The following is a 118,856-nucleotide window of genomic DNA, read 5'->3' on the forward strand; positions in this document are numbered from 1 at the left end:
CAACCATATTAACCAGACTGTTTATTTGCTGGCTGTGAAGATCCAGTGTTTGTTTATGAGCATTTTGAAGGTCCAAAACTTGTACAACATCATCCTCTAATCTCTGTACCTTGTCAGTATGCTGTGACAGGCTATAAGTGAATATTTCAGTTTTGTATGTGGTCTCCAGCCTTTGTATATATTTCTCCATGTCTTGTTTAGTAGGGATAGACGCAATATGATATACAAATCAATTATGGTGTTCCCAATATCAGAATCCCCTGTAGCTTGGGAGGAGGGGAGGTAAATTCCCCTGTGACGCAAACATTGCTCAGTACGTGGGCTTCAGTGAGAACATAAGGAGATTTGTGGAGCTGTTTTCTTGTGAGACCGACAATAAGAAAGGAGAAATTGCAGGACTTACAGGCTTGAGCTGTCTTGCATTATGAGGGTCAAGAGTGCTACTTTTTCCAAGCTGAGGCAGAAATGGCCCCGTAGTGGAAAGATGTGCCCTTCGATAAGAAATTCGGGAAGGTAAATCGCGACATCAATGGATCAGCACCGGCAAGGAAGGAGAGTATGAGTGTTTTTATTTAAAGAGAACAAACATGAGAAATGAGAAGGTACAATTTTCGGATAAAACAACATTCTGAAGATGAAAAAGGCAACTCCCCTTTGTGACGTCTCTGAAGTTTATTAAGAGTTAATTTCCATGTAAAACATTTCCAGTAAATAAGCCCCAGATGTAACCTGAAAGATAAGAGAAATAAATTAGATTATACTCACCTGGGGGGGGGGGGCGGTCCGATCCGATGGGTGTCGCAGGTCAGGGTCAAGGCGCCTCCCATCTTCATGCGATGATGTCCTCTTCCTTGCTTCTTTCGCGGCTCCTGCGCAGGTGTACTGATTTGCCCTATTGAGGACAGAGTAAAGTGCTGCAGTGCGCAGGGCCTCTCTGACCTTTCCCGGCACCTGCGTACTGCAGTACTTTGCTCTGGCCTCAGTAGGGCAGAGAATTACGCCTGCGCAGGAGCTGTGATAGAAGTAAGGAATCAGACGTCATTGCATGAAGATGGGAGGCGCCGGACCCTGACCTGCGACACCCATCGGAATCGGACCGCACCCGACCGCCCCTGGGTGAGTATAATCTAACTTGTTTTTCTTATTATTCAGTTTACATCGGGGGCTTATCTATAGTATTATAGAATGCTGTAGATAAGCCCTAATGGCGGTGGCCACAGCTTATATGCGAAAAACGAGGTGACAGATTCCCTTTAAGCATATGAAGAAAGCTTCTCCCCCGTGTGACTGCTCTGATGGCGAAGAAGAAATGATTTATTCTCAAAACATTTTCCACATTCTGAACAAGAAAAAGGCTTTTCCCCTGTGTGGGTTCTATGGTGGCGATCAAGACCTTCTTTACGTTTAAAACTCTTCCCACATTCTGAACAGGAAAATGGCTTCTCCCCTGTGTGAATTCTCTGATGTGTGATAAGATTTGTTTTTTGGTTAAAACATTTTCCACATTCTGAACATGAAAATGGCTTCTCCCCTGTATGAGTTCTCAGGTGTTTGATAAGACTTGATTTCTGGTTAAAACATTTTCCACAATCTGAACAGGAAAAAGGCTTCTCCCCTATGTGAGTTCTCCAGTGGTTAACAAAATGTGGTTTCTGGTTAAAACATTTTCCACATTCTGAACATGAAAAAGGCTTCTCCCCTGTGTGAGTTCTATGGTGGCAATCAAGACCTGCTTTATTTTTAAAACATTTCCCACATTCTGAACAGGAAAATGGCTTCTCCCCTGTGTGAGTTTTCTGATGTGTGATAAGACTTGATTTGAGGATAAAACATTTTCCACACTCTGAACATGAAAATGACTTCTCCCCTGTGTGAGTTTTCTGATGTGTGATAAGACTTGATTTGAGGATAAAACATTTTCCACATTCTGAACATGAAAATGGCTTCTCCCCTGTGTGAGTTTTCTGATGTGTGATAAGATTTGATTTGTGGTTATAACCTTTTCCACATTCTGAACATGAAAATGGCTTCTCCCCTGTGTGAGCTTGCTGATGTTTGATCAGATTTGATTTGTAGTTAAAACATTTTCCACATTCTGAACATGAAAATGTCTTCTCTCCTCTCATGTGAGTTTGCTGATGTTTGATCAGATTTGATTTATCTGTAAAACATTTTCCACATTCTGAACATGAAAAAGGCTTCTCCCCTGTGTGAGTTCTATGGTGCTTAACCAAAGCCCATTTCTGGTCAAAAATTTTTCCACATTCTGAACATGAAAATGATTTCTCACCTGTGTGACTTTTCTGGTGTGTAACAAGATGTGATATATGGTTATAACATTTCCCACACTTGGAACAAGAAAGACTATTCTCCGCTGTGTGAATTTTTTGACATTTAAGAAAAGACTTTTCGAGGGGAAAGCGATTTACATATTCTGAACGTGAAAATGGCTTCTTTGCTTTATAAGTTTTAATGCTTTTTTTGTGACTTTGATTTTCCTCAGGGGTCGGTAATGAATCAGAAGTCAGGACCTGTTTCAAAGGATCAGATGGTCGATCTTTGCTGTGAATGGATGATGGTATATCTGGAGTAATGGCATTCACTTCAATTGTCTCCTGTGTACTTTCAAGATCATCTGGTTTAAAAATTGAAGTTGTCAGCTGTCCCTCTGATCTCCTGGTCCAGTCATCTGCCAAGAGTAAAACCAATTATTATTTTTGAATAAAATTGTTGAAATTAAGTACAAATGTTAAAAAGTATTAAACTATTAAAAAAGTTTAATTATAAACCAAGACAATGACAGTTCACAGTCTGATAGAAAACCTCATAGGATGAACTAGTAGAGCGTGGTGTTCGACTTTTTGTTTATTCTGCCTCCCAAATGTAGGTGAAAATAAAAACTTCTACTCATCTCACAAAGAACAAGCCTCACTCAGGTACATCATCTGACAGAGGAAAAACAGAGGTTTCCACATTATTAGTGGCTCAAAGACTCTTGAAAAGCAACATGGCTTCCAGAAACCAATCCAGCAATATCCGATCTCCCAAAGTCAAATCTTTCCCTCACTCCTGAGCCTTTCAGTGCGCCCAAACCACATTCAACATCCATGTGTTTGGCATTACTATATTGAGAAGAACCCACTTAATTTATGGTGTGTGTCTCCTGAAGCACAATCTGAACACTATGTGATAGGTAATAAAATGGCAAATGTGCAATTTTCACTCTTCATCATCCACTCAGTGCTAGTTTCCAGAAATTGGCTATGAACTCAAAATAGTCACTAGTCCTATAGATTAATTTCCTGAGGGTTATAATTTCCAAAATTGAGCCACTTTATTGGGGCTTCTACTGCTCTGGTTTTCTATTTTGTCATATTAGGACTTCTGAAAATGGTGTGTCACATTTTTTCTGGGATTTGCTCCTGCAACGTCTGTTTCTGCCATCAGGCGCCACCTTATTCATTCTGCAGGTGGCGCTGGTGATGCAGGAGACATGGCAACAAGAAACTCTGGATGGCACAGGTTCTGTCCTTCCAATAAGATTAGGTTGCCTGAGACCTGTAGTACCATCCAGTCTAGCAGTATGGGATTGTGTGGTGTCCAACTGAAGTAATTGGCTTCCTGCTTCAGCCAATTGGAAAGCATCACGCCTTACTAAAACTAGAAGCATATGGCCGGAATCTGCCAGATACAGCCTTGTTCTCCTCTGGTTCAGTCCTCTGTGCTCAGCTCCCGACTTTTGTATTTGTTTCCTGTTGTGACCCCGGCCCATTTACTGACTACTCTTGCACCTTCTGGTTTTGTATTTTCTCTGCTCTCCGGCTTGTGACCCGGCTATCTGACCATTCTTCTTGCCATGTCACACCACCGAACAGCAAATAAAGTTAGAGCTCGGGCAATATTTTCTTTTAAATGAGTTTCTTTAAAAAGTATTAGACATTCAAGGAGGACTTTTTATAATATTGCAGAGATACAGTGTCTTAAAATTAAGATCTTGGGCATTTGGAAGAGGCAAAGGCAACCTTTTTTTAAAGACTACCATGAAGTTACAGGCTCACATAAGTGACGCAGGCCAGTTCCAGCACAACTCATAAAAAAAGACATGTTACATCCTCAACAACAACGTATGTATGAGGGGCAAACTCCAATACTAAACAGGACTTGCATTAATTTATGTTGGACCATTGGAGCTACTATGAGTCCTGACCAGAAGTGTAGAGAAAGCATTAGTGCTCCCCATTTCAGGAGAGATTGCGCAGTAATCTGAATTCCTTAGTATTGAAAACATAATGGAATTTATGACGTGGAGTCAATCCATGAAACCAGGGCTCGAGCCATGCCAACACATCTCCTGCATGTGTGAATAAATGTATATTACAGCCATCAGCCACACACAGCTTAGAGATATATCATGGCACAGGTGCAGTGTTTTTATGTACAGTAGTTTCTCACGACCCTATTTGAAGTTAGTCAATTTTAAATTGAAAAGTCAAGATAAAGGGAAACTGTTGTTATTGTACAGAAATTCACACTTGGACCTCATTGAACATTTAATGTTACCGATCATAAAAGCGAAGTTTGGCCATAAAGACTGGACCTGCTCTTGTAGGGACCATATGAGCACATTCAGCAGCACATAAGGGAGAGAGGTAGATTCATCCAATAAGATATCAGGATTCTAGGAAGCCAACAGCATCATTACCATACGCATCTTAATATTTTTCTTCAAGTGATTTTCTAAATTGTCAGCACATTCTACATACGCGGTGGAACCACTGTGCCACGAACCACAGAGAGCCTGGAGGGGCGTGACTAAGCAATCACCTGACTTTTCACTAGAGCCTCTGATGGTGAGGAAGCTGCAGAGGTGGTTCACCCGGGTTGATCGAACACTTTGCGAAAAGCTTCCGAGAATGAAGGCAAATTGGAGATGATCGGATACTCACTCTTCCACAATTGGTTCAACCATGCCAGAGCCTCACCTCCAAGGTGCAACATTAAAAACACCACCTTTGCTCAATCCAACATGAAGTGGTGCGGAAGAAGTTCAAAATGTAGCCGGTCCAGGTTGATGAACCCACGGCAGAGCTTCGTATTGCTGTCAAAACGTAGTGGGGCTGCGAGTCAGAGGCCAAGATCTTGAACGGAGCAAATTGTCTGGGAAGTCTCTGGAGGAGACACGGCTGTTTTGAGATGCTGGAACTCTGGAGGGATGTTTAAGGCCTGCAACTGTGTGGACAGCTCTTCCTGTGCATTCTTCTGTCAGCAAAGCTCCTGGTACATGGTCCGTATGGGCAGGGTCCGGGGTCCAGCGGGATCCATGGCCTGAGCAAACTGTCACGGTTGTGGTTTGCGGAACCACTGTGTCATGAACTGCAGAGAGCCTGGAGGGACATGACTAAGTGATCACCTGACTATTCACTAGAGCATCTGATGGTGAGATTAGACTTGGCTCCCGATGAACGCCAGGTGCCAGACCAACAGTTGGCAGACCAACAGTCGCGCAGCAGCTGGACCCGAAGGACAGACTGGATGGAGCAGCAGGCAGAGCTTGTATCAGAGTGCAACAGACAGAGTTTGTGTCAGAGTGCAGCAGGCAAGTTTTGCTTCAGAGTGCAGCAGGCAGGATTTGCTTCAGAGTGCAGCAGGCAGGATTTGCACTGGTATGCGACCTTATACATCATAGACGGAAACAGGAAGGTTGCTCAGGCACCTCCCCAGTGAAGAGGAAGCAATATATTCATAATGCCTCAAAATCATTGGCTGGGGAGGAAAATAGAATTAGACTTACAGGTAATTTGGTTTCTAGGAACCTTCCATGACAGCCACATCGGAGGTTGTCTTCCCCGCCCTAATAGGGAACAGGAACACAAAGAGGTTAAATACCCTTCCCCTTCCTGCAACCACCAGTGTTTTCCTGGACACACTAGTATGAATAGTTACCACCGAAGTGCAGGAATCATCCGATAAAAACATCAGATAGGGAGGGAAATTAGTGCTGTCGTGGAAGGTTCCTAGAAGCCGAATTGCCGGTAAGTCTAATTCTATTTTCTCTAGTCACCTTCCACGACAGCCACATCGGAGTAATACCAACAGCTAATTTCTCTAGGGAGGGATCACGGCCTGCAGAACTCATCTGCCAAAAGTTAAATCCCTATTGAAATTTAGTCTGTAATGCCTGGTGAATGTGTGGATGGACGACCAGGTGGCAGCTCTACATATCTGCTCTGACGAAACATTCCCCCTCTTTGCCCATGATGTTGCTATTGCATGGGTAGAATGCGCCTTCAGTGAAGCCGGTGGATCCAGTTTCTGTGATGAGTAGGCCAGGCATATAGACTGTCTGATCCAATTCACGATCGTGTTCTTTGCCGCCTTCTTGCCCTTATTTCCTCCTGGGAACCGGATGAATAAATTCTTGTCAATCCGCCAGGCTTCAGTCTGCTGTAGGTAAAACAGGACCACTCTGCGAACGTCGAGAGTGTGGAAAGTCTCTTCCTTAGGGTTGGAAGGGCTTGGGCAGAATGAGGGTAGTACAATATCCTGATCTCTATGGAAGTTTGAGACCACTTTGGGTAGAAAGGTATGATCTAATCTCAAGATGATACTATCTGCAGTGATTGTGAGGTAAGGCTCTTGAATTGACAGGGCCTGCAATTCCCCTATATGTCTAGCCGTAGTAATTGCGACTAAGAAGACGGTTTTAATGGTTAAGTTCTTTATGGTCATGGAATCTAAAGGCTCAAATAAATCTTGGGTTAGGCTGTTGAGCACGATGTTGAGATCCCAAGGAGGCACCTGACTGCGGAGTCTAGGACGAATCCCGGCTGCCGAAGCCATAAACGTTTGATCCAGCGGTGGCTGGCCAGGTCAAGATCAAAAAAGGCGCTAAGAGCTGAAATTTGCACCTTCAGTGTGCTGGGGGTAAGGCCCAGTTCTAGACCTTTTTGTAAAAAGTCTAGGATCTGTGCTACGTTGGGGTGGAAGAGATCAGGGGTGCCTGGAAAGCACCAGGAAGAAAACTTTTTCCAGACCTTGGCATAGATGGCATTGGTTATTGGTTTTGGATTACCTTATCCGAGAGTCCTTTGGCTCTTAGGATTTTGGCCTCAGTAACCATGCTGCCAGGTTCAATTTGCATAGGTCCGGGTATAGCAGAGGACCTTGGTGAAGGAGGTCGATCTTTTGGGGTAGAAGCCAGGGGCCTTCCTGGGCCATGTCCATTAGGGCAATGTACCAACTTCGTCTGGGCCCCAGAGGGGCGATTAGTATTGTGGGGACTCGGTCTGTCCGGATTTTCTGTAATGTTTTTGCTTGCATCGGTAAGGGTGGGAAGGCATATGCGAGATTGAAATTCCACTGTTGGGCGAAGTTATCTATTCCTTGCGCTCCACCCATGTGGTTGAGGGAAAATAATACTCCTGTCTTCGCATTTTGCCTGTTGGTGAATAGGTCCACCTCCGGAGTCCCCCATCTTGAGGCTAGGGACGAGAAGACTGCTTGGTCCAGGCACCACTCCCCTGGATGGACGTCTTTCCGGCTGAGGAAATCTACCTGGGTGTTTTCTGATCCTTTCAGATGCACTGCTGTGATAGAAAGTGAGTTTTCCTCTGCCCAGGAGGAGATCCTTGCTGCTATTGCCTTCAGGCAGGCGTACTTCGTACCCCCTTGGTGCCGTAGATAGGCCACTGTGGGGATATTGTCTGAGTAGATGCGGACGTGGTGATTTTGGATTAGTGATGACGCTTTTAGAGCTTCTCCTACCACCTTTAGTTGCCTCAGGTTTGAGGAACTGGTGCTGATGCTTGTTAAATATTAATAATCCGTTAATTTCTTATAAGACTCAGTTCTGTACATTGCTTTAGCTTACACGACATAGGCTATTTTTAAGCTTGGCTCATGGTAGAAAGACAGCTCCATATATGTAGAGACCACGTGCTTTAGGAGACGTATATAATTCATGGCTAACTGTAGAGGTCGCTCTTCTTCCCTCACCATCATGAGACACAGACGCAAGATGACATAACTCAACAGCTGGTATGTTACTTGACTACGAAGAAGCCGAACTGAGAGACAGACGCCATTTGCCATGTGAGATCCCGGAGAGAAAGAAGAATACATGTTGCTTTTGCCATGTGAGATCCCGGAGAAAAAGAAGAATACATGTTGCTTTTGCCATGTGGGATTTCAGAGTATGAACTATGGACAATTTCTCTTTCACCTATTTTTATTCACCTGTTTTTCTGTAATAACCTTTCTTTGATGGAAGAAACCAAATAAACCACTATATTTTTATCTGGTAACTAGTCCTGAGTATTTTACAGGATATGCATTATTTTACATTGGAGAGCCAGCCAGATCTGAATTTTTGTACTTTTTTTTGCGGATTTCCCTCAACTTGCACACACGGGGGATTGGACTTTGCTAACGTCAAATCATATGTGCAAGTTATCGGGAATTCCACTACTTACAAGAATCACACAGAACCTAGAAGTAAGAATTACCAGATAGATTGAGAAGTACTACAAGTGCCAAAAGTACCAGACGTAAGCCAGACGTGTGAAGACAACAGGAACCCAGCGTTGTCCATCAAAGGAACAAGCTGAGACATTTCAAGGTAAGATAAAATGGATGTCATTAATTGTCTTGCTAAGCAGAGTAAATTGAAATTTAAGTCTGTAGACAATTCTAATTCAGAAGTTTTATGGTTAAGTTTATATGCCGAGTGTGAACTCGAGAATCAAAGGTTAGATTCTAAGTTTTTCAATAGAGAAAGAGAGAGATTAAAAAATATTCTACAGATGGTAGATATATTTCATAGATCTGTGTCAGAGAAATCCAAAAATGATTGTTGTGATGTTCTCGAGATTGGCTGTAAAGTTAGGGAGATTGACTGTAATCAAGTGTCTGTAGCAGCCATTGAAGGTGACCTTGCAGACGTGGAACAAGATGGAGAAGTAGGAGGAGACTTCAGAACTGACGTAGAGGACGTACAAGGGAAAGACGTACCACTAAAAATAGAAGACTCACAGGCCCAAATCCGAAGTAGCGTGAGGAAGAATTTGATAAAAATATGCCAAATAATTCCTGCTTATGACAACAAAATAGATGTTTGTAGAAACTCTGAGATTTTTGAAAGTTGTGCTGATAAATTTGATTTATCTAACGAGGAGAAGAATCAGTTGTTCAAAATGTGGATCCCTGTAAATTTTGCTAGGAGATTGTCTTTAAAGTTATCTGGTGAAACACATGAGAATTTAACTGATAAAGACAGATTAAAAATTCTCATTTTTTGTTCATCAAATGAAAATCATCCAGATATTGATATTCTTCAAAAATTAAGAATTGGTCGGAAGGAATGTATTTTTACGTTCATGTCCATATATGAACGTTTGTATAGAATGCTGAGTGAGAATGTCAAAACACCGTCCCTCATAAGGAGTTTTGTAAGCAAATTTTGGTTTCTAAATCCTGCATCTCGTGTTATTGCGTCACAAAAAGATTCTTTGTTTGAATGTGCGCAATCCCTTGATTTTGCCAGAAAACACGAGAATCGTGAGAGGAAAGTAAATTGTGCTAATTTTGTGAAGACAGGCAGAGTAAAATCTTATCAGAAGCCGGTATTAGCAAAGCCTTCTAAAATGAGTTTTCCCCAAATATATGAAGTACAAAGGAGATCACATGTTTGTTATAAGCCATATGGAATGATGCAAAGGAACACCGAAAAGACACAAATGGAATTAAGAAAAATGATGAGTTCTGATTTTCTTTCTGTAACAAAGATGGCCGAATTTAACAGACAGAAACAGGTGGTGAGTGACATCATGGCCTGTAAACTGAATACTCTGCTCCAAGAATCTATCAGCTTTAAAATGGCAAGAACCTTTCAGGATATTTTTTGCAGAGAAATAAGTATGGGTGTAGGAATTGGCTAGGAAAAGTAATTATATATATATATATATTTTGTGTAACAGTGTTATACAATTAGTGAGTTATATGTAATTATTTTATAGAGTATAATCCTGTAGTTCAATGGTTTGTGGATATATATATAGTCATACAGTATATATAGAGTGTTTGTAGAAGTAGAAATAGTAGAACTGTATTTTTTAATGAAAATTAAAATCTACATCAGTAATAATATTTAGAATATGAATATGATATTAACCTTATTTTTTAATGTTTCCTTAGAATTTTCATTTCAAAGCAGGACTTAATTGGGAAAAATTCTATTCCAAGGATTTATGCCTTTATTTACACAGGAAGTTGCAATAATTGCATGATTTTATATATCTAACCCTTAAAAGGAAATAACTAATTGCATTTAAAATATGTTCTGGGTGTGTGCTTTACTGCATGGTTTGAATGACAACCACAGCAGGGGAATTTGAACCTTGTTCTAATAATACAAGTATACCAGACCAGTATACTAGGTCCCTGTTCCTTAGGGAAAGAATTTTTAAGGGGGTCTCAACTTTTGCAAACCAATGGAATTTTTTTTCCAGGCCTAAATGTCAAGTATAGCTATACATATACATATATTTATGTCATGTGGGGAATATTCAAAGAAATATTAAGACTAAATTGAAATAGTTTACAATGCATTGATGATTAGGATAATCTGGGTTAAAATACGTGTATTCATCACACCTTCGTATGTGAGGTATTTGGTTTAAACTTAAATATGTGACACAGTCTGAGTGACAGTGACTGAGTGTATGAGCAGCTGCTGAGCGAGTAATGTGATACGTTTGTATGAGGCCTCAGGATTCTGAATGAGGAAAAAAAAACCCCAAAGCTTTTATCTTTAGGAGAAATATGCAGATCAGATAAATTATTAGAATATTAGGATATATAATGAAATATTATCTATACAACATATATTTCTGTATTTCTATAGTAATTATTTCTTGATTTAGTTAATTGTGGATAAGTGCAAAGTGCAATCGCACATCAAAATGGTTTATGCAAATTAATTTTTCCAAAGGATAATTTTATGATATTCAAATTAATTCTAATGGTTACACATCTTCAGACAAATAATGGTATAAGCAAGTATAAATTCACATAATTTATACATGAATTAATTTTAATTTTGGTTTTGATAAATGAATTATTTCATGAAACAATATTTTTTGGTATTAAGGGGGAAAATATGTTTTTGATCCTGACTACATCATCACATTTGATTAATACCCTCTTCTTCACACATTTTAATGGGAAAAAATATTAATAAGGTACAATGGTATAAGTATTGGGTATAATAACAAGTATTATAAAGAGTCATTTCTTTACACTAAGAGGAATTACATGCAAAGTTGCATAATTTGAATATTTTGGTAACACAAGTTTATGACAATTATGAAATAATCCAGATCATGGAAATATTAAGGGTATATGTTACTGAAGACATAACTACTCTGCATCAACATAAAGGCCTTATTCTTATTCTTATTTTCATTCTTATTTTTCATTATTTTTAATTCTTTCACCAATATTTAGTAAAGTAATATCTGCTGAGAATATTGCTTCATTAAATATAGCAATTATATGGTTCTTTTACTAAGGAAAATGTTTCACTTCTGAGTTATATGCAACAATTCTTTTATTCATTCATTCGCTCACTCATATATTCTTATTTTGGTTCATGGCTATACATTCCTACATATTATTAGTATAATAAATATATTCCTTATTAATAAAGATGAAAACACTGGTTACATAAAACACAGTGACACCTATGGGTTGAAAAAGGTAATTACACCTATGACATAAAAATGTTCTATCACATGAAAAAAAAATGGATAATAATGTATTATCACTTATTATTGGTTTATTATTTCAAATATTGAAATCCATATACGGTACAAATTCTGATAATAATTATATGGATATTACTGATTGCTATGGTACGCTGTGATATTATAGGATAGGAAATTACCAGATTTGGTATAGACTAGGGAATGAAGACTTCAAGCAAGATACTGAAATTATGTTAATAAAGACTTTTCACATTTCTAAACTTCATTGATTCTTATCAGTTGCAAGAAGAAGAATGCCGCGATCCAGAAGTCCCAGAAGGTAACAAAGCTATGATTACTGAGTAATAGACTGTGTTACTTACAAATGCAGAATTCACCACTGACAGTCACAAGTGCAGTATTCACCACTGACAGTCACAAGTGCAGTATTCACCACTGACAGTCACAATTAAAGTGTCTAACCTGACAACCAGAGGACGATGATCCTATGATGCTGAGATGAACTGTGTTATCACGTTCTTATCAAGTTCCAGAGGTTTTCAATCACCTGTAAAGCTTCGATGTAAGGCTGGTGAACAATAAGGTAATTGTCGGGAGGCTACAACCCTGACATGTGTCCTGTGCATTAGGACAAGGACTGGTTATGGTGCTATGTTTAGCAAGGAAGAGTCATTTTAACCCTTGCTTTGCTGACCAAAGACGTCACACCTGTTCAAAGACCAGTGCCGATGGAGGATTCCAGAATATCCAAGGCGAGCCAATGTAAGCCCAGGTTTTTAAAGATGACACTGCACAGATATTAAAGCTGCATTTCATCTATAGACTTTGTTTCTTATTAACATTTGAATTTATGGACTTTGATTTGATACACGACACGATTTCTACAACATCTATATGCTATAAGAAAACTGTATTTTTAAAAGAACCAAGAAGAAGACAGAAGACATCAAAATGAAGACCAGATGACATCAGATGATGACTGGACCTGAGATGCTTCAATTTAGACTTAGGGAAGTATAATTATACATATTTTATATGAATATTGTTCACGGCTTACCATAACATGAATTCACATCAATTATGTCATTGAGTACTTATAACGGTAATCTGATATTATTATTATTATTGATATTAAATTATTTTGTCAAAGAAGAAGAAAAGAAGAAAAAAGATCTCATTATATTTTGAGGGTTCCAATTAATGTCTGTCTCCCTCAAAAGGGGGAATTGTTAAATATTAATAATCCGTTAATTTCTTATAAGACTCAGCTCTGTACATTGCTTTAGCTTACACGACATAGGCTATTTTTAAGCTTGGCTCATGGTAGAAAGACAGCTCCATATATGTAGAGACCACGTGCTTTAGGAGACGTATATAATTCATGGCTAACTGTAGAGGTCGCTCTTCTTCCCTCACCATCATGAGACACAGAAGCAAGATGACATAACTCAACAGCTGGTATGTTACTTGACTACGAAGAAGCCGAACTGAGAGACAGACGCCATTTGCCATGTGAGATCCCGGAGAGAAAGAAGAATACATGTTGCTTTTGCCATGTGAGATCCCGGAGAAAAAGAAGAATACATGTTGCTTTTGCCATGTGGGATTTCAGAGTATGAACTATGGACAATTTCTCTTTCACCTATTTTTATTCACCTGTTTTTCTGTAATAACCTTTCTTTGATGGAAGAAACCAAATAAACCACTATATTTTTATCTGGTAACTAGTCCTGAGTATTTTACAGGATATGCATTATTTTACAATGCTCGGTGGCCATCTCCCCTGAAAATAGGACCTCTCTACTACTGTGCCCCAGCCATGTTGGCTGGCATCTGAGCGGAGTGTTTTCAGGGGAAGCTGATCCCAGCTGACCCCCTTCTGAAGATTTTGGTAGTTCAACCACCACCTCAGGGCTGATTTTACATGACCGGGGAGGGAAATCCTTCGGGACAATGGAGTTTGTCGCCGCCTGAAATGTAGAAGCACGTGGCTTTGTAGGATTTGAGTGTGGGCCTGAGCCCAAGAAACCGGCCGGTTCATGCGGTCAGAGATCCTAGAGCAGACATTGACTTTCTGAGGGTTGGTGCCCGCTGGTTCCTAAACCTGGTTATCTTGTGGACAAGGTCGACCTGACGATCTTTGAGTAGGAAGGATGTCCTTTCCCTTGAGTCCAAGAGGACTCTCAGAAATTTTCTCCTTGTGGAGGAGGGAAGAATCTCTGATTTCTCCAAGTTCGGTATCCAACCCAGGGATCTTAATATCTCCAGGGTCTTTTCTACGTCCATCTTTAGACGTGAGCTAGATGGTGCAGTGACGAGGAAGTTGTCCAGATATGGGATAATGCATATCCCCTGGCGCCGGATGAAAATCACTGCCTCTGCCATGATCTTGGTAAAGACCCGTGGTGCCGATGAAATGCCGAAGGGTAGAACTGAAAATGGTTGATTTGCTGACCCTGAGAGACTGTGAATCTGAGTACTTTCCTGTGCTCCGGATGGATTGACACATTGTAGTATGCATCCCTCAGATCCACTGTTGCTATTACCCAGTACTGTCTGATGAGAGGGATTTCCAACCTGATCGACTCCATTTTGAATCGCCTGTACCTGATCGATTCGTTTAATGGCTTCAGGTTTATGATAATTTGTTTTTTCCCTGATGCTTTCGTCACCAGGAAGAGACGCGAGTAATAGCCGTGTCCTTTCTCCAGCTTTGGTACCCACGAGATCGCGTTCGACCTGAGTAGATCTTGTAGGCCTCTTAATAAGGAGTCCTGGAGATGCGGAGACTGTAGGGAGGTCACCCTTAAGCATTGTGGGGGAGGACTCTTGAACTCTATTTTTAGTCCAACTCGTATGGTACGGAGGACCCACTGATTTGTGGAGATGGATTGCCACTGGGTGAAAAAGAGCGAGAGTCGATTCCCGACCGGGGCGCCGTCATTGCTTATCTGGGGTCTGTTGCTGGTTAGGGACAAGGATGTTCTTGCCCTTGCCTCCTTTGGAATAACTCCTTCTCCCTGTTTTGCCTTTCCCCCTGTACTCTGAGAGGGTTGGTCATGGGAGGGACGAAAAAACCATCTCCGAGGATTTTTATGTTCCGGAAGAGATTTCTTTTTGTCCGAGGCCTTGTCCAGGATGTCATCCAGGACAGGCCCGAACACCTAATGGCCTTGGAAGGGGATGGTGCACAATTTGGCTTTGGAGGTAAAGTGGCCCCCCCCCAGGATTTTAACCAGAGTGCTCTTCTCGAAGAGTTAGAAAGAACGGCTGCTTTTGCGGCTTCCCGGACTGACTCGGCTGAAGCATCAGCGAAGAATCCCGTCGCTTTCTGCAGTAGGGGTAGGGAGTCGAGTATCTCTTCGGTGAGGTGCCCTGAGTCAGATGATCCTCAATTGTGCGTAACCATAGAAACAGGGACCTGGCCACACATGTGGAAGCTATATTAGCTTTTAGCAGATTTGTAGAGGTGTCCCAGGACTTCCTTAATAAGGTCTCAATTTTTCGATCCATATAATCTTTGAGCTGGGAAGAGTCCTAAAAAGAAAGGGCTGTTTTCTTAGATACCCTGGACACCTGCACGTCTACCTTCGAGGTCTCCCATAAGGAATTCTCACCATCCAGGGAAAAACGGTTTTTCAGCTCAGAGGGCACGCTGAGGCCTTTTCAGGGAGGCCCCATTCATGGAGGATCAGATTCTGTACGTTCTCATGTACAGTAAACCCCTTTTAATCTTTGGGCTTCAGACCCCCAAACATCTCATCCTGTACCGTGTATTTAACTTCTTCCCCCTTCACCCCCATGGTGCCCCTAACCATACTGATTAGTTCACCCATATCCTCGTGACTAAAGTAAAATTGTTTGTTCCCTGATTTAGGAGTGGAAGTGGAAGTAGAACCCTTATTCTCCCAAGCATCCTCCGAACCCGAGGACTGAATATCGCCCAAGTCTGGGTTAGATTTTATCGGAGCTTTCTTCCTCTTCTTAGAGAGAGGTGGTTGTGGCACCGGGATCTGAGAGAAAGTGGCCATGGAGGCCTGAACCTCCTGTTTTATGAGGGATTTAATGCTATCCAGAAGAGAGGGCTGTTCAGAATGTAGGACGTCCTCCATACAGGATTGGCAGAGCTTTTTGCCAGACGAAGAGAGGAGTCTAGCAGCACACATTTTACAGTTGCGGCTGGTCCTCTTAGGGTCAGAGACCTTTTCTCCCTATAAGAGAGAGAAGGTAAGCTAAGCCACTGGAGGGAATAAAGGTAGGATAGCTGGGGCAGACACCTGCTACTTACAGTAAGAGGGTGGTACGCTGGGCTCAGCAGATGCAGAGAGCGAGGGTTTGTCACCGTCCATGTCCGTCTGCAGTCAGCGTCAGACACGTTGTCTTACCTGGTGCTCCCCACCCGGATCTTTAAAAATCGTGGGTCCACAGTCATCTGTGCTCCTCCTCCCCCCTTTGGCCCAACGGCACGCACGTCACCGCCCCGCTTTACCTCCCGAGGAGGCACAGGAGAGGTGGGAGGGTCCCGAGTCCACCGAGCAGGAGGAGACGGGAGCAGCCACCGGAGGAGCAGAGCAGTGCCCCAGACCTCAGCTGCCCAGCATGTACAGGTGAAAGACGAAGGGTGCTTCCGATTGCCGGCCACGGCAGCACCCTTGTAGACCTCCTCATGCCCCACAGGGGACAGGAAAACACTGGTGGTTGCAGGAAGGGGAGGGGTATTTAACCTCTTTGTGTTCATGTCCCCTATTAGCGCGGGGAAGACAACCTCCGATGTGGCTGTCGTGGAAGGTGACAAGAGAAATGGCAAGTGCACGTGCTGGTCCTTTAAGAGGGCGGGAACAAGTGCATGCCCTTAGAACATGGCAAGAAACCCAGCTGGAAGTGCTGCTGGGAGCAAGCGGAGCATGAGAAAGAGAGGAACCAGCTGCAGTGCAGATGAGTGAGCTGACACGCCGGGAACCCAGCGTGGTGCTAACAGTACCCCCCCTTTACGCCCCAACCACTTCAAACCATCGAGGAAGTTCCAGAGAAGAATCGGAGCATGAATATTTTCCTTGGGCTCCCAGGACCTCTCTTCAGGACCAAATCCCTTCCAGTCAACGAGGAAGAAGGTCTTGCCTCTCACCCTCTTCATGGCCAAGATGTTCTCCACTTCAAAAACATTATCCAAGGCTTTTGGCATGGGCGTGATACTGGGATCCTTGAAGAAGGGTCTCAGGATGACTGTCTTCAGTAGGGATAAATGAAAGCAATTTGGAATCCACAGAGAAGGAAGTAGCTTCAATTTACAGGAGACCTTGTCGATTCGCTTCAACACCTCGAAAGGCCAGATAAGAGGGGACTCTTCAGCCAGAAGTACCTGGACAAAAGCCATACCTTGTCTCCAGGACAGAAGCATGGAGGATCCAGGCGGCTACTGTCCGCATGTCTCTTAACACGAACCGAGGATGCTTCCAATGTGACTCTGGTGTCCTCCCACAACTTCACAAAATCATTGGAAAGGATATCTGCCACAGTGACATATCAGAAGGAACCGTCACTGGAAGGGGAACCTCAGGTTGCCGACCGAACACAATGTAGAATGGCAATTCTCCCAAGGCTTCACCAACGTGATTATTATATGAGAACTCATTCCAGGGAAGACATTTCACCCAATCATTATGATGGGCATTGATGAAGTGTCGCAGGTAGTTGCCCAGGACCTGGTTGACACGCTCCACTTGTCCATTGGACTGAAGGTGATGGGCCGAGGAGAAATCCAAGACGATATCCAGATGTTTATAGAGCGCTCACCAGAATCTGGAAGTAAACTGCAAACCTCAATCGGATACGATGTGGCAAGGAAATCCATGCAGGCGGAAAATATGCTTGATGAAGCTTGTCAGCCAATTCAGGAGCAGATGGGAGAGCAGACAACAGGGTAAAATGCGCCATTTTAGAGAAGCAATCCACAACTACCCAGATGACGGTGCAACCCTTGGAAACTGGAAAATCCTTAATGAAGTCCATTGCTATGTGCTGCCAAAGAACAGATGGTATGGTTAACGGTAGGAGAGAACCGGTACGAATTTGTCTAGGAATTTTATTGCAGGCACAAGTCAGACAGACAGCCACATAAGCACAGATTTCCCTCCTCATGGATGGCCACCAGTAATGACGAGAGATCAATTTTAATTCTGTAAGTCTTTCCTGGAGGAATTCACGACAAGCAAATGGGGGTGACCAAAACCATCTTAGAGGGTTCAATGATGAATTGAGGATCCTCCTCTTGGTCCCCAGACAGAAGTGAGTGAGAGAGGGCATCAGCTCTGACAATCTTGTCACCGGATCTGAAATGCAAAAGAAAGTTAAAGCGGCCAAAAAACAAAGACCACCTGGCTTGGCGACGATTAAGTCTCTGAGCAGTCTGGAGATATGCCAGGTTCTTATGGTCTGTGTAGATCACTACTGTCAGGAACACCGCACTGCACTTGCTCACTGAGCCAGTGCGCATGTCCTGAGTACAAAAACAGTGCTCAAAGATACCTGTGGAGTGGGGCAGCAGCGGTGATGATGCATGCTCCAGGACCAGAAGCACGTGCTGGGGGCGCGGCCTAAGCTCCACAGAGCTAGGAGCTGCAGGGAAACTCCTAGAAAGGTAACTACAGGACAATGTTACCAAGGGACATAGACAGAGACAGAAACCAGATCAAGCCGGGTCAAAGCACGAGATAGCAGGACAGTACCAAAGGGTTAGACAGAGCGAATAGTCAGGATGTAGTAATAGATCAGAAAACCAGAACGGTCAATGGACGGTACAATAGGGACAAACTGCAACGGAGTAACAATAGCCAAGCCAGGAGGTCAGAACCGGAGAAGACAATAGTACCAAAACGAGAGATGGAGTACAGAGTGAGGGAACAGACCGGGTCATACACGGGAATCAAACAAGCAATGCAGAATACACGCACACCAGGGAGGTCAGTCAGACACACAGCCAGAATAACAGCTGATGCATTACTAAGACCGAAGGGCATCACTCGGTATTCATAATGTCCGTCCTGGGTGTTTAAAGCCGTCTTCCATTAGTCTCCCCGGAGAATGCGGATGAGATTGTAGGCACCTCTTAAATCTAATTTGGTAAAGATCCTGGCACCTCTAATTGGTCAAACAACTCGGGAATCAGTTGGATAGTATATTTATTTTTCACCATGATCTGGTTGAGACCTCGATAGTCTATACAGGATCGTAGAGCTCTGTCCTTCTTCTTGACGAAGAAAAACCCGGCCCCAGCAGGAGAGGAGGATTTCTGAATGAACCTCCTGGCCAAATTCTTCTGGATGTAGTCCGACATAGCTTGAATCTCAGCTGGGGACAGGGTAATCTCCGCCTCTAGGGGGTGTAGACAAGAGAATCAAGTCGATAGGGATGTCATACGGCCTGTGGGGCAGCAAAGTCTCTGCCTCCTTCTTGTCAAATACGTCGGCGAAGGACCAATAGGAGGACAGCAAACCGGGCAGCAATGTAGGACTACACAGGGCCTTAGCAAGGCGTACGGGATCCAGACACCTCTCATGATAGAAATGTCCCGAGCAGAGCACATCTCCAGTTCTCCATTCCAACACAGGTTCGTGCTGACGCAGCCATTGTAGGCCCAAGAGAAAGGCATGAGACTTGTTGAAGAGGACAAAGAAGACCATTTTCTCTGTATGGAGCATCCCAATACGGATCTCACGCGGCTCAGTAGCCAAACGAACCATCTCCAGAAGAGTTCTCCCATCGACAGATGTTATTGCCATGGGGTTCTGAAGTGGCTGAACTGGGATTTGGAATCGATCCACTACAGCCTGAAATTTCTGGCTGCCCCAGAATCCAAATATGCTGACTCAACAAACCGAGATTCACCGGTTGTCACAGTCACAGCAAGAATCAGGGGTTGAGAGACGTCCTTTCCATTTAGAGAGACCTTTCCTACTGCCCGAAGATGCCGGAGCTTCTCTGGTCCTTGAAAAAAAAAAAACGGAGCCAGGCGCTGCGGTTTTCTTTCACATGCCACCTCACTAGCACGCTCATGGAAGCGCAGGTCTATACAAATAGGGAGAGAGATCAGGTCGTTGAGGGTGGTTGGTAGGTCTCGACCGGCTAGCTCATCCTTAATATCTTCGGAAACCTCCCAGAATGTCGCCAGCAAAGCTTCAATGTTCCATCCGAGTTCGAACGGCAGAGTGCGATAGGCGTACCGCATATTGCCCCACAGAAGAATTGGTCTGACGTAAAAGGAGCAAAGCGGAAGCTGCAGAGGTGGTTCACCCGGGTTCATCGAACACTTTGCGAAAAGCTTCCAAGAATGCAGGCAAATTGGAGATGAACGGTTCCTCGCTCTTCCACAATGGGTTCAACCATGCCAGAGTCTCACCTCCAAGGTGCAACATTGGAAACGCCACCTTTGCTCGATCTAGCAGGAAAGTGGTGCGGAAGAAGTTCAAAATGTAGCCGGTCCTGGTTGATGAACCCATGGCAGAGCTTCGGATTGCTGTCAAAACGTGGTGGGGCTGTCAGTTAGAGGTCAAGATCTATAACTAAGCAAATTGTCTATGAAGTCTCTGGAGGAGACACGGCTGTTTCGAGATGCTGGAACTCTGGAGGGATGTTTAAGGCCTGCAACTGTGTGGACAGCTCTTCCTGTGCGTTCTTCTGTTGGCAAAGCTCCTGGTACATTGTCCGTATGGGCAGGGTCTGGGGTCCAGCATGATCTATGGCCTGGAGGGACATGACTAAGCGATCACCTGACTATTCACTAGAGCATCTGATGGTGAGGTTATTTTTGGCTCCCGATGAATGCCAGGTGCTACTCCAGGGCAGACTAACAGTCGCGCAGCAGCTGGACCCGAAGGGCTGACTGGATGGAGCAGCAGGCAGAGCTTGTATCAGAGTGCAGCTGAAAGCGTTTGTGCCAGAGTGCAGTAGGCAAGTTTTGATTCAGAGTGCAGCCAACAGGATTTGCTTCAGAGTGCAGCAAGCAGGATTAGCTTCACAGTGTAGCAAGTGGGATAAGCTTCAGAGTGCAGCAGGCAGGATTTGCTTCAGAGTGCAGCAGGAACGATTTGTACTGGTATGCGACCTTACACAACATAGACTGAAACAGGAAGGTTGCTCATGCACCTGCCTCAAAACCATTGGCTGCTGAGGAAATAGCAAGTGCACACGCTGGCCCTTTAAGAGGGCGGGAGCGCGCGTGCCCTTAGAATATGGCCAGAGTCCCGGCTGGAAGTGCTGCTGGGAGCATGAGGAAGAGAGGAACAACTGAGGCACGGGTGAGTGAGCTGACATGCCGGGAACCCGGCATGGTGCTAACATCAGACTACACCATCGAAAAAGCAGCCACAGCTGCTGGCTGAGAAAAATCTCTGACCCCTCTATATTTTGTGGTTACTACTCACCTGACCGGTTAAAAGCAGTAATCTCCTCTTTACACAGCATATCACTCTTCACATATGTCTCTGTAGTATTAATATGGGTCAGATCTTCACCCTGAAACAAATATTGTAAAAGTCAGACACAGATGGAGAAGTCACATCTATGATCAGCTCTAATCCTGCCATCTCCACCGTTCTCATTACACAAGTATAAAATAATAATACAGGTGGATAAAACAAGACTGAGCACAAGACCTTCACAGATGTCTACACATCATAGGGGAGATCTCATGACTCCTTCTCTCCATCTACCTGATGATCCTGAGGAACATTGGGATCTTCTTGTTTACAGTCCTGTGGAAGAAGAGGACGGGGACATCTCTCTGGTGTTGTCTTCTTACTGGATAGATCTGGAGGAAACACATACAGGGACTGAATTCATTCTTTACATGCAGATAATTATAGGCCGTGTGTATTTAGTCCTGTCTATTACCTGGTGATGTGAGGGGCTGAGGAACCTCCATCATGACGTCCTTGTACTGATCTTTGTGTCCTTCTAAATACTCCCACTCCTCCATGGAGAAATAGACGGCAACATCCTGACACCTTATAGGAACCTGACACATACAATGATACCGTCATCCCCCCGATCCCTTCATAGTGTTACTGTGTAATGTCCCAGCATTCCCAGCAGTGTCACCTCTCCAGTCAGCAGCTCAGTCATCTTGTAGGTGAGTTCTAGGATCTTCTGGTCATCGACGTCCTCATGTATCAGGGGGTGAGGTGGAGGCCCCGTGATTGGGCTCAGGGGTCTTCCCCATCCCTCAGACACAGGGTCCTGACAGCGCTCACTAGAGGTCTTCTTCACTACTGTGTAATCCTGGTTATGGAGAGACACATTAATAAACCTCACTACAGACATTTCCTGAGTCCTCACCTCTCCAGTTCTGTCCATCTGTTATTCCCATAGATAAGAATGATGTAATGTGACGTCATCAGAATCTCTCACCTCTCCAGTAAGCCGGAAGAGGATCTCTAGGGTGAGGTGTAATATCCTCTCCGCCATCTTGTCTCTGTCCATATCCATCCTTGATGGGTAAATCAGGAAAATTCTCTTATGTAGAAGATCTTCACTGAGAGGATCCGATATTGTAGAGACCTGAATGAGAAGATGAGCCGATGTAACATCATAAAATCCTGTATAATAATACAATTACTGGAGATAATAAGGGAAACATATGAGGAGATTTATTATTTTACAGTATTTAGTTTCCTTCTTTACATCTACTAATAAAACCTATATATTTAGGCCACAGACAACAAGCAGTTTCCTCCTCGGAGTCGGCAGCTGAATACGTTTCTCATAGACTCATCTTCCATAACGCTAATTCTCGTCTCATTTACCGACACTGGAATCGGCATTAGCAATACTGCAGGAGATATTCATTACACGGGACAGGAGAAATAACTACTTCATGATGAGGACGACATCTTCATCTCCTACTACGGCTCTAGAAACATATTTGGCCAGAGTCCGTCACTGACTCCATCCCCACCGGCCGTCTATATGAAGGTTTCCCGTCTGATGGGTACTATATACTGTGATTGATGAGCGCTATATACAGTGGCTGATGAGCACTATATACTGTGATTGATGAGCGCTATATACAGTGGCTGATGAGCACTATATACTGTGATTGATGAGCGCTATATACAGTGGCTGATGAGCACTATATACAGTGACTGATGCTCACTATATACAGTGACTGATGAGCACTATATACAGTGACTGATGAGCACTATATACTGTGACTGATGAGCACTATATACTGTGACTGATGAGCACTATATACTACAAATGATGAGCACTATATACAGTGACTGATGAACACTATATACAGTGACTGATGAGCACTATATACAGTGACTGATGAGCACTATATACTGTGACTGATGAGCACTATATACTACAAATGATGAGCACTATATACAGTGACTGATGAGCACTATATACAGTGACTGCAGAACACAATATATATTGACTACAGAGCACTATATACAGTGACTGATGGGCACTATATACAGTGACTGATGGGTACTATATACAGACTGATGGGCACTATAAACAGTCACTAATGAGCTCTATATACAGTGACTGATGGGCTCTATATACAGTGACTGATAACGTTCTGTATACAGTGACTGATGAGCACTATATAGAGTGACTGATGGACACTATATACAGTGACTGATGGACACTATATACATTGATTGAGGAGCGCTATATACAGTAAATGATGAGCACTATATACAGTGACTGATGAGCACTATATACTGTTACTTATGAGCACTATGTACAGTGACTGATGAACACTATATCCAGTCACTGATGAGCACTATATACTGTGACTGATGAGCACTATATACAGTGACTGATGAGTTCTATATACAGTGACTGAAGAGCACTATATACAGTGACTGATGTGCACTATATACAGGGACTGATGAGCACTATATACAGTGACTGATGAGCACTATATACTAATGATGAGCACTATATACAGTGACTAATGAGCACTATATACTACAAAAGATGAGCACTATATACAGTGACTGATGGGTACTATATACAGAGACTGATGGGCACTATATACAGTGACTGATGGACACTATATACTGTGACTGATGAGCGCTATATACAGTGACTGATGGGCTCTACATACAGTGACTGATGGGCTATATATACAGTGACTGATAACGCTCTATATACAGGGACTGATGAGCGCTATATACAGTGACTGATGAGCTCTATACACAGTGACTGATGAGCACTATATACAGTGACTGATGAGCACTATATACAGTGACTGATGAGCACTATATACAGTGACTGATGAGCACTATATACAGTGACTGATGAGCACTATATACAGTGACTGATGGGCACTATATACAGTCACTAATGAGCTCTATATACTGTGACTGATGAGCTCTATATACAGTGACTGATAACCCTCTATATACAGGGACTGATGAGCGCTATATACAGTGACTGATGAGCACTATATACAGTGACTGATGAGCGCTATATGCAGTGACTGATGAGCTCTATATACTGTGACTGATGAGCACTTTATACAGTGACTGATGAGCACTTTATACAGTGACTGATGAGCTCTATATACAGTGACTGATGGGCACTATATACAGTCACTAATGAGCTCTATATACTGTGACTGATGAGCTCTATATACAGTGACTGATAACCCTCTATATACAGGGACTGATGAGCGCTATATACAGTGACTGATGAGCACTATATACAGTGACTGATGAGCACTATATGCAGTGACTGATGAGCTCTATATACTGTGACTGATGAGCACTTTATACAGTGACTGATGAGCACTTTATACAGTGACTGATGGGCAGTATATACAGTCACTAATGAGCTTTATATACTGTGACTGATGAGCTCTATATACAGTGACTGATAACCCTCTATATACAGGGACTGATGAGCGCTATATACAGTGACTGATGAGCACTATATACAGTGACTGATGAGCGCTATATGCAGTGACTGATGAGCTCTATATACTGTGACTGATGAGCACTTTATACAGTGACTGATGAGCACTTTATACAGTGACTGATGAGCTCTATATACAGTGACTGATGGGCACTATATACAGTCACTAATGAGCTCTATATACTGTGACTGATGAGCTCTATATACAGTGACTGATAACCCTCTATATACTGTGACTGATGAGCACTTTATACAGTGACTGATGAGCACTTTATACAGTGACTGAGGAGCGCTATATATGTGGTGCCCCTGAGGCTCAGTCGCCACAGAGGTACTGCACCTTCTCCTAAGGTGTAGTGCCCCACCATCCTGGTAAGTTGGGAGCTCCTTTCCACACTCCAACACCTACACCCGCCCACAGGATAGTTCAGCAAAGGACCAGATTGCAGCTCCATGCTTAGAGGGTAGCAGAGCACCTTTCCTGGGTCCTTGCTTTGTAACACGAGATGTGCTGGGAGGTGGGTGGAGTTTAGATTCCTATAAAAGATTGGGAAGGTTTAGAATTACAAGTCAGTCCCTTAGGGGGCCGTCTGACAGAAGGTCGGAAGAGTAGGAAGTCACTCAGAGTGAGGAGTGAGGATCCTGAGCCAGCTGGCACGGGAAAGTAAGAAAGGTGGAAAGACGTAGACCTGTAACCTAAGCATCCATACGAAGGAGGATCCTGAGCCAGCTGGCACGGGAAAGTAAGAAAGGTGGAAAGACGTAGACCTGTAACCTAAGCATCCATACGAAGGAGAGACAAGTACGGAACGAAGGAGTAGAGAACACAGAGGAGGAGTGGGTTGGATAGGAACCCTGCCTGTATGTTCTCAGCGCAAGGCCGGGGCCCGGTCCCCAAGATTGTATGGACACTTATGGTTCTGCAGCAGACACCGGTGGAGTAGTTGGCTGTAAATGCACTACTCCCATCCAAGACTTGGGACACAACAGCAACACGGATAGAGAGTCGGGATCCAGGAGAATCCCCAAGCAGGCTACAGCTGTCTGTCATACAAGTAGAGTTCTAGGAACATCTAGAAAGGAGGTATTCCAGGGTAACTAAGTACTGGAGTGCTTCACACCACAAGGCGCATTGGAGGAGTCGTTCAGGAAAGGTACATGTTGGCGGAGTGTTGGAGAGGAGAGCCCTGACTTGCCCGGGAGGTTGATTGAGTCTCTACCCCGGAGGACACGGCACGGAGGCAGGCACCAGTGTGTACCACGAACTGTGAGTAAAGCTTTGAAATTGCAAGCTCTGGTGTCCTCCATTGATTTGTGTGCTAACACCTTCAGCACCCCTACATCTGGGTACCAGCATCCACATCATCCTGCTCTTCTCCAGATCCATTGCACCTACACTGCCCTGGGACTACAGCTCCACCTGTGGGGAGCTACACCATCTTTGCTGCATCACACCATCAGTCCCAGCGGATCTGCAAGCAGCGTTGGCTTAACATCTTACTTGCCAAACACCACAGGTGGCGTCACGAACTATTCATATAAACTACACTACCAAAACCACCCTTGATTTGGGCGCCCAGGGCCACGGACCGGGTCACCGCTGCTGTGACACCCCCCCTGACACAGGCCCGGTACCAAGTACCCCACGTCCCTGGGAGGGTGACCCATATACAGTGACTGATGAGCACTATATACAGTGACTGATGAGCACTATATACAGTGACTGATGAGCACTATATACAGTGACTGAAGAGCACTATATACTGTTACTTATGAGCACTATGTACAGTGACTGATGTGCACTATATACAGTGACTGATGTGCACTATATACAGTGACTGATGAGCACTTTATACTGTTACTTATAAGCACTATGTACAGTGACTAATGTGCACTATATACAGTGACTAATGTGCACTATATACAGTGACTGATGTGCACTATATACAGTGACTGATGTGCACTATATACAGTGACTGATGAGCACTATATACAGTGACTGCAGAACACAATATACAGTGACTACAGAGCACTATATACAATGACTGATGGGTACTATATACAGAGACTGATGGGCTCTATATACAGTGACTGAAAATGCTCTATATACAGTGACTGATGAGCACTATATACAGTGACTGATGGGCTATATATACAATGGCTGATGGGCTCTATATACAGTGACTGATGAGCGCTATATACAGTGACTGATGAGCACTATATACAGTGACTGATGAGCACTATATACAGTGACTGATGAGCACTATATACAGTGACTGATGGGCACTATATACAGTGACTGATGGGTACTATATACAGAGACTGATGGGCTCTATATACAGTGACTGATAATGCTCTATATACAGGGACTGATGAGCGCTATATACAGTGACTGATCAGCACTATATACTGTGACTGATGAGCACTATATACAGTGACTTATGGACACTATATACTGTGACTGATGAGCACTACATACTGTGACTGATGCGCACTATATACTGTGACTGATGAGCACTATATACAGTGACTGAGGAGTGCTATATACAGTGACTGATGAGCACTACATACAGTGACTGATGAGCACTATATACAGTGACTGATGAGCACTATATACTGTGACTGATGAGCACTATATACTGTTACTTATGAGCACTATGTACAGTGACTGATGTGCACTACATACAGTGACTGATGTGCACTATATACAGTGACTGATGAGCATTATATACAGTGACTGCAGAACACAATATACAGTGACTACAGAGCACTATATACAGTGACTGATGGGCACTATATATAGTGACTGATGGGTACTATATACAGAGACTGATGGGCTCTATATACAGTGACTGATAATGCTCTACATACAGGGACTGATGAGCACTATATACAGTGACTTATGGACACTATATACTGTGACTGATGAGCACTATATACTGTGACTGATGCGCACTATATACTGTGACTGATGAGCACTATATACAGTGACTGATGAGCACTATATACAGTGACTGATGAGCACTATGTACAGTGACTGATGTGCACTATATACAGTGACTGATGAGCACTATATACTGTGACTGATGAGCACTATATACTGTGACTGATGAGCACTATATACTACAAATGATGGGCACTATATACAGTGACTGATGAGTACTATATACAGTGACTGATGGGTTCTATATACAGTGACTGATGGGTTCTATATACAGTGACTGATAATGCTCTATGTACAGGGACTGATGAGCACTATATACAGTGACTGATGGGCACTATATACAGCGACTGATGAGCACTATATACTGTGACTGATGAGCACTATATACTGTTACTTATGAGCACTATGTACAGAGACTGATGTGCACTATATACAGTGACTGATGAGCACTATATACACTGACTGATGAGCACTATATACTTCAAATGATGGGCACTATATACAGTGACTGATGAGTACTATATACAGTGACTGATGGGTTCTATATACAGTGACTGATAATGCTCTATGTACAGGGACTGATGAGCACTATATACAGTGACTGATGAGCACTATATACAGTGACTGATGAGCACTATGTACAGTGACTGATGTGCACTATATACAGTGACTGATGTGCACTATATACAGTGACTGATGTGCACTATATACAGTGACTGATGAGCACTATATACTACAAATGATGGGCACTATATACAGTGACTGATGAGTACTATATACAGTGACTGATGGGTTCTATATACAGTGACTGATGGGTTCTATATACAGTGACTGATAATGCTCTATGTACAGGGACTGATGAGCACTATATACAGTGACTGATGGGCACTATATACAGCGACTGATGAGCACTATATACTGTGACTGATGAGCACTATATACTGTGACTGATGAGCACTATATACTGTTACTTATGAGCACTATGTACAGAGACTGATGTGCACTATATACAGTGACTGATGAGCACTATATACACTGACTGATGAGCACTATATACTTCAAATGATGGGCACTATATACAGTGACTGATGAGTACTATATACAGTGACTGATGGGTTCTATATACAGTGACTGATAATGCTCTATGTACAGGGACTGATGAGCACTATATACAGTGACTGATGGGCACTATATACAGCGACTGATGAGCACTATATACTGTGACTGAAGCGCACTATATACAGTGACTGATGGACACTATATACAGTGACTGATGGACATTATATACAGTGACTGATGAGCACTATATACTGTTACTTATGAGCACTATGTACAGTGACTGATGTGCACTATATACAGTGACTGATGAGCACTATATACACTGACTGATGAGCACTATATACTACAAATGATGGGCACTATATACAGTGACTGATGAGTACTATATACAGTGACTGATGGGTTCTATATACAGTGACTAATAAAGCTCTATATACAGGGACTGATGAGCGCTATATACAGCGACTGATGAGCACTATATACTGTAACTGAAGCGCACTATATACAGTGACTGATGGACATTATATACAGTGACTGATGAGCACTATATACTGTTACTTATGAGCACTATGTACAGTGACTGATGTGCACTATATACAGTGACTGATGTGCACTATATACACTGACGGATGAGCACTATATACTAGAAATGATGGGCACTATATACAGTGCCTGATGAGCACTATATACAGGGACTGATGTGCACTATATACAGTGACTGATGAGCACTATATACAGTAACTGATGAGCACTATATACAGTGACTGATGGGCTCTATATACAGTGACTGATGAGCGATATATACAGTGACTGATGGACACTATATACAGTGACTGATGAGCGCTATATACAGTGGCTGATGGGCACTATATACTGTGACTGATGAGCACTATATACAGTGACTGATGAGCGCTATATACAGTAACTGATGGGTTCTATATACAGTGACTGATGGGCTCTATATACAGTGACTGATGAGCGCTATATGCAGTGACTGATGAGCGCTATATAAAGTGACTGATGGGCACTATATACAGTGACTGATAATGCTCTATATACAGGGACTGATGAGCGCTATATACAGTGACTGATCAGCACTATATACTGTGACTGATGAGCACTATATACAGTGACTTATGGACACTATATACTGTGACTGATGAGCACTACATACTGTGACTGATGCGCACTATATACTGTGACTGATGAGCACTATATACAGTGACTGAGGAGTGCTATATACAGTGACTGATGAGCACTACATACAGTGACTGATGAGCACTATATACAGTGACTGATGAGCACTATATACTGTGACTGATGAGCACTATATACTGTTACTTATGAGCACTATGTACAGTGACTGATGTGCACTACATACAGTGACTGATGTGCACTATATACAGTGACTGATGAGCATTATATACAGTGACTGCAGAACACAATATACAGTGACTACAGAGCACTATATACAGTGACTGATGGGCACTATATATAGTGACTGATGGGTACTATATACAGAGACTGATGGGCTCTATATACAGTGACTGATAATGCTCTACATACAGGGACTGATGAGCACTATATACAGTGACTTATGGACACTATATACTGTGACTGATGAGCACTATATACTGTGACTGATGCGCACTATATACTGTGACTGATGAGCACTATATACAGTGACTGATGAGCACTATATACAGTGACTGATGAGCACTATGTACAGTGACTGATGTGCACTATATACAGTGACTGATGAGCACTATATACTGTGACTGATGAGCACTATATACTGTGACTGATGAGCACTATATACTACAAATGATGGGCACTATATACAGTGACTGATGAGTACTATATACAGTGACTGATGGGTTCTATATACAGTGACTGATGGGTTCTATATACAGTGACTGATAATGCTCTATGTACAGGGACTGATGAGCACTATATACAGTGACTGATGGGCACTATATACAGCGACTGATGAGCACTATATACTGTGACTGATGAGCACTATATACTGTTACTTATGAGCACTATGTACAGAGACTGATGTGCACTATATACAGTGACTGATGAGCACTATATACACTGACTGATGAGCACTATATACTTCAAATGATGGGCACTATATACAGTGACTGATGAGTACTATATACAGTGACTGATGGGTTCTATATACAGTGACTGATAATGCTCTATGTACAGGGACTGATGAGCACTATATACAGTGACTGATGAGCACTATATACAGTGACTGATGAGCACTATGTACAGTGACTGATGTGCACTATATACAGTGACTGATGTGCACTATATACAGTGACTGATGTGCACTATATACAGTGACTGATGAGCACTATATACTACAAATGATGGGCACTATATACAGTGACTGATGAGTACTATATACAGTGACTGATGGGTTCTATATACAGTGACTGATGGGTTCTATATACAGTGACTGATAATGCTCTATGTACAGGGACTGATGAGCACTATATACAGTGACTGATGGGCACTATATACAGCGACTGATGAGCACTATATACTGTGACTGATGAGCACTATATACTGTGACTGATGAGCACTATATACTGTTACTTATGAGCACTATGTACAGAGACTGATGTGCACTATATACAGTGACTGATGAGCACTATATACACTGACTGATGAGCACTATATACTTCAAATGATGGGCACTATATACAGTGACTGATGAGTACTATATACAGTGACTGATGGGTTCTATATACAGTGACTGATAATGCTCTATGTACAGGGACTGATGAGCACTATATACAGTGACTGATGGGCACTATATACAGCGACTGATGAGCACTATATACTGTGACTGAAGCGCACTATATACAGTGACTGATGGACACTATATACAGTGACTGATGGACATTATATACAGTGACTGATGAGCACTATATACTGTTACTTATGAGCACTATGTACAGTGACTGATGTGCACTATATACAGTGACTGATGAGCACTATATACACTGACTGATGAGCACTATATACTACAAATGATGGGCACTATATACAGTGACTGATGAGTACTATATACAGTGACTGATGGGTTCTATATACAGTGACTAATAAAGCTCTATATACAGGGACTGATGAGCGCTATATACAGCGACTGATGAGCACTATATACTGTAACTGAAGCGCACTATATACAGTGACTGATGGACATTATATACAGTGACTGATGAGCACTATATACTGTTACTTATGAGCACTATGTACAGTGACTGATGTGCACTATATACAGTGACTGATGTGCACTATATACACTGACGGATGAGCACTATATACTAGAAATGATGGGCACTATATACAGTGCCTGATGAGCACTATATACAGGGACTGATGTGCACTATATACAGTGACTGATGAGCACTATATACAGTAACTGATGAGCACTATATACAGTGACTGATGGGCTCTATATACAGTGACTGATGAGCGATATATACAGTGACTGATGGACACTATATACAGTGACTGATGAGCGCTATATACAGTGGCTGATGGGCACTATATACTGTGACTGATGAGCACTATATACAGTGACTGATGAGCGCTATATACAGTAACTGATGGGTTCTATATACAGTGACTGATGGGCTCTATATACAGTGACTGATGAGCGCTATATGCAGTGACTGATGAGCGCTATATAAAGTGACTGATGGGCACTATATACAGTGACTGATGAGCTCTATATACAGTGACTGATGAGCACTATATACAGTGACTGATGAGCACTATATACAGTGACTGAAGAGCACTATATACTGTTACTTATGAGCACTATATAGAGTGACTGATGTGCACTATATACAGTGACTGATGTGCACTATATACAGTGACTGATGAGCACTATATACTGTTACTTATGAGCACTATGTACAGTGACTAATGTGCACTATATACAGTGACTGATGTGCACTATATACAGTGACTGATGAGCACTATATACAGTGACTGCAGAACACAATATACAGTGACTACAGAGCACTATATACAGTGACTGATGGGTACTATATACAGAGACTGATGGGCTCTATATACAGTGACATACAGTGACTGAAAATGCTCTACATACAGTGACTGATGAGCACTATATACAGTAACTGATGAGCACTATATACAGTGACTGATGAGCACTATATACTGTTACTTATGAGCACTATGTACAGTGACTGATGTGCACTACATACAGTGACTGATGTGCACTATATACAGTGACTGATGAGCATTATATACAGTGACTGCAGAACACAATATACAGTGACTACAGAGCACTATATACAGTGACTGATGGGCACTATATACAGTGACTGATGGGCACTATATACAGAGACTGATGGGCTCTATATACAGTGACTGATAATGCTCTATATACATGGACTGATGAGCACTATATACAGTGACTTATGGACACTATATACTGTGACTGATGAGCACTATATACTGTGACTGATGCGCACTATATACTGTGACTGATGAGCACTATATACAGTGACTGATGAGCACTATATACAGTGACTGATGAGCACTATATACTGTGACTGATGAGCACTATATACTACAAATGATGGGCACTATATACAGTGACTGATGAGTACTATATACAGTGACTGATGGGTTCTATATACAGTGACTGATGGGTTCTATATACAGTGACTGATAATGCTCTATGTACAGGGACTGATGAGCACTATATACAGTGACTGATGGGCACTATATACAGCGACTGATGAGCACTATATACTGTGACTGATGAGCACTATATACTGTGACTGATGAGCACTATATACTGTTACTTATGAGCACTATGTACAGAGACTGATGTGCACTATATACAGTGACTGATGAGCACTATATACACTGACTGATGAGCACTATATACTTCAAATGATGGGCACTATATACAGTGACTGATGAGTACTATATACAGTGACTGATGGGTTCTATATACAGTGACTGATAATGCTCTATGTACAGGGACTGATGAACACTATATACAGTGACTGATGGGCACTATATACAGCGACTGATGAGCACTATATACTGTTACTTATGAGCACTATGTACAGTGACTGATGAGCACTATATACAGTGACTGATGAGCACTATATACTGTAACTGATGAGCACTATATACAGTGACTGATGAGCACTATATACAGTGACTGATGAGCACTATATACTGTTACTGATGAGCACTATGTACAGTGACTAATGTGCACTATATACAGTGACTGATGTGCACTATATACAGTGACTGATGAGCACTATATACAGTGACTGCAGAACACAATATACAGTGACTACAGAGCACTATATACAGTGACTGATGGGTACTATATACAGAGACTGATGGGCTCTATATACAGTGACATACAGTGACTGAAAATGCTCTACATACAGTGACTGATGAGCACTATATACAGTAACTGATGAGCACTATATACAGTGACTGATGAGCACTATATACTGTTACTTATGAGCACTATGTACAGTGACTGATGTGCACTACATACAGTGACTGATGTGCACTATATACAGTGACTGATGAGCATTATATACAGTGACTGCAGAACACAATATACAGTGACTACAGAGCACTATATACAGTGACTGATGGGCACTATATACAGTGACTGATGGGCACTATATACAGAGACTGATGGGCTCTATATACAGTGACTGATAATGCTCTATATACATAGACTGATGAGCACTATATACAGTGACTTATGGACACTATATACTGTGACTGATGAGCACTATATACTGTGACTGATGCGCACTATATACTGTGACTGATGAGCACTATATACAGTGACTGATGAGCACTATATACTGTGACTGATGAGCACTATATACTGTGACTGATGAGCACTATATACTGTTACTTATGAGCACTATGTACAGAGACTGATGTGCACTATATACAGTGACTGATGTGCACTATATACAGTGACTGATGAGCACTATATACTACAAATGATGGGCACTATATACAGTGACTGATGAGTACTATATACAGTGACTGATGGGTTCTATATACAGTGACTGATGGGTTCTATATACAGTGACTGATAATGCTCTATGTACAGGGACTGATGAGCACTATATACAGTGACTGATAGGCACTATATACAGCGACTGATGAGCACTATATACTGTGACTGATGAGCACTATATACTGTGACTGATGAGCACTATATACTGTTACTTATGAGCACTATGTACAGAGACTGATGTGCACTATATACAGTGACTGATGAGCACTATATACACTGACTGATGAGCACTATATACTTCAAATGATGGGCACTATATACAGTGACTGATGAGTACTATATACAGTGACTGATGGGTTCTATATACAGTGACTGATAATGCTCTATGTACAGGGACTGATGAACACTATATACAGTGACTGATGGGCACTATATACAGCGACTGATGAGCACTATATACTGTTACTTATGAGCACTATGTACAGTGACTGATGAGCACTATATACAGTGACTGATGAGCACTATATACTGTAACTGATGAGCACTATATACAGTGACTGATTAGCACTATATACAGTGACTGATGAGCACTATATACTGTAACTGATGAGCACTATATACAGTGACTGATGAGCACTATATACAGTGACTGATGAGCACTATATACAGTACAGTGTCTGATGAGCACTATATACAGGGACTGATGAGCACTATATACAGGGACTGATGAGCACTATATACAGTACAGTGTCTGATGAGCACTATATACAGGGACTGATGAGCGCTATATACAGTGACTGATGAGCTCTATATACAGTACAGTGTCTGAGGAGCACTGTATACAGTGTCTGATGAGCACTATATGCAGGGACTGATGGGCACTATATACAGTGACCGATGAGCGCTATATACAGTGACTGATGAGCACTATATACAGTGACTGATGAGCACTATATATAGTACAGTGACTGATGAGCACTATATACAGGGACTGATGAGCGCTATATACAGTACAGTGACTGATGAGCTCTATATACAGTACAGTGTCTGATGAGCACTATATACAGGGACTGATGAGCACTATATACAGTGACTGATGAGCACTATATACAGTGACTGATGAGCACTAATACAGTGACTGGTGAGCTCTATATACTGTGACTGATGAGCTCTATATACAGTACATTGTCTGATGAGCACTGTATACAGTGTCTGATGAGCACTATATACACGGACTGATGGGCACTATATACAGTGACTGATGAGCTCTATATACAGTACAGTGACTGATGGGCACTATATACAGTGACTGATGAGCTCTATATACAGTACAGTGTCTGATGAGCACTATATACAGTGACTGATGAGCTCTATACAGTACAGTGTCTGATGAGCACTGTATACAGTGTCTGATGAGCACTATATACAGGGACTGATGGTCACTATATACAGTGACTGATGAGCACTAATACAGTGACTGGTGAGCTCTATATACTGTGACTGATGAGCTCTATATACAGTACAGTGACTGATGAGCACTATATACAGTGACTGATGAGCGCTATATACAGTGACTGAGGAGCACTATATACAGTGACTGATGAGCACTATATACAGTGACTGGTGAGCTCTATATACAGTGACTGGTGAGCACTATATACAGTGTCTGATGAGCTCTATATACAGTGACTGATGAGCACTATATACAGTGACTGAAGAGCACTATATACAGTGACTGAAGAGCACTATATATAGTGACTGATGAGCACTATATACAGTGAGTGATGAGCTCTATATACAGTGATTGATGAGCGCTATATACAGTGACTGATGGGCTCTATATACTGTGAATGATGAGCTCTATATACAGTGACTGATGAGCACTATATACAGTGACTGATGTGCTCTATATACAGTGACTGATGAGCACTATATAAAGTGACTGATGAGCACTATATACAGTGACTGATGAGCGCTATATACAGTGAATGATGAGCGCTATATACAGTGAGTGATGAGCACTATATACTGTGAGTGATGAGCACTATATACTGTGAGTGATGAGCACTATATACAGTGAATGATGGGAACTATATACAGTGACTGATGAGCGCTATATACAGTGTCTGATGAGCTCTATATACAGAGACTGATGAGCACTATATACAGTGACTGAAGAGCACTATATACAGTGTCTGATGAGCTCTATATACAGAACAGTGTCTGATGAGCACTATACACAGGGACTGATGAGCACTATATACAGTGACTGATGAGCGCTATTTACAGTGACTGATGAGCACTACATACAGTGACTGATGAGCACTATATACAGTGAATGATGAGCACTATATACAGTGACTGATGAGCACTATATACACTGACTGATGAGCACTATATACTACAAATGATGGGCACTATATACAGTGACTGATGAGTACTATATACAGTGACTGATGGGTTCTATATACAGTGACTGATAACGCTCTATATACAGGGACTGATGAGCGCTATATACAGTGACTGATGGGCACTATATACAGCAACTGATGAGCACTATATACTGTGACTGAAGCACACTATATACAGTGACTGATGGACACTATATACAGTGACTGATGGACACTATATACAGTGACTGATGGACACTATATACTGTTACTTATGAGCACTATGTACAGTGACTGATGTGCACTATATACAGTGACTGATGTGCACTGCATATAGTGACTGATGAGCACTATATACACTGACGGATGAGCACTATATACTACAAATGATGGGCACTATATACAGTGACTGATGAGCACTATATACAGGGACTGATGAGAACTATATACAGTGACTGATGAGCACTATATACAGTGACTGATTAGCACTATATACAGTGACTGATGAGCGCTATATACAGTGACTGATGGTCTCTATATACAGTGACTGATGAGCGATATATACAGTGACTGATGGACACTATATACAGTGACTGATGAGCGCTATATACAGTGACTGATGGGCTCTATATACAGTGACTGATGGGCTCTATATACAGTGACTGATGAGCGCTATATACAGTGACTGATGAGCACTATATACTGTGACTGATGAGCACTATATACAGTGACTGATGAGCTCTATATACAGTTTCTGATGAGCACTATATACTGTGACTGATGAGCACTATATTCAGTGACTGATGAGCGCTATATAAACTGACTGATGGGCACTATATACAGTGACTGATGAGCTCTATATACAGTAAAGTGTCTGATGAGCACTATATACAGGGACTGATGAGCGCTATATACAGGGACTGATGAGCGCTATATACAGTGACTGATGAGCACTATAGTGACTGATGAGCACTATATACAGTGACTGATGAGCACTATATACAGTGACTGATGAGCTCTATATACATTGACTGATGAGCTCTATATAGAGGGACTGATGAGCACTATATACAGTGACTGATGAGCGCTATATACAGTGACTGAAGAGTACTATATACAGTGACTGATGAGCGCTATATACAGTGACTGATGAGCACTATATACAGTGACTGATGAGCACTATATACTGTAACTGATGAGCACTATATACAGTGACTGATGAGCACTATATACAGTGACTGATGAGCACTATATACAGTACAGTGTCTGATGAGCACTATATACAGGGACTGATGAGCACTATATACAGTACAGTGTCTGATGAGCACTATATACAGGGACTGATGAGCGCTATATACAGTGACTGATGAGCTCTATATACAGTACAGTGTCTGATGAGCACTGTATACAGTGTCTGATGAGCACTATATACAGGGACTGATGGGCACTATATACAGTGACTGATGAGCACTATATACAGAGACTGATGAGAACTATATACAGTGACTGATGAGCACTATATACAGTAACTGATTAGCACTATATACAGTGACTGATGAGCGCTATATACAGTGACTGATGGTCTCTATATACAGTGACTGATGAGCGATATATACAGTGACTGATGGACACTATATACAGTGACTGATGAGCGCTATATACAGTGACTGATGGGCTCTATATACAGTGACTGATGGGCTCTATATACAGTGACTAATGAGCGCTATATACAGTGACTGATGAGCACTATATACTGTGACTGATGAGCTCTATATACAGTGACTGATGAGCTCTATATACAGTTTCTGATGAGCACTATATACTGTGACTGATGAGCACTATATTCAGTGACTGATGAGCGCTATATAAACTGACTGATGGGCACTATATACAGTGACTGATGAGCTCTATATACAGTAAAGTGTCTGATGAGCACTATATACAGGGACTGATGAGCGCTATATACAGGGACTGATGAGCGCTATATACAGTGACTGATGAGCACTATATACAGTGACTGATGAGCACTATATACAGTGACTGATGAGCACTATATACAGTGACTGATGAGCTCTATATACATTGACTGATGAGCTCTATATACAGTGACTGATGAGCACTATATACAGTGACTGATGAGCGCTATATACAGTGACTGATGAGTACTATATACAGTGACTGATGAGCGCTATATACAGTGACTGATGAGCACTATATACAGTGACTGATGAGCACTATATACTGTAACTGATGAGCACTATATACAGTGACTGATGAGCACTATATACAGTGACTGATGAGCACTATATACAGTACAGTGTCTGATGAGCACTATATACAGGGACTGATGAGCACTATATACAGTACAGTGTCTGATGAGCACTATATACAGGGACTGATGAGCGCTATATACAGTGACTGATGAGCTCTATATACAGTACAGTGTCTGATGAGCACTGTATACAGTGTCTGATGAGCACTATATACAGGGACTGATGGGCACTATATACAGTGACCGATGAGCGCTATATACAGTGACTGATGAGCACTATATACAGTGACTGATGAGCACTATATACAGAACAGTGACTGATGAGCACTATATACAGGGACTGATGAACGCTATATACAGTGACTGATGAGCTCTATATACAGTACAGTGTCTGATGAGCACTATATACAGTGTTTGATGAGCACTATACACAGGGACTGATGAGCACTATATACAGTGACTGATGAGCACTATATACAGTGACTGATGAGCACTATATACAGTGACTGATGAGCACTAATACAGTGACTGGTGAGCTCTATATACTGTGACTGATGAGCTCTATATACAGTACAGTGACTGATGAGCACTATATACAGTGACTGATGAGCTCTATATACAGTACAGTGTCTGAGCGCTATATACAGTGACTGATGATCTCTATATACAGTACAGTGTCTGATGAGCACTGTAGACAGTGTCTGATGAGCACTATATACACGGACTGATGGGCACTATATACAGTGACTGATGAGCTCTATATACAGTACAGTGACTGATGGGCACTATATACAGTGACTGATGAGCTCTATATACAGTACAGTGTCTGATGAGCACTATATACAGTGACTGATGAGCTCTATACAGTACAGTGTCTGATGAGCACTGTATACAGTGACTGGTGAGCTCTATATACTGTGACTGATGAGCTCTATATACAGTACAGTGACTGATGAGCACTATATACAGTGACTGAAGAGCGCTATATACAGTGACTGATGAGCACTATATACAGTGACTGATGAGCACTATATAGAGTGACTGGTGAGCTCTATATACAGTGACTGATGAGCACTATATACAGTGACTGATGAGCTCTATATACAGTGACTGATGAGCACTATATACAGTGACTGGTGAGCACTATATACAGTGACTGGTGAGCACTATATACAGTGACTGATGAGCACTATATACAGTGACTGGTGAGCACTATATACAGTGACTGGTGAGCTCTATATACTGTGACTGATGAGCTCTATATACAGTACAGTGACTGATGAGCACTATATACAGTGACTGAAGAGCGCTATATACAGTGACTGATGAGCACTATATACAGTGACTGATGAGCACTATATACAGTGACTGGTGAGCTCTATATACAGTGACTGATGAGCACTATATACAGTGTCTGATGAGCTCTATATACAGTGACTGATGAGCGCTATATACAGTGACTGATGGTCTCTATATACAGTGACTGATGAGCGATATATACAGTGACTGATGGACACTATATACAGTGACTGATGAGCGCTATATACAGTGACTGATGGGCTCTATATACAGTGACTGATGGGCTCTATATACAGTGACTGATGAGCGCTATATACAGTGACTGATGAGCACTATATACTGTGACTGATGAGCTCTATATACAGTGACTGATGAGCTCTATATACAGTTTCTGATGAGCACTATATACTGTGACTGATGAGCACTATATTCAGTGACTGATGAGCGCTATATAAACTGACTGATGGGCACTATATACAGTGACTGATGAGCTCTATATACAGTAAAGTGTCTGATGAGCACTATATACAGGGACTGATGAGCGCTATATACAGGGACTGATGAGCGCTATATACAGTGACTGATGAGCACTATATACAGTGACTGATGAGCACTATATACAGTGACTGATGAGCACTATATACAGTGACTGATGAGCACTATATACAGTGACTGATGAGCTCTATATACATTGACTGATGAGCTCTATATAGAGGGACTGATGAGTACTATATACAGTGACTGATGAGCGCTATATACAGTGACTGATGAGTACTATATACAGTGACTGATGAGCGCTATATACAGTGACTGATGAGCACTATATACAGTGACTGATGAGCAGTATATACAGTGACTGATGAGCACTATATACAGTGACTGATGAGCACTATATACAGTGACTGATGAGCACTATATACAGTACAGTGTCTGATGAGCACTATATACAGGGACTGATGAGCACTATATACAGTACAGTGTCTGATGAGCACTATATACAGTGACTGATGAGCACTATATACAGGGACTGATGAGCGCTATATACAGTGACTGATGAGCTCTATATACAGTACAGTGTCTGATGAGCACTGTATACAGTGTCTGATGAGCACTATATACAGGGACTGATGGGCACTATATACAGTGACCGATGAGCGCTATATACAGTGACTGATGAGCACTATATACAGTGACTGATGAGCACTATATACAGAACAGTGACTGATGAGCACTATATACAGGGACTGATGAACGCTATATACAGTGACTGATGAGCTCTATATACAGTACAGTGTCTGATGAGCACTATATACAGTGTTTGATGAGCACTATATACAGGGACTGATGAGCACTATATACAGTGACTGATGAGCACTATATACAGTGACTGATGAGCACTAATACAGTGACTGGTAAGCTCTATATACTGTGACTGATGAGCTCTATATACAGTACAGTGACTGATGAGCACTATATACAGTGACTGATGAGCTCTATATACAGTACAGTGTCTGAGCGCTATATACAGTGACTGATGAGCTCTATATACAGTACAGTGTCTGATGAGCACTGTATACAGTGTCTGATGAGCACTATATACACGGACTGATGGGCACTATATACAGTGACTGATGAGCTCTATATACAGTACAGTGACTGATGGGCACTATATACAGTGACTGATGAGCTCTATATACAGTACAGTGTCTGATGAGCACTATATACAGTGACTGATGAGCTCTATACAGTACAGTGTCTGATGAGCACTGTATACAGTGACTGGTGAGCTCTATATACTGTGACTGATGAGCTCTATATACAGTACAGTGACTGATGAGCACTATATACAGTGACTGAAGAGCGCTATATACAGTGACTGATGAGCACTATATACAGTGACTGATGAGCACTATATACAGTGACTGGTGAGCTCTATATACAGTGACTGATGAGCACTATATACAGTGACTGATGAGCTCTATATACAGTGACTGATGAGCACTATATACAGTGACTGGTGAGCACTATATACAGTGACTGGTGAGCACTATATACAGTGACTGATAAGCACTATATACAGTGACTGGTGAGCTCTATATACTGTGACTGGTGAGCTCTATATACAGTACAGTGACTGATGAGCACTATATACAGTGACTGAAGAGCGCTATATACAGTGACTGATGAGCACTATATACAGTGACTGATGAGCACTATATACAGTGACTGGTGAGCTCTATATACAGTGACTGATGAGCACTATATACAGTGTCTGATGAGCTCTATATACAGTGACTGATGAGCACTATATACAGTGACTGGTGAGCACTATATACAGTGACTGAAGAGCACTATATACAGTGACTGAAGAGCACTATATATAGTGACTGATGAGCACTATATACAGTGAGTGATGAGCTCTATATACAGTGACTGATGAGCGCTATATACAGTGACTGATGGGCTCTATATACTGTGAATGATGAGCACTATATACAGTGACTGATGAGCACTATATACAGTGACTGATGAGCTCTATATACAGTGACTGATGAGCACTATATACAGTGACTGATGAGCACTATATACAGTGACTGATGAGCGCTATATACAGTGAATGATGAGCACTATATACAGTGAGTGATGAGCATTATATACTGTGAGTGATGAGCACTATATACAGTGAATGATGGGCACTATATACAGTGACTGATGAGCGCTATATACAGTGTCTGATGAGCTCTATATACAGAGACTGATGAGCACTATATACAGTGACTCAAGAGCACTATATACAGTGTCTGATGAGCTCTATATACAGTACAGTGTCTGATGAGCACTGTATACAGTGTCTGATGAGCACTATACACAGGGACTGATGAGCACTATATACAGTGACTGATGAGCACTATATACAGTGACTGATGAGCACTATATATAGTGACTGATGAGCACTATATACAGTGACTGATGAGCACTATATACAGTGAATGATGAGCACTATATACAGTGAGTGATGAGCACTATATACTGTGAGTGATGAGCACTATATACAGTGACTGATGAGCACTATATACAGTGACTGATGAGCACTATATACAGTGTCTGATGAGCTCTATATACAGAGACTGATGAGCACTATATACAGAGACTGATGAGCACTATATACAGTGACTGATGAGCGCTATATACAGTGACTGATGAGCGCTATATACAGTGACTGATGAGTACTATATACAGTGACTGATGAGCTCTATATACAGTACAGTGTCTGATGAGCACTATATACAGTGACTGGTGAGCTCGATATACAGTACAGTGTCTGATGAGCACTGTATACAGTGTCTGATGAGCACTATATACAGGGACTGATGAGCACTATATACAGGGACTGATGAGCACTATATACAGGGACTGATGAGCACTATATACAGTGAATGATGAGCACTATATACAGTGACTGGTGAGCTCTATATACTGTGACTGATGAGCTCTATATACAGTACAGTGATTGATGAGCACTATATACAGTGACTGATGAGCTCTATATACAGTACAGTGTCTGATGAGCGCTATATACAGTGACTGATGAGCTCTATATACAGTACAGTGTCTGATGAGCACTGTATACAGTGTCTGATGAGCACTATATACACGGACTGATGGGAACTATATACAGTGACTGGTGAGCTCTATATAAAGTACAGTGACTGATGGGCACTATATACAGTGACTGATGAGCTCTATATACAGTACAGTGTCTGATGAGCACTATAAACAGTGACTGATGAGCTCTATATACAGTACAGTGTCTGATGAGCACTGTATACAATGTCTGATGAGCACTATATACAGGGACTGATGAGCACTATATACAGTGACTGATGAGCTCTATATACAGTACAGTGTCTGATGAGCACTATATACAGTGACTGATGAGCTCTATATACAGTACAGTGTCTGATGAGCACTGTATACAGTGTCTGATGAGCACTATATACACGGACTGATGGGCACTATATACAGTGACTGATGAGCTCTATATACAGTACAGTGACTGATGGGCACTATATACAGTGACTGATGAGCTCTATATACAGTACAGTGTCTGATGAGCACTATATACAGTGACTGATGAGCTCTATACAGTACAGTGTCTGATGAGCACTGTATACAGTGACTGGTGAGCTCTATATACTGTGACTGATGAGCTCTATATACAGTACAGTGACTGATGAGCACTATATACAGTGACTGAAGAGCGCTATATACAGTGACTGATGAGCACTATATACAGTGACTGATGAGCACTATATACAGTGACTGGTGAGCTCTATATACAGTGACTGATGAGCACTATATACAGTGACTGGTGAGCACTATATACAGTGACTGGTGAGCACTATATACAGTGAATGGTGAGCACTATATACAGTGACTGATGAGCACTATATACAGTGACTGGTGAGCACTAATACAGTGACTGGTGAGCTCTATATACTGTGACTGATGAGCTCTATATACAGTACATTGACTGATGAGCACTATATACAGTGACTGAAGAGCGCTATATACAGTGACTGATGAGCACTATATACAGTGACTGATGAGCACTATATACAGTGACTGATGAGCTCTATATACAGTGATTGGTGAGCTCTATATACAGTGTCTGATGAGCTCTATATACAGTGACTGATGAGCACTATATACAGTGACTGGTGAGCACTATATACAGTGACTGAAGAGCACTATATATAGTGACTGATGAGCACTATATACAGTGAGTGATGAGCTCTATATACAGTGACTGATGAGCGCTATATACAGTGACTGATGGGCTCTATATACTGTGAATGATGAGCACTATATACAGTGACTGATGAGCACTATATACAGTGACTGATGAGCTCTATATACAGTGACTGATGAGCACTATATACAGTGACTGATGAGCACTATATACAGTGACTGATGAGCGCTATATACAGTGAATGATGAGCACTATATACAGTGAGTGATGAGCACTATATACTGTGAGTGATGAGCACTATATACAGTGAATGATGGGCACTATATACAGTGACTGATGAGCGCTATATACAGTGTCTGATGAGCTCTATATACAGAGACTGATGAGCACTATATACAGTGACTCAAGAGCACTATATACAGTGTCTGATGAGCTCTATATACAGTACAGTGTCTGATGAGCACTGTATACAGTGTCTGATGAGCACTATACACAGGGACTGATGAGCACTATATACAGTGACTGATGAGCACTATATATAGTGACTGATGAGCACTATATACAGTGACTGATGAGCACTATATACAGTGACTGATGAGCACTATATACAGTGAGTGATGAGCACTATATACTGTGAGTGATGAGCACTATATACAGTGACTGATGAGCACTATATACAGTGACTGATGAGCACTATATACAGTGTCTGATGAGCTCTATATACAGAGACTGATGAGCACTATATACAGAGACTGATGAGCACTATATACAGTGACTGATGAGCGCTATATACAGTGACTGATGAGCGCTATATACAGTGACTGATGAGTACTATATACAGTGACTGATGAGCTCTATATACAGTACAGTGTCTGATGAGCACTATATACAGTGACTGGTGAGCTCGATATACAGTACAGTGTCTGATGAGCACTGTATACAGTGTCTGATGAGCACTATATACAGGGACTGATGAGCACTATATACAGGGACTGATGAGCACTATATACAGTGAATGATGAGCACTATATACAGTGACTGGTGAGCTCTATATACTGTGACTGATGAGCTCTATATACAGTACAGTGATTGATGAGCACTATATACAGTGACTGATGAGCTCTATATACAGTACAGTGTCTGATGAGCGCTATATACAGTGACTGATGAGCTCTATATACAGTACAGTGTCTGCTGAGCACTGTATACAGTGTCTGATGAGCACTATATACACGGACTGATGAGAACTATATACAGTGACTGGTGAGCTCTATATAAAGTACAGTGACTGATGGGCACTATATACAGTGACTGATGAGCTCTATATACAGTACAGTGTCTGATGAGCACTATAAACAGTGACTGATGAGCTCTATATACAGTACAGTGTCTGATGAGCACTGTATACAATGTCTGATGAGCACTATATACAGGGACTGATGAGCACTATATACAGTGACTGATGAGCTCTATATACAGTACAGTGTCTGATGAGCACTATATACAGTGACTGATGAGCTCTATATACAGTACAGTGTCTGATGAGCACTGTATACAGTGTCTGATGAGCACTATATACAGGGACTGATGAGCACTATATACAGTGACTGATGAGCACTATATACAGTGACTGATGAGCACTATATACAGTGACTGATGAGCACTATATACAGTGACTGGTGAGCTCTATATACTGTGACTGATGAGCACTATATACAGTGACTGATGAGCTCTATATACAGTACAGTGTCTGATGAGCGCTATATACAGTGACTGATGAGCTCTATATACAGTACATTGTCTGATGAGCACTGTATACAGTGTCTGATGAGCACTATATACACGGACTGATGGGCACTATATACAGTGACTGGTGAGCTCTATATAAAGTACAGTGACTGATGGGCACTATATACAGTGACTGATGAGCTCTATATACAGTACAGTGTCTGATGAGCACTATATACAGTGACTGATGAGCTCTATATACAGTACAGTGTCTGATGAGCACTGTATACAGTGTCTGATGAGCACTATATACAGGGACTGATGGTCACTATATACAGTGACTGATGAGCACTAACTCAGTGACTGGTGAGCTCTATATACTGTGACTGATGAGCTGTATATACAGTACAGTGACTGATGAGCACTATATACAGTGACTGATGAGCGCTATATACAGTGACAGATGAGCACTATATACAGTGACAGATGAGCTCTATATACAGTGACTGGTGAGCTCTATATACAGTGACTGATGAGCACTATATACAGTGTCTGATGAGCTCTATATACAGTGACTGATGAGCACTATATACAGTGACTGATGAGCACTATATACAGTGACTGATGAGCACTATATACAGTGACTGATGAGCGCTATATACAGTGACTGAAGAGCACTATATACAGTGACTGATGAGCACTATATATAGTGACTGATGAGCACTATATACAGTGAGTGATGAGCTCTATATACAGTGACTGATGAGCGCTATATACAGTGAATGATGGGCTCTATATACTGTGAATGATGAGCACTATACACAGTGACTGATGAGCACTATATACAGTGAGTGATGAGCTCTATATACAGTGACTGATGAGCACTATATACAGTGACTGATGAGCACTATATACAGTGAGTGATGAGCTCTATATACAGTGACTGATGAGCGCTATATACAGTGACTGATGAGCGCTATATACAGTGACTGATGAGCGCTATATACAGTGACTGATGAGCACTATATACAGTGACTGATGAGCACTATATACAGTGACTGATGAGCACTATATACAGTGAGTGATGAGCACTATATACTGTGAGTGTGAGCACTATATACAGTGACTGATGGGCACTATATACAGTGACTGATGAGCGCTATATACAGTGTCTGATGAGCTCTATATACAGAGACTGAAGAGCACTATATACAGAGACTGATGAGCACTATATACAGTGACTGATGAGCGCTATATACAGTGACTGATGGTGACTATATACAGTGACTGATGAGCACTAATACAGTGACTGGTGAGCTCTATATACTGTGACTGATGAGCTCTATATACAGTACAGTGACTGATGAGCTCTATATACAGTACAGTGTCTGATGAGCACTGTATACAGTGTCTGATGAACACTATATAGAGGGACTGATGGGCACTACACTATATACAGTGACTGATGAGCTCTATATACAGTACAGTGACTGATGGGCACTATATACAGTGACTGATGAGCTCTATATACAGTACAGTGTCTGATGAGCACTATATACAGTGAATGATGAGCTCTATATACAGTACAGTGTCTGATGAGCACTGTATACAGTGTCTGATGAGCACTATATACAGTGACTGATGGTCACTATATACAGTGACTGATGAGTACTAATACAGTGACTGGTGAGCTCTATATACAGTACAGTGACTGATGAGCACTATATACAGTGACTGATGAGCGCTATATACAGTGACTGATGAGCACTATATACAGTGACTGATGAGCACTATATACAGTGACTGATGAGCACTATATACAGTGAATGATGAGCACTATATACAGTGAGTGATGAGCACTATATACTGTGAGTGATGAGCGCTGTATACAGTGACTGATGAGCGCTATATACAGTGACTGATGAGCGCTATATACAGTGACTGAAGAGCACTATATACAGTGACTGATGAGCACTATATATAGTGACTGATGAGCACTATATACAGTGAGTGATGAGCTCTATATACAGTGACTGATGAGCGCTATATACAGTGACTGATGAGCACTAAATACATTGACTGATGAGCACTATATACAGTGAGTGATGAGCACTATATACAGTGAGTGATGAGCTCTATATACAGTGAGTGATGACTACTATATACAGTGAGGGATGGGCACTATATACAGTGAGGGATGGGCACTATATACAGTGACTGATGAGCACTATATACAGTGACTGATGAGCGCTATATACAGTGACTGATGAGCACTATATACAGTGACTGATGAGCACTGTATACAGTGACTGATGAGCACTATATACAGTGAATGATGAGCACTATATACAGTGAGTGATGAGCACTATATACTGTGAGTGATGAGCGCTATATACAGTGACTGATGAGCGCTATATACAGTGACTGATGAGCGCTATATACAGTGACTGATGAGCACTATATACAGTGACTGATGAGCACTATATACAGTGACTGATGAGCGCTATATACAGTGACTGATGAGCTCTATATGCAGTACAGTGTCTGATGAGCACTGTATACAGTGTCTGATGAGCACTATATACAGTGACTGATGGTCACTATATACAGTGACTGATGGTCACTATATACAGTGACTGATGAGCTCTATATACTGTGACTGATGAGCACTGTATACAGTGACTGATGAGCACTATATACAGTGAATGATGAGCACTATATACAGTGAGTGATGAGCACTATATACTGTGAGTGATGAGCGCTATATACAGTGACTGATGAGCGCTATATACAGTGACTGATGAGCGCTATATACAGTGTCTGATGAGCACTATATACAGTGACTGATGAGCACTATATACAGTGACTGATGAGCGCTATATACAGTGACTGATGAGCTCTATATGCAGTACAGTGTCTGATGAGCACTGTATACAGTGTCTGATGAGCACTATATACAGTGACTGATGGTCACTATATACAGTGACTGATGGTCACTATATACAGTGACTGATGAGCTCTATATACTGTGACTGATGAGCACTATATACAGTGACTGATGAGCACTATATACAGTGACTGATGAGCTCTATATACTGTGACTGATGAGCACTATATACAGTGACTGATGAGCACTATATACAGTGACTGATGAGCGCTATATACAGTGACTGATGAGCACTATACATAGTGACTGATGAGCACTATATACAGTGAGTGATGAGCTCTATATACAGTGACTGATAAGCGCTATATACAGTGACTGATGGGCTCTATATACTGTGACTGATGAGCACTATATACAGTGACTGATGAGCTCTATATGCAGTACAGTGTCTGATGAGCACTGTATACAGTGTGTGATGAGCACTGTATACAGTGTGTGATGAGCACTATATACAGGGACTGATGAGCACTATATACAGTGACTGATGGTCACTATATACAGTGACTGATGAGCTCTATATACTGTGACTGATGAGCACTATATATAGTGACTGAAGGGCACTATATACAGTGACTGATGAGCACTATATACAGTGACTGATGAGCACTATATACAGTGACTGATGAGCACTATATACAGTGAGTGATGAGCGCTATATACAGTGACTGAAGAGCACTATATACAGTGACTGATGAGCACTATATATAGTGACTGATGAGCACTATATACAGTGACTGATGAGCACTATATACAGTGACTGAAGAGCACTATATACAGTGACTGATGAGCACTATATATAGTGACTGATGAGCACTATATACAGTGAGTGATGAGCTCTATATACAGTGACTGATGAGCGCTATATACAGTGACTGATGGGCTCTATATACTGTGACTGATGAGCACTATATACAGTGACTGATGAGCACTATATACAGTGACTGATGAGCACTATATACAGTGACTGATGAGCGCTATATACAGTGACTGATGAGCGCTATATACAGTGACTGATGAGCACAATATACAGTGACTGATGAGAACTATATACAGTGAATGATGAGCACTACATACAGTGAGTGATGAGCACTATATACTGTGAGTGATGAGCGCTATATACAGTGACTGGTGAGCTCTATATACAGTGACTGATGAGCACTATATACAGTGACTGATGAGCACTATATACAATGACTGATGAGCGCTATATATAGTGACTGATGAGCACTATATACAGTGACTGATGAGCACTACATACAGTGACTGATGAGCACTATATATAGTGACTGATGAGCGTTATATACAGTGTCTGATGAGCGCTATATACAGTGATTGAAGAGCACTATATACAGTGACTGATGAGCACTATATAGTGACTGATGAGCGCTATATACAGTGACTGATGAGCTCTATATACTGTGACTGATGAGCACTTTATACAGTGAGTGATGAGCTCTATATACAGTGACTGATGAGCACTATATACAGTGAATGATGAGCACTATATACAGTGACTGATGAGCGCTATATACAGTGACTGATGAGCTCTATATACTGTGACTGATGAGTACTTTATACAGTGACTGATGAGCACTTTATACAGTGACTGATGAGCACTTTATACAGTGACTGAGGAGCGCTATATATGTGGTGCCCCTGAGGCTCAGTCGCCACAGAGGTACTGCACCTTCTCCTAAGGTGTAGTGCCCCACCATCCTGGTAAGTTGGGAGCTCCTTTCCACACTCCAACACCTACACCCGCACACAGGATAGTTCAGCAAAGGACCAGATTGCAGCTCCATGCTTAGAGGGTAGCAGAGCACCTTTCCTGGGTCCTTGCTTTGTAACACGAGATGTGCTGGGAGGTGGGTGGAGTTTAGATTCCTATAAAAGATTGGGAAGGTTTAGAATTACAAGTCAGTCCCTTAGGGGGCCGTCTGACAGAAGGTTGGAAGAGTAGGAAGTCACTCAGAGTGAGGAGTGAGGATCCCTGGAAGAAGGGATGAAGGAAGGAGTGCTGCAGCTGCCTCAGTGACCTGAGCCAGCTGGCACGGGAAAGTAAGAAAGGTGGAAAGACGTAGACCTGTAACCTAAGCATCCATACGAAGGAGAGACAAGTACGGAACGAAGGAGTAGAGAACACAGAGGAGGAGTGGGTTGGATAGAAACCCTGCCTGTATGTTCTCAGCGCAAGGCCGGGGCCCGGTCCCCAAGATTGTATGGACACTTATGGTTCTGCAGCAGACACCGGTGGAGTAGTTGGCTGTAAATGCACTACTCCCATCCAAGACTTGGGACACAACAGCAACACGGATAGAGAGCCGGGATCCAGGAGAATCCCCAAGCAGGCTACAGCTGTCTGTCATACAAGTAGAGTTCTAGGAACATCTAGAAAGGAGGAATTCCAGGGTAACTAAGTACTGGAGTGCTTCACACCACAAGGCGCATTGGAGGAGTTGTTCAGGAAAGGTACATGTTGGCGGAGTGTTGGAGAGGAGAGCCCTGACTTGCCCGGGAGGTTGATTGAGTCTCTACCCCGGAGGACACGGCACGGAGGCAGGCACCAGTGTGTACCACGAACTGTGAGTAAAGCTTTGAAATTGCAAGCTCTGGTGTCCTCCATTGATTTGTGTGCTAACACCTTCAGCACCCCTACATCAGGGTACCAGCATCCACACCATCCTGCTCTTCTCCAGATCCATTGCACCTACACTGCCCTGGGACTACAGCTCCACCTGTGGGGAGCTACACCATCTTTGCTGCATCACACCATCAGTCCCAGCGGATCTGCAAGCAGCGTTGGCTTAACATCTTACTTGCCAAACACCACAGGTGGCGTCACGAACTATTCATATAAACTACACTACCAAAACCACCCTTGACTTGGGCGCCCAGGGCCACGGACCGGGTCACCGCTGCTGTGACACCCCCCCTGACACAGGCCCGGTACCAAGTACCCCACGTCCCTGGGAGGGTGACCCATATACAGTGACTGATGAGCACTAGATACAGTGACTGATGAGCACTATATACAGTGACTGATGAGCACTATATACAGTGACTGATGAGCACTATATAGAGTGACTGAAGAGCACTATAAACTGTTACTTATGAGCACTATGTACAGTGACTGATGTGCACTATATAGTGACTGATGTGCACTATATACAGTGACTGATGTGCACTATATACAGTGACTGATGTGCACTATATACAGTGACTGATGAGCACTTTATACTGTTACTTATGAGCACTATGTACAGTGACTAATGTGCACTATATACAGTGACTGATGTGCACTATATACAGTGACTGATGAGCACTATATACAGTGACTGCAGAACACAATATACAGTGACTACAGAGCACTATATACAGTGACTGATGGGTACTATATACAGAGACTGATGGGCTTTATATACAGTGACTGAAAATGCTCTATATACAGTGACTGATGAGCACTATATACAGTGACTGATGGGCTATATATACAATGGCTGATGGGCTCTATATACAGTGACTGATGAGCGCTATATACAGTGACTGATGAGCACTATATACAGTGACTGATGAGCACTATATACTGTTACTTATGAGCACTATGTACAGTGACTGATGTGCACTATATACAGGGACTGATGAGCATTATATACAGTGACTGCAGAACACAATATACAGTGACTACAGAGCACTATATACAGTGACTGATGGGCACTATATAAAGTGACTGATGGGTACTATATACAGAGACTGATGGGCTCTATATACAGTGACTGATAATGCTCTATATACAGGGACTGATGAGCGCTATATACAGTGACTGATGACCACTATATACTGTGACTGATGAGCACTATATACAGTGACTTATGGACACTATATACTGTGACTGATGAGCACTATATATTGTGACTGATGCGCACTATATACTGTGACTGATGAGCACTATATACAGTGACTGAGGAGCGCTATATACAGTGACTGATGAGCACTATATACAGTGAATGATGAGCACTATATACTGTTACTTATGAGCATTATGTACAGTGACTGATGTGCACTATATACTGTGACTGATGTGCACTATATACAGTGACTGATGAGCACTATATACTGTGACTGATGAGCACTATATACTGTGACTGATGAGCACTATATACTGTTACTTATGAGCACTATGTACAGTGACTGATGTGCACTATATAGTGACTGATGTGCACTATATACAGTGACTGATGTGCACTGCATATAGTGACTGATGAGCACTATATACACTGACTGATGAGCACTATATACTACAAATGATGGGCACTATATACAGTGACTGATGAGTACTATATACAGTGACTGATGGGTTCTATATACAGTGACTGATAGCGCTCTATATACAGGGACTGATGAGCGCTATATACAGTGACTGATGAGCACTATATACAGCGACTGATGAGCACTATATACTGTAACTGAAGCGCACTATATACAGTGACTGATGGACACTATATACAGTGACTGATGGACATTATTTACAGTGACTGATGGGCACTATATACTGTTACTTATGAGCACTATGTACAGTGACTGATGTGCACTATATACAGTGACTGATGAGCACTATATACAGTGACTGATGTGCACTGCATATAGTGACTGATGAGCACTATATACACTGACGGATGAGCACTATATACTACAAATGATGGGCACTATATACAGTGACTGATGAGCACTATATACAGGGACTGATGAGCACTATATACAGTGACTGATGAGCTCTATATACAGTGACTGATGAACACTATATACAGTGACTGATGAGCGCTATATACAGGGACTGATGGGCTCTATATACAGTGACTGATGAGCGATATATACAGTAACTGATGGACACTATATACAGTGACTGATGAGCGCTATATACAGTGGCTGATGGGCACTATATACTGTGACTGATGAGCGCTATATACAGTGACTGATGAGCGCTATATACAGGGACTGATGAGCGCTATATACAGGGACTGATGAGCGCTATATACAGGGACTGATGAGCATCATATACAGTGACTGATGAGCACTATATACAGTGACTGATGAGCACTATATACAGTGACTGATGAGCTCTATATACAGTGACTGATGAGCTCTATATAGAGAGACTGATGAGCACTATATAGAGAGACTGATGAGCACTATATACTGTAACTGATGAGCACTATATACAGTGACTGATGAGCACTATATACAGTGACTGATGAGCTCTATATACAGTAGTGTCTGATGAGCACTATATACAGGGACTGATGAGCGCTATATACAGGGACTGATGGGCTCTATATACAGTGACTGATGAGCTCTATATACAGTGTCTGATGAGCACTTTATACAGTGACTGATGAGCACTGTATACAGTGACTGATGAGCACTGTATACAGTGACTGATGAGCACTATTATACAGTGACTGATGAGCACTATATACAGTACAGTGTCTGATGAGCACTATATACAGGGACTGATGAGCACTATATACAGGGACTGATGGGCACTATATACAGTGACCGATGAGCGCTATATACAGTGACTAATGAGCACTATATAGAGTACAGTGACTGATGAGCACTATATACAGGGACTGATGAGCGCTATATACAGTGACTGATGGGCTCTATATACAGTGACTGATGAGCGATATATACAGTGACTGATGGACACTATATACAGTGACTGATGAGCGCTATATACAGTGGCTGATGGGCACTATATACTGTGACTGATGAGCACTATATACATTGACTGATGAGCGCTATATACAGTGACTGATGGGCTATATATACAGTGACTGATGGGCTCTATATACAGTGACTGATGAGCGCTATATACAGTGACTGATGAGCACTATATACTGTGACTGATGAGCACTATATACTGTGACTGATGAGCTCTATATACAGTGACTGATGAGCTCTATATACAGTTTCTGATGAGCACTATATACTGTGACTGATGAGCACTATATGCAGTGACTGATGAGCGCTATATAAAGTGACTGATGGGCACTATATACAGTGACTGATGAGCTCTACATACAGTACAGTGTCTGATGAGCACTATATACAGGGACTGATGAGCGCTATATACAGGGACTGATGAGCGCTATATACAGTGACTGATGAGCACTATATACAGTGACTGATGAGCTCTATATACAGTACAGTGACTGATGAGCACTATATACAGTGACTGATGAGCTCTATATACAGTACAGTGTCTGATGAGCACTATATACAGTGACTGATGAGCTCTATATACAGTACAGTGTCTGATGAGCACTGTATACAGTGTCTGATGAGCACTATATACACGGACTGATGGGCACTATATACAGTGACTGATGAGCTCTATATACAGTACAGTGACTGATGGGCACTATATATAGAGACTGATGAGCTCTATATACAGTACAGTGTCTGATGAGCACTGTATACAGTGTCTGATGAGCACTATATACAGTGACTGATGGTCACTATATATAGTGACTGATGAGCACTAATACAGTGACTGGTGAGCTCTATATACAGTACAGTGTCTGATGAGCACTATATACAGTGACTGATGAGTGCTATATACAGTGACTGATGAGCTCTATATACAGTGACTGGTGAGCTCTATATACAGTGACTGGTGAGCTCTATATACAGTGACTGATGAGCACTATATACAGTGTCTGATGAGCTCTATATACAGTGACTGATGAGCACTATATACAGTGACTGATGAGCGCTATATACAGTGACTGAAGAGCACTATATACAGTGACTGATGAGCACTATATATAGTGACTGATGAGCACTATATACAGTGACTGATGAGCTCTATATACAGTGACTGATGAGCGCTATATACAGTGACTGATGGGCTCTATATACTGTGACTGATGAGCACTATATACAGTGAGTGATTAGCTCTATATACAGTGACTGATGAGCACTATATACAGTGACTGATGAGCACTATATACAGTGAGTGATGACCTCTATATACAGTGACTGATGAGCACTATATACAGTGACTGATGAGCACTATATACAGTGAATGATGAGCACTATATACAGTGAGTGATGAGCACTATATACTGTGAGTGATGAGCACTATATACAGTGACTGATGGGCACTATATACAGTGTCTGATGAGCTCTATATACAGAGACTGATGAGCACTATATACAGTGACTGATGAGCACTATATACAGTGACTGATGAGCGCTATATACAGTGACTGAAGAGCACTATATACAGTGACTGAAGAGCACTATATACAGTGTCTGATGAGCTCTATATACAGTACAGTGTCTGATGAGCACTGTATACAGTGTCTGATGAGCACTATATACAGGGACTGATGAGCACTATATACAGGGACTGATGAGCACTATATACAGTGACTGATGAGCGCTATATACAGTGACTGATGAGCGCTATATACAGTGACTGATGAGCACTATATACAGTGAATGATGAGCACTATATACAGTGAATGATGAGCACTATATACAGTGAATGATGAGCACTATATACAGTGAGTGATGAGCACTATATACAGTGACTGATGGGCACTATATACAGTGACTGATGGGCACTATATACAGTGACTGATGAGCGCTATATACAGAGACTGATGAGCACTATATACAGAGACTGATGAGCACTATATACAGAGACTGATGAGCACTATATACAGTGACTGATGAGCACTATATACAGTGACTGATGAGCACTATATACAGTGACTGATGAGCACTATATACAGTGACTGATGAGCTCTATATACAGTACAGTGTCTGATGAGCACTATATACAGTGACTGATGAGCACTATATACAGGGACTGATGAGCACTATATACAGTGACTGATGAGCACTATATACAGAGACTGATGAGCACTATATACAGAGACTGATGAGCACTATATACAGTGACTGATGAGCGCTATATACAGTGACTGATGAGCACTATATACAGTGACTGATGAGCACTATATACAGTGACTGATGAGCTCTATATACAGTACAGTGTCTGATGAGCACTGTATACAGTGTCTGATGAGCACTATATACAGGGACTGATGAGCACTATATACAGTGACTGATGAGCACTATATACAGTGACTGATGAGCACTATATACAGTGACTGTGAGCTCTATATACTGTGACTGATGAGCTCTATATACAGTACAGTGATTGATGAGCACTATATACAGTGACTGATGAGCTCTATATACAGTACAGTGTCTGATGAGCGCTATATACAGTGACTGATGAGCTCTATATACAGTACAGTGTCTGATGAGCACTGTATACAGTGTCTGATGAGCACTATATACACGGACTGATGGGCACTATATACAGTGACCGATGAGCTCTATATACAGTACAGTGACTGATGGGCACTATATACAGTGACTGATGAGCTCTATATACAGTACAGTGTCTGATGAGCACTATATACAGTGATTGATGAGCTCTATATACAGTACAGTGTCTGATGAGCACTGTATACAGTGTCTGATGAGCACTATATGCAGGGACTGATGGTCACTATATACAGTGACAGATGAGCACTAATACAGTGACTGGTGAGCTCTATATACTGTGACAGATGAGCTCTATATACAGTACAGTGACTGATGAGCACTATATATAGTGACTGATGAGCGCTATATACAGTGACTGATGAGCACTATATACAGTGACTGATGAGCACTATATACAGTGACTCGTGAGCTCTATATACAGTGACTGATGAGCACTATATACAGTGTCTGATGAGCTCTATATACAGTGACTGATGAGCACTATATACAGTGACTGATGAGCGCTATATACAGTGACTGAAGAGCACTATATACAGTGACTGATGAGCACTATATATAGTGACTGATGAGCACTATATACAGTGAGTGATGAGCTCTATATACAGTGACTGATGAGCGCTATATACAGTGACTGATGGGCTCTATATACTGTGAATGATGAGCACTATATACAGTGACTGATGAGCACTATATACAGTGAGTGATGAGCTCTATATACAGTGACTGATGAGCACTATATACAGTGACTGATGAGCACTATATACAGTGACTGATGAGCTCTATATACAGAGACTGATGAGCACTATATACAGTGTCTGATGAGCTCTATATACAGTACAGTGTCTGATGAGCACTGTATACAGTGTCTGATGAGCACTATATACAGGGACTAATGAGCACTATATACAGTGACTGATGAGCGCTATACACAGTGACTGATGAGCACTATACACAGTGACTGATGAGCACTATATACAGTGACTGATGAGCACTATATACAGTGAGTGATGAGCACTATATACAGTGAGTGATGAGCACTATATACTGTGAGTGATGAGCACTATATACAGTGACTGATGAGCACTATATACAGTGACTAATGAGCGCTATATACAGTGTCTGATGATCTCTATATAGAGAGACTGATGAGCTCTATATACAGTGACTGATGAGCTCTATATACAGTGACTGATGATCGCTATATACAGTGACTGATGAGCGCTATATACAGTGACTGATGAGCGCTATATACAGTGACTGATGAGCGCTATATACTGTGACTGATGAGCGCTATATACTGTGACTGATGAGCGCTATATACTGTGACTGATGAGCGCTATATACAGTGACTGATGAGTGCTATATACAGTGTCTGATGAGCACTATATACTGTGACTGATGAGCACTATATACTGTGACTGATGAGCACTATATACAGTGACTGATGAGCACTATATACAGTGTCTGATGAGCACTATATACAGTGTCTGATGAGCACTATATACTGTGACTGATGAGCACTATATACTGTGACTGATGAGCACTATATACAGTGACTGATGAGCACTATATACAGTGACTGATGAGCACTATATACAGTGACTGATGAGCACTATATACAGTGTCTGATGAGCTCTATATACAGTGACTGATGAGCTCTATATACAGTGACTGATGAGCACTATATACAGTGACTGATGAGCGCTATATACAGTGACTGATGAGCGCTATATACAGTGTCTGATGAGCGCTATATACTGTGACTGATGAGCGCTATATACTGTGACTGATGAGCCCTATATACAGTGACTGATGAGCCCTATATACAGTGACTGATGAGCACTATATACTGTGACTGATGAGCACTATATACAGTGACTGATGAGCACTATATACAGTGACTGATGAACACTATATACAGTGACTGATGAGCACTATATACAGTGACTGATGAGCACTATATACAGTGACTGATGAGCACTATATACTGTGACTGATGAGCACTATATACAGTGACTGATGAGCACTATATACAGTGTCTGATGAGCACTATATACTGTGACTGATGAGCACTATATACAGTGACTGATGAGCACTATATACAGTGACTGATGAGCACTATATACTGTGACTGATGAGCACTATATACAGTGACTGATGAGCACTATATACAGTGACTGATGAGCACTATATACAGTGACTGATGAGCACTATATACAGTGACTGATGAGCACTATATAATGTGACTGATGAGCACTATATACAGTGACTGATGAGCACTATATACAGTGACTGATGAGCACTATATACTGTGACTGATGAGCACTATATACAGTGACTGATGAGCACTATATACAGTGACTGATGAGCACTATATACAGTGACTGATGAGCACTATATACAGTGACTGATGAGCACTATATACAGTGACTGATGAGCACTATATACAGTGACTGATGAGCACTATATACAGTGACTGATGAGCACTATATACAGTGACTGATGAGCACTATATACAGTGACTGATGAGCACTATATACTGTGACTGATGAGCACTATATACTGTGACTGATGAGCACTATATACTGTGACTGATGAGCACTATATACTGTGACTGATGAGCACTATATACTGTGACTGATGAGCACTATATACTGTGACTGATGAGCACTATATACAGTGACTGATGTGCACTATATACTGTGACTGATGAGCACTATATACTGTGACTGATGAGCACTATATACTGTGACTGATGAGCACTATATACTGTGACTGATGAGCACTATATACAGTGACTGATGTGCACTATATACTGTGACTGATGAGCACTATATACAGTGACTGATGAGCACTATATACAGTGACTGATGAGCACTATATATAGTGACTGATGAGCACTATATACTGTGACTGATGAGCACTATATGCAGTGACTGATGAGCGCTATATAAAGTGACTGATGGGCACTATAAACAGTGACTGATGAGCTCTACATACAGTACAGTGTCTGATGAGCACTATATACAGGGACTGATGAGCGCTATATACAGGGACTGATGAGCGCTATATACAGTGACTGATGAGCACTATATACAGTGACTGATGAGCTCTATATACAGTACAGTGACTGATGAGCACTATATACAGTGACTGATGAGCTCTATATACAGTACAGTGTCTGATGAGCACTATATACAGTGACTGATGAGCTCTATATACAGTACAGTGTCTGATGAGCACTGTATACAGTGTCTGATGAGCACTATATACACGGACTGATGGGCACTATATACAGTGACTGATGAGCTCTATATACAGTACAGTGACTGATGGGCACTATATATAGAGACTGATGAGCTCTATATACAGTACAGTGTCTGATGAGCACTGTATACAGTGTCTGATGAGCACTATATACAGTGACTGATGGTCACTATATATAGTGACTGATGAGCACTAATACAGTGACTGGTGAGCTCTATATACAGTACAGTGTCTGATGAGCACTATATACAGTGACTGATGAGCGCTATATACAGTGACTGATGAGCTCTATATACAGTGACTGGTGAGCTCTACATACAGTGACTGGTGAGCTCTATATACAGTGACTGATGAGCACTATATACAGTGTCTGATGAGCTCTATATACAGTGACTGATGAGCACTATATACAGTGACTGATGAGCACTATATACAGTGACTGATGAGCACTATATACAGAGACTGAAGAGCACTATATACAGTGACTGATGAGCACTATATATAGTGACTGATGAGCACTATATACAGTGACTGATGAGCTCTATATACAGTGACTGATGAGCGCTATATACAGTGACTGATGGGCTCTATATACTGTGACTGATGAGCACTATATACAGTGAGTGATTAGCTCTATATACAGTGACTGATGAGCACTATATAGTGACTGATGAGCACTATATACAGTGAGTGATGACCTCTATATACAGTGACTGATGAGCACTATATACAGTGACTGATGAGCACTATATACAGTGACTGATGAGCACTATATACAGTGAATGATGAGCACTATATACAGTGAGTGATGAGCACTATATACTGTGAGTGATGAGCACTATATACAGTGACTGATGAGCGCTATATACAGTGTCTGATGAGCTCTATATACAGAGACTGATGAGCACTATATACAGTGACTGATGAGCACTATATACAGTGACTGATGAGCGCTATATACAGTGACTGAAGAGCACTATATACAGTGACTGAAGAGCACTATATACAGTGACTGAAGAGCACTATATACAGTACAGTGTCTGATGAGCACTGTATACAGTGTCTGATGAGCACTATATACAGGGACTGATGAGCACTATATACAGTGACTGATGAGCGCTATATACAGTGACTGATGAGCGCTATATACAGTGACTGATGAGCACTATATACAGTGAATGATGAGCACTATATACAGTGAATGATGAGCACTATATACAGTGAATGATGAGCACTATATACAGTGAGTGATGAGCACTATATACTGTGAGTGATGAGCACTATATACAGTGACTGATGGGCACTATATACAGTGACTGATGAGCGCTATATACAGAGACTGATGAGCACTATATACAGAGACTGATGAGCACTATATACAGTGACTGATGAGCACTATATACAGTGACTGATGAGCACTATATACAGTGACTGATGAGCTCTATATACAGTACAGTGTCTGATGAGCACTATATACAGTGACTGATGAGCACTATATACAGGGACTGATGAGCACTATATACAGTGACTGATGAGCACTATATACAGTGACTGATGAGCACTATATACAGAGACTGATGAGCACTATATACAGTGACTGATGAGCGCTATATACAGTGACTGATGAGCACTATATACAGTGACTGATGAGCACTATATACAGTGACTGATGAGCTCTATATACAGTACAGTGTCTGATGAGCACTGTATACAGTGTCTGATGAGCACTATATACAGGGACTGATGAGCACTATATACAGTGACTGATGAGCACTATATACAGTGACTGATGAGCACTATATACAGTGACTGTGAGCTCTATATACTGTGACTGATGAGCTCTATATACAGTACAGTGATTGATGAGCACTATATACAGTGACTGATGAGCTCTATATACAGTACAGTGTCTGATGAGCGCTATATACAGTGACTGATGAGCTCTATATACAGTACAGTGTCTGATGAGCACTGTATACAGTGTCTGATGAGCACTATATACACGGACTGATGGGCACTATATACAGTGACTGATGAGCTCTATATACAGTACAGTGACTGATGGGCACTATATACAGTGACTGATGAGCTCTATATACAGTACAGTGTCTGATGAGCACTATATACAGTGATTGATGAGCTCTATATACAGTACAGTGTCTGATGAGCACTGTATACAGTGTCTGATGAGCACTATATGCAGGGACTGATGCTCACTATATACAGTGACAGATGAGCACTAATACAGTGACTGGTGAGCTCTATATACTGTGACAGATGAGCTCTATATACAGTACAGTGACTGATGAGCACTATATACAGTGACTGATGAGCGCTATATACAGTGACTGATGAGCACTATATACAGTGACTGATGAGCTCTATATACAGTGACTCGTGAGCTCTATATACAGTGACTGATGAGCACTATATACAGTGTCTGATGAGCTCTATATACAGTGACTGATGAGCACTATATACAGTGACTGATGAGCGCTATATACAGTGACTGAAGAGCACTATATACAGTGACTGATGAGCACTATATATAGTGACTGATGAGCACTATATACAGTGAGTGATGAGCTCTATATACAGTGACTGATGAGCGCTATATACAGTGACTGATGGGCTCTATATACTGTGAATGATGAGCACTATATACAGTGACTGATGAGCACTATATACAGTGAGTGATGAGCACTATATACTGTGACTGATGAGCGCTATATACAGTGACTGATGGGCTCTATATACTGTGAATGATGAGCACTATATACAGTGACTGATGAGCACTATATACAGTGAGTGATGAGCTCTATATACAGTGACTGATGAGCACTATATACAGTGACTGATGAGCACTATATACAGTGACTGATGAGCTCTATATACAGAGACTGATGAGCACTATATACAGTGTCTGATGAGCTCTATATACAGTACAGTGTCTGATGAGCACTGTATACAGTGTCTGATGAGCACTATATACAGGGACTAATGAGCACTATATACAGTGATTGATGAGCGCTATATACAGTGACTGATGAGCACTATACACAGTGACTGATGAGCACTATATACAGTGACTGATGAGCACTATATACAGTGACTGATGAGCACTATATACAGTGAGTGATGAGCACTATATACTGTGAGTGATGAGCACTATATACAGTGACTGATGAGCACTATATACAGTGACTAATGAGCGCTATATACAGTGTCTGATGATCTCTATATACAGAGACTGATGAGCACTATATACAGAGACTGATGAGCACTATATACAGTGACTGATGAGCACTATATACAGTGACTGATGAGCACTATATACATTGTCTGATGAGCACTATATACAGTGACTGATGAGCACTATATACTGTGACTGATGAGCGCTATATACAGTGAGTGATGGGCGCTATATACAGTGACTGATGGGCGCTATATACTGTGACTGATGAGCGCTATATACTGTGACTGATGAGCGCTATATACAGTGACTGATGAGCACTATATACAGTGACTGATGAGCACTTTATACAGTGACTGATGAGCACTATATACAGTGTCTGATGAGCACTATATACTGCGACTGATGAGCACTATATACAGTGACTGATGAGCACTATATACAGTGACTGATGAGCACTTTATACAGTGACTGATGAGCACTTTATACAGTGACTGATGAGCACTATATACAGTGACTGATGAGCACTTTATACAGTGACTGATGAGCACTATATACAGTGTCTGATGAGCACTATATACTGTGACTGATGAGCACTATATACAGTGACTGATGAGCACTATATACAGTGACTGATGAGCACTTTATACAGTGACTGATGAGCACTTTATACAGTGACTGATGAGCACTATATACAGTGACTGATGAGCACTTTATACAGTGACTGATGAGCACTTTATACAGTGACTGATGAGCACTATATACTGTGACTGATGAGCACTATATACAGTGACTGATGAGCACTATATACAGTGACTGATGAGCACTATATACAGTGACTGATGAGCTCTATATACAGTGACTGATGAGCTCTATATACAGTGACTGATGAGCACTATATACAGTGACTGATGAGCGCTATATACAGTGACTGATGAGCGCTATATACAGTGTCTGATGAGCGCTATATACTGTGACTGATGAGCACTATATACTGTGACTGATGAGCACTATATACATTGACTGATGAGCACTATATACAGTGACTGATGAGCACTATATACAGTGTCTGATGAGCACTATATACTGTGACTGATGAGCACTATATACTGTGACTGATGAGCACTATATACATTGACTGATGAGCACTATATACAGTGACTGATGAGCACTATATACAGTGTCTGATGAGCACTATATACTGTGACTGATGAGCACTATATACTGTGACTGATGAGCACTATATACAGTGACTGATGAGCACTATATACAGTGTCTGATGAGCACTATATACAGTGACTGATGAGCACTATATACAGTGACTGATGAGCACTATATACAGTGACTGATGAGCTCTATATACAGTGACTGATGAGCGCTATATACAGTGACTGATGAGCGCTATATACAGTGACTGATGAGCGCTATATACAGTGTCTGATGAGTGCTATATACTGTGACTGATGAGCGCTATATACTGTGACTGATGAGCGCTATATACATTGACTGATGAGCGCTATATACAGTGACTGATGAGCACTATATACAGTGTCTGATGAGCACTATATACTGTGACTGATGAGCACTATATACTGTGACTGATGAGCACTATATACAGTGACTGATGAGCACTATATACAGTGTCTGATGAGCACTATATACAGTGACTGATGAGCACTATATACAGTGACTGATGAGCACTATATACAGTGTCTGATGAGCACTATATACAGTGACTGATGAGCACTATATACAGTGACTGATGAGCACTATATACAGTGTCTGATGAGCACTATATACAGTGACTGATGAGCACTATATACAGTGACTGATGAGCACTTTATACAGTGACTGATGAGCACTATATACAGTGACTGATGAGCACTGTATACAGTGTCTGATGAGCACTATATACTGTGACTGATGAGCACTATATACTGTGACTGATGAGCACTATATACAGTGTCTGATGAGCACTATATACAGTGTCTGATGAGCACTATATACTGTGACTGATGAGCACTATATACAGTGAGTGATGAGCACTATATACAGTGACTGATGGGCACTATATACAGTGACTGATGAGCACTGTATACTGTGACTGATGAGCACTATATACAGTGAGTGATGGGCACTATATACAGTGACTGATGAGCACTATATACAGTGACTGATGAGCACTATATACAGTGTCTGATGAGCACTATATACAGTGACTGATGAGCACTTTATACAGTGACTGATGAGCACTTTATACAGTGACTGATGAGCACTATATACTGTGACTGATGAGCACTATATACTGTGACTGATGAGCACTATATACAGTGACTGATGAGCACTATATACAGTGACTGATGGGCACTATATACAGTGTCTGATGAGCACTATATACTGTGACTGATGGGCACTATATACAGTGACTGATGGGCACTATATACAGTGACTGATGGGCACTATATACAGTGACTGATGAGCACTATATACAGTGACTGATGAGCACTATATACAGTGACTGATGAGCACTATATACAGTGACTGATGAGCACTATATACTGTGACTGATGAGCACTATATACTGTGACTGATGAGCTCTATATACAGTGACTGATGAGCACTTTATACAGTGACTGATGAGCACTATATACAGTGACTGATGAGCACTATATACTGTGACTGATGAGCACTATATACTGTGACTGATGAGCACTATATACTGTGACTGATGAGCACTATATACAGTGACTGATGAGCTCTATATACAGTGACTGATGAGCACTTTATACAGTGACTGATGAGCACTTTATACAGTGACTGATGAGCACTATATACAGTGACTGATGAGCACTATATACAGTGACTGATGAGCTCTATATACAGTGACTGATGAGCGCTATATACAGTGACTGATGAGCGCTATATACTGTGACTGATGAGCGCTATATACAGTGACTGATGAGCACTATATACAGTGTCTGATGAGCACTATATACAGTGACTGATGAGCACTATATACAGTGACTGATGAGCACTTTATACAGTGACTGATGAGCACTTTATACAGTGACTGATGAGCACTATATACAGTGACTGATGAGCACTATATACAGTGTCTGATGAGCACTATATACTGTGACTGATGAGCACTATATACTGTGACTGATGAGCACTATATACAGTGACTGATGAGCACTATATACAGTGTCTGATGAGCACTATATACTGTGACTGATGAGCTCTATATACAGTGACTGATGAGCACTATATACTGTGACTGATGAGCACTATATACTGTGACTGATGAGCACTATATACAGTGACTGATGGGCACTATATACAGTGTCTGATGGGCACTATATACAGTGACTGATGAGCACTATATACTGTGACTGATGAGCACTATATACAGTGAGTGATGGGCACTATATACAGTGACTGATGGGCACTATATACAGTGACTGATGAGCACTATATACAGTGTCTGATGAGCACTATATACAGTGACTGATGTGCACTATATACTGTGACTGATGAGCACTATATACTGTGACTGATGAGAACTATATACTGTGACTGATGAGCACTATATACTGTGACTGATGAGCACTATATACAGTGACTGATGAGCTCTATATACAGTGACTGATGAGCACTATATACAGTGACTGATGAGCACTTTATACAGTGACTGATGAGCACTTTATACAGTGACTGATGAGCACTATATACAGTGACTGATGAGCACTATATACTGTGACTGATGAGCACTATATACTGTGACTGATGAGCACTATATACTGTGACTGATGAGCACTATATACTGTGACTGATGAGCACTATATACAGTGACTGATGAGCTCTATATACAGTGACTGATGAGCTCTATATACAGTGACTGATGAGCGCTATATACAGTGACTGATGAGCGCTATATACAGTGACTGATGAGCTCTATATACAGTGACTGATGAGCACTATATACAGTGACTGATGAGCACTATATACAGTGACTGATGAGCACTATATACAGTGACTGATGAGCACTATATACTGTGACTGATGAGCACTATATACTGTGACTGATGAGCACTATATACTGTGACTGATGAGCACTATATACAGTGACTGATGAGCTCTATATACAGTGACTGATGAGCGCTATATACAGTGACTGATGAGCTCTATATACAGTGACTGATGAGCACTATATACAGTGACTGATGAGCTCTATATACAGTGACTGATGAGCGCTATATACAGTGACTGATGAGCGCTATATACAGTGACTGATGAGCGCTATATACAGTGACTGATGAGCTCTATATACAGTGACTGATGCGCGCTATATACTGTGACTGATGAGCGCTATATACAGTGACTGATGAGCGCTATATACAGTGTCTGATGAGCACTATATACAGTGACTGATGAGCACTATATACAGTGACTGATGAGCACTATATACAGTGACTGATGAGCACTATATACTGTGACTGATGAGCGCTATATACTGTGACTGATGAGCGCTATATACAGTGACTGATGAGCGCTATATACTGTGACTGATGAGCGCTATATACAGTGACTGATGAGCGCTATATACAGTGACTGATGAGCACTATATACAGTGACTGATGAGCTCTATATACAGTGACTGATGAGCACTATATACAGTGACTGATGAGCACTATATACAGTGACTGATGAGCACTATATACAGTGACTGATGAGCACTATATACTGTGACTGATGAGCACTATATACTGTGACTGATGAGCACTATATACTGTGACTGATGAGCACTATATACAGTGACTGATGAGCACTATATACAGTGACTGATGAGCACTATATACAGTGACTGATGAGCTCTATATACAGTGACTGATGAGCGCTATATACAGTGACTGATGAGCTCTATATACAGTGACTGATGAGCACTATATACAGTGACTGATGAGCACTATATACAGTGACTGATGAGCTCTATATACAGTGACTGATGAGCGCTATATACAGTGACTGATGAGCGCTATATACAGTGACTGATGAGCGCTATATACAGTGACTGATGAGCGCTATATACAGTGACTGATGAGCTCTATATACAGTGACTGATGCGCGCTATATACTGTGACTGATGAGCGCTATATACAGTGACTGATGAGCGCTATATACAGTGTCTGATGAGCGCTATATACAGTGACTGATGAGCACTATATACAGTGACTGATGAGCACTATATACTGTGACTGATGAGCGCTATATACTGTGACTGATGAGCGCTATATACTGTGACTGATGAGCGCTATATACAGTGACTGATGAGCGCTATATACTGTGACTGATGAGCGCTATATACAGTGACTGATGAGCGCTATATACAGTGACTGATGAACACTATATACAGTGACTGATGAGCACTATATACAGTGACTGATGAGCACTATATATAGTGACTGATGAGCACTATATACAGTGACTGATGAGCACTATATACTGTGACTGATGAGCACTATATACAGTGACTGATGAGCGCTATATACTGTGACTGATGAGCGCTATATACAGTGACTGATGAGCGCTATATACTGTGACTGATGAGCGCTATATACTGTGACTGATGAGCGCTATATACAGTGACTGATGAGCACTATATACAGTGACTGATGAGCACTATATACAGTGACTGATGAGCACTATATACTGTGACTGATGAGCACTATATACAGTGACTGATGAGCACTATATACAGTGACTGATGAGCACTATATATAGTGACTGATGAGCACTATATACAGTGACTGATGAGCACTATATACTGTGACTGATGAGCACTATATACAGTGACTGATGAGCACTATATACTGTGACTGATGAGCACTATATACAGTGACTGATGAGCACTATATACAGTGACTGATGAGCACTATATACAGTGACTGATGAGCACTATATACTGTGACTGATGAGCACTATATACAGTGACTGATGAGCACTATATACAGTGACTGATGAGCACTATATACAGTGTCTGATGAGCACTATATACAGTGACTGATGAGCACTATATACAGTGACTGATGAGCACTATATACAGTGACTGATGAGCACTATATACAGTGACTGATGAGCACTATATACAGTGACTGATGAGCACTATATACAGTGACTGATGAGCACTATATACTGTGACTGATGAGCACTATATACTGTGACTGATGAGCACTATATACTGTGACTGATGAGCACTATATACAGTGACTGATAAGCACTATATACAGTGACTGATGAGCACTATATACAGTGACTGATGAGCACTATATACAGTGACTGATGAGCACTATATACAGTGACTGATGAGCACTATATACAGTGACTGATGAGCACTATATACAGTGACTGATGAGCACTATATACTGTGACTGATGAGCACTATATACAGTGACTGATGAGCACTATATACAGTGACTGATGAGCACTATATACAGTGACTGATGAGCACTATATACAGTGTCTGATGAGCAGGGCCCGACTGGGACAAAAAAAGCAGCCCTGCCACACTAATTCCACCAGCCCACATAGTGTAACACGTCCTACCCCCGATCAGTGGGTTTTTATTCACTTACTCTAGCGATTTGGTTTTTTTTTCAGCGCTGCAGTGGCGCTCCAAGTGTAAACCCCCTAACCCCAGTGATATTCTCACCCTGCAGCGTCTTTCCAGCACCGCTCCGGTCCCACGGTGCCATTTTGTAAGCACAGCTTCTGACAGCTGGAGGTCAGGAGTTACATCACAAGCTCTCAGTACAAGGTTATTGGAGCCAGGACAAGGTTCTCCTAGACATGTACTGAAAGGTGATCTCCGCTCCATGAACACTAGTGCTGTGAGTAGGTCACTATTCACCGGAGATGAAGCGGAGCAATGCTGGAGACCAATGAAGGCAGCGGAAGGTGAGGATGCGACAGGGGGCAGCGAACTTACATTTAAAGCACCACTCCAGCCGGGCAATAAAAACAATGGTGGAGTGGTGCTTTAAAGGAGCCACATGTGAATGGCGCCGCAGTGCGCAGGATTGACCACAGATCTATTTACATGATGCTTTTCAGAGCTCCGGTTCTCAGGATTATGGGGGTTCCAGCAATTGGCAAGTTATCCCATATCCCGAGGAGAGGGGATTATTTGGGGTACCTCAACAAGACAGGAGAAGTGTATATATACAGAATAAGGCCCTGGTCACACGATCAGTATTTTACCTCAGTATTTGTAAGCCCCAGCCAGGAGTGGTGACGGGTTTCTATCAGACGTTTCCTCTGATTGTTCCTCTCCTGGTTTTGGCTACAAATACTGAGGTAAAAAACTCACCAAATACTGAATGTGTGAATGTGGCCGTAATACTGAGAATCACACCCAGTATACAGGACAGGAGAAGTGGTGCTGTGCAGGGTGTGTGTGGTGGCTCCACACTATTTACTACATGTGTGTACGGTACCAATACGTGGACTATGTTGTGGTGCGTCCTGTGGAGCTGTGATATAGTTATCTAGTGGGCGCTGCGCCTGGGTATATAATTTGTAGTGGGGAGTCCACATCATATACAGAGCTCCACACTATATACTGTGGTAATAAGCCTGGTATGGAGCGGTGCGTATATTATATAGTGTAGAGACGTGCCTGTGTATATAGTATAGCGTCCACACCATCAAATATAGCCTCAAATATTCATGAAAACATTATATATATACATACACAGTCTCTCTCTATATATATACTGTATATTAGCACACACTGATAGCAACACCACAGAAGAAACGCTAGCACGGGCTTCCAGTATCCGTTGTTTCAGATGCTGCACATCTCGCACCTTCACAGCATAGACAGTTGCCTTCAGATGACCCCAAAGATAAAAGTCTAAGGGGTTCAGATCGGATCGGAAGTGAGGTCGGCACTAGGCACATCACACACGCCAGCTGCGCACGGTTCTTAGCTCAAAGCCGGCAGCGGCTGTATAATGAGGCCCAGGCTTTATAATGAAGGGACTGGAGGGAGAAAAGAGGGGAAAGGAGCAAGAAGAGCCAGACTGCCCATCACTAGAGCCCTGTACAGCTGTATAATGAGGCCCAGGCTTTATAGTGAAGGGACAGGAGGGAGAAAAGAGGGGAAAGAGCAAGAAGAGCCGGACTGCCCATCACTAGACCCCTGTACAGCTGTATAATGAGGCCCAGGCTTTATAATGAAGGGACTGGAGGGAGAAAAGAGGGAAAAGTAGCAAGAAGAGACGGACTGCCCATCACTAGACCCCTGTACAGCTGTATAATGAGACCCAGGCTTTATAGTGAAGGGACTGGAGGGAGAAAAGAGGGGAAAGAAGCAAGAAGAGCCAGACTGCCCATCACTAGACCCCTGTACAGCTGTATAATGAGGCCCAGGCTTTATAATGAAGGGACTGGAGGGAGAAAAGAGGGGAAAGGAGCAAGAAGAGCCAGACTGCCCATCACTAGAGCCCTGTACAGCTGTATAATGAGGCCCAGGCTTTATAGTGAAGGGACAGGAGGGAGAAAAGAGGGGAAAGAGCAAGAAGAGCCGGACTGCCCATCACTAGACCCCTGTACAGCTGTATAATGAGGCCCAGGCTTTATAATGAAGGGACTGGAGGGAGAAAAGAGGGAAAAGTAGCAAGAAGAGACGGACTGCCCATCACTAGACCCCTGTACAGCTGTATAATGAGACCCAGGCTTTATAGTGAAGGGACTGGAGGGAGAAAAGAGGGGAAAGAAGCAAGAAGAGCCAGACTGCCCATCACTAGACCCCTGTACAGCTGTATAATGAGGCCCAGGCTTTATAATGAAGGGACTGGAGGGAGAAAAGAGGGGAAAGGAGCAAGAAGAGCCGGACTGCCCATCACTAGACCCCTGTACAGCTGTATAATGAGGCCCAGGCTTTATAATGAAGGGACTGGAGGGAGAAAAGAGGGGAAAGGAGCAAGAAGAGCCAGACTGCCCATCACTAGACCTCTGTACAGCTGTATAATGAGGCCCAGGCTTTATAGTGAAGGGACAGGAGGGAGAAAAGAGGGGAAAGGAGCAAGAAGAGCCAGACTGCCCATCACTAGACCCCTGTACAGCTGTATAATGAGGCCCAGGCTTTATAGTGAAGGGACAGGAGGGAGAAAAGAGGGGAAAGAGCAAGAAGAGCCGGACTGCCCATCACTAGACCCCTGTACAGCTGTATAATGAGGCCCAGGCTTTATAATGAAGGGACTGGAGGGAGAAAAGAGGGGAAAGGAGCAAGAAGAGCCAGACTGCCCATCACTAGAGCCCTGTACAGCTGTATAATGAGGCCCAGGCTTTATAGTGAAGGGACAGGAGGGAGAAAAGAGGGGAAAGGAGCAAGAAGAGCCGGACTGCCCATCACTAGACCCCTGTACAGCTGTATAATGAGGCCCAGGCTTTATAGTGAAGGGACTGGAGGGAGTAAAGAGGGGTAAGGAGCAAGAAGAGCCGGACTGCCCATCACTAGACCCCTGTACAGCTGTATAATGAGGCCCAGGCTTTATAGTGAAGGGACAGGAGGGAGAAAAGAGGGGAAAGAGCAAGAAGAGCCGGACTGCCCATCACTAGACCCCTGTACAGCTGTATAATGAGGCCCAGGCTTTATAGTGAAGGGACTGGAGGGAGAAAAGAGGGGAAAGGAGCAAGAAGAGCCAGACTGCCCATCACTAGACCCCTGTACAGCTGTATAATGAGGCCCAGGCTTTATAGTGAAGGGACAGGAGGGAGAAAAGAGGGGAAAGAGCAAGAAGAGCCGGACTGCCCATCACTAGACCCCTGTACAGCTGTATAATGAGGCCCAGGCTTTATAGTGAAGGGACTGGAGGGAGAAAAGAGGGGAAAGGAGCAAGAAGAGCCGGACTGCCCATCACTAGAGCCCTGTACAGCTGTATAATGAGGCCCAGGCTTTATAATGAAGGGACTGGAGGGAGAAAAGAGGGAAAGGAGCAAGAAGAGCCAGACTGCCCATCACTAGAGCCCTGTACAGCTGTATAATGAGGCCCAGGCTTTATAATGAAGGGACTGGAGGGAGAAAAGAGGGGAAAGGAGCAAGAAGAGCCGGACTGCCCATCACTAGAGCCCTGTACAGCTGTATAATGAGGCCCAGGCTTTATAGTGAAGGGACTGGAGGGAGAAAAGAGAGAAAGGAGCAAGAAGAGCCGGACTGCCCATCACTAGACCCCTGTACAGCTGTATAATGAGGCCCAGGCTTTATAGTGAAGGGACTGGAGGGAGAGAAGGGAGGAAAGTAGCAAGAAGAGCCGGACTGCCCATCACTAGACCCCTGTACAGCTGTATAATGAGGCCCAGGCTTTATAGTGAAGGGACTGGAGAGAGAAAAGAGGGAAAGGAGCAAGAAGAGCCGGACTACCCATCACTATACCCCTGTATAGCTGTATAATGAGGCCCAGGCTTTATAGTGAAGGGACTGGAGGGAGAAAAGAGGGAAAGGAGCAAGAAGAGCCGGACTGCCCATCACTAGACCCCTGTACAGCTGTATAATGAGGCCCAGGCTTTATAGTGAAGGGACTGGAGGGAGAGAAGGGAGGAAAGTAGCAAGAAGAGCCGGACTACCCATCACTAGACCCCTGTACAGCTGTATAATGAGGCCCAGGCTTTATAGTGAAGGGACTGGAGAGAGAAAAGAGGGAAAGGAGCAAGAAGAGCCGGACTGCCCATCACTAGACCCCTGTACAGCTGTATAATGAGGCCCAGGCTTTATAGTGAAGAGACTGGAGGATGAAAAGAAGGGAAAGGAGCAAGAAGAGCCGGACTGCCCATCACTAGACCCCTGTACATCTGTATAATGAGGCCCAGGCTTTATAGTGAAGAGACTGGAGGGAGAAAAGAGAGGAAAAGAGCAAGAAGAGCCGGACTGCCCATCACTAGACCCCTGTACAGCTGTATAATGAGGCCCAGGCTTTATAGTGAAGGGACTGGAGTGAGATAAGAGGGGAAAGGAGCAAGAAGAGCCGGACTGCCCATCACTAGACCCCTGTACAGCTGTATAATGAGGCCCAGGCTTTATAGTGAAGGGACTGGAGGGAGAGAAGGGAGGAAAGTAGCAAGAAGAGCCGGACTACCCATCACTAGACCCCTGTACAGCTGTATAATGAGGCCCAGGCTTTATAGTGAAGGGACTGGAGAGAGAAAAGAGGGAAAGGAGCAAGAAGAGCCGGACTGCCCATCACTAGACCCCTGTACAGCTGTATAATGAGGCCCAGGCTTTATAGTGAAGAGACTGGAGGATGAAAAGAAGGGAAAGGAGCAAGAAGAGCCGGACTGCCCATCACTAGACCCCTGTACATCTGTATAATGAGGCCCAGGCTTTATAGTGAAGAGACTGGAGGGAGAAAAGAGAGGAAAAGAGCAAGAAGAGCCGGACTGCCCATCACTAGACCCCTGTACAGCTGTATAATGAGGCCCAGGCTTTATAGTGAAGAGACTGGAGGGAGAAAAGAGAGGAAAAGAGCAAGAAGAGCCGGACTGCCCATCACTAGACCCCTGTACAGCTGTATAATGAGGCCCAGGCTTTATAGTGAAGAGACTGGAGGGAGAAAAGAGAGGAAAAGAGCAAGAAGAGCCGGACTGCCCATCACTAGACCCCTGTACATCTGTATAATGAGGCCCAGGCTTTATAGTGAAGAGACTGGAGGGAGAAAAGAGAGGAAAAGAGCAAGAAGAGCCGGACTGCCCATCACTAGACCCCTGTACAGCTGTATAATGAGGCCCAGGCTTTATAGTGAAGGGACTGGAGTGAGATAAGAGGGGAAAGGAGCAAGAAGAGCCGGACTGCCCATCACTAACCTGCAGAGCCGCACCCCATATATATGGCTGCTCTGTGCGCACAGGACCTGTGATGAGGTCACAGAAGGGGAGGAGTCAGGGGTCACATGATATCCGGAATGCAGATACTACATGGAGACTTCTCCTCAGTCAGTGATATTTAGTGATGGGCAGTCCGGCTCTTGCTCCTTTCCCCACATTTCTCCCTCCAGTCCCTTCACTGTAAAGCCTGGGCCTCATTATACAGCTGTACATGGGGTCTAGTGATGGGCAGTCCGGCTCTTCTTGCTCCTTTCCCCTCTTTTCTCCCTCCAGTCCCTTCACTATAAAGCCTGGGCCTCATTATACAGCTGTACAGGGGTCTAGTGATGGGCAGTCCGGCTCTTCTTGCTCCTTTCCCCTCTTTTCTCCCTCCAGTCTCTTCACTATAAAGCCTGGGCCTCATTATACAGCTGTACAGGGCTCTAGTGATGGGCAGTCCAGCTCTTCTTGCTCCTTTCCCCTCTTTTCTCCCTCCAGTCCCTTCACTATAAAGCCTGGGCCTCATTATACAGCTGTACAGTGGTCTAGTGATGGGCAGTCCGGCTCTTCTTGCTCCTTTCCCCTCTTTTCTTCCTCCAGCCTCTTCACTATAAAGCCTGGGCCTCATTATACAGCTGTACAGGGGTCTAGTGATGGGCAGTCCGGCTTTTCTTGCTCTTTCCCCTCTTTTCTCCCTCCTGTCCCTTCACTATAAAGCCTGGGCCTCATTATACAGCTGTACAGGGGTCTAGTGATGGGCAGTCTGGCTCTTCTTGCTCCTTTCTCCCTCCAGTCCCTTCACTATAAAGCCTGGGCCTCATTATACAGCTGTACAGGGGTCTAGTGATGGGCAGTCCGGCTCTTCTTGCTCCTTTCCCTCTTTTCTCCCTCCAGTCCCTTCACTATAAAGCCTGGGCCTCATTATACAGCTGTACAGGGGTCTAGTGATGGGCAGTCCGGCTCTTCTTGCTCCTTTCCCCTCTTTTCTTCCTCCAGTCCCTTCACTATAAAGCCTGGGCCTCATTATACAGCTGTACAGGGGTCTAGTGATGGGCAGTCCGGCTCTTCTTGCTCCTTTCCTCTCTTTTCTCCCTCCAGTCCCTTCACTATAAAGCCTGGGCCTCATTATACAGCTGTACAGGGGTCTAGTGATGGGCAGTCTGGCTCTTCTTGCTCCTTTCCCCTCTTTTCTCCCTCCAGTCCCTTCACTATAAAGCCTGGGCCTCATTATACAGCTGTACAGGGGTCTAGTGAAGGCTTTTAGCCCTTTCCTCAGATTGTAGCTCCTGGGATCAGGCCCTCCCTCCTGTCCATATTGCTGATTTGTGTTCTCCTCTAATACCTGAGATTTGTCCATGTGTTCTACATTAGTCAGTGTGGTGACATCTGCCGGCACTGATTATTCTCAGGCTATGTGCACACGTTGCGGATTTGCTGCGGATCCACAAGTGATTAACAGTACAATGTTATTCTATGGGGAAAAAACCGCTGTGCACATGCAGCGGAAAAGTCCAAGCGGAAACGCAGCAGTTTATTTTCCGCAGCATGTCAATTCTTTGTGTGGATTCCGCAGCGTTTCTACACCCATTCCATTATAGGAATCCGCAGTTGTAAAAACGCAGGTGAAATCCACAATAAATCCGCATAAAAACCTCACGGATTTAGACCTGCGGATTCTGCCAAGAGATGCAGATTCCACACAGAAAATTCCACACAGCAATCCGCAACATGTGCACATACCCTTATAAGTAAATCCTTGGAGACATGTTCCAGGTTCTTACAGAGTAAGGCCGGGGTCACACTGGCGAGGAATACGGCCGAGTGAGAGGCGCTAAAAGCACGCATTACACACGGACCAATGATTCTCTATGGGGTCACTCGCACCAGCCGTATATTTCTCGGGCGTATCCTACGCTCCGTGACACTCGCAGCATGCTGCGATTGTCAGCGTACTACGCCCGTAGTACGCCAATGTAAGTCTATAGGTGCGCAAAAAATACGGATTACACCGGACCACACATGTGACTTGCAAGATATACGCACCCGGTGTCTTTTAGAAAAGCCGGCAATTCAGTGCGCTATACAGTAAACTCACACTGACAGGTTTAATAAAGAAAGAAATAATAGATATAGACACATAGAATACATATATATGTATATATGAATATATATATGCATTCTATGTGTCTATATCTATTCTTTGGTTTCTGTTAGAAACCCTGTCATAGGGCTCCATTATATGTCCATTTTGCAAGCCTGCGAGAAAATCTCGCCATACGGATGCCATACGGATTACATACGGATGCTTACATGCGCAAAATACGCGACCACACCTTGATTACGGATGACATACGGAGCACTGTTTAGGGGCCATTCATCCGTATTACGCATGTAAAATACTGACCGTATTTTGCATTGGTTAGTGTGACCCCGGCCTAACTGATATCTGCACCATACATGGCACCCCTTACCTACCAATTCTGGTATGCATGGTCCCCTCATCCCCAATCCTGGTATGCGTGGTCCCCTCACCTCCCAATCCTGGTATGCATGGCCCCCTTGCCCTCGCCCCAATCCTGGTATGCATGGTCCCCTCACCCCCCAAATCATGGTATGCATGGTCCTCTCACCCCCCCAATCCTGGTATGTATGGTCACCTCACCCCCCAATCATGGTATGCAAGGTCCCCCCTCATCCCTATCTTAGGATGTATGGTCCCCTCATCCCCAATCCTGGTATGCATGTGACTCGCCCCCAGAGGCCGTGGGGTACTCGGAGCCGGGCCCGTTGATTTCAATGGGAGATGTCACAGTGGCAGTGACCCGGTCCGTGGCCTCAGGCGGTCACTGTAAAAGGGGCAGGGTGATGGGGATAAAGTTATTGAGATGATTTGTGATGCCACCTATGGTTCCTGGTCAGTTTGACCAGAGCTGCCGGGCTGCTTCTCTGGGACAGATGTTATGAGGGAGCAAGATGTAATAGCTCCCCACAGGTAGAGCTGTAGTCCCAGGGCAGTAGAGTGTTGATGAAGACGGTGCAGTGTGAGGCACAGAGATGTAGCAGTGCTGAGTGGGTTGGCGCTGAGTGGGTTGCCCTCCTAAGGTGCAACTATTTACAGTAAAAGTTTTTGGATCACTCCAAGTTCATGATCTCTTAGTTCAATAAAATTGGTGCCAAATGGGCGAACTGGGGAAACACAGAAAATGAGGGCACAACGGTGCCCATACCCTCCTGGGTAACAGTTCAGTTATTTGTGAGCATGTTCTTAGTGGTGGTCCCCTCCTGGGGTGGTGGAAGCAGATTTCTTCTGTTTCCAGGAAACACTTCCAGGATGTCCGCTACCTGGTGGCATCACATTTGGTCCATAATCTTCCTGTTGGGCTTTGCTGATTGCTGCCTGCAGTGGTACTTCTGCAGCTTGTTGGCAGGATGCAGCGAGTGTCACTGCTGCAATGGACATGGATGCTGCGGTGATAGCTACTAGAGATGCTGCTGCTGTTATTGAAGCCACTGCGGTGTCTATTGGGACAGGCTGGGACCCGATGGGACCGGAAAGGCTTCCCAGGACTTAGGGGTGACGGCAGTACCTTTTTCCTCATGGCCGCTCAGGTCCTCCGCAGGCGTCGGTAGCAGGTCGGGTGGAGCATCCTCTGGTGTCTGGGAGGTCAGGTCGGCAGTAGCAGCAGACACCGGTGAGGCCTGTGCAGTGATGGCATCAGCTGGTGTCCGTGAGAAGGCCGGCACCGCAGCGGCGGCAGCAGATGATGATGACACGGCCTCTGCAGTGATGTCAGTAGCAGGAGCTGATGGCAACGACTCCCTGCTGATAGACCGCGCCGCTGGAAGCCGCCATTAAGTGACAACATCAGGTACCAGTGGTGGGGGTACCAGGGCAGTAGCAGCAGGTACCGGTAGTATGGGTAATTCGCAAGCAGACCCCTCCTGGGCGTGCTGTCTCCGCTGCTCCAGCAGGGCCTGCCGCAGCTGTAGACTGGTGTCCAGCTGGGCAATTTCTTCCTCCAGCTGTTCCAGGTCCATGTCTTCCAGCGGGCCAGAGACGGTGACTATTGCGCCAGGGAAGAGTTGCTTTTCTCCACCGGGCTCTCCTGGCCTCCATCCTCCTTCCATCATGGGGTCCTGGCGTTCTAGCTTCTCCTTCAGCCTTCTTCCGAGTTCTTCGCGCCTCACAGCTTTGCTCCTCCTTCCTGGGGCGGCGCCTCCTTCCTCTTCCTCCATACCAAGCCAGTATACAAACCCCTCTGGGGGTGGGCCATGTTGCTGTTGCATAGAAGTTCAGGCAGGGGCGGCCCAGGACAATTTGTGCTCTTTTCTTAGGGCCACCCATGTTGTAACGCCCATCTTCACCGTGCTGGTGGCCATTTTGAGAGTCTATTTTACAGTCTATCATTTTCATTCTTTTGCACATTTTCAGCAATTTTAAGTCCAATAAATCTTTGGCACACAGAACCCGGTGGCACCGGGCGTCGTCATCCTGTTCGTGATGCCAAAATTGACTCGCCCCCAGAGGCCGTGGGGTACTCGGAGCCAGGCCCGTTGATTTCAATGGGAGATGTCACAGTGGCAGTGACCCGGTCCGTGGCCTCAGGCAGTCAATGTAAAAGGGGTAGAGTGATGGGGATAAAGTTATTGAGATGATTCGTGACGCCACCTGTGGTTCCAGGTCAGTTTGACCAGCGCTGCCGGGCTGCTTCTCTGCGATAGATGTTATGAGGCAGCAAGATGTAATAGCTCCCCACAGGTAGATCTGTAGTCCCAGGGCAGTAGAGTGTTGATGAACAGGGTGCAGTGTGAGGCACAGAGATGTAGCAGTGCTGAGTGGGTTGGCGCAAGAAGAAGGCAATGAGACAGCTAGGTGCAGTTCCAGTTCTTTTACTCATGTTCTCAGCACAAACCGATGCCCGCTTCAATGCCGCGGTCTCCAGATCAGGGGCTCAGCCAACTCCAAGGCAGATGGAATTAACATTTCCAGCTCTCCCTTTCGTGTGCCTGTTCTGAACGTCTCCTCTCTAGCGTTTATGGGTCGCCCTCGCTTCACCTAGGACTGTGGGGTACTAGGTACCGGGCCGGTGTCAGGGGGAAGATGCGTCACAGCAGCGGCGACCCGGTCCGTGGCCCTGGGCGCCCAATGTCAATGGCTGAGATGTTTGTAATATAGTTTATATGGAAAGTTCGTGACGCCACCCGTGGTGTTTGGCAAGTAAGATGGTAAGCCAACGCTGCTTGCAGATCCACTGGGACTGATGGCGTGATGCAGCAAAGATGGTATAGCTCCCCACAGGTAGAGCTGTAGTCCCTGGGCAGTGTTTGTGCGATGGATGAGTAGGGGCACCGAATGGTGTAGATGTTGATACCCAAATGTAGCGGTGCTGATGCAGGAATGAATGGAGGACACCAGAGCTTGCAGTTTCAAAGCTTTACTCACAGTTCGTAGTGCACACAGGTGCCTGCTTCCGTATCATGTCCTCTGGGGCAGAGGCCCAGCCAACCTCCAGGCAAGATAGGACTCTCCCTGCCAGCACCCCGCCAACATGTGCCTTCCTGAACGACTCCTCTATTGCACCTTTTAATGTGAAGAGCTCCAGTACCGTGGTTCTCTGAAGTTCCTCCTGTCAGATGTTCCTAACAACTCCACTTGTGTGACAGACAGCTGTAGCCTGCTTCGGGGACTTCTTTCTCCTGAATCCCGGCTCTCTATCAGTTTGCTGTTGTGTCCCAAGTCTTGGTTGGGAGTAGTGCATTTACAGCCAACTACTCCACCGGTGTCTGCTGCAGAACCATAAGTGTCCATACAACCTCGGTGACCGGGCCCCGGCCTTGCGCTGAGAACCTATAGGCAGGGTTCCTATCCAACCCACTCCTCCTCTCTGTTCTCTCTCCTCTTCGTGCCGTACTTGTCTTTCTCTCTCTTATGGAAATGCAGGTTACAGTTCTACGTCCTTCCTTCTCCTTCCTTTCCCGTGCCAGCTGGCTCAGGTCACTGAGGCAGCAGCAGCACTCCTTCCTCCATCCCTTCTTCCAGGGACCTCTGGGACTCGCCCCAGACTGACCTTCTGTCAGACTCACCCCTAAGGGACTGACCTGTAAATCTATCTTCCCCTTCTTTTTATACTAACTCCACCCACCTCCCAGCACATCTCGTGTTATGAAGCAGGGTTCCACGAAATGTGCTCTGCTACACCCCGAGCCTAAAGCTGCACTGTGGCCCTGCTGAACTATCCTGTGTATGGGATGCAGGTGTTGGAGTGTGGCAAGGAGTTCCCACCTTACCTGGATGGTGGGGCACTACACCTTAGGAGAAGGTGCAGTACCTCTGTGGCGACTGAGCCTCAGGGGCACCACATACCCCCCCCGTTAAACACAGCACATCCGCAGGCTGCAAGGGAAACAAAGCATACAGCAAAGAAACATACAAAAATTTTATAATGCATAATAAACTTCCTAATATAGGAGGTACTCTTCTTGAACGTTACCAACAATCCTATGTAAAATTCTAAGTTAAGCAGTGCAATTATTTCTTAATTCTAAGTGTAATTCTTACTTTCAAAGTGCAATTCTCTGTAACACATTTCTTTATTACTTTCTCTTATTCTGTCAATTTACTCTCATTTTTCTCTCATTCTACTAGACACAAGACACTGACCTCAAATACCTGGTCTGTCACCTGTCTCTATCAATTCTTTATTCACATCGCTCACTGCTATATCAGACATTCCTAATTCTCACTATAAAAGCTATTTCTTAATTATCAACATTCTCATAAAACACATTATCAAATACTTTTTCGATAAAACATTGCAAAGATTCTTGTAAGTGCTGGACACCGCTCCCAGACGGGATTTCTTGCAGTGTCCTTTGAGGTAGACATCATTCTTCAAAAAGTGTCCATGCAAAAACATCATCTTCGCAAAGTGTCTATATATGTAAAACCAAGAAAGGGCACCTAAAGAGGTGCAAACTATTTGCAATAAAGTTTCGGATCACTCAGCGTTCATGATCTCCTTAGTTCCATTTCAAAAATAATGCTGTCAATCAAAACTAGGCAACATAATGAAAAATAGAAAAAGGCACAACTGGTGCAACAAACCCTCCTGGGTAACGAGATTTGAAAAGGAAAAATCTTCTAATGGTGGTCCCCTCCTGGGGTTCTGGAAACCGAACCGAGACTGCTACCAGTCGTAACGTCTTCATCTTGATTTTGAGTACTGGTGATAGGGCCTTGAAGTTGTGGCAGAGGGAACCCATGATGTATCTCAATGCCCATCAACTGTGCTTCAGCAATCGGTGATTCTACGCTTCTAGTGCTAGGTCTAGCTCCTAGGGCCTCTGCAGCTTGTCGGCTCTGAAATGGCAACTGCCTGGGGACTTGGCAGTGAAGGAATCCCAAAATCACCATCCCAAAACGATCCAGATTCCCCTCTGACCTGTAGATGTCGGATCGGACGCGCTGGTTCCAACCGTACCCCCAGCAGCAGGGTCCTCCTCCTCCCCATCAACCCATTAGGAAGGCCGGGATATATACCTGGGAGTTCCCAGCGGTGTGGTCTCTGCTCCGGTGCAGGTGTGGTGGTAGCAGGCGCTACCCGGTGAGACACCGGGGATGGCGGTGGAGCCAACGGCGGTTGCGGTTCCGCGGGGGTCGCTGGCGGGACCTGCGCAGCCGCGCCAGGTCCAGACGGGGGCTCCTCTTCCTCCGCTTCAGCTCCCTGGGCTGCATACAATTCCTCCGGTATCAGCGGTAAAGAGGGGACAGTATACGCTGTCGATGGCATGGCAGTGGCTCCAAGCTCCGCAAGGTCCGCCCAGAAAAGGTCCGGTGCCACAGCGGCAGATACCGGTGGAGGGGGTACCGCGGGTGTAGGCCCTTCTGGGGCACGCTGCCGTCTCAGTCTCCTGAAGGCCTCCTGCCTCAGCTGCAGACGGGTAGTCAGTTCAATAATTTCTTCGGCTAATTGCCGGCAGTCCATTCCAGAGTCAGGGTCGGAGCCGTCAGCCATGGCGCCGGGGATATGCACTTCCCCGCGCTCTGCAGGCCTCCTTCCCTTGCTCTCCAAGATGGCGTTCTGGCGTTCTTCTTCCTGCCTCGGCCCCTTTCCCGCCACTGGCTTCTTCTGCCCCTCCTTCCGGGGGCGGCGTCATCTTCCAGCGCCTCCATACCAAGCCAGTATACGAACTCCTCGGGGGGTGGGCCATGTATCTGTCACATAGTAATTCAGGCAGGGGGGCCCAACACTCTTCGCGGTCTTTTCCTAGGACCTCCTATCTCTCCATGCCCTTCTTCTCCGCGCCAGCGGCCATTTCTAATGTCCATTTTACAGTCTATCAAATCAGGTCTTCTGCACATTTTCAAAAAGTCGAAGTCCAATAAATTTCAGGCACACAGAACCCGATGGCTTCGGGTCTCATCATCCTGTTCGTGACGCCAAAATTGGGTCGCCCTCGCTTCACCCAGTGCTGTGGGGTACTCGGTACCGGGCCGGTGTCAGGGGGAAGATGTGTCACAGCAGCGGCAACCCGGTCCGTGGCCCTGGGTGCCCAATGTCAATGGCTGAGATGTTTGTAATACAGTTTATATGGAAAGTTCGTGACTAGTGTTGAGCATTCCGATACTGCAAGTATCGGGTATCGGCCGATATTCGCTGTATCGGAATTCCGATACTTAGTTCCGATACTTTTTTCATATTGAATACCGGAATCGGAAGTTCCCATAATGCTATGAGCCCGCTCAATTTGATTCAGCCAATGGAAATCCTCAGAAGTGTGGGCACATCCTGTTAGGCATGTAGGCATGTTAACTATTGGCATGGCTGTGATTGGCTGCTGAAATGATGTCATGATGCACTATAAAAGCCGCCGCCGCCATTTCTGTTCACTCTGCTGTGAATTCAGTTAGGGACAGGCTGCTGTTGAAGACTGTGAGGGACAGTTAGAAATAGCGATTCTCAAAAAAATGTGCTTTACCCAGGCTACATAAACCACCACTGTAGCTTTCTTTTGCTTAGCAGCAGTGTTCACAGCTGTCTGCAAGGGCTGTGTGAGTGCAGCTCACACTGTGTAGTGGGTCCTTCAGCCACGTCTGGTTGTAGGCCGCCCAGCGTGCGTCACTGCTGCCTCATACATATTTTTCTTTTCTAGCTGCTTATTTTTCATAAATTCTATCTAGTGTGCTTCCATCCGTATCCATATACGGTGGTTGCAAACACTAGTAGTAGACAGCGGAGCCTTTCTGCAGCCTTTCAGTACTAGTGCCCACTTCTCTGCACTGTTCATGGCTGTCTGAGAGGTCTCTGTGTGTGAGTGCAGCTCACGCTGAGTAGTGTGTCCTGCAGCTACGTCTGGTTGTAGGCCGCTCAGCGTGCGTCACTGCCTCACACATTTTTCTTTTATTGCAGCTCCTTTTTTTTTCTCCTATTAGTGTGCATCCATCCGTATCCATCTACATTAGTTGGTTGCAAACACTATATAGGAGGAGCCTTTTTTCTGGCTTGTGCCCTTCAGCCGCAGCCAGATTAGTAATACCCAATTGTTTTGGAGCCTCATCTTTTGCATTGTAGGTTACCTGCCTGCATTGTAATAGCTCCAAAAAGTTTGTGATACTATCACTTTCAAATCTTTGGTCACATCCTTTTAGTTTTTTTTCCAAAAATAAACAAAATAAAGTTCACCAAACACTACATTTGACAGTTCTGTAGGCCACATTAGCTCCTATTAAAGTGTAGTCCACACACACTTCATAAAATTAGTGTTTCTTATACTTGTTACCAGCTGTTCAGCAATAAGCACACTAAGCCCCCCCTTTGTACTTTTCTGCCTATCTTTATCAGTCTAGCAAGATGAAGAAGGCAGGGAGTAAGGCACGTTGGCGTGGGCATGGAGTTTCAGCAGGGAGAGGACATGGGGATTCTGCAGGGAGAGGACGTGGGGATTCTGCAGGGAGAGGACGTGGGGATTCTCTGCCTGCTGCGGGCACCAGTGAGTCAGCATCCCCCAGTTTTAGCAGGCAACAGTCCTTTATGCGCAGCTTTGTAGGACCTCGCTGTACCCCACTGCTGCGGGAGGAACAAATTGAAGCCGTTGTCGGATGGATGGCAGCTAACGCATCGACTTCAATGACTTCCACATCCTCTCAGGGCCAGAGCACCGAAGAGCAACCATCTGTCTCTTCACCACCTGCCAAAGTGCCTAGGCAGTCAGAGAGCCCTGGACAGGAGCCATCCCAGTCTCTACTTCTGTTCTCTGAATCTGTTGGCTTGGAAAGAGGGGGCCAGACAAGCAGCATTCAAGAATGTGAAGAAGAGGGAGTATGCAGTGATGCGTAACTTCTTTGTCCCTCGGAATCTGAAGAGGCGGGTGGGCCAGTACCTATGGTCAGCACACCTCAGTATGCATCAGATGATGACAAGACTCAGTTACCACTTTCTGGTGCGTACGGTGCTGGCGAGACAACCCAGGAGAAGCAGGTGTCTGAAGAGGGGAGTGTAGATGATGAGGTCCTTGACCCATCATGGCGTGAGGAACAGGAAGGTGGTGGGAGCAGCTCTGAGAAAGATTCCCCGAACGGCCAAAACAGGAGGGAGAGGGAGGGGGCAGACTTGGTTGCCTGTAGCCTCCACTTCGGCACCCGGTAGGAGCATTCCTCTTTCAAAAGGCAAAACGGGCGCTCCCAAGACTTGCAGTGCGTGGTCCTTTTTTTGACACAGTTGCAGATGACATTTGCTTTGTCAAATGCAAGCTGTGTCATCAGAAAGTCAAAAGAGGGAAAAATGTCAGCAACCTCAATACCACAAATATGTGGAAACATGTGCGGACCAAGCACGAGGTGGAGTTACACAGACACACTGAAGATGTAGGCCAACGTACAGCACCACCTACCACCTCTTCAGCTCGTGTTGGGGCCTCTTCCTCCAGCTCACACATAGCTGGTTCGGCTTCCTCACAGGATCGCCAAGGAAGAACCTCTGGCACGGTTGTCCGGAGACCCAGTGAACTTCCACCCACAGCACCACGTTCCCAGTCCTCCTCACACTCCCAGGCCACTCTACAGCCATCGGTAGCACAGGTATGGGATAAAAGGTGGCCATACTCGGCAAACCATCCCCGAGCACAGGCTCTGAATGCTGGCATTGCCAAACTACTGGCACTTGAAATGCTCTCATTCAGGCTGGTGGAGACTGACACCTTCCGGGACTTGATGGCATTGGCAGTCCCACAATACACCTTGCCGAGCCGCTTTTATTTCAGCAGGCGAGCCGTCCCTGCCCTGCAAAAACATGTGGAGGGAAAAGTACAACATGCGCTACTAAATGCCGTCAGTAGCAAGGTCCACCTGACCACCGATGCGTGGACCAGTAACCATGGACAGGGACGATACCTTTCCCTCACTGCCCATTGGGTCAATGTTGTGGAGCCGGGTACAGATCTGGAGAGTGGCGCTGTACGTGTTCTGCCAACTCCACGGATAGCAGGAATCCAGTCTGTACATATTGACTCCTCCTCCTACTCAAGTTCCTCAGAAACAGCGCAGCAGGAGCCTGTTACGACCGATATGAGCACAGCCGTGGCCAAATGTCAACAGGCCGTACTCAAATTAATTTCTTTGGGGAATCAAAGACACACAGCGCAGGAGCTCTGGAATGCCATCAAGCAGGAGAGCGACGTGTGGCTTCTGCCAGCGAATCTCCAGCCGGGCTTGGTAGTGTGTGACAATGGCCGAAATCTGGTGGTAGCTCTTGGCCTAGGCAACCTCACTCACATCCCATGTCTGGCACATGTGCTGAACTTGGTCGTGCAGAGCTTTGTGAGGGACTATCTGGATCTTGATGCACTGCTGCACAAGGTCTGCATAGAGTGCGCTCACTTGCGGCTTTCCAGCACGGCAAGATCGCGCCTTGCTGCTCTGCAGCGCGCCGATTACGCCTTCCGGAACATCGCATCATATGTGACCTACCCACCAGGTGGAATTCAACGTTACATATGTTGGAGCAGTTGTGTGAGCAGCAGGCAGCAGTCATGGAGTACCAGCTGCACCAGGCGCAAACAAGTGGCACTGTGCGCCGGTCACACTTCAGCACCACTGAGTGGGCCTCTATGAAGTACATCTGCCTCGTTTTGCATGCCTTCGATGATTCCATGCAGATGGCGAGTGCAGATGATGCACTAGTCAGCATGACTGTCCCCCTTATCTGCCTGCTTCAAAAAACACTGCAAGCACTAAGGGAGGAGGTTTTGGAAGAGGTGGAGGATGAGGAGTCCCAAATGCCATTTGCTTCTGGACAGTCTGCGCTACGTGGTTCCTCACAAAGGCCTAGGCAGGGGACACTTTGTGAGGAGGATGTGGAGGAGTCGATGGAGGAGGAAGACATCTCTCCTGAGGAGGGAGGTACACAATCCTCTAGTCAGTATGTACAGCGAGGGTAGGGTGATGCAGAGCAGGCAGAGATGACACATCAAGCAGGGGACAGCGTTTCTTTGGCAGTTGGGAGTCTGCAGCACATGGTTGATTTCATGCTGCAGTGCCTGAGAAACGACCGCCGCATCGCCCACATTCTCAACACGACTGATTATTGGGTGTACACCCTCCTAGATCCTTGCTCCCGGGACAACTTACAAAGCCTCATACCACCGTTGAACCGGGAGCGTAAACTGCGGGAGTACCAAGACACACTGGTGCAGTCCATCATGTTTTCCATTCCACCCGACAGCAGTGGTGCTAGTGCTTTACAAAGCAGCTCTGTGCGTCGAGGCAGTGGAGGAAACTCGGCACAAAGAGGGAGCAGAGGCAGCGCCTCAGCACAAGGCAAGACCACTATGGCCCAAATGTGGCAAAGTTTTGTGTGTCCGCCACAATTGTCTACACCATCACAGACGGCTCCAGTCAGCAGGAGGCAACGTTTCCATCAGATGGTGACAGACTACATGTCTTGCCCTGTCAGTGTACTCCCAGATGGCTCTTCCCCTTCAAGTTTTGGGTCTCTAAGCTGGATACATGGCCAGAGCTTAGCCAGTATGCATTGGAGGTGCTGGCTTGCCCTGCTGCCAGTGTATTATCGGAACGCGTCTTTAGTGCCGCAGGTGGTGTACTAACAGACCATCGCACGCGACTATCTTCCGATAACGTTGACCGGCTTACTTTTCTGAAAATGAACAAGGCCTGGATCTCGCCAGAATTTGCCAGTCCTCTTCCCGAATAAATAATTGGTTGGCAACAGTATCCAGGTCTCCTGTTGTGTTCATGTTTCTACCACCTGAACTATAATCCCTGGGCTTCAACACAGCCAGTTGTCGCTCAGAAGTGTCGTCTGCACAGAGAAAAACACTAACCTGTGTTAGTGGGGTTCAGTAACGCCAGCTGCTCCCCTGCTCTGTGGATGGCAAAGTCTCCTGCTCCATCCACATTCAAACTACTACTGATTTTTAACCGTGCTCCACTTAGGCCTGCGGCTCCACTGTCTCTAGTTTTCCCCTGGCCTCCAACCCCGCCAGTTGCTGCTCAGAAGTGGCGTCTGCACAATCCACACTTGTTCCTGTGTTACTGGGGCTCAGTCACGTCAGTTGATCCCCTGAAGTGTGTCTGGCAATGTCTCCTGCTCTGTCCACATTCCCATTACTAGTAGTGTGAATGAGGACAGAGCAGGAGACCTTGCCGGACACACATCAGGGGATCAACTGACATGACTGAGCCCCAGTTACACAGGAACAAGTGTGGATTGTGCAGACGCCACTTCAGAGCTGTAACTGGCGGGGTTGGAGGCCTGGGGAAATACTAGAGACAGTGGAGCCAGAGGCCATAGTAGAGCACGGTTACAATCAGTAGTAGTCTACAACCTATATAAAACCTGCTGCAAGTTCGCCTCCGCCTGCTGCATGATTGATCCTGTGCTCCAACAACGCCTGTTGGGTTCAGAAGTGCCATCTTCACAGAGAAAAACACACTAGCTCCTGTGTTAGTGGGGTTCAGTAACGTCAGCTGTTCCCCTGCTGTGTGGATGGCAATGTCTCCTGCTGCCTCCACATTCAAAAAATATCAGGCCACAGCCTACACCCTGATTGTTCCTGGGCTCCAACATCACCAGTTGGTGTTCAGAAGTGCCATCTTCACAGAGAAAAACACACTAGCTCCTGTGTTAGTGGGGTTCAGTAACGTCAGCTGTTCCCCTGCTGTGTAGACGGCAATGTCTCCTGCTGCCTCCACATGCCAAAAACATCAGGCCTCAGCCTGCTCCTTGCTTCACCCTGGGCTCCAACAACGCCAGTTGGTGTTCAGAAGTGCCATCTTCACAGAGAAAAACACACTAGCTCCTGTGTTAGTGGGGTTCAGTAACGTCAGCTGTTCCCCTGCTGTGTAGACGGCAATGTCTCCTGCTGCCTCCACATGCCAAAAACATCAGGCCTCAGCCTGCTCCTTGCTTCATCCTGGGCTCCAACAATGCCAGTTGGTGTTCAGAAGTGCCGTCTTCACAGAGAAAAACACACTAGCTCCTGTGTTAGTGGGGTTCAGTAACGTCAGCTGTTCCCCTGCTGTGTGGAAGGCAATGTCTCCTGCTGCCTCCACATTCAAAAAATATCAGGCCTCATCCTACACCCTGATAGTTCCTGGGCTCCTACATCGCCAGTTGGTGTTCAGAAGTGCCGTCCTCAGAGAGAAAAACACACTAGCTCCTGTGTTAGTGGGGTTCAGTAACGTCAGCTGTTCCCCTGCTGTGTAGACGGCAATGTCTCCTGCTGCCTCCACATGCCAAAAACATCAGGCCTCAGCCTGCTCCATGCTTCATCCTGGGCTCCAACAACGTCAGTTGTTGTTCAGAAGTGCCGTCTTCACAGAGAAAAACACACTAGCTCCTGTGTTAATGGGGTTCAGTAACGTCAGCTTTTCCCCTGCTGTGTAGACGGCAATGTCTCCTGCTGCCTCCACATGCCAAAAACATCAGGCCTAAGCCTGCTCCATGCTTCATCCTGGGCTCCAACAACGCCAGTTGGTGTTCAGAAGTGCTGTCTTCACAGAGAAAAACACACTAGCTCCTGTGTTAGTCGGGTTCAGTATCGTCAGCTGTTCCCCTGCTGTGTAGACGGCAATGTCTCCTGCTGCCTCCACATGCCAAAAACATCAGGCCTCAGCCTGCTCCATGCTTCATCCTGGGCTCCAACAACGTCAGTTGGTGTTCAGAAGTGCCGTCTTCACAGAGAAAAACACACTAGCTCCTGTGTTAGTGGGGTTCAGTAATGTCAGCTGTTCCCCTGCTGTGTGGACGGCAATGTCTCCTGCTGCCTCCACATGCCAAAAACATCAGGCCTCAGCCTGCTCCATGCTGCATCCTGGGCTCCAACCACACCAGTTGGTGTTCAGAAGTGCCATCTTCACAGAGAAAAACACACTAGCTCCTGTGTTAGTGGGGTTCAGTAACATCAGCTGTTCCCCTGCTGTGTGGACGGTAATGTCTCCTGCTGCCTCCACGTTCAAAAAATATCAGGCCTCAGCCTACACCGATTGTTCCTGGGCTCCAACATCGCCAGTTGGTGTTCAGAAGTGCCGTCCTCACAGAGAAAAACACACTAGCTCCTGTGTTAGTGGGGTTCAGTAACGTCAGCTGTTCCCCTGCTGTGTAGACGGCAATGTCTCCTGCTGCTTCCACATGCCAAAAACATCAGGCCTCAGCCTGCTCCATGCTTCATCCTGGGCTCCAACAACGCCAGTTGGTGTTCAGAAGTGCCGTCCTCACAGAGAAAAACACTAGCTCCTGTGTTAGGCCTGTTTCACATTTGCGTTTCAGGGCGCAGCGACGGCCTGCGCACGGCCGCCGCTAAGCCCTGCCCCCTGCCGCGCCTCCGTCGGTAGCTCCGCCTCCAAGTGCATGACGCTGCATGCGTCCTGCGTCCCCTATCTTTATCACTGAGGATGCAGGCCGTGCGCAGTATGCGTTTTTGCAGCGCCTGCGTCCTTTTGACGATGTGCCGACCAGCGCCAAACGCAACCTGTTGCAATTTGGTTGCGCTCGGCGCACCGTCAAAAGGACGCAGGCACCGCCAAACGCATACTGCGCACGGCCTGTGTCCTCAGTGATAAAGATAGGGGATGCAGGACGCATGCAGCGTCATGCGCCCGGAGGCGGAGCTAATCACACTACATCTTATTTTCTACTTGCTCCAAGTAGGCCTCAGCCTGCTCCATGATTGATCCTGGGCTTCAACACAGCCAGTTGTTGCTTGGAAGTGCCGTCCGCACAGATAGAAACACTCGCTCCTGTGTCAGTGGGGTTCAGTAACGCCAGCTGCTCCCCTGCTGTGTGGATGGCAAAGTCTCCTGCTGCCTCCCAAAGCACACTACATCTTAATTACTACTTGCTCCAAGTAGGCCTCAGCCTGCTCCATGATTGATCCTGGGCTTCAACACAGCCAGTTGTTGCTTGGAAGTGCCATCCGCACAGATAGAAACACTCGCTCCTGTGTCAGTGGGGTTCAGTAACGCCAGCTGCTCCCCTGCTGTGTGGATGGCAAAGACTCCTGCTGCCTCCCAAAGCACACTACATCTTAATTACTACTTGCTCCAAGTAGGCCTCAGCCTGCTCCATGATTGATCCTGGGCTTCAACACAGCCAGTTGTTGCTTGGAAGTGCCGTCCGCACAGATAGAAACACTCGCTCCTGTGTCAGTGGGGTTCAGTAGCGCCAGCTGCTCCCCTGCTGTGTGGATGGCAAAGTCTCCTGCTGCCTGCACAGTCACACTACTACTGATTTTTATCCATGCTTCACTTAGGCCTCTGGCTCCACTGTCTCTAGCATTTCCCCTGGCCTCCAACCCCACCAGTTGCTGCTCTGAAGTGGCGTCTGCACTATCCACACTTGTTCCTGTGTTACTGGTGCTCAGTCACGTCAGTTGATCCCCTGATGTGGGTCCGGCAATGTCTCCAGCTCTGTCTACATTCCCATTTCTAGTAGTGGGAATGTGGACAGAGCAGGAGACCTTGCCGGACACACATCAGGGGATCCACTGGCGTGACAGATCCCCTGTAACCCAGGAACAAGTGTGGATTGTGCAGACGCCACTTCAGAGCAGCAACTGGCGGGGTTGGAGGCCAGGGGAAATACTAGAGACAGTAGAGCCAGAGGCCTAAGTGGAGCACGGTTACAATCAGTAGTAGTGTACAACTGATATAAAACTTGCTCCAAGTAGGCCTAAGCCTGCTCCGTGATTGATCCTGGGCTCCAACATCGCCAGTTGCTGCTCAGAAGTGTCTTTGGCACGGGTACTCCCTCCTGCCCAGCCTGGTTCCAGCGCGCCTGCTGTTTCCGGGTAGTGTCAACGTCACTTTGCCACCAATACGTTGTCCTGTCGTGTTGCCGTCGGGTTAGCTGAGCCTATGGTGCCTGCAGTTTAGGTGATTCCTATGTGGGCTGCGGGTTCTGGTAATAAAGGCTGGTTCCGTAGTGCCAATAGGACAAGCACCCCCTGTAGGACTGTGGGTTTCGGTAACTGCGGCCAGCTCACAGCCTTGCAACATTGTCTTTTTCATGGGTACCTTGTGCTACCAATCCAGGTTCCAGCACCGTCAGCTGGTTCTCGGCAGAGCCTTTGGCCTAGGTGCCTCCTTCTTGGTAACCGTGTTCCAGCACCGTCAACTGGTCCACGGTTGTGCCATTGGCTCTTGTTCCTTCTGCTGCCTCTCCGGGTTCCAGCACCATCAGCTGGTCCTCGGTAGATTCATTTTCTCTTGCAGCTTCTGCTACCCATCCGGGTTCCAGCACCGTCAGCTGGTTCTCGGCAGAGCCTTTGGCCTAGGTGCCTCCTTCTTGGTATCCGAGTTCCAGCAACGTCTGCTGGTCCTTGGTAGTGCTTTGTAGCACAGGTACCTCCTGCTTAGTAACCGTGTTCCAGCACCGTCAGCTGGTCCACGGTTGTGCCATTGGCTCTTGTTCCTTCTGCTGCCACTCTGGGTTCCAGCACCGTCAGCTGGTTCTCGGTAGTTCCATTGACTCTTGTAGCTTCTGCTACCCATCCGGGTTCCAGCACCGTCAGCTGGTTCTCGGAAGTGTCTTTGGCACGGGCACTCCCTCCTGCCCAGCCTGGTTACAGCAAGCCTGCTGTTTCCGGGTAGTGTCAACGTCACTTTGCCACCAATACGTTGTCCTGTCGTGTTGCTGTCGGGTTAGCCGAGCCTATGGTGCCTGCAGTTTAGGTGCTTCCTATGTGGGCTGCGGGTTCTGGTAATAAAGGCTGGTTCCGTAGTGGCAATAGGACAAGCACCCCCTGTAGGACTGTGGGTTTCGGTAACTGCGGCCGGCTCACGGCCTTGCAACTTTGTCTTTTTCATGGGTACCTTGTGCTACCCATCTGGTTTCCAGCACCGTCAGCTGGTTCTCAGAAGTGTCTTTGGCACGGGCACTCCCTCCTGCCCAGCCTGGTTACAGCACGCCTGCTGTTTCCGGGTTGTGTCAACGTCACTTTGCCACCAATACGCTGTCCTGTCGTGTTGCCGTCGGGTTAGCCGAGCCTATGGTGCCTGCAGTTTAGGTGATTCCTATGTGGGCTGCGGGTTCTGGTAATAAAGGCTGGTTCCGTAGTTACAATAGGACAAGCACCCCCTGTAGGACTGTGGGTTTCGGTAACTGCGGCCGGCTCACGGCCTTGCAACTTTGTCTTTTTCATGAGTACCTTGTGCTACCCATCCGGGTTCCAGTACCGTCAGCTGGTTCTCGGCAGAGCCTTTGGCCTAGGTGCCTCCTTCTTGGTAACCGTGTTCCAGCACCGTCAACTGGTCCACGGTTGTGCCATTGGCTCTTATTCCTTCTGCTGCCCCTCCGGGTTCCAGCACCATCAGCTGGTCCTCGCTAGTTTCATTTGCTCTTGCAGCTTCTGCTACCCATCCGGGTTCCAGCACCGTCAGCTGGTTCTCAGCAGAGCCTTTGGCCTAGGTGCCTCCTTCTTGGCATCCGAGTTCCAGCAACGTCTGCTGGTCCTTGGTAGTGCTTTGTAGCACAGGTACCTCCTGCTTTGTAACTGTGTTCCAGCACCGTCAGCTGGTCCACGGTTGTGCCATTGGCTCTTGTTCCTTCTGCTGCCCCTCCGGGTTCCAGCACCGTCAGCTGGTCCTCGCTAGTTTCATTTGCTCTTGCAGCTTCTGCTACCCATCCGGGTTCCAGCACAGTCAGCTGGTTCTCGGCAGTGCCTTTGGCCTAGGTGCCTCCTTCTTGGTATCCGAGTTCCAGCAACGTCTGCTGGTCCTTGGTAGTGCTTTGGAGCACAGGTACCTCCTGCTTAGTAACCGTGTTCCAGCACCTTCAGCTGGTCCACGGTTGTGCCATTGGCTCTTGTTCCTTCTGCTGCCCCTCCGGGTTCCAGCACCATCAGCTGGTCCTCGCTAGTTCCATTTGCTATTGTTCCTTCTGCTACCCATCCGGGTTCCTGTACCGTCAGCTGGTTCTCGGCAGTTCCTCAGCCTTCTTGTACCTTCTGCTACTTTTCCAAGTTCAAGCTTGTGGAATTGTTTTTTGATTCTCACTCTGGATCTTCCTGACGATAACCCTGAAGACGGCAACCCTGAAGACCACACCAAAGAAGACCAAAAAGATGACCCTCAAGAAGATGACCAAGAGGACAAAGAACATGAAGACAACCACCAAGATGCAGAATAACAAGAGACAGAAGACCAAGAAGCAGAAAAACCAAAAGCAGAAGAACATTAAGCATAAGACTAAAATTAAGAGCAAATGATATTATCTAAATTATAAGCAGAAGAAGACTAAGCAGTGTATGGGGGTGAGTCCGTTCCTCCTCATGGTGCCCCTGAAAAATGCCTGCTGCTGCAGGCCAAACTGAACGTGGACAAATCCTGTTGTAAATCTTTTGTGACAGGCAGACCGGAAGGTGTAATCTTCAAACTTTTATAGATAACAACTACAGGAATGCCTGTCACAAATAAGAATATGATGAAGAAGAATAGGAAGAAGATGAAGAAGTAGAATATGAAGAAGAATAATAGTTGAATAAGAAGAATATGAAGAATGCAAAAAAAAGAATAATAGGAAGAAGGTGAAGAAGAAGAAGATGAATAAGGTGAAGAAGAAGTTGATGAAAAAGATGCTGCAGAGGATGATGAAGGAGAAAGTGTGGGAGAAGTAAAAAAGAAGGTGAAGAGCATGGAAGTAGTGAAACATACATATCTGACAAAATATAAAGGAGGTTAGCATAGTCATTATCTTTGTAACTCCAAACGTCTTTAAAATAAAAAAATTATTCCTGCTATTCCATTTGATTGGGCTAAACCTCTATGGCTTTAATGTCTCCTCCACCTCCCCCAATACATTCTACATTATTATTAGTTGTTTTTCTTCATGTAGAATTAACCTACAAGGAAAGAAAGGGTTTTTTTCAATTCCGATATTTCTGTTCCATTGACTTGAATGGGACTTCCGGGATCGGAATCGGCGATACCCGATATTTTTTTTAGATCGGCCGATCCAATCCGATCCGATATTTTTCAATATCGGGTGGTATCGTTCAACACTACTTGTGACGCCACCCGTGGTGTTTTGGCAAGTAAGATGGTAAGCCAACGCTGCTTGCAGATCCACTGGGACTGATGGTGTGATGCAGCAAAGATGGTATAGCTCCCCACAGGTAGAGCTGTAGTCCCAGGGCAGTGTAGGTGCGATGGATGAGTAGGGGCACCGAATGGTGTAGATGTTGATACCCAAATGTAGCGGTGCTGATGCGGGAATGAATGGAGGACACCAGAGCTTGCAGTTTCAAAGCTATACTCACAGTTCGTAGTGCACACAGGTGCCTGCTTCCGTATCGTGTCCTCCGGGGCAGAGGCCCAGCCAACCTCCAGGCAAGATAGGACTCTCCCCGCCAGCACCCCGCCAACATGTGCCTTCCTGAAAGACTCCTCTATTGCGCCTTTTAATGTGAAGAGCTCCAATACCGCAGTTCTCTGAAGTTCCTCCTGTCAGATGTTCCTAACAACTCCACTTGTATGACAGACAGCTGTAGCCTGCTTAGGGGACTCCCTTCTCCTGAATCCTGGCTCTCTAACAGTTTGCTGTTGTGCCCCAAGTCTTGGTTGGGAGTAGTGCATTTACAGCCAACTACTCCACCGGTGTCTGCTGCAGAACCATAAGTGTCCATACAACCTCGGGGACCGGGCCCCGGCCTTGCGCTGAGAACCTATAGGCAGGGTTCCTATCCAACCCACTCCTCCTCTCTGTTCTCTCTCCTCTTCGTGCCGTACTTGTCTTTCTCTCTCTTATGGAAATGCAGGTTACAGTTCTACGTCCTTCCTTCTCCTTCCTTTCCCGTGCCAGCTGGCTCAGGTCACTGAGGCAACTGCAGCACTCCTTCCTCCATCCCTTCTTCCAGGGACCTCTGGGACTCGCCCCAGACTGACCTTCTGTCAGACTCACCCCTAAGGGACTGACCTGTAAATCTATCTTTCCCCTTCTTTTTATACTAACTCCACCCACCTCCCAGCACATCTCGTGTTATGAAGCAGGGTTCCACGAAAGGTGCTCTGCTACACCCCGAGCCTAAAGCTGCACTGTGGCCCTGCTGAACAATCCTGTGTGTGGGATTGTGGGATGCAGGTGTTGGAGTGTGGCAAGGAGTTCCCACCTTACCTGGATGGTGGGGCACTACACCTTAGGAGAAGGTGCAGTACCACTGTGGCGACTGAGCCTCAGGGGCGACACAGTTATTTGAGGTACTTGCAGTACCCCTTTCCTGGTATGCATGGTCCTCTCACCCCCCTTTCCTGGTATGCATGGTCCCCTCACCCCCCTATCCTGGAATGCATGGTCCTCTCACCCCTAATCCTGGTATGCATGGTCTCCTCACACCCTATCCTGGTATGCATGGTCCTCTCACCCTCCCCCCTATCCTGGTATGCATGCTACCCCTCAACCCCCAATCCTGGTATGCATGGTCCTCTCACCCCCCTATCCTGGTATGCATGCTACCCCTCACCCCCCAATCCTGGTATGCATGGTACTCTCACCCTCCTATCCAGGTATGCATGGCGCCACAACCCGCCCTCTCCTGACTTCACGGTGAATACCCGATCGGTAATCTTTTGTGCCGTGATGTGAGAGGGCGGGTTGTTGGGCCGGAATTGGCACCTGCGCATTCCTCTCTTTCTGGCACCATTTTCTGGAAGACACACTGCAGTGTGTCTTCCAGAAAATGGTGCCGGAAAGCACGGACTGTGCATACGCCGATTCCGGCCCACAACCCGCCCTCTCCTGTCATCACCGCCAGATGCAAGACCCCGCGGCAACACCGAATCGGTAAGGTGTTGTGCCGGAGATCGCAGTATGCATTCAGTGCTTACGCATACCACGATCTCCTGGGGGGAGTGCGTCTACCGTGATCTCGTGGGGGGGTGCGTCACTCTGGAGCCAGACTGCACAGGTGCGTCGCACTTGCGCAGTCTATAAAAGCTTCGGACAGAGTGATGCTTAGAGCGTTATATTATACATATACCCCGGATCTTTCCACAGAGTTTCTCTGCCTCAGATTTATATTATTACTTTCCCACTGTAGAGCAGCAGGAACTACAGAAAATAATGAGAGGGATAAGATGGCTGTCAGTGCCTGACCTCAGTGCCTCTGCTCATCCTGCAGCTGCCGGACATCTACTGTTATGTCAGACAGTGAGGCTATGTGCACACGCTGCGGATTCTGCTGCGGTTCCGCAGCGTTTTTGGCCCTGCGGAACAGCAGCAGTTCTGCTGACATGGTACAGTACCACGTTATCCTATGGGTTTTCAAAACCGCTGTGCCCACGCTGAGGTTTTTTCCGCGCGGTTTTGCTGCGGTTTACAAATCGCAGCATGTCAATTCTTTCTGCGGATTCCGCAGCGGTTTAGCACGTGTTCCATTGTCCAGGTGCCAAACCGCAGGGGAAAACCGCAGGCCAATCTGCAGGAAAACCGCAGGTCACTTGACCTGCAGTTTTACCTGCGGATCCGCGCGAAAAAACCCGCAGGTGAATCCGCAGCGTGTGCACATAGCCTGATACTGACAGTCTCTGTGACTGCACATTGTGATCTATCACAGATCATGTGTGTGCACTCACTGCACTGAGCAGCCAATCACAGTACAGCTATGTGTTCATGTGGGAGGAGCCCAGTTGCAAGTCAAAGCCTTGCCAGTCACTCCCCACTTGTACACAGGCTCTAAGTCTCCTCCTCAGCTCCTCCCAGCCCCCAGCCAGGCAGGAAGAAGCTACGCAAACAGCAGGGGGAAAAAAAATTTGGCTCAGCTCTTAGGGGTGGAAAGAGCTGGCTCTTTGTCTCGGTTCTTTCACGTACGACACTTCACTAGTGACTTTCCCGCCATTATTTCCTCTCACTACTGGCACAATTACCCCGCGCCGCCTTTTCTACACAGTGTTTTGTGTGGAATGTAACGTGTGATTTCTCTGCTTGGAGACAAATAGACCCCACACATGAGGGAATTATCACCAGTTATCGGACGGCTACTATATGGCGGCATATTTTTCGTGACTTATTGTACTTTATGATAGTGGTAATATTTCTTTGATACGACTTGTGCTTACTTGTGAAAAAATCAGAAATTTGATGAAAATTTTGAAAATGTTGAAGTTATGAAATGTTTCACTTTTATGCCCTTAAATCAGAGATATGTCACACAAAATAGTTAATAAATAACATTTCCCACATGTCTACTTTACATCAGCACAATTTTTGAAATATCATTGTTTTTATTATGAAGTTATAAGCGTTCTAAGTTGACCAGCAAACTTCTATTTTTACCCGCAAATTTATAAAACCCTTTTTTTTTTAGAGAGAGCATATCACATTGGAAATGACTTTGAGGGGCCTATATGGCAGGAAATACCCAAAAATGACACCATTCTAAAAACTGCACCCCTCAAGTGTCTCAAAACAACAGTCAACAAGTTTATTAACCCTTCAGGTGTTTCAAGTGGAAAAAAACTTTTTTTCACAAATATTTTACATTAGACACAATTTTTTTTAACTTTCACAAGGGTACCAGGAGAAAACGAACTGCAAAATGTGTTATCCCATATTTTGAGCAAAACTACTATTTTGGCACCTGGCAGTCCTCGGAAGGGAAGGAGCGCTATTGTACTTCTTGAATCCAAAAAAATTGCTGGAGTCATTAGCAGACACTGTGCCACATTTGGAAAGCCCCTTAAGTTCCCAAAGAGTGGAAACCCCATCAAGTGACCCCATTTTGGAAGCTAAACCTCTCAAGGAACTCATCTAGATGTATGGTGCGCACCTTAAACCCCCAGGTGCTTCATAGAAGTTTAAAACGTTGAGCAATGAAAATAAAAACAAAATAATCTTTTTGGTCCCCATTTTTTTTATTTTTACAAGGATAACAGGAGAAAATGAACCTTAAAATTGTTTTTGCAATTTCTCATGAGTTTTGATGAGCGAACCCCTGGATGTTCGGGGTTCAACCGAACAGTTAAAAACTAGTGATGAGCGAGCACTAAAATGCTTGAGTGCTTGTTGCTCGGGTCGAGCAAATTGGAATACTCGGGTACTCGGACAGAACAACGAGCCCAATGTACGGTATTTTTCCGACCATAAGACGCACTTTTTTCCCCAAAAATTTTGGGGGAGAGGGGGGTGCGTCTTATGGTCGCAATACACGGCACTAACCTTCTGGCTGGTATCAGCGGGCGGCACTCTGCGGTGCGGTGGTGGCAGTGGCCGGCGCTCTGCGGTGCGGTGGTGGCAGCGGGCGGCGCTCTGCGGTGCGGTGTTGGCAGCGGGCTGTGCTCCGGTGCAGGGGCTGCGGGTCCGCCGGCATTTCTTCGCAGCCCGGAGGCCTCCGCACTTCCCTTGCTGGCCGCCGCCATGTTGCGGTGGCCTCCGGGAGCATGGACGCTGGGAAGATGGCCGCCGGTCCGGGGACGGCGCATGCGCAGCTTCAGATCTTGTCCCGAGATCTCAAGAAGACAGAAGAGAAACACTGAGAAGACGTCGTCGTCGCTATTGGCAACACCCCATTCTTCAACTCCGAGAGAGCCGTGGAGCCTACGATTCTTTGTACAGCGAGCTGCAGCAAAACCTGAAGAAGTTTTTTGACTACATGAGGATGTCGCAACAGAGCTTCCATGACTTGCTGCTACATGTCCAAGGATCCATTCCCAGGCAGGACACACAGCTCCGTCGAGCTATTCCTGCTAAGGAATGTCTCTTGGTCACCCTAAGGTATGTAGTGTTGAAAAACTCCTGTCACAAATAACCCTATCCCTAATCTTATCCCTAACCCTCAGCAGTGTACTGATTTTTGTTTTCCATTTTCTTTTCCGCAGATTCCTGGCAACTGGTGAGACATTGTCATTGTTACATTTCCAATTCCGGATTGGGGTATCCACCCTTTCTGGGATTATTGTAGACACTTGTCGTGCTTTAGTTGGCATTCGGTGGCAAGAATTCCTCGCTCAACCTACAAGTGAACTCTGGATTGAAAATGCTTCCAAATTCCAGGAAATTTGCAATTTTCCTAACTGTGTGGGGGCTGTGGACAGTAAACACATTAGGATTATAAACCATATGGAAGTGGAACTGAGTACTTCAATTATAAAAAATATTTTTCCATTGTTCTAATGGCTATTGCGGATGCCAATTGTAGATTTGTTGCCATGGGCAATGACTCGCAGACGTTCAAAAACTCAGACATGGGCCAACATCTGTATGGGAATGATTTTAATTTTCCGCCATGACCTCTGCCCAACACTGATGGATCGCCAATGCCTTTTGTTGTTGGTGATGAGGCGTTCCAATTGTGTGTCAACCTCATTAAACCATACTTTAGTTGAAACTTTAATCACACAAAAAAATGTTCAACTACAGACTGACAAGGGCATGAAGAACCATGGAGTGTGCATTTGGATTGCTGGTATCGCACATCCATTAATCTAAAAGTTGACAATATTGATGAGGTTGTGAAAGCATGTGGTGTTCTGCACAACTACATCATGGTAAAAGAGTGACCAAGCTTACAACCTGTGGAACCTGTTACATTGCATGATTACCAATTTCACCCTCTGAGAACCACAGTGAAAGTTGCCCAGATGAGGGATAATTTTGCCGCATACTTTCAGATAATGGATGTGTGGCATGGCAAGATGAATTGATTTAAGCCGCTAAATTAAATGTACCTATTATGTTTTGTACCTGTTATGCTTAAAACATACATGTAATGTCAAATATTACATACCTGTTATGTCTAAATGTACATGTGATGTTAACATGTACAAGTAATGTAATATGAAAATTTACCCATGATGTTTGCGGAGTTAAATATAAACTACCTTCCCTCAAAGAAAAGTGTGTTTGTGTGGTACGTTACCTCAAAAATCAAGTGTGTTTGTGTAGGCGGCAGCGCATAAAGATAAAAAAAAACCACAAGATATAGTGCTAAGAAAATACAACTTTTATTTTACAGGAAAGATGTATATCTTTGTACCGTGTTAGCCAGTAGATAGAGAAATATTCAGAATTGAGAACCCTCAGTGGTTGATACCTTTTAATGGCTAACTGAAAAGATGGTAACACATTGCAAGCTTTCGAGACTACTCAGGTCTCTTCTTCATCCTTGTTCTAAGCTTTTGCCCGCTCTTCCCCACATACAGACCCCCAGTTGGACATTTAGTACAAATAATTAAGTACACCACATTAGATGTAATGCAGCTGAAAGTACCTGGGATCTTGTAGTCCTGATGTGAGTTGGGGATCTTTATCTTGTCCGTGGTCAGGTACTTTCAGCTGCATTACATCAAATGTGGTGTACTTAATCATTTGTACTAAATGTCCAACTGGGGGTCTGTATGTGGGGAAGACAGGGCAAAAGCTTAGAACAAGGATGAATGCTCATCGTCACACAATAAGAGAAAAAAGAATGGATCTAAATGTGGCAAAACATTTTTGTATCCCTGATCACAGCAACATGGATATGAAATTACTGGTTTCGGAAGGTAACTTCACATCTCAGAGAGAGAGACGTGTTTGGGAGTATAAATTTATGATGACCTTTGACACTGTCAGTGCTGGAATGAATGTGTCGCATGGATTGATATCTTTTTACATCAATTAAGGAATTTGCTTTCAAGACCTGGTGGGGGCATCACAACACATTAGGAGACCCCAATCAGAGGACTATAAAACATCCGGACTCCTTATCTATGTACTGGTCCAATATTTATGTTTCTCCCTCTCCCATATTGATAGTTCTGCTTCACGTCACTTGTCTTATCCATTGCATTTTTTCTGTGTTGTATTGTGCATAAATATGTGACTCTTCAGATTTTGTATTAGTCTAGCCTGAAGAAGAGACCTGAATAGTCTCGAAAGCTTGCAATGTGTTACCATCTTTTCAGTTAGCCATTAAAAAGTATCAACCACTGAGGACTCTCAATTCTGAACTTTTATTTTAAACACTTTTTGTTACAACTTTTAGTTCTATCACTTTAAAAAAAAATGGCTAAGGTTGGGGTGATTCGTTTTTTTTTCGAGGTTTACATGAGGGTGAAATGGGGAGGACCTTGGTGGGTGTGGAGCTGTGAGGATTGGGTGGTAGTTGATGAGGAAAGGTCTACAGAGGAAGGGACAACAAACTGAAGGATTGGATCAAGGATGGCAGTGGAGATATTGGGGATAGATGACAAAGTGAAATCATGGGAATCAATAGACAAACTGGAAGGAACAGAGACACAAGGGAAGGTAGTGACAAATTGGTAGGAGAGGGTGGAGGTAGTGGGATCAAGGTGGGCATATTTTTTTGGCTCCTGGTTTTGGTCCTGATCCCAAGATTTTATTTTTTTGGACCTCGCTTTTCTTGGCCTAGTGGGAGTGCTGGGCTCTGTAGCAGTCATCTGGCATGGTGTTGGACTGGGCCACATTGTGGATACTGCTGGCTGGAGGGGTGAAGGACTTGGCAGCGTGGTCGCTCGGTAAGCTAGAGGCGGTGGTGGTGGCGGATAGTTCGGTCCTGTGGGAGCTGGAAAGAAGATTGACTGCTGGTAATATCCTCCGGCCTGTTGACTCTAGGATTGTGACTGCTGCTGCTGTTGTAAAGCATGGCTGTATGCAACCTGGCAGGCCTGCAAGACATTCAGCTGGAGTTGAGGCATAAGGTTTTCTGACATGCTCCGCTCAATTGCAGAAAAAAAATGTTCTCTCAAGGTTGGCTTCCAGGCAGTCAAGGCATTTGTTGACTTCCCTGAACCCACTCTTCACTCTGTCAGCAATCACGAGAAGACCCAGCAAAAGCAGCAGCAGAGGGCTGGGAGAGGGGAAAACCTGATGGACCGGCTGCCTCTTCCCCAGCCTATAAAACCTGGAAGGTTGCTCCATCGCTGGTGGATGACTGGGACTGTGTCTGGTCAGTGGCTGGTAGATGAGGGGCCACTTCAACCAAAGATGATCCGGGTTGTGTGGCGCTGCATAAGGTTCTGTGTGGAAAAGAGAAAAACATTAGTGCAAAAATCAAGATTGTGTTGTGCTGCTGCTGGTTCTGTGTGTGGAAAAAAATTAAACATTAGTAAAAAGAAAAAAAAATTATATACTTACGTTCACTGAGCATGCGCAGGCCTCAGAAAGGCAAGGTCCCGGTGGTACTTGTATTTGTGGAACCTTGCAGCAGAACCACTTTGAACCCGAAGCTCCTCTCTCATGTCCCATGTCCTTGTTGAAGCGGTCCTTCATTGAGCGCCAATGAATTTTGAGTGTGAAGGGGGAAAAAAAATTAGAAAACAATGCACATCCATTCACAGGCTCACTGCCGATCCAGACCACATTGCAATATTTACCAAAATCATTTCTGGCTCGTGGCGTGGCACGGTCCCAACCAGGCAGCAGTGATGTTGCCACTTCTTCCCAGAGCTGTTGAATCACCACAGTGTCGGAGTGCTGATGGTCACGGGTGTCCCACAACGGTACTCGCTCTTGCACAAGGTGAATTAGTTGGTCATTGTCAATATTCAGTTTGGCTTCTTCCCATTGTGAAACCTATAGATATAATAGTAAAAAATTATTTTAAGTAAAACTGAAAAAAATTTGTATTACAACTCTGATGAAAGGAATACTTACACCCCGTCTTTACTCCTGAGACACATGACCCTGATGACTCTGGGAACAATCCAGATGCACTTATATATCTAATGGCAATCCATAAATTTTCAAAAAGAGGAAGCCTTAATCCTTAAGGGGAGCTGGTAGTCCTATATAGAAAGTACAGCCAAATACTGTACATATCCAGTCAAAATATTTTACCTGAATTCAGTTGATCATAAATGAGTGTGGGTGGTTCGATGGTGTCCCCCTCGCCCCAACGCACGTTTCGCCCTTTAGCTTCTTCCGGGGGCGTGACAGTGTTGTCCACTCCACGACAGAAAGCAGCACCAGGAAACGAAATGGAGAAAACCACTGCACCAGGAGACACCCACTGCGCCAGAGAGAATCAGCCAGTCTGCAAGGAACAGAAAAAGCATTCAGAGAGACAGACATTTCCAAAGTTTCTATACTTACATAGACAGTGTTGTCCTCACCACGACAGAAAGCAGCACCTGGAGCCAACCAGGAGCCAACCACTGTACCAGGCCACTCGACGCATCTAAAAGTAAACAGAAAAAAAATTTAATGCAAAGTACAAACAGCAGTGAGGGAGGATGACATTTTCTAAGGTTCTATACTTACATAGCGAGTGTTGTGGTATCGTCCAGAGTCGAAAGAGTTATGGCCTTGCTGTGTCCACACTTCCTTTTATAGAGCTCTCAATTATCAGGTGGTTGAATCACTTCCTGGACCAACTCATTAAAAAGACGCATGCATATAGAACGCATGTGCGTATGCATGTCCTTGTGTACGCATGCATTCCCATAGACAGTAATGCATTTTTTACGCACTCATCAGCATGCACATGACTGCGCATATTTGACTGATTTTTGTCGCTTCCAAAAATCCAACATGATGCGTTCGCCAGACCCCGCCACACACCGAAAAACAATGCACGCGTATGGTTACGCATGCGAACTGATGCAAACACATGCCCCTGTGTGCACCATGTTAAAGATAGGGAAAAATGACGCATAAGGATTGCTGCGGATGAAACTCTGCGCAAACAGACACTAATGTGAAACCAGCCTTACTGCACCTGCTATGTGGTTCTGTGTGCATCGAGATGGTTAAACAACCCTCTAGAATATTTTAATGTAAATTTGCAGGTGCCAAGAAAACAGTGCCCGCATTTTGCCCCCAAGAAAGTAATGCCCTCTGTGTGCCCTTTGACAGTCACAGTAACCTGAGTTCCCCTATAACAATAACTGCTGTGCCCACTTAATATTTAATAATGTTCCGAGTCTTCCCTAATACAGCTCTCCTCTACACAGTATGATGCTCTCTCTATGATGGCTCCTGCACCAATCTCAGAAGCATCTATCTCCACCTGAAATGGGAGTGAAACATCAGGTTGCCGTAGAACAGGAGCAGAAGTGAATCTCTGCTTAAGCTCCTGAAATGCCGAGACTGCCTCTGGAGACCAATTTACCACATCAGCGCCCTTTTTGGTCAAATCCGTCAGAGGTTTAACAATACCATAAAAATTACTTATAAATTTACGGTAGAAATTAGCAAAACCCAAAAACTTCTGAAGAGCCTTCAGAGAAGTGGGCTGAACCCAATCATAAATGGCCTGTACCTTGGCCGGGTCCATTTCAATAGCAGACGGGGACAAAATGAATCTCAAAAATGAAATCCTCTGTACACCAAAAAAACATTTCGATCCCTTAACATACAGAGTATTTTCCCTCAAAATCCGGAACACAGTCTGGACATGTTCCACATGAGAATCCCAATCACTGGAAAAAATCGAAATATCATCCAGATAAATGATCAAAAACTTATCCACAAGGTCCCAGAAAATATCATTCATAAAAGATTGAAGACGGAAGGGGCATTAGTGAGCACAAAAGGCATCACCAGGTACTCAAAATGTCCCTCCAGAGTATTAAACGCTGTCTTCCATTCATCCCCGTGCTTGATGTGAATAAGATTATACGCCCCCCTGAGGTCAAGTTTGGTAAACCAACAAGCACTTTTAACTCTGGAAAATAAATCAGAAATCAGGGGTAACGGGTACTGATATTTAACAGTGATCTTGTTAAGGGAACGATAATCAATACAGGGCCTTAATGAGCCATCTTTTTTGGCCACAAAGAAAAATCCAGCACCCAAAGGCGAAGAGGATGGTCTGATATAACTCTTCTCCAATGATTCCTTGATAGAAGATCGCATAGCATCATGTTCAGATACAGATAAGTTGAAAAGCCGACCCTTGGAAAATGTACACCCGGGCATTAACTCAATTGCACAGTCATAACTCCTATGAGGAGGCAAAGACGAAGACTTAAGGTACTGTCACACTTAGCGATGCACCAGCGATCCCGACCAGCGATATGACGCGGTCAGGATCGCTGGTACATCGCTAAGTGGTCGCTAGTGAGCTGCCACACAGGCAGATCTCACTAGCGACATCGCTGGGGAGGGGGGTCGATACTTACCTGTCACACCAGGCAATCCTGCGTCCTCCCGCCCGGCTCCACGCGTCGCTCGTCGTCACAGCAGGAAGAGCCGCAGGAAGCTGACGACGAGAAACAGTCCAGCCTGTTCTCGCGCGATCAGCGATAACCAGCGGGGGAGCAGATTGTAGGTAAGTATCGCACACAGCGATATCGCTAGCAATATCACTATAGCGTCACAAGTTATAGAGATATTGCTAGCGCTATCTCTTAGTGTGACATGCCCATTACTCTCACTAAATACATTAGAAAAATCAGCCAAATAGTCAGGAACGTCTTGAGACTGGGGAGAGGTGGAGAAAACAGGAGTGTCACTAAGAACACATTGACAACCCCAACTCACCACAGACAGAGATTTCCAATCTAAAACAGGATTATTGGTTTGCAACCAAGGAAAACCCAATACAATAGTATCATGTAAATTGTGCAACACCAAAAATCTACAATTCTCTTGATGGTCCGGGACGACCCGCATTACCACCTGGGTCCAAAACTGGGGTTTATTCTCCGTCAAAGGGGTAGCATCAATCCCCTTCAAGGGAATAGGGGTTCTCAGGGGCACCATGGGGAAACCACAACGCTTGGCAAAGTCAAGATCCATCAGATTCAAAGCTGCTCCTGAATCCACAAAGGCCTTAGCAGAAAAAGTAGACAAGGAGCAGATCAAGGTAACCACCAACAGGAACTTAGGCTGTACACCGCTCACTGCAAATGCGTGAGCAAAACGTTTTTCTCGTTTAGGGCAGACAGAAATAACATGAGAGGCGTCCCCACAAAAGAAGCATAACTTATTACGCTTTCTAAACTCTTGACGTTGTGTCCTAGACAAAACCCTATCACATTTCATGGGTTCAGAAGTTTGTTCAAAAGGCAGCAACGCCTCTCGCCTACTTTTACGTTCATGTAAACGTCGATCTATTTGAATGGCTAATGACATGGAGTTGTTAAGACCAGAGGGGACAGGAAATCCCACCATAACATCTTTTACGGTTTCTGCCAGACCTTTCTGAAAGAGGTCTGCTAGAGCATCATCATTCCATTTAGTTAGGACCGCCCACTTTCGGAACTTCTGGCAGTATAACTCCGCAGCATCCTGACCCTGGTTCAATGCCAATAAGGTCTTCTCAGCTTGATCAATAGTATTAGGTTCATCATACAACAACCCCAGTGCCTGAAAAAATGCCTCCACATTAGTCAGAATACGATCTCCAGGTGTCAGAGAAAAAGCCCAATCCTGGGGATCGCCGCGTAGCAGTGGGATGACAATTTTAACCTGCTGCACCGAGCTCCCCGATGAATTAGGCTTCAAGGCAAGAAATAGTTTACAGTTATTCTTGAAATTCAAAAATTTAGACAGATCCCCAGAAAACACATCAGGAGTATGGATCTTTGTTTCTACAGCAGATGATTGAGCGAGATAGGCAGAAATTCCCTGCACTTCAGTAGCGAGCTGCTCAACACGATCGGATAATTGCTTAGTCTCCATTAAAGAAAAAATCCTCCTACGGCCCCAGAGAAAAAAATATATGAAAAAAAAATTCTGACACTATTTTTTTTTACAATTCTTTCCTTCTTTTTAGTACCCCAGAGTCTGCAGTTGGGCTGGTGATTCTGTTGTGAATGGGTCACCGAGGAGGATGACAAAGCAGGCTAAGCCACCAGTAGACCAGAGAGGTTGGTAACTAAGCGGATTGCAGACCCCTGATCCTATCCGCGCAACTAGCAGTAGCCGTGGAGCGTTCCTACGATGCCCTAGATGCTTCGTCACAGCTGGAGGACTAACTAAGCCTAAAGACAGAAAGATGAAATCTAAACTGCCCCGGAGCAGATCCCCAAAGGAATAGACAGCCTCCAAACATATATTGTCGGTGAGACAAGATGAGACACAAACACAGGCAGAGAACAGACTGAGCAAACGGTGGGGCCCAAGCTGTCTAGACAGGGCAGGACAGAAAAAGATATTGTCTGCAATCACGCACAAAACCCTGAAAAAGTCCAACACTTCTGATATACAAAAAAACCTGAGATCACACGATCTCACCCCCGCTAGATCAGCACTCTGGTATAAACTGGCAGCAAGCAAAAAGATACTAACATAACAGGGGACTAAACAAGCTACAACATATGAAGCAGGGTCCAGTGCTGCCACCCAGCAGGGAGCACGCGGAACCCTAGCAACAAAACAGAAAGCAAAAAAAGACACAACCAGATTAGATGCAAAGGATTACCAAAAGAATCACTTAGCTGAACATGCAGATCAGGCAGGGGACAAAAGAGCTCCAAATGCACACTGAGGAAAAAATCACCAGCAACCTTCAAGAGCAGCCAGCTCCATTATATGCTCCCAGCCAGCAATCCCAGATTCCCAATTATCATCGTCAGGTGGAGAACCTCCATCCATCTGGCCAGCTCCACTACTGTCAGTAATCACCAGAGGGAGCAAAGGGAGCTTCGGCTCAGAAATCCGAGCAAGGGAGTTCACAGCAGAGAAGTAAAGTCCTGGCAGGACACTGAGAAAGAGACTGTTAAACAAGTTCTGGCTAAGCTGAGGAGCACCTTTGACACCCGCCCTGCAGCAGAAATAAAAAACAGGTTCTTTGGGTGCAAAGGGTGCAAAATAGTACACGAGACTATGCTCTTAACCTTCATGAGGCGCTGCGGTCCATAAAGCAGATTGACCCAGACAGCGTGTGGGATGGAGACAGATTGTTAAAGGAACAATTTATGGAGGGACTCCTATCCAGCACCCACAGAGCATAGCTGTACATCATAGCCTGCAAAACCCTGATCAAAACTTTGCAGACTTTAAAGACAGGGCTATCCGGTTACTGCATGAACCAAATGTTAGCCACCCCGTGCCCCCTAGGCACTCAGCAATTACATACCACCAAGAGGGAGTGTCCTTCCCTCAAATCCCTATTGAGGCTGATGCACATACCCAGGAAAATGATCCATCTGCAGAACTACTTCTTCAGATCCAGGAGCTGACCAAAAGTATGGCTGCACTAGCCAAAACCATGCAGTCCATGCAAGCGCCCCCAAAGGAGAAGATCCAGCTGGCCTCCAGTCCAGATGACGTCCGCATGGCTACGGTGAAAGAGAATCTCACCAATCAGAGGGAGAGACAACGATCGCTACGACCAGAATGGACGACCCATCTCGCGCCGCTGCCGCAAAGCAGGCCATATTGCAAGATTCTGCCATTTAAAGGAGCAACCACTGGGGCAGAGGGACAACCCCCAGGAGTTGGACAACCAGGCCCACAGAACGTCAAGTACGTCGGAGGATGACCGGTCCTCCCAGAGGTGATTGACGGCATCTCCATGAACGCTTTACTGGACACCGGCTCTCAGGTGACTATGCCATATATTCTTTACAAACGGTATTGGGCTGACTCTGAACTTACTCGCGGCCCAGTTGATGAGCTGACAGTAGTTGCCAGCAATAGTCAGCATTTGCCACAAGTGGGGTGTAAGGAGGTGACCATTAAGGTGGGGAGAGTAGAGTTAAAAAACCAAGGACTGATAATTGTAGACATTGATCAACGAGAATGTAATCCAATAGTGATCTTATGTACTAATGTGATAGAAAATTGTCTTGCCGAGTGTCATACCTGCCATGTCCGTTATGCCTGTCATGCCCGCCATGTCCGTTAATGCCTGTCATGCCCGCCATGTCCGTTATGCCTGTCATGCCCACCATGTCTGTTATGCCGCATGACCCCTGGAGCAGTGTGCATGTGCACAAAATCCTCATGCCATGTTCCAGCCCGTGCTCCGAGAAATGGAGATCAATGCGGGTGGGAATGGCAATCAACTCCTCCAGACTTGCAGGAACCTCTCTGGTAGATAAGCATCCTTAACATGCTCAGCTAAACCTCTCCAAAACACAGTGATGAGGGCTCTATCAGACCACTCCAGCTCGGAAGCCAGTGTCCGAAAACGAACGGCATACTGGCTGACCGAGAGGGATCCCTGAGTTAATGCAAGGAGCTGAAGAGAGGTATCGTGTGTGACCCGTGGTCCCAGGAAAACCTGTTTGATAGATGTTAAGAACTGAGCATTGGTCCGAACCTCAGGGTCACCATGCTCCCACAGTGGCGTGGCCCACTCCAACGTGTGCGGTGTCGCTACTGTGGACGCCAAGGAGGGCTGCAATGGCCGTTAGTCGACAAGGCTAGGAAGCAGGCGCAATGTCGGATGCTAGAGTAGAGGTGCGGTGTGCATAGTGGCCTAAGGCTTGCCACTGACTGGTGCTGACTGCTGCACTAATTCCCTATCCACATGCGTAATATCAGAGGGAAGGGGTTTCAAATGAGTCAGCCACCAGAGTCATACATCCGTCACCATTCACACATTTAGCTTGAAAAGTCTATACTAGCGCATGACCGTTCGGCCATGCGCTCCTTTTATAGCCGCGCGGGACCTTCCAGATCTCCGAGATGGACCAATGAGATCTGGAGCAGGACCTGGGCACATGACTCCCGATCTCCAATGGGAGATCACCTCATGAGCATGCCCAGTAGGAACACAGAGGAACTTAGTCTCTGGAGAGGTCAGCTGCAAAGTAATCTTCTCTGCAGTAGATAGACAGCAGGAGAACACAGAATGTGAGGCTCTGGATTCCTGCAGAGCAGACGCAGAAACCAGATGCCTAACAAGTAACCCCTGACTTCCAATCATCATCGTCAGGTGGCAGACTTCTGTCAACCCGGCCAGCTCCACTACCCGAAGTAACCACCAGAGGGAGCCCAGACTCAGAAGTCAGATCAAGAAACTTCACAACAGACTACTGTAAGAACTTTTGAGCATTCTTATGGACGATTGGGTCACTGGGCTCTTAATGACCAGGACAATGCTTGTAAATAGTTAGCACTAATGACCACAGAACGAAAACCATCTGGCATGGCTGAAGATGTAGTCCAGAAAGGAGACCAGCCATGCCTTGTCGCCTGCCCAAGGCCTATGTTGAGGGTTTGCGATGGGTTTCCTCATATTGCACTTTGTTAGGGTGAAAAGGACACCCCATTTCAGGACTTTGCTGAAATTTAGATATTTGCTGTTTAGGTCTTGTAAAAACTTATGCTTTAATTCTCTTTTATGTTTCCTCAGTCCGGGAATATTGAATTGTACTGGGGGGAATGTGGTGCCCCCAGGAGTATGGGCTACGGTTGCCACAGTGGCCTTACCTCCTTCCTAGGGAGAGTGATGTCATGCCTGAAAGCAAGGAAAGGATCTCTTTATCAGGTAGTTCCAGCATACAACACAGTTCCTGCTCCACGCCAGCAGAGGGAGCTCTAAACTTAACTTCAGGGTTGCTGCTCTCTCTGGTCAGAGGGAGAAAGTTAGAGTTACAGTGGGGAAAAAAAGTATTTAGTCAGTCAGCAATAGTGCAAGTTCCACCACTTAAAAAGATGAGAGGCGTCTGTAATTTACATCATAGGTAGACCTCAACTATGGGAGACAAACTGAGAAAAAAAAATCCAGAAAATCACATTGTCTGTTTTTTTTTTCATTTTATTTGCATATTATGGTGGAAAATAAGTATTTGGCAGAAACAAAATTTCATCTCAATACTTTGTTATATGTCCTTTGTTGGCAAAGACAGAGGTCAAACGTTTTCTGTAAGTCTTCACAAGGTTGCCACACACTGTTGTTGGTATGTTGGCCCATTCCTCCATGCAGATCTCCTCTAGAGCAGTGATGTTTTTGGCTTTTCGCTTGGCAACACAGACTTTCAACTCCCTCCAAAGGTTTTCTATAGGGTTGAGATCTGGAGACTGGCTAGGCCACTCCAGGACCTTGAAATGCTTCTTACGAAGCCACTCCTTCGTTGCCCTGGCGGTGTGCTTTGGATCATTGTCATGTTGAAAGACCCAGCCACGTTTCATCTTCAATGCCCTTGCTGATGGAAGGAGGTTTGCACTCAAAATCTCACGATACATGGCCCCATTCATTCTTTCATGTACCCGGATCAGTCGTCCTGGCCCCTTTGCAGAGAAACAGCCCCAAAGCATGATGTTTCCACCACCATGCTTTACAGTAGGTATGGTGTTTGATGGATGCAACTCAGTATTCTTTTTCCTCCAAACACGACAAGTTGTGTTTCTACCAAACAGTTCCAGTTTGGTTTCATCAGACCATAGGACATTCTCCCAAAACTCCTCTGGATCATCCAAATGCTCTCTAGCAAACTTCAGACGGGCCCGGACATGTACAGGCTTAAGCAGTGGGACACGTCTGGCACTGCAGGATCTGAGTCCATGGTGGCGTAGTGTGTTACTTATGGTAGGCCTTGTTACATTGGTCCCAGCTCTCTGCAGTTCATTCACTAGGTCCCCCCGCGTGGTTCTGGGATTTTTGCTCACCGTTCTTGTGATCATTCTGACCCCACGGGGTGGGATTTTGCGTGGAGCACCAGATCGAGGGAGATTATCAGTGGTCTTGTATGTCTTCCATTTTCTAATTATTGCTCCCACAGTTGATTTCTTCACTCCAAGCTGGTTGGCTATTGCAGATTCAGTCTTCCCAGCCTGGTGCAGGGCTACAATTTTGTTTCTGGTGTCCTTTGACAGCTCTTTGGTCTTCACCATAGTGGAGTTTGGAGTCAGACTGTTTGAGGGTGTGCACAGGTGTCTTTTTATACTGATAACAAGTTTAAACAGGTGCCATTACTACAGGTAATGAGTGGAGGAAAGAGGAGATTCTTAAAGAAGAAGTTACAGGTCTGTGAGAGCCAGAAATCTTGATTGCTTGTTTCTGACCAAATACTCATTTTCCACCATAATATGCAAATAAAATGAAAAAAAAAACAGACAATGTGATTTTCTGGATTTTTTTTCTCTCAGTTTGTCTCCCATAGTTGAGGTCTACCTATGGTGTAAATTACAGACGCCTCTCATCTTTTTAAGTGGTGGAACTTGCACTATTGCTGACTGACTAAATACTTTTTTTCCCCACTGTAGTTGAGCCTGAATAGGGGAAGCGAGAGGATGTGGGAGAAAGAGCTGGGGACAAGGGCATAGCAGAGCTCATCCCCAGACTTGAAGGCGAGAGACCAGATGCCGGAGTCCGAGGCTGTGTGGATGGTAATGGTCCCACAGCAGAAACCGGAGGACAAGAGAGTGCAGATCCTCTGTTCCCAACTGAGACTCGACGACACAGCAGCAATGTGTGAGCCGGAGACATGATAGAGGTGATTCCTGAAGGAGGCTACAGCTGCCTGTCATGCGAGTGGAGTTCTAAGTAACAGACAGAAAGAGGAACTTGAGTGGAGTTTACAACAGCAAGTAGCTCAGAGAATAGCGCTAGAGAGGAGACCTCACAACCCACCTGTATAGACAGATTCCTAAATTGCTTTCAGGCTGACCGACTCCTGTAGCAACTGTAACTTGAGCCATGGACTGTACCTACAAAGCACAGTAAAAGGTAATGGAAGCTTCACCCTGTTATGTTCTTTTAATTCTTTCTGCAACACCTTCTCAGCACTGCTACATCTCTTGCTAAATACTACATCACCATCTTCCTCAACATCTTTCATCTGCCCTGGGACAACAGCTCTGCCTGTGGAGAGCTATTCCAACTCTGCTGCATCACCATCTGTCTCAGCGGATCTGCACTGCAGCGCTGGTCACTGCTGATCAGATACCACAGGTGACGTCACGAATACTTATTACAAAAACTATTTTTCATCCCTTGTAAATATACCCCTTTTATTGGACGCCCAGGGCCACGGACCAGGTCAATGCTGCTGTGACACTGCCCCTTTAAGTAGCGGCCCGTTACCAAGTACCCCACGGCCCTGACGGGCGCTCCATATCTAACCCTTTATCATTGGGGGTGCCCATAGTAGGGTCCACTTGGGGCCTGTCCTTGTCAGGACAGTAGCAATACAGGGGCATGACAGGGAGTTTAGGAAATTATCATACATCCCTACGTGCTTTCCCTATCCTTTTTTCATTTCACCTGGTTGGACCACATTCCCGGCGAATTATGTCTGAAGGGTTGCTGGGATTGCTTGTCTGTCATCAATCATTTTTAAATGAGCACTGGTTTGCATGAGCACTTTATGCAATGTTTCTGTGTGTTCTGTCTTTTTAATGGTTTATTAAAGGTTATGTTTTATTCAGATTTGGGGAACTCGCTAATCTATATTTAATAATTAACCCCAGAGGGTCTTTTGAATAGTGGTAAGGACCTTACACCATAGCTGATTTTGTATTCCCCTATCAGTGCCCCCTTTTGAGAACAGATGATTCTTCCCTTAACTTACAGGCAGCGTCGGACTGGAGCACCTTGGGCCCCCGGAGATCATTCTTGGGGCCCACTATGTAGCTACATAGAGATAAATACAAGACCACCAATTGTGTGGTAAAGCATGCTAATATCAGGGTATAATATAAGGTAGTATACATCTTAATTAAGTAGCAGGGGTTGGGGTAGCCTCCCTCATAGAATATAATGCAGCCCCCTCATAGACTATAGCCCTCTCATAGGGTATAATGCTGCCCCCTCATAGGGTATAATGTTATATAGATATAGAGTTAGATGTAGAAATAGATAGATAGATAGATGGATAGATAGATAATGGATAGATAGATAGAGATACATGGATAGATAGATAGATAGAGAGAGAGAGCGAGAGATAGAGATAGATAGATATACAAAAAATATATATATCTTTATATAGATAGATAGAGAGATAGATATAAAGATAGATATAGAGATAGATATAGAGATAATAGATAGATATAGAGATAGATATAGAGATAATAGATAAATATAGATAGATATAGAGAGATATAGAGATAATAGATAGCTATAGAGATAGATATAAAGATAGATAGATACAGAGATAGAGTTAGAGATAGATGTAGAAATAGATAGATAGATAGATGGATAGATAGATGGATAGATAGATAATGGATAGATAGATAGAGATAGATGGATAGATAGATAGATAGATAGATAATGGATAGATAGATAGATAGATAGAGATAGATATACAAAAAATATATATCTTTATATAGATAGAGATAGATAATAGATATAGAGATAGATATAGAGATAATAGATAGATATAGAGATAGATATAGAGATAATAGATAAATATAGAGATAGATATAGAGAGATATAGAGATAATAGATAGCTATAGAGATAGATATAAAGATAGATAGATAGATACAGAGATAGATAGAGTTAGATAGATAGAGATATATAGAGATAGATAGAGATAGAGCGATAGATATATATACAGTATATATAGATAGATATAGAGTTGGATATAGAGATAGATAGATATAGAGATAGATAGATATAGAGATAGATATAGAGATAATATGTAGATAGATATAGAGATAGATAGATATATCTATCTATCTATCCATGTATCTCTATCTATTATCTATCTATCCATCTATCTATCTATCTATTTCTACATCTAACTCTATATCTATATAACATTATACCCTATGAGGGGGCAGCATTATACCCTATGAGAGGGCTATAGTCTATGAGGGGGCTGCATTATATTCTATGAGGGAGGCTACCCCAACCCCTGCTACATAATTAAGATGTATACTACCTTATATTATACCCTGATATTAGCATGCTTTACCACACAATTGGTGGTCTTGTATTTATCTCTATGTAGCTACATAGTGGGCCCCAAGAATGATCTTCTCCGGGGGCCCAAGGTGCTCCAGTCCGACGCTGCCTGTAAGTTAAGGGAAGAATCATCTGTTCTCAAAAGGGGGCACTGATAGGGGAATACAAAATCAGCTATGGTGTAAGGTCCTTACCACCATTCAAAAGATAGAGTTAGATAGATAGATAGATAGAGATATATAGAGATAGAGATAGAGCGATAGATATATATACAGTATATATAGATAGATATAGAGTTGGATATAGAGATAGATAGATATAGAGATAGATAGATAGATAGATAGATATAGAGATAGATATAGAGATAATATGTAGATAGATATAGAGATAGATATAGAGATAGATATAGCTAGATATAGATAGAAAGATAGATATAGAGATAGAGATAGATAGAGAGATAGATAATGGATAGATAAATAGATAGATATATAGATAGAGAGATAGATATAGTTAGATAGATATAGATAATAGATAGATATAGATAATAGATAGAGATAGATAGATAATAGATATAGAAATAGATAGAGAAAGATAGAGATATAGATAGATATAGATAGAAAGATAGAGATAGATATAAATAGATATAGATTGATAGATATAGATAGAAAGACAGATATAGAGATAGAGAGAGAGATAGATATAGATAGATAATGCATAGATAAATAGATAGATAGCTATAGATAATAGATAGAGGTAGATATAGAGATAGATAGATAATAGATATAGAGATAATAGATATAGAGATAGATAGATAGACAGATAGATAGATAAAGA

General features: G+C 44.3%; 1 protein-coding gene across 1 annotated transcript; it reads right to left on the bottom strand.

Moving 5' to 3' along the window:
• Positions 1 to 1,094: 1,094 nt before the first annotated feature.
• On the bottom strand, positions 1,095 to 76,893 carry LOC141047072 (uncharacterized). Its single transcript, XM_073542009.1, has 7 exons — positions 76,829 to 76,893; positions 22,167 to 22,316; positions 21,858 to 22,037; positions 21,651 to 21,774; positions 21,470 to 21,567; positions 21,182 to 21,272; positions 1,095 to 2,689 (listed from the first exon to the last, which is right to left on the bottom strand). The coding sequence occupies exons 2-7, from the start codon at positions 22,242 to 22,244 to the stop codon at positions 1,254 to 1,256; spliced, it is 2,007 nt and encodes a 668-aa protein (XP_073398110.1). The 5' UTR covers positions 22,245 to 22,316; positions 76,829 to 76,893; the 3' UTR covers positions 1,095 to 1,253.
• Positions 76,894 to 118,856: the final 41,963 nt, after the last annotated feature.

This window comes from Dendrobates tinctorius, unplaced genomic scaffold, assembly GCF_039654945.1.
Source record: "Dendrobates tinctorius isolate UK_male_01 unplaced genomic scaffold, ASM3965494v1 ptg000126l, whole genome shotgun sequence".
Taxonomy (NCBI): domain Eukaryota; kingdom Metazoa; phylum Chordata; class Amphibia; order Anura; family Dendrobatidae; genus Dendrobates; species Dendrobates tinctorius.

Bases quoted from the DNA above. Each gene is read 5' to 3' on its own strand.
- LOC141047072 (XM_073542009.1), bottom strand. From the start codon at position 22,244: ATGGATATGGACAGAGACAAGATGGCGGAGAGGATATTACACCTCACC. The intron at 21,775-21,857 runs GTGACACTGCTG...TGTATGTGTCAG, and splicing joins CTGAGCTGCTGACTGGAGAG to GTTCCTATAAGGTGTCAGGA. The intron at 21,568-21,650 runs GTAATAGACAGG...TGTTTCCTCCAG, and splicing joins TCAGCCCCTCACATCACCAG to ATCTATCCAGTAAGAAGACA.